General features: G+C 33.0%; 2 protein-coding genes and 1 long non-coding RNA gene across 3 annotated transcripts; 1 reads left to right on the top strand and 2 right to left on the bottom strand.

Annotated features, from left to right (window-relative positions):
* Nucleotides 1-18,241: 18,241 nt before the first annotated feature.
* Nucleotides 18,242-69,750, bottom strand: LOC143228355 (uncharacterized). Its single transcript, XM_076459624.1, has 4 exons — nt 69,616-69,750; nt 69,174-69,317; nt 67,805-67,876; nt 18,242-18,682 (listed from the first exon to the last, which is right to left on the bottom strand). The coding sequence occupies exons 1-4, from the start codon at nt 69,748-69,750 to the stop codon at nt 18,644-18,646; spliced, it is 390 nt and encodes a 129-aa protein (XP_076315739.1). The 3' UTR covers nt 18,242-18,643.
* An 11,382-nt stretch (nt 69,751-81,132) lies between these two features.
* Nucleotides 81,133-127,736, top strand: LOC143229374 (uncharacterized). The gene is made up of 3 exons (XR_013015836.1): nt 81,133-81,195; nt 109,870-109,967; nt 127,557-127,736. It is a non-coding gene; the product is annotated as an uncharacterized LOC143229374 (long non-coding RNA).
* A 997-nt stretch (nt 127,737-128,733) lies between these two features.
* On the bottom strand, nt 128,734-133,704 carry LOC143229372 (zinc finger protein Noc-like). The gene is made up of 2 exons (XM_076461610.1): nt 133,382-133,704; nt 128,734-130,821 (listed from the first exon to the last, which is right to left on the bottom strand). The coding sequence occupies exons 1-2, from the start codon at nt 133,442-133,444 to the stop codon at nt 129,424-129,426; spliced, it is 1,461 nt and encodes a 486-aa protein (XP_076317725.1). The 5' UTR covers nt 133,445-133,704; the 3' UTR covers nt 128,734-129,423.
* Nucleotides 133,705-144,179: the final 10,475 nt, after the last annotated feature.

Raw genomic sequence — 144,179 nt, 5'->3', positions numbered from 1 at the left:
TGTTACAACATATCTGCTTGTATACCTAAAGAACTGTTTAAAATATTTCCTATCTGTGTTTACCGGCATATGGTATGTTCAACAATTTATAAAAACTTACTGAGTATTTCACTAATTTAACGCCTATTGTAGAATGTTCTTTTAACACGTGCTTATCACTGTTCACTTGCCATTAGTAATCATAAATCACGTCTTCCGCATGTAATTGGTACTTAAATCTGACAAGGAGATCAATCAGTGAGATTGGTTTTCAATTTGGTGCACAATTCTAAACAGCTCATTAAGTGTCGTGAGTAGTTAAGTCGACCCGGAAACATTGAAAGTGAGGCTTGACGGAAGCACGAACATTAACAAAACACAAAGCATCCGAGACATTGGCTTTCCGAGAAATAAAATTACGTATAACTTATATGATAATTCGTTATTATTACATTATTTAAGCCATCAGTCCTTAAAAGTAGTCATTTTTTATTTGTAATAAAAAACACTCGTGGAAATCTTAATAAGACCAATAAAGGTTCAATGAAAAGTCCAAAAGGAATACGTGGTGTATACATAAAAGATGAATATCATTGGCAGAGTTAATTTAGAAGTGAAATAAAACATTCTGTGTGTATTAGCTAATATAGTTGATTTGTATGTGAATTTCAAACCGATATTCACTTTAAACGTTTTAAACAAGAAAACAAAGAAAAAATGATTATTCACACGTCATAAATAGAACATACACTGTCTCACTCGTGGTCTGGTTCTTAAGAACCAGAACTCGCAATCTGCAAATGCATGTCCGAATCTCCATTACTAAACATGCTCACTTTTTCAGCCTTAAGAGCGTTATTATGTTACGATTAATCCCTGATTCGTTGGTAAAAGAGTAGCCCAACAGCTGGTGCTGAGTTGTGTTGCCTAGACGTCTTCCCTCTAAATTAGAAATAACCAGCGCAGAAAATCCTCGTGTAAGTTTGCCCCAAAGTAAAAACACAAAAAACAATCAAACGCCGATAACCTGCTCTCCTAAGTTAACTGTCCCCCGCTAGTACAGCGGTAAGTCTACGGATTTACAACGCTAAAATTAGGGGTTCGATTCCCCTCGGTGGGCTCAGCAGATAGCCCGTTGTGGCTTTGCTAAAAGAAAAACACAAACACCTAAGTTAACTAGCAGTCAAACTTAACCAATTACAGTATCTTTACAGATTTCCAGTATTTCAACACCCACAGTATACAGTAATTTCATTTAAAACTTATCTATATCATTACAGAAGCAATGTAAAAAGTGAAAATTGACGGGATTTTAATGGTATAACATTATGAAGTCAATCACATGATCAGAAGATTTTGATATCTAAGTTGAAAATCGTAAAAACAAAAAATATTTTTTGGGATATTAGATGTTACACAAGTTATAATAAGTTATTCGTACTTTTAGTTTGTTTCCTCTATATTTATTTGTGTACCAGAAGTTTAAAGAAAATTAAGTGGTGAGGGGGAAGAATCATATTTAAAGAATGTAATTGAATAAATTGGAAACGTGTGAAACAAGGCATAAGTAAGATACCAGGGGAACATTCAAATTATTTGCCGTAAAAACAAAACTTACAATAGAATAATGTTTATATGGTGAAGGTTGAAACCTTCATGCGCATTTTTGTGGAATATTTAATCAAGTAACTAACAGCATTTCATAAAAGTTATACAATAATTTTATTTTTGAAAATTCAAAATATTTATATAACAAAGATGTTTTAACGTTTGCCGTTATCGATGCTAATAACGCCATTTTCATGTAAGAAATACAAGTTTATAGGTATTAGAGGTTTGCTAGAGACTATAGTGTTCTCAATTAATAATCTTTCAGAAGTAGTTACGTACCATGACGTCATCGTATTTCTCGTTTGTTTAGAATATTAGCCCAAAGATTTGCCGCATAAAGCTGTCCTTAATTTGAAACTGATAGACTAGGAGAAAGACGGTTAGTCATCAGTATCAATTTATGAATCTTTGAATTCACAACCTACGTGAGGCCATGCTCTGTTATCATCACGTAACAGCACCTTAATGGGAAAAATAATTATTTTAGTCTATCAGATGCTATATATCTCAATAGAAAGATAAAGTTATGTCAATAAACTAACTATAAAGTCTTGTCGCTCCGAATCGATATAATTTTTTAATTAATTTAAATTATTATGATTCATAGCGTAAAACTATTAAGGTACAGTTATTACACAATTATTAGTAATTTCGTCAACTCCAAAAGTAAGTATGAATAATTTTTAAAATAGCCTCCTATTTCATATGTTGAAGAAAGATTCCTCCAACAATTCATTCATTCCATCTCGTTTCTCTCACAATGCTCTTGTTTTGTATTCTAATTTCAACGCAACCTGTTGGCATATTTTAAATTCCTATATTTCCCATCGGGTTCAAGAAATACAAGTAACATAGCATAGCTTGGTGGCGAGGGCGCTCGACTCATAATATGAGGCTCGATGGTTCAAATCCCCCCTCACACCAAACAGGTATGGGAGTTTTATAATGCGACCCTTAATTCCACTAATCTTGGGTGGTGATAATTAGTTGTATTCCCTCTAATCTTACACGACTAGATTAGGGACTGATAGCCGTAGTACAATCTTGCCAGAAATTTAAATCAAACTTTTATTCACATTTGTCGATACTTGTTATCCAGCGGTATGTCTCATAACTTACATTGCTAGAAACTGAGTATCACTACCCGTGGTGGACACAACACATATAACCCTTTGTGTAGCTTTGTGAATAATGAGAAAATAAACACATAATTTCGGTTTATAACACTGATGAAAAATGTATTAATAGTAATTTTAAGAACTAATGAATTAAAACAGAGAAGAATAGGCTATATAACAATAAGTCATCCACATCACATCTGTCATTTATAGCACTAATGAAGCTTACCAGGTTGATTGAGATACGATATACATGGTAGTTATTTAGGTGTTGTGTATATATCATCAACTTTTATGAACAGTTAGAGTAGTTAGTTAAACAAATGAATTAAGATTTAGTAATTACTATAAAGAACTCGCCTTGTGTGGAGTTAAATATTGAGTTCTTTCAGCAAACAGAGCTGGACGTGACTTAATAATACTTAACTTGTTTACAAGAGTGATGACCAAATCACACTGTTTGGTCACACAAGACGATCCAAAGACTTGGCGATGTGTGATACTAACCAGTAGCCCTCTCTCTGGTTTCTCGGTTCAAAATTAGAAACCAACTGCACAGATACTTTTATAAGAAAATTGTAAATACAACCACTTGTTTAATCAAACCTCCTACTCGTCATTTTTTAAAAAAAAATTATTATAATTTTTCTCTTACCTAAAATTTACTCTTACAGCTTATTAATCGCTAATGTAACTTGTCAGAACAACTTTTCATGAGAAAACCGGAGAATAAATTATTGTAATTAATAAATAAAATATCATTTATATTTAAAACGCCAAAGAAGTTAAATTATGTGTTAGATTGATCTATATTGTATAATTAACTATTTTGGGATTCAATATTCTATGAAATGCTACAATATATTTAAAATTATGACCAGTACTATTTAATAAGAGAACTTTGGACAAACTTTAGAATAGGTTTTTATGGGTCATTGCCAACCAAAAAATATTTGCTCGTCATCTTAAATAAAAATTCGTGGTATTATGTGGTTGAAACAGTGCAGTATAATGAGATGAACTAAATTAATACTATGGCTTCATTGAATAAGTCCGCAAAACATGAGATTCAACAAGATAAATTATTGCTGAACAGTGCTAAATGTACACAAGCTGATCTTTAGAGCTCTAAGAAAACTGGACTTAACACAAAGTTTAGACATTAAGAACATACTCGTTGCTATTACAAAATCAAAATCCCTTACAATTGTCTTTTGTTTCACACAGAGCCAGGATTAATTACCAAATATATCTTCTGCTTATCTTTTTTTAAAATACATCTCTTCACTTTTAAAAACAAATAGAACTGACTGAAACAAAGTTTTAACTTGCAAGCAAACTCGATTTCTTTGTCTTGGATTGCATTACAACGTGCCTAGCTATTCTATCACAACATTTGTTAACAAGGGCTTACAGGCATTACTAAAACGACAAGTGGAAAGATGCTACTGTATTTAGGTAATCCAATCGGGTGTCATCTGGTAAGAAAGTAGAGAGATAAACAAAAAAATATAAGGTAATGCTAATTCTGAGAAGCCTTAACGGTTTTCTGGACTACACTTTTATGTCAAACTGGCAAATATTCAAAACTAATAATAAATTCTGGTATATTCGTATAGCATATTCCTCGCCTTTTTCACCTTAGGCTTGACTGAAAGTGATAGCTAATTCCAATTCAAAATGTAGTTTGCTTTAAGCCAATCAATCTGATCAACTGGGACATTAATTTTTCTTTGTTCCCAAGAATATACCAAATGGACGACATGATCTTTTAACAATACAATAATACAAAACTTAACCTTGTGTCTTAAATCTAATAAACATATAACAAAAATGAATCTTTTATCGTAGAAATAATTCAGTAATACAAAAATAAACTATTTAACTTAGCTGCGATACACAAGTATACACTTACAAGCATAGTAAATGGAACAAAACAAAACGAAGGAGAAAAAACAAAAAGAAGTACAAAGATACAAAGTTCACTTTAAAAACAAACAAAAAGTCAAAGGGTTAGGATGCTGGAATTGTAATCTGCGGATCACTGATTGGTGTTTCACCACTGAACATGTTGGCCTTTTCAGCCGTGGATACGTTATATGTGACAGTCAATTTCACTACTATGTTAGAGTAGCAGAAGAGCTGGGAATGTGTGATGTTGACTAAGTGCTTTCCCTAAAGTTTGTCACTTATAAATTAAAGGGTGCTTGTAGAGATGGCCCTTGAATATTTTTATGCAAATAAGAGCAAACAGAGTAACATCATTAAAAGTAAAAGGTTTGTGTTGGTTATAGGTAGTGCCAGCACGACCTCTGGTGTTGAAGTGCGAATGTTTTCCTTCCTTTCAAATAAAACCTTGGAGATGGTTGCGAGAATCGTTTCCTAATAAGACGGCCTTCGGGGCAGAAACATAGTTTCACAAAATTCTTGAGGGTGGTAAAAAATGCTAGCCTTGTGTGGGTCCCCATTTCAGCTGGGGGCCCTATCCTACGGGGTAATTTTCATATATGTGTTGATTTGTTATAAAAACAAATCTTTAACAGAGAAAATGATACACAATTTTTACTTCTTGTCCAGTAAAGTCTGAGAGGCGATTGCTGCAACCTCTTCCTCACGAGAGGAAACACGATACAGAAGCATCGTTTCACAAAAGAAAAACGAAAAACCTTGGGGGTGGCAAAGAATGCTGATCTTGTGTGATATCCCAGTTTAGCTAAGGGCCCTATTTCATAGCGTAATTTACGTACATGTTTTAGTTAAATCTCTCTAGAAACGTTGCACAAAATCTGCAATTTGAGGCCCTATTCTTGCTCAAAAAGCCGTCATCAAAAATTTAAATCACGTGCTAGAGCTCTTCAGCATACTTAAAGCAATAAAGAATGATAACGAATCATAGTTTAATAGCCAACATTTAAAAGATTTATAGATACCTAGGTTGTCTTCAGACAAATCACACCCCACTGGTGTTTATGATCAATATCAAAGTAGAGAAATAAATAGGAAACAGCAGAGCCATAACAGGTTATTTGCTACAAAACTGTCAGACTACTCCACACTCAACTAAGGGAAATCCTGGTCTGAAATTTTATTTCAAGGGGATATGACAGAAAGCCAAGGGAAAACAAAATTATATCAAAAGGGTCTGGTGGCCAAAGCCCGCAGACAAACATTCCCATACATGTCTTTTTAATCTGAGACCCTGTTTATGAAAGTAAAGAATCACTTATCCACAGCTATAAAAGGTAGTCACACATTATGAAAAACTCCTCCCGTTTCAGACTTCTTCCAAAACTTACAAGATATAGTAGTAAGACGACTAAGAACAAAAATAAGATTATGATCTCTCTTCAAGCACGTCTGATCAAGGATCAGTGTAACATCAGGAGACAGCATGTAGAAATACCACTACTTTTACAACACGGTACTATCTATAGTAGATTCGTAAAGAGCTTTATTACTTTTGCTAGAACTTTTAAGCATCTGAAGAACACACACACACATACAAAACAACCTTTGTTTCACCACAGTCTAGGTGTTTGTGTTCTGTTTTCATTCTTCAAATGATGGTATATAAAATAACTGATCTGTCTTCCCTTTAATTAGATCTTAAAGCTTCTTTAACTTCTAACTGCGCATCCTCAACGTAAAAACTGTGCGATGTCAGACTGTGCAAAAAGTGAGGTGAGCGTCAAATATAGTTTAAATAAACATACAGAAAAGCCCTCCGTGTCAGGTAGAGTTTGCTACAATGAGAAAAAAAGTAGAACATTATAACAAAGTATACAGATCTCAAACTATCGACATTCTAGCAATAGTAATATGCCATGCCTCGCATGGTCAGGTGGTTAAGATACTCGATTCGTAATCTGAAGGTCGCGGGTCCGAATCCCTGTTACACCAAACATGCTCGCCCTTTCAGCCGGGGTGGTGTTATAATGTGACGGTCAATCCCACTATTCGTTTGTAAAAGAGTAGCACAAGAGTTGGCGGTGGGTAGTGATAACTAGCTACTTTCCCTCTAGTCTTACACTTTTAAATTAGGGACGGCTAGCGCAGATAGCCCTCGAATAGGTTTGCGCGAAATTCAAACCAAATCATTTGGATATTATTTGGATTTTTTCTTCTCAGTGTTTCGACCACAAGTCTTTTTCATAGTCCCTTTGTTACCTCGATATATACTGTCAACCGGAAATGAAAGTAACTTAATTTTTCAGAGACGATTTTACTTTATAAGTTTTTATCCTTTGATCTAGATGGACCATACATGCAGTTACAACTCTGCCCCGTGTAAGGCATCTTATGACTGGAAGTGTGTTTGTTTCTGTGTTTTTATGAATTTTGCGCAAAGCTGCACGAGGGCTATCTGCGCTAGCCGTCCCTAATTTACCAGTGAAAACTAAATGGAAGGCAGCTAGTCATCACCACCCACAGCCAACTCTTGATCTATTTTTTATCAACGAATAGTGGATTGACCATGAAATAATATCGTCCCCACGGCTGAAAGGGGTGAGCATATTTGGTGTGACAGGGATTCGAAACAGAGACCATCAGATTACGAGTTGAGCGCCCTAACCACCTTGACATGTTGTATCTAAGACTGTGAGAATAAGGCTGAAAAGTGTAAGTAAGTGTTTCACTCTACCCTTATATACACAAGTGCGAGGAGTAAGTACAACATTTCACCCTTCTATACGTTCGTGATGGTTTAAATGCTACACTACACCCTTAAATAAGCTAGTGTGGAAGACAGTTCACTATCTCACCTCTGGTTTTTCGATGAGATAAATGTTGAATTACCTTTAACGACTTGGATAAATATGTCACGATTAGCCTCAGGCCGACGGAAAGGTTATTTTTAATTACACACCAGAGAGGTCTAGTGGTTTTCTATAAATCATTTCACGAAAGATGATAATTAATGGTGAATGTTAACCTCTCTCAGTGGTAGCGACGGCCTTTTTCTCGATAATGAAGTGAGGCAACGAGAGAAGTTAGCCTTTTGTGCTGCATCGCTACATTTATCACCATCCCGCCAGTGGCCACACTCAAGTAGCTATTCGTCTTCTGTCTGACGCCCTAATTAAAGGACTTTTGATGTAAGAAAATGGAAAGGTTTAGTGCTGTAAAACTAAAGTAGATCAGTTGTTTGTTCGTTTCACGAGGGTTATATGCGCTAGCCGTCCCTAATTTAGCTGTGTAAAACTAGAGGAAAGGCAGCTAGTCATCACTACCCACCGCTAGCTCTTTTGCCAGCGAATAGTGGGATTGACCGTTACATTATAACGCTCCATTAAAAACAGATCGTAAAACACATTATTTTTATAGCATTCGCTAATTCCACGTAAGGAATTTAATACTGTTTTAAAGGAATTAAAATGTATATAGAACTATAGAAAATTTTGTCATAACCTCATATTGTGATACATTCTACTACGTTTCCTTCAGAACAGAGCACACATATTCTTGAACAATGATAGATCTAACATTGTTTAGTATGTTTTGGTAGATTTGTTGTTGTTTCAGAACCAAAATTCCTTTTGCATTGAGACAAAATCCACTTTACAACTGATTATGAGTAACTTCTAGTTATTATTGATTGGTTTGTTTGTATATAGTTAAGACCAAAGCTACATAATGGGTTATCGACGTGGCGTTCATCATAACTGTTATGAATCTGTATACGTACCTATGTACCACTGCAAACAGCAATAATCGAAATAGAAAAGCTTATAACTTGTTCGTTTGTTATGAAGCATACATTGGGCTAACCGTGCTGTGCCAACCACGAAGGTCTAAAGAAGGTTTTTAATGTTCTAAACCTTCAAGTTTGCCACTCAATCATATAAGAGAATGTCAAAGCTGTTTGTAACCACCTGAAATTTCACCATATATAACAGAAACAATAACGCGTTTCCAAGTAAGAACAATACACACACATCATCTTGCTAGTAACATATTGCTTTCGTCGTTCATTTTTCACGTCTTTTACTGAAATCATGCTTTAATATTCCAAACCATCCTATGCAATATTATGGCCATCAAACAGTATGTCATCAAAATATCATTAAAAAATCAAACAGTTAAAAACAATAACAGCATGTTCCAATGTTCTCTTTTAAAATAATATTTGTATAAATAATTTGTGTACATTTTCAATCACATTACCTTATTATGCTTTATATTTATAACATATCATATGCATCTATTAAAAAGTAAACATCCTTTGTAAAAAGTTATATTAATCGACTCTTCCGTTTATTGATTTACACTTTGAGGTAGTAATCTAATTAATTGAAAACAAAATATATGTGAATAGTAAATTCTATGGATTTGTGGAAAATGTTTTAACCTAAGTGATTCTAGACATTTCATAAGTAGACGAGTGTAATACAATGTTTAAGTGTTAGCCCATCGTTTTCACATTTAAAAATACTTTTGTGGTGCCACTACAATAACTACAGTTTTGGCCAAAATATTTGCATACTGTTCTGTGTTGATATTTATTGACTACATGCATGAAGTGATTATTGAGTAAATCCTCGAAGAGTAACAGAGAAGTTAGCGTATGATCGGACAAACATGTACGAGTCCTTATTCTGGTTTGTATAAATTGTTTTGAACATTTGTGCATCTAAACGCGCGCACACATACACACGCCTGTTTTATATTAAAGGTTGTGCTTTTGATATGATTTTTCTCGAAACAGATCAATGTTTTATTCAGACACGTTCTCTGTAATTGGTGTACAGCCATACCTCTTCACGAACCAAAAGTTATAGGACTCAAATGTTTCGGTTGTCCAGAAATAGTATGAATCAAAAGGATATCGTCAGAATAGAGAACAGTAGGATACCGTCAGTGTACTATATTCAGATATTTAACACGTCATCAGACTACAGAAAACTCTGCTCCAGGAAGGTATTCTTGTAAACGCTAAAAATATACTGCCTGAGATTACCTAGTTCTTTTAGGTTAACACGTCGAAGTTGAAAGAAGTTGTGCAACGCCTTACAACAGGAATGACTAAACACATTCATTCTAGTATATCCAAGAAAAAAACAACAGTGAATAGAAGACTGACCAAATGCGTTTGAGTAATGGTAATCTGTAAGCCGATATTAACCAGAATTCACCGTCATCGCCGCGTTACTTGGGAAAACAGCATGCCAACTTACATTTAGGACACTGGCGATATATTCTCTTTTCAAATGAATCCTGTTTTCCGCATGTTAACGCTAATGGTAGGATTGATGTTCGTCGCTCACCTGGAAAACAGATGAGGGAAAAATATTTTCCCCATATAAAATACACAGGTGGTGCAGTATATGTTTGTAATAGCTATTCATCATAATGGAAAAACTGCTCTTCATATTTTCCAGAGAATCATCAACGGCACCTCCTACAGATATCACATGGAAACAGTATTTTGCCATATGCAAAGTCCAACTTTGACAATAGATTTGTGTTCTAGGATGATAGTCCCACTGCACACAGTTTACATTTTGTGCCAAATTATCTTAACAAGGAGAAAGTTACAAGATTTCCACGGCTAATAGAATCTCCAAAAATTGTAATCACACTGAGAACTGTTGGGCAGAACTGGGAGAGAAACTTTTAACCATGACCGTAAACAAACTACTAACAGAGTTATACTGTCTTTTAATAACAAGCTGGGATGAAATTACCATGGATTACATCAATAACCTCATCGATAGCATGCCATATTGCCTGGCAGAAGTTATAAGAATACGGGGAGGACCAACCAAGTGCTGAATATTTAATATGAACTAATATAAGGTTACAGGCGTCATTTATAATACTTTAATATTATAATTTTATTATTTTCTTTTTTCACGTCTTGTTGCGATAAGTAAAACATTTAATTATACATATTTCTACAGGTTTCTGATAAAATTGTTGGCTGTTCTAAAACACTGTTCATAATGTCTATAAAATCTGTCTTATTCAACAAATTACACATTTAGATATTCTACATAATATGCGTTTCTGAGTTAGCTATGTTAAGTATATTTGTATTCCATCTTAATAATAATTATATTATTTGTTACAAAATATGCAAATCTTTGTCCAAAATTCTACTTACCATGATTCAGAAGTTTAAAATTTAATAAGTTTTATACAGACCAATTTTAACTTAAGAAAGGCATATCTTAATTTTTCAGCTTTTCCCCTCTATTTCAAACCTTGTAATAAAAGTTATATATCTTAAAACTAAAGTAAGTACAATTATACATTTTCTAGTTATGAAAATTAAGCTCTATAAATATTTTCAGTGTGTGTGTTGTTGTACTCACTACCGCAATGTTTTTATTGTCGTTAGTTTTACATGGAACAAACACTATTTTTGCTCACTCTCATGAGGCGTTCTACACTTCCCGCCTCTGAGGCTAGCACCTCTCTCTCCGATTCCTGTAAAAATACATAAATGAGAAGAAGCAACCGATGAGATACATATGTTTTGTGTATGACTTGTGCATTAAGTTTTAAGCATGATGAAAATTACAATCCTGTCCTTTCCTTTTTCCTAATGTTTGTTTGTTGTTTAGTGTTAAGCTACACAAAGAGTTATTTGCCTTTTACCTACGCTGGATATCGATCCCAATGTTTAGCTTTTTAAGCCCGCAAGATCACTGTTGAATCATCATGTTCACCATTTTTTGCAGAAAAATAAGTAGGAGTTTTTGGTTAATGATCTCAAATTTGCATATAACAAGGAAAACACCCATTGCAAATCGACTGCCAAACATTTAAACGGTACATTTTTGCCATTTAATACTGAATACTAAGTCTACAAAAATAAAGAAACATAAGATCATTTATTGGTTCCTCTATTTATCTAATCCCATAAAAGTTTCTCAGAGTAAATGTAACGTTATAAAACGGGATTTCCTTTAACTTCATTGTCACCATAGGTCACTTTTCTCAAACAGAAACGACATCTAAGTCACAGCTTCTGTATTTTGACACATCTTTTCACCGTACTGTATCAGGAGTTTGAATTCTGGTACATTTCTAGCAATCTTTTGTTCTGTCTGTTCTACAGTTATCATTGTTTCTCTTATCTTTGTGCCTGTGAATACTTTTGGGTCAAATTTGAAGGTTTCTTGATTGTTATGATTTTTAAATGCACGAGGACAAGGTCGCCAGTTATTATGTTTAATTTTCCAGAATGGTTATGGGCGCCAACATTACACTTCATATTTTCTTTAGTATTCTTCTAAGCATATGAGATCACTGCCATTTGGTTGCTGCTCACATAGAGGAAGCTTGCAACAGAGAGAACGACATAATTTTGATTCTGCTAGAGGTTTTCTTGTCCTTCACGTGCTGTCCAGGCCTAAAGTGTATGGCTATTTCTTGAATAATCCTTTAATATGACCTGTTTTTACAACTTTCTTTGATATTTTTCTAAAATGTATGACTATATTGCTCACCTTTAGCTGTTAAAATGGTGATTCAAAAGTCTCGAAAATTCTTATCTTAAAATTGTAACTAACTATTCAGATTTACAACTTTGGGCTCAATAAACATTGGAAACATTTTGCTCAACAATGGTATTATGGTTGATAAACACAAAGACAATATATGAACTCGCAGCCTGACATGACATGACACTTGCTTTGATGAGTTTATCTGATACACGGAGTCACTTAGATTTTAGAGGAAAATTATATATATATATCTACAGATTTCATGACGTTCTTCAAGAGTCCTAATGATGATTCTGAAATGAGACAGTTAAAAGATCTTACACCATACCAATTATTGATAAATTATTAGCAAAAAGTAATGGCAAGTAGTTTTTTTTTAATAACTGGTTCTTCAAAAACTGATAAGCTTTCATTCACGATACAATTAATGTTACACGTAGGGAAAGTATTTATTAAATCGTCATCATAATTCTGTAGCGTCATCTGGGATGATGACAGCATGAATCTTCGAAAACGTATCACGAGTTATCAGACTATGAATTAGTGTTTCAAAAGTACATATCGTCATTTTACAAAAATTATAACGGTAGAAAACTGAAAACAAAAATGTTCATTTAAGACTTACAATTATAAACACTTATGTCTCCAAACCTTTACGCCTAGGTTGCATTAAATTGCACTGAACGTATTATAGAACTCTTCCTGAAGTTTCAGAGTGTACTTAACGTAAATTTAATGTTTTCAATGTTGTATCATTACATTGTGTTTCTCTGAAAATCACCAGTAAGGAATTCAAGTTTTCTGGAATTGTTAAGATAGACAATAAAACGAATCTGATTTCTATAATGAAGTGGTGCTGAGAGAGAATTATAAAAATTGATACCTTACTAAAAATCTTATCTATCCTGTACAGTTATATATGTACATCAACATCACACCACATAACATTATTCTATACAACCTTCTGTAGCTTGCATATAACTGAAAACATATATATATATATCTTAACTAAAAATCATTTGAGTCAAGAATGTTGTTGATTACAATTCTTCACTAAAGTTTACAGAATATTAACAAGAAATAATTAGAACATTATCCGAATATTCACCATTACAAGATATCAAGAACGTTTGATAAATAAAAGATAAAACATTACCTACAAGCACTTTTTGTTAGAACATCGAAACTAAGTGTCACATTTTACTTTTATAGGAAACGATAAACGGTCACACATACAATATTTTTTTTCTACCTTCTAGATGAAAAAGTGCAAAATATAAAATAAAAACGTGATGAAATGGGAATAAAATGATACGAGAAACGTTTAGAAATGAGATACAGTTAAAGTGCACATGGCACAAGCACTAACAAGCCATTAGTTGGGCGTGTTGTTGAGCGTGTGAAACGGGAATTTTGCACTAGTCTCTAATCATATCCTAGGTGATAGATGTCTGTTGTATGTGTTTTGTCGAAGTGAACCGGTTGTTTCGGTGTTTGCTTTATATCTATGTTTGAAGTGCTAAATAATGGGGAGTGGCACTAGAATATCGGCTTGAGTCACATGTTGCTGTGTTTTTCTTACTTTCATTAGTTAATTACATTGTTGCGTGTGTAACTGTGTACAGCTCTACACTTCCTACTAAAGTCGTTCCAGAGAAAATAAAGTCCCATTTTCTGGCTGTGTTTGACTATTACATTCATATAGGAAACGTAAAATAAAACAACCAAATACCCATACCATAGCACTAATATATTACTTCTGTGTCAAACATATCATAGTGGTCAAGAACAATTTATATTTAACGATACTAAACATTTTGCACCTAAAGTGCTTGTATTATAACTTAATAGTTGATTTCTATCTGCTTATTTTCGCATGAAGTTTTCTTGAATGAAAAGTAAATTAATAAATCAGGCATATGTATAGAAAAGCAATAAATATTTAGTTTCCGTTCACTTGTGTCGTAAATACTGATAAGCGTTATGCCATTAGTGACAATAATCTGGCATGAAAGCAACTGATTCATGTTTTATCTTTCCAAACAATATATATATATATATAACACTATGCAATGCATTAATTTTTACAGCGATTAAAATAAGATTAGTGATATTAAACAATAATGAACTTAATATAAATCAGAAATAACATAATAACATTGAAACGCAAAACGACGCCTAGACTAACATTCCTTGTTGTCGTCATTAACGATTGCCTTTAACGATTTAAGAACGACAGGAAGGAATAGTAGGAGTGGTTTTAAGCTTCAATTCTATTATGTTGTTTCTGGTTTATATACGCATATAATTTCTTCTTTTCTCTATAACTGAGAACTGTTATACTTAGAGACTGCAAAATACAGGCCAAAATTTTGTAAATAATATATAAAACTTAAACAACAAATCTGCTTCTACGTATGACTAACAAAAATTAAAAGGAGAACTATCATTTTATACAACGTAATGAATCCAAAACAATGTAAAATTTACGCTTAAGGTCGACGAAAAACTAAGTAAGTATGCATGTATTATCGATGCATATGTGCGATTTGCGAAAATGTTTTGTGGAAACATTTAGTTGATGGAGCCTTGAACTGAAGGTTGATGCACATTTAGAAAGAAGCACTATAATTCTGATGTAGCAAGGTTAGGCTCTTTCTTTAGTTTACTTGAAAATCTATTATGTCATTTACCCATCATTTGTACTGTTTTACATGTTGAGTTAAGTTACAAATGAGAAAAGATAAAGGTTTGTAAAACTATTAGGACGGTCATAATGGAATATGATTATTCAGTGAGAACCTACGTTTATATTAAATGAGAATGTGGTCGAAATATTAACATTTGATAATTTTTCATCTGTGTTTATAAACAATATTGAAACTCGCCATTTTATGTGAGAATACGAGTTAATAAAATCATTCACGAAAATAGAATAATATTTTAGGCTTTCTGAAGGTTGAAAAGGTCAGGTTTTGAAGAAACGTACTTAACAATTACCTTATTTTTCAGTTTAATAGCTGAATCGTTTATTAAGTATCAAAGAATAAGCAAAAAAACACGTTTCCTGCACATGAATACCTTTAATCAATAGTCATCTTCGAGTAGGAGGTTTTATTTGCGGTTAGTGGAAGGTCATCACATACACAAAACAAACCAAGCGCTTTGATATAGTGTTTCGATAAGCTGTTTCCATAAATCAGTGTTGTTCTGAGTATTGATCGTAGACGTAAGACTACTTTCATCAGCTAAACCTGAATATTTGAAGAGACAATTACCTATATATGTATCTTTTATATTACTAAATAACTAAACATTATTATACTGTATAAATCATTAAGATACCTAAAACAACACAAAATAGCTTTCAATAATGCACTTGAATTCAACAATAAACAGTGTATTGAAATACAGCTGTATGTATAGTGTCACTGGATGCGTTTTATATAACTGTATCCTTGACGTGTAACATCTCCTAATAGCAAACACTGTAATACTTAACAAAATATCTGAATACAAAATTACAAAAGTTTAAAGTTTGTGCAATATTTCGTTCCATTCCCATTTTACAAGAAACGTAACTAAACCTATATTTATTATACAGAAAAGCAATCCGAGCTGCTTCTAGTTTTATAACCACTAGTTTTAAACGAGTTGATGTCACAACAACGTTTCACAGACAAGTTTAACTTTCGTTTTTTTTTAACTGTGCCATTTGAATAGAGTACTTTAAAGAATAGCAGTGACAAATAGTTACCTATTGTTTACTTTCGATGAAATAGCGTTTACCTCCTATCGAAAACAACGACAAGGTTTTACTACTCACCAGGTGTCCTCCCAGTCTTTAATCTCCAGCTGAGCACAGCAACGATTACAAACGATGCACTCTTGATTTATCTACTACTATAAACATAGACTAACAATGGGTTAGTTTAGTAGGTACCTATTAGAATATTCAAAAACTATAATAGACACTCCAAAAAGAGGGCTTAGTTAGGAGGTTACAAATCACTTGTACAGCTCAATAGCTTATTATTTTCATTTTGTATTCTCTGTTCGTGAGCAGCTGTCTGTGACGGGAATAATAGTCGTTAGTGTGTTTCCATTTTATTTATAGGCACAGTTCATACAATGCTGTGTGATTTATGTAAATTCACGTTTGGAACGGAAAAGTGAAAGTGTAATAATTTCATATTATCTTATAGATAAAGGTTTCTTTTCAGTGTTATTTCATGTTGTCTTTTGTTTCTTATTGCATCTGATTATTCAAGAGCAATAACCAATATATCGATGGCAAAGTTTTTAACTCGCTTAACTGATTGTCTATGTATACACTGTATAAGCGCAGTAAACAGTGAAACTAAACTATATGTTAAAACTTAATTGCTATATTTGTTTTTATTTTCTACAAAATACTATTGTTTCAGTCGATTAAAAGTAGTTATCTGAAAATGTATTGAAAATGGAAAACTTTGTTCTTGTGTCTTTCTATTATATATTATTTTAGCTGATGAAACTTTCTATTGTGAAACTGTATTCAATACTCTGGTGCAAATTATTTATACTTTACCATGCTTTATTGTATCATGTTCAAAATACAAATATACATATACATAAAGAAAAACGAAAACAATAGCACACAAATACTCCTTGTTTTATTTCATTCTTTCAACTATAAAATAACACAATTAAAAAAAATTTAACTAGTTCATTTATATTACACTTTTAAATGTCTTCCTTCACATAACTCTTCAGTAAAAATAAGCTAATGGTAAAATGTTATCAAACGAACCACAGAGGGATTTGTTTCGTTCAATTTTGTTACTTGACAAGTTCTAACAACACTGACCCGGCACGGCAAGGTGGGTTAAGGCGTTCGACTCATAATCCAAGAGTCGCGGGTTCGAATCCCCGTCACACAAAACATGCTTGCCATTTCAGCTGTGGGAGCGTTATAATGTGACGCTCAGTCCCACTATTCGTTGGTAAAATGGTAGCCCAAGAGTTGGAGGGGAGTGATGAGAACTAGCTGCCTTCCATCTAGTCTTACACTGCAAAATTAGGGACGGCAAGCGCAAATAGTCCCGGAGTAGCTTTGCGCAAAATTCAAACAATTAATGACACTAAACTTTTCTATATCTTGTGCTTTTTACTGTTTTATTCTACAATAACTAACCTACACAGGTGTTCAACTTTATCTTCTTATTTTTTGCAAACATATAAATAATTCAGTCAAAAAACGTCGAAATCAGTGACAAATAACATAACTTATAGTTTTTTGCCAGAGGTTGCTGATACTTTTAAATCTAATATATATTATTTAACTATTACTTGTTAAGCACAAAGTCACGCAGTTTCTAGCGTTGAAAGCTTCCATTTATCACTCAGTCACAACTAATTTATTTAAGTTACTGTTTTTGAGCCCTGATGGCTGGAAATGCATCAAGCCTAATAATCTACAGTTCATCACGATGTTAATTATGCTTAACAGTGGTATTTTCTTACTCAACTGAATTATGATGTAATTTACTTAGCACTAAGGTCAGCATACTTGAATGTCAAAGGCACATTTTTACGTGTTAAAAAAGCTGGAAAAGTCGGTTATGACATTTTGCAAAACGACCAATCAGCCAATAAGATCACTGTCAGTACAGTTCAGCACGTCGCTATGTATTCAACTGAAAACACCGAATTTAAGAAATTCCTGAAAGAGGATTTCGTCGTCAAAAATCCTCATCAATATCACATGTTCTATAGCGCACTTCTTTTTGGGGAGTATGTGTACTCCTTCTTACATTGACAAAGATTAATCCATTTCAATGAAAGAAGTAAATTCACTTCCTGTTACCTGTTACAGGGAATAGAAATTTTCTTCTCACTTTTATAAAGAGTTATTTCACTTATTCTTCTGGAAATAATTTCATTACACTAGAAGGAGCTCTTGCTCATGTTGCAGTTTTTTCTTCTTTCCACAAAATTATTTGATAACGTACACATTGCACGAAATATATTTGTACAATGCTAATTTTAAAGCGAGTTAATTATCTCTTTATATTAAACACATTAAGTCACAAGCTTTTATAATACGGTTTATATTTAATATAAAAAAATAATGAGGCAGAGGTGCTAAAGTGACACATAATATATGAACCATCAAATAAGCTGAAATAAACTGCACATTTATTAAACAAATTTTTAATGTACATGCAGAATAAATTACTTAAGCTAAAGTATTCGTACATTAATACTCAAGTATTAATTTTTCGTAACCGTTGACTTGCTTAAGACACGAATATGACTTTAGGTGTGGAATAATTTATAATAAAAACAAAATTCCAAAAGTGTCAAAAAGTTAAATATTTTCTTTGATATAAGATACCGCATATCCAACAAGCAGAAGATAAACATGATATTCGTTATAAAACATTTTGTTATTTTGTTGATATACAGTATGACGTTCTCTGGGTCATGTGATCTGAGACCTTACAGATGAAGTAGAGGAGTCTTTGGTAATTTCATGTCCTGCAAGAAATAAAATACTTTTAAATAACATAGGGCATAAAAAACAAAAGCCAATAAACTAATCAACATCTAACTTGATTAAAAATAAAATGTTACAGTATATTATAGTTGTTGAAGTTTACAAATTATAACAAAATACCACTTTCACAAAACAGATATGTTTATTTTGATCAGAAATAAAATCGCATATCAGTTTGATACTGACAAGGGATGTTATTTAAAAACAAAATTTTTGTAAGTAATTTCATGTTTTACAGTGGAAAATAAAATCAGCAACAAAACTTCACTCACGTAAAACTTACATTTTTTATGAATGAATAGAGAAGTTTCCTGAAGAAATAGTGAAAAGTAATGTTTTTCATAGTGATGATGATGATAACATATAGATTAACGAAAATTCATATTACAAAATAAAAAATAATACAATTTAAATATCAATATAAAAGCTATATACTAATACACCAAGTTACTGTTGAAATATTACTTTGTACAATACTAATTACTGATCTCTCCTATTGGTGCTTCTTACTATATCAATGTGCTTACCTATGTTAGCAACACCTATACACATTATTCAAAACTATGAGTTTCACTAGTATATGTGAATAAGAAATCGAAAATAAGTATGCAAATCATTTTACAATAGAAAAAAGTATTCTGGGATTTTTCATAATAAGGTAAAATAAACCAAAGTAACTTAAAATTTCAAAAACAATTGAATGACGTTTACTTTTTGTAAAATAATTATATTTATTCTCCAAAATATTAACTTTTTACACTTTGGGAATATTTTTAATTATGTCATCTTACTATACGGTTTTTCTTTATTACTACATTCCTACCTAATTTCAATCGAGACTTACAATTGTTATTTCCTTTCGTATTGAGGAATTAAAAGAATAGACCAAGTTTGTCTATAATTTTTCAGACTTTCCAAAACTGACTTCTTAGCATTTGCTCTGATCAAAACATGAAAATCATGAATAAACTGTAAAAAATACAATCTTAATCAAATTTTTAATAAACTAAATGTATTTTGCAATTTAAGTGGACAACATTAAATCAAACTGTATGTTAAAGTTCAATGACAAATATCCAATACTTGTAAACGATTTAAATGTGTGCTAAATTACTCTTACAATTGACAAAAACTGCTTAATACAGACATAGTTGGTACATTTCTTTGTAGTGGGAAAAAGTGTTATAATTATCTTAAGTCTAGAGAAGAAACAACCAATATATTTTTTGTGTGAATGTTCCAGAAGGTTTACCACATTTACATATACAAATATGATCAGAGATGCTACCTGCAGAAATGGATATTCTAACAAAACATCCAAAGTAATGTAGTCCAGAATAAACTCCTTTCTATGAATGGAAGTAATTTTATATTTTCAAAGCCAATTTCATTATTTTTTGTTTTTTAATTATTTATAAAAAGGACAGATTCAGTCCTAAGCTAGCTTTATTGTTCACAATGCTGATAGCAAAAGGGATGATAAATATCAAAATAACATTATTAATAGGCAAGGTAAAACTTATTTTAACAGATCTAAGAAACTGCCTTCACTCTTAACATTATTATTATTTCTGTAAAAACTCTGATGCTATGTTCATGCAGATTTTGTTGTAACATAAGACTGATAAAAGTTTCTCACATGATTTGCACTGAAGTATTAAAAAGGATGTTCCGAAAAACCCTATTTTATTTTGTATTGTATTGTGGAGAAGATAGTTCTTTAAGAACGAAATGGTCAAGGCTTTCTAGATCAAAAGTATTTAGAGAGAGATGGTATAATACGAATTATCTCATTTATACTGAACTATGTAAGAGTATAAATTTCAAAGGCAATATTATATTTTAATGAAATATTATATGTAGAAGCAAATTGTTTAGAATACTGTGTAAAGTTACAGTTTAATGGCCGCTCGATGGCATAATTAGTAACCTATATACTGTATATGATGGCGTTAGTCTAATTATTAATCAGTAACTTATTTCATTTATTTATTCTGTTACAGAAGTAGATATTAACAACTAAGCAGTTCTGTCATATGTTTCTGCTGCCTAAGAAAAACTACTCCTAGTTTGAGTAGTGGCAGAAATTCGATCCCGGTTTTTATTTACGAATTCTCTGAAAACGGCAGCGTATTAACAACCGAAAAGTAGGATAAAATTATTTAGTAATTATTGCCTAGTGCATAAAAATAAATAAATAAACAAAATTAATAATTAGACCTAAGTGCACCTATATGCTACTGACCACGACAACTATTACGACTAATCGTGCGTTACAATGTGACGAGCAATCCTATAATTCGTTGGTAAAAAGAGTATCCCAAGAGTTGGCGGGGGGGGGGGAGGTGATGACTAGCTGCACTAGCCGTCCTTAATTTAGCAGTTTAAGACTAGAGGGGGGCAGCCCTCGTGTAGCTTTGCACGAAATTCAAAAACAAACAAACGACTGATCACCACAACCTTAATGTAAGTAATTTATGATTAGACTTCTATATTGCTGCTGTTGTTTAAATTCACAAAATAGTGATGTAAATATTTTTAGTGCATGACTTTCAGGTTGTCTTTTTAGGCCAAATCTGTTTTTATTTTGTTTTGAAAAATACGTTTGAAAAGTTCAGACACTATGAGCTCTACGGATCATGTGTTAGATTTCTGGGAAAGAACATGAGAGCAGAACGTGGCGCATTGGTCAGTATGTCTGGTTTGAAGTGGGAGTGTCCAAACTTGACGCCAGTGAGCATGCTACACATTATCAACTGACGGTACTTCATAAAAGCGATAGTTAATCTTATTATTCGGTACAGAGCTTTACAACGTTCTTATGGTGGTAGGTACTGCTGGCTGGCTAGATTATGCTTGGTCATTAGTTTAAAATTATCGACGACTAAACCAAAATTTTATTAGTGTCTAAGACATCACGTGTGCATAAAAACCCTTTCAAGTTGAAAATTATAGTACCTCGAAAATAGGAAAAAAGAATAATGATTTCCTTTCACGTGAATTAACAGCTAAATTACAAATTATAATGAATCTCCTATACTCTAGTATTGTATCTATTTATAAGCCTCTTTATTATGCCGAAAAAATATCGATATTGTTAAAAGAGTGGAAGAGAAAACAAACACGACAAAGTTTGGTCATTTTCTGAAAAATATGATAACAGATATACAGAACCTTTTATCTAAATTGTGATGCCGGTTTTCCAGAGTCTTGCTAAGCGTTTTTTATTTATTTTTCTAAAGATCTAGTAACATATTCAGGAAGATCTAAATATCATATTTCATTCATATCACAAGATATTTGAGACTACTTGGATTACATGGGTAATTTATACAAGACATTATCATAATCGTCGTAATGACATAGAAGAGATAATAAAGTCACAACGAGTTCTTGTACATTATTTCTGTAGGTGTGAAAGAAACAATATTTATTTATTATATTGCTGTTATTGTTTCGTGAATATAGCTGCAGTTTGAGGGAGTGTGTAAAAAATATCCAATGAGTGAAGAAGTTGTATCGTAATGTTAAAGAAATCGAAGTTTAAATATGTGGAAATGTAAATAGTGGTTTGGTTTTTGGTTTTTTTCAAGGGCTATCTGCGCTAGCTGTCCCTAATTTATCAGTTTAAGACTAAAGGGAAAGCAGCTAGTGATCACCACCCACCGCCAACTCTTGGGCTACTCTTTTATCAATGAATAGTGAGATTGACTGTAACTTTATAACGCCCCCACGGCTGAAAGAGCAAGTATGTAAGTAGTGCAGAATAAAATGTTGAAAGGCAACATTACAGCTGTTTTAAACTTTATTGCCTAGAACCGCCTTATATAGTATCGCAATACAATCATTTAAGGCCAGATCCTGATAGTTAAGAACAGATTTACGATTTCATAGAGTAGTTTTAAAACACATGCGGGCAGACTTGTTTTCAGCTCTCTGTGGATCTGTACTGATAACACATATCACAAAGTAATTTGATACGTTAAATATAGCAAGAATGTGACTACACCTTTAGTGCAACCCATGTAACAGATGGCAGCGCTTCTGAGATGTCCTAACCCAACTGGCCCATGACATCATGATGCTTATATTATTATCCGTTTGAGATGTGTTCTTTACCTTCTAAGTTTCGAGAACCTTAGTAGACTGTTTGCTATTCGCAGATCCATAACTAATTTCTCTACTGACTCTTTCTGCTTTTTACTTCTTATTCAAAGTCACCATTTCTAAATTTAATGGTACACATATTCTATGGATTAGACTGAGAATATCTATCGCTTTCAAGTGATTATACAGAAATACACGTAACAGAAATCTGATTAACATAACAACAAGATTTTTCTTCCAATCTGTTACAAACATGACTGATCAATATATGTTGTTGAACGGCATAGATGATATTTTTAGCTGGTTAAACTCTCAGTGGGCTCACATTTTCAGGATTTAAATTTATTCCGGTTTAAAACTCAAGTATCTACTATGTATAATTTGTGGTGAGACTCTTTGAGAACGCACTTCAACTTTAACGTAGTCTTTATTAAGTACTATAAAGTATTTAAAACTGCACCAGTCAGAGTACATAAGAAATGTTTTGTTTGACCTAGCTACCAAGCAGTCTGTGCAGACATCTACTGAAACTCCTGAATGTATAAGCCTGAAATATTCTTTATATGCGCCTTTAAAATGCAATGGACGGATGTGTTTTTGCTCATACAATTTGGCTGAGGGAAGCACATTTCAGAAACTTCTACCAGATCACGAACCAACGTTGTATGAAGAAACTAGGAAATATATTGGCGCAACACCAAGACTTTTTTTAATATAACTGTGTCTTAGAGAATGTAAGATCTATAGTATCCAACATGCTGTGCATTGCTAAAGTATATGTACAATCACCTATGTTCTTTCTTCTCTGAATATCTCGAGACTATGCTTAGAGATGAGTGCTTGATTCACTAAATGTAATAATCTATATGTGAAAGCAATGAGAAATGTGTGATAATATGTTATACATATTACATTTGCCTTATCTAATATATAAAAGTAAGATAAAGAAAGCATTCCGTGTCCACTCGTTTGGTATTTTGCTCTTTACTTTTTATCTTACCTGTTAACAAAGAAAATATAGTCAGTTGATTTTATCCACTGATCAGATATTTTAAGTCACAGTTTAGGCCTAGAAATGAAAAAAATCTATGACAGTGTTGATACTCGAGACTCCCCCTACGTAGTTTCAGAATGCAATAATTTTCTTTCGTTGATGAATTCAGATTCTCTTAAATCAAGGGAGTCAACACTCCTAGTATAGCATATGCCAGATATCCTAGTACTTACCTCATTATGTAGGTTACACAATTCATATTACATGAAGAAACACTTTCGAGAGAGGTGCACACATACGGTGGAGTAGCTAACACACAAGACGAAAAGGATTTGATTATCCTCAAGATTCAACCCTGAACAAATGTTGAATGATAGACCAAAATTCCCACCCTGTACAGGGATTGAGTCAATTACGAATCCTGTTTACAGCTAAACTACCTGTACACTCGGTTATAAATAAGAAGGTTCATAATGAAAGGTATTGCAAGAGGACAATATAATGGTTGTTTGACGGCCTTACCAGCAGTCCCTTGAGAGTTAACTTTAGCTTAGGCATGCAATAGGTTCTAAGAGTGGCAGAGAATTGGTTGGTTTATCACAAAAGAAAATGTAACTCAGGAAGTGGTCTTTCCAAAATCCTGAAATTTGGATGGAGGGTTGGTTTTATTTGGGAGAGGATGAAGACAGTTTCAGCCCGATACTTTAAACAGTTAAAAAAGGTCTTGCCAATTACGAATTTTCTTTTCACTTAACACCCATTGGTTAATATTACTAGCAGTAGTTATGGGGTAAATTATTTAAATCAGGCGGTACAAATCTCGCTTTATGCGCAAAAAACACTAGTTTCAATCCTGATACATCTAGAAACTAGATTATTACAATTTTTAACATTCAGTTTATCTGTCATTTGATAACCAGACATAAAAGTTCGTGCATCTAAGTGTGACAGAGAATTTCGCACACTTAGCTTCTAATTACACTCACTTTAGTTTCAAACATTCCTTTAATTACTATGGTTATTTAGCTTCCTGGGCCCGGCATGGCCAAGCGTGTTAAGGCGTGCGACTCGTAATATGAGAGTCGCGGATTCGAATCTCTGTCGCGCCAAACATGCTCGCCCTCCCAGCCGTGAGAGCGTTATAATGTGACGGTCAATCCCACTATTCGTTGGTAAAAGAGTAGCCCAAGAGTTGGCAGTGGGTGGTGATGACTCTAGTCTTACACTGCTAAACAAACAAACAATTTAGCTTCCTTCACATACATAAATCTTGATTTACATTTGTCAGTAATAGTGGTTTTGTAATTTGAACATACTTGTTTGTCCTAAATATCCATCGTCTACTATACTTTATAAGCTACCACAAAAAGATTATCTATTAATAACTTTATCTTTATTGAACTGAGCATAAATACATGCGTTATTGAGTTTGGTGAGTAACGTAAACTAGCTGTTACGTATCATTTGTCAACAGTTAAACCTAAAGCAACAACATCTAATGAAGATAAAGATAAGGCTTACTTTATAATTCCATTTATTGACAGAAGTGCAGAGTTAACGATAATCTACAGTGAGAGACACTTACATACAACAATTATTATTTAATGCAAAACTAAGTACTTAGCTAGAGGCTATTCTTGTAAAAGGTCCATTGGCAACAGAATCATTAATGACTATATTGAATTAGATAACATAACAACTAACTATTTACATGACACTATCCTCTTCTTACATTTATTCTTCTATTGATCATGTACTTACATTGTGACTAATGAAGACTTGCAACTATTAATAAGCAAATGTCCCAAAATGAATCTGAAACTTACTGAACAAGTAATTAGTAAATAACGCAATAAAGTTTATTTAAATAAAATAAAAAGCTTAAGATAAAAATATTTATAAAAGGGATAACACGTGAAACATTTAAAGAAATTTACTGTTAACAAAAATGAATAATTGTAAAATGAATATTGTAAGAAAGAAGTCACTGAGTATTTAGGTTATTTATATAGTAGACACGTCACCACTCCCGCTGATAAAGCAGATAACAACTATATGTTCGTCTTCAAACTTCTTTAGTGACAACTTTACATAAATATCGAACGAAGTGTATAAACAAGCTAAAACTACTGTAGAAAGTTTCGTATAGAAATACATTAAACGTTTATCAGACTTTGGTCTACATTCTCGTAAAGTTCATAATGTATTTGCATTTCAAAGCAACACAGAAACACTATAAAAATAGAAGTTTATTGCTCGGTAACAAAGATACGACTGAAGGATTTGTCAATTGTAATTGGTAGTGGTCTGTAATACATTAAGTAACATTCAAACAAACTGTAAGTTTTCAAAGAAAGAAATGGGGTAAACACATTTATTATCTTTGGTGGTAATTCCATTGAATGTGAAGATAAAAGTAAAGTTTTTGAGGCCAAAACAACAGAAACGTTTGATTTGTATAATTTCTATATTATTTTTCCTATTAATAAAGTCAAAAATAGTTTGCCCCCAAATGCTTCAATATATTTGAATGTTACTGGTAAATTAATGTTTTACGTTAGGAAACACGTGTTTCTATAATAATGTTGGGGAGACCAAGGACAAATGGAACAGCTGTAACACAATCTCTCATATTAGAAACAAGCTAGAGTAATAATCTCTCACTTAGCACATGTTCAATGCATTGCTCTATCTACCTGTAAAAAAGAAGCTTTCTGTGCCGAAACTTAGATATTTTATTTGTAGAAATTGGTTTTCTCACCTAGATATTTTTTTATCCAATATTCTTTTTTGTGATATGTATATACGTGTATATATATATTTATATGCACACATACACACATCTGTTATTACTGTTGTGGATCCAAGTTATTTCATTATTTTCATCCTGATATATGTACTGATAAGTGACACAGATGGATGATCTTAGTTTCTGTTTCTTGCTGGAACATGATGTTTAGTAATGGCTTTCCAAGTTAAGACCAAATATAACACATGTCACAATTGACTCCATAGTACAATAACTCAGTTGTACTCATTCCAACTTTGTTTTCAGTGGGATATGAGTTAGATATAAGAAAACAAATAGGTATATCCTCAAATAAGAATCAAACCAAGTGCAGAATGAAAGAAAGTCAATGCGATATGTGGCAAAACATTTAGTAGTTGCAATGCTACATTAGCCACTTTCTGTAAGGCAAGGAACAGGTTAACTTCCAAATGTTAATTACCATAGTGCAACAGGAGTTTTAAATGATGACCAGGAAAAACATAATATAAAGCTTTTGAAAATTGCTGTTTGTATTATAGACTGACTGCAGTGAGACAAGTAAACTAAATTGCACAATATAATAAAAAAAATGTTAGATCTAGATTAGTCAATGTAAGGCTAAAACAGATATTAGGTACAAATGATAGAAAAATATGAGGGATCCTACAGTTTTTATAACAATTTTTATTTACTCAGTTATCAAAAAGTAAGAAGTTGGTTAGAAAAATGTTAGAGGTGTCATAAAAGCACTTTGAATTTTAAGCATGATCATATATTGTTTCATTTTCTTATTATATGCAGAAATTTATATATTATTTAACACAAACAAATAATTATAAGAGTACTATATCATGGAGTGACAAGGAAATATCTGCTAGAAACTGGTATGATACGTATTTGAATAGGCACCAGTAACTTATCATCATAAGTTCTGAAGCAACCATTTGTCCCAAGCAACTAGTTTAAACCACACAAATGTGTCTATGTTCTTCAACAACTTACAGGAAGTTTTAATTAGATACAGATTTGATGCCAAAGGTTTTGGAATGTAGATGAAACAAGAATAGCCTTTGTACAGATATCAGGTATAATTGTTGTCAAACGTGATATGAAACAAGTTATTGTGATGACGTGATCAGAAAACAGTGATCTTGTCTCTATTCACTAAAGAATAGAGACTTCATGATGTTTATCTACCGCATTGGCAAGTACATGCCCCAAGTGGAACAGCGGTATGTCTGCAGACTTACAGTGCAGGAAACCGGGTTTCAATACCCGTGGTGGGCAGAGCACAGATAGCACATTGTTTAGCTTCGTGCTTAATTTCAAACAAACAAACAAACAAGCCAAGCACAAAAGGGTTCTTCGTGAAGCAAAAGCTTTGCTTTTACTGGTCACATGTTTTAATCCAAGATAGTAATTTCTGCAAACCTAATGGAATATTCTCCTATCTCCTAACCTAAATTGCTCGCACAAATTTCAGTTTTTTGGTAGAAGAGTTTATGGGTTACTGAAGAACATTGTGGGCTCATGGACTAATAACTGGGTGAAGATAGGGAAGAGTATGTTAATCTATAACATTACTGTAATTGTAATACTTAGGCGTGCAAAGCAATGACCTTTCAATAGAGAAGTTTTAAGGAATGATGATTTACACTTTTTTGTCACTGACAATTCACTTCCGCCCCTCTCCTGTTAAAGCTGTTTCACTTTCATCAGGCAATTTAATACTTCAGAAAGTAATCAGGAGTCCACTCCAACAACACAACAGTGTCCTTCTTCTGAGAAAAGTACACCAGACCTCAGTCAACCTTCCAACAAGAATTCACAGAAGCTTCATCAGTCTCCTCTCCAGAGATTATTTGTCTATATCCTCAAGCTGATTCGAGAAAAGTAACAAGGAAAAAAGGAGCCACATCTATTCTGTTAAATTAGCTGTAGAAACCAAAAAAGGAAAACTATACCTCAAAAGTTCTTTGGCAGATGCCAGAAAGAATATTGAAAAGGAAAAAGCACGATACTAGAACAAAAAGCAGTTCAGATCCTAAAGCGAGAGTTGTGGCCACAAGCATGTGATGAGAGAAAAAGGAAAAAGAAGGTTAGATAGACTCTTAAAGTCCAATTAACATCAAATAACCTGTACTGAATGCAGGGCAATCTACGCCCACATCCAGTCATACCTTGCAAAAACTAGATTATGACAGCAGAGCATCATTACAAGAACCAGGATATTCAGTTATTAACAAAAAGAAACGCCTTGAGTGACGTAAGGAGCATAATCATTGGAAGAATAAAATACGGTGAAAGGTGATGTTGTTCAATGAATCTTGTTAATCTTCTTTTCTACATAGGTGGAGGAAGACAGATTAGGAAAAAGTCCTAACTGTCCAAGCCTCTAACCCATTTGGTCTATTTAAAGGCACAATTAACGCCACATGGTTTATGATCAATTACATTCAGTGATGTTCCATATGTACCTTGATAAGGACAGCTACATTCACCTACCCTACCAAAATGTGCATTGTTTGAAAGACTTCGAGTATCCATCTTCGTCACAACAATATCCAGATCTCGATCCATTTGGGCAGCTTGCTCCATGAATGAGGTATAATATTAACGACTGAATGAGGAAAAATATTAGTACGCCTTCCAACACCTTCTATGGTCTGTACTATTTCATATCATTAGTGTTATTTGTGCAAAATATGGCCTACCTCATAATCAAACTTAGTTCCTGGTCAAGTGGCTACGACATGTATCTTTTCTGCAACTTCTCTGCTTTCTCTTATTTTATTCCATCCCATGTATCTAACCTTTACACTACTATACTGCTCAAAATAACGTATATATAGAAGCTAAACTGTTTACTTAATATCATTCATTCCACTTCTCTTTGTTTCATTTCACGCTATATTTAAAGCTCTCTACGAATATGCACATTACTGTCTTACTGTTCTTTTTGCGTGGTAGTTACATGTTTAAACTAGTACTCCAGATACTTATATTTGTCTATTTTTTTCTTGATTATTTCTCTAGGAGTAGTAATAAATACATAGGTTAATTATACACAATGAAAAATTATAAGCGTTCCTTGAATGATCTTTAATTCATATAAGAGATGTGACAAATTATTCACTTATTCAGACGTTCAGCTATCAGTGTGAGTTTTACATACACATTAAATTACTGTGGAAATTTTAAACATGTGAAAAACAGTGGATATAGGATAGCAGGTGTTTGGATCTAGGACGGTTTGGTTAATCTAAGACATCTTTCCCTCACCCAATGCTTCTGTTGTAGCATTGCATCCACAGCATTTTATTTTACTACTAAATGTCAAATATAACATATAAGGGTTATGTATTAATTAACAGACATATTAAATACAGTAACCCATGTCAAGGCCATGCCCAGTTATGTATTACCTTTATTATTTTGTATTGGTATATATTTTTCTTAGATTGTTGTGTATAGCCCTACACATTGCCAACAGTTCCATAATCGCAAGACATTCACTTGATTGTGTGTCACAATAGTATTGTACATATAATACCCTTTTGATACTCTTTTTATGCACTATTCAAATGATATAGGACTTAATCTACTAGTAGGTAGCGTGTTGCTATATCTATAATATCTCTTAACTGGAAAGAGGAAATTAAGTACAGTTTCATCATGTATGATAAAACCATCTAGAGGAAAATTCGTACCTGATGAAACTTTGTAAAATGGACGGCAACGAAGACGAAATGTGGAAGGCTTTCAAAACGTCTTTCTCTACATTTGTGTCTCCCCAACAGGCAGTTGCCGTCCATTCTACAAAGTTTCATCGTGAATACTCAGCCTAAACAATCTATCAAAAAAATTAGTTCTTGTTTAAATTTTGTCTAAAATTAGTTGATCTAATTAGTTAGGAGTTTCTCATGTCGTGTACTTATGAAGAAAAACTGAGCTTGGTGTTTTATATGTTAATGTAGCCTGTAAGGACTGAATTTTTTTATGTATAGTTTGTAGATCTTGTTTGCAATGTATAGATGAGATGTTGAACAGGCATATTCATCTACTCGTCATACCTATTGTTTGTAGATGTTTATGATGTTCACTGGTGGTGTTACTGAGTTACTTCGCAGAAGACCCCTAATCTAGTTCTTTTTTTTTTTTTTGTTTATAATATGCTTAATTTGAGGTTGCTAGGCCAATTTAAAATCATAGGTGATGCCTATAGGTAGCACTCTGAAAGACGGTCCCATGTAAATATGTCTCTAATGGGTGTCTTTGTGCTTTAATCGATTTTTAGAATTGGACTACATGTGTTTTTGGAATATATATTTTGATTCTATGCTATTGACAATATTTGATATTTCATGTAGCACTTATATATACGATGAATAATATGTAGCTAACTAACCTACCATGAGGGACATCTACTTCTGGACGAAAGGAGGTGTCCTCTACCTGAAGATGATCTAGGAAGGTCGAAACTTTATTCTCTGCTTTATTAATAAAAGTGTTAATACCCAGTCACGCCGTTCTGAAATACGCTAAATTAGAAAAGTTGTTGCAACTTTGAGAAAAATAGAGGACATTGAAGAATCATAGTCTTCGACCCTAAATCTCACAAAATGATAAATTTATTTCAATATTGTATTATATGAAACAATTAGAGATCAACAGCTACATCTTGAACACTTTATTTTTTAAATTTATTTCAAAAGGGGGAAAATGATTCAGTGTGGATAACTTCTTTAATGTTAGTACATTTTATCAAGTGATAAAATTAATACCAATAATTTAACTTTGAGCAATACTTCATCGTAGTATATTCTAGGTGAGGTCGAAAATATGGAAATAAAAAATAAAGATTATCTTTTTGTCAATTAAATTTAGTGCAAACTGAAATATTAAACAATTACAACAGATATTTGTTGTTTTTACCAACAAACAACTATTTGGAATTTGTTTGTTCCTAATAGAGAAGTACAAATAAATAAGTGAAACATTCAAATCAGTCAAACATGATTGGTAATTACAGATAATTTTATTAAAATAAGCTGGGGGATTATAACAATGACAAATAAAAATGAACATTTTACTGTAATTTTACGACAGTCAAAATTAACGGATTTAAGACTTGATAGAGCATTATAAGGGAGTTTCAACACTAAAGAAAACAGTACGCAAGGTATATTGCTAACAGTACATTTTGAAAAAAGCCTTTGATTCGTTGCTCGCGTGTTCGAATTCCCTAGTTTTTCGCTCATAAACAAACCAACTCTCTAAGTCGAAAACATTTTACCATAGGAATATTCTAGAAATACTCTTTCTTATGTTAAGGGAGAGATTTGTACATAAACAGCTGCAGTATAGCGCTAAGTAAGCAGCGTGTTGTGCAGTGGTTAACGTGACCGAATTGCGAATAAGAGGGATTTTGATTTGCCGTCTGTTATCTAAAAGAACGTTTTCCGCACTATGAGGCCGTGGATGCTGTACAAGAATAAATGACAAAGTCTACTATTCGTTTGAAAAAAAAGAAAGAAAAAGTATTTCAAGATTTGGCGGTGAGCATTGTTGATTATCTGTCTAGCAGTTTCAAATTAGGGAAGGCTATACACAGATAGTCCTTTGTGTAACTTTTGTGTGAAATTTTTGAAACAAACGTAGCTAGAAATATAAATTCAGTATTTACTTCAGCGAAATGAGGGATATGAATATTTTTCGCCAACATGAATATTTCAAACTCAAATCTTTAAGAGTGTTTATTTGTTTTTGAGTTTTAAACAAAGCTATACGAGTGTTATCTGCGCTAGCCGTCCCTAATTTAGAGGCTCGGCATGGCCAGGTAGTTAAGGCCCTCGACTCGTAATTTGACGGTCGCGGGCTCAAATCCCCGTCACACCAAACATGCTCGCCCTTTCAGCCGTGGGGGCGTTATAATATAACGGTCAATCCCACTATTCGTTGGTAAAAGAGTAGCCCAAGAGTTGGCGGTGGGTGGTGATGACTAGCTGCCTTCCCTCTAGTCTTACACTGCTAAATTAGGGACGGCTAACACAGATAGCCCTCAAGTAGCTTTGTGCGAAATTCAAAAAAACAAACCCTAATTTAGAAAAGTAAGAATACAGGTAAGGCAGCTAGTCACCACCTCCCACCGCCATCTCTTGGGCTACTATTTTACCAACGAATAGTGGGATTGACTGTCACATCATAATGCCTTCACGGCTGAAAGGGCGAGCATGTTTGGTTGACGGAGATTCGAACCCACAGCCCTCAAATTAAGAATCGAGCTCCCTAACCACTTGGCCATGCTGGGCCTTCTTTTAGAGTGAGTTATATCAATAAACAGATTGAGGAAATGAAAGGCTCGAATATTCTGTAAAAATGTTCAAAACAAGAGCTTAGCAACTGTATTTATTCGTTGTTTATACTGTATTTTAAAGTGGTGCATATGAAATGTATACAGTATGAACGTTTATATAAAAGGATAATTTTATAGTAGCATTACTTAATAAAAGAAGTATATCTGGAAATAAGAGAAAATATATAAGATAACAATGGGAAGTGAATATTTCTACCAATAAAAAACTGTATAGTAGTAGTAAAAAATAAGAGAATTAACTGCTTCTTAAAACTAAACTTAAAACACTTATAACAAAACAAGACGTTGAAAGCTTACGTCTGATTGATTTTGCGCTGTAATTACGAAAAGCAGTTTAATGATTTTTTTCTATGCCAAATTTGATTTTTTGGATGTGCACAGAAAGTAAAGAAAACAAACTATTCAACTTTTTTGTTTTGTTGCGTCAGTCGACAGGACATGGAATTTAGAAGTCGTGTTTGATTTTATCGTGTTTCGTTGTTACAGCTGACTGAAAACTGTAGAACGTGTTTGTAATCTTTCGACTTTTTTATATCATAGGTTAGCGTCTCAGTCGTCGTAACACAGTAGTGATACCGAATTATTTTTATTATTATCAGTTGTTTGTCTTCTTTTTAATGTTTTAATTTCACGCACACAATATTGATCGCGTATTCAACACCTATAATTTTCTTTTTAAGTACTGATTGCTTCATGTTTTACTTCTTAAGAAATGCCCCCCATAGCACAGAGGTATGTTTGCGGCGTTACAACGCTAGAAACCGGGTTTCGATACCAGTGGTAGGCATAGCACATATAGCCCATTCTGTAGCTTTGTGTTTAGCTACATACAGACAAAACAATCTTAAGAACGATTGAATACAAAGAAACAAGCACTGCAACAAAAAAAGTTTTGACTCTTGACGTTTATTCTGGGTCTATTGATATATTTGTTTGTTTTTCCATCTCGCGCGAAGATACACAAGGGTTTATCTGTACTAGCCGTCCCTAATTTAGTAGTGTAAGACAAGAGGGAAGGCAGCTAGCTAATCATCACTACTAACCGCCAAGTCTCAGGATACTCTTTTACCAACGAATATTGGGATTGACCATCATATTATAACGTTTCTACAGCTGAAGGGGTGAGCATGTTTGGTGTGATATGGAATACAATCCACGACTTTTAGATTAGTAATCAAGCGCATTAACCAACTTGTCATGCTGGGATCCTATTTATTTGTTATTGATTTTTTAAGCCAACAAAACAGTAATAAGTATTTGACGCTGAAATATTGGTTCATGGTTAAGAATTTATCTTACCTCGTTAAATGGCGCAAAGTTTAAGAATTTACAACGCTAAAATTAGGGGTTCGATTCCCCTCGTTGGATTCAGCAGATAGCCCGATATGGCTTTGCTGTAAAAAACAACAACATACACACACAAATAGCGTAAAGAAATAAATGGTTGCATACATTTTACAGTTCTTGTTTGAGGTCTCATTAAACTGTTTTATCAAAGGAAATAATTTAATGAAAAAATATTTACTTCTTTGTCTACTGAGTAGAACGTTTTCCAGTATGAGACATTAATAAAAACGTTTAATAGTTCACTCAAGAACTATTTAACGTTTCGTCAACGAAACCTAAAAGTCCCTTTTTTATTTTGTTTTTATGCTCTTTGTCAGTGTCTGTTCAAAATATTCGTCCCCGTTGGGTCAGCGGCAACTTGGATGACTAATAACACTGAAGTTCGGGTGTGGGATGAGGATTATATGCGTTGTATAAGTTCTAGTAATTCATTGAGTAGTTTTGCACTCAGAAAACAAATATAACTTTCTAAACAGAAAATATTTTTAGAAGATGATCAAAAATTACTTTTTGTGTTAATATTTTGCATGGTTTGTGACCCGTTGTTATAAAAATGCGCTCCGCCTCATACAGCTCGTAGGTTTGCTCTAAGAGCAACACTCAAATTCAAAGATTTGGTCACAAAAGCAGTTCAAGTGTTGACGTTCTGTACACTTTCATTTGTTACTTGTATTAGCTAGTATTATCTTACAATTCATTTTATCTTTATAGATTACTATCTTGGCTCCATAAACTGATTGTCACAAATATGGGTTCAATAATAAGACATTGATATATGTTCATACGTTTAAAAGACACAACACAACCTTAAATAAAAACTTTCCGGTAACGTACATTGCTATACACTTGAACACAACCATCTCTTTACACCCTTTCATGAAGCTTTTTTATATATATATCCTTTAGGTTTGTTTTATAGAGTAAAAATAAGTAAACAACATCAAGAATATACGGAAACATTCAAAACGTATTAATATTCATTATATTCTAACAATATATGATATGTTCCTAATTGAATTAAAATTCCAGAAAATGTACATTACAGAACAACCATAATCAACTATACTTCAAATAACAAGGTAGATTGCATAATAGAACAACCCCACAAACGTATCACACTTCTGTGGATGCAATGCAATATTTGTAAAACTTGTAGAGCAATACGGAATTTGTGATACTAGTATAACAAACGTATGCAAATAATATTGTAGTCGCATAGAGTTGCAATTAGTAGTAATTATAAATAGATGATGCAAAACATTATGTAATATTACATATCAATTAAAGGGATATTTTATTTGGCAAATATTTGATGTTGCCATAAAGACAGCACGTCAATAAGAAACGTTTAGTGTTTCAGTTGCTTATTATGAAAAACTATAGATTATAGCCAGTTTTTAGTACAGTGACTGTTTTAGCTTATTTTCAGAAAAGCGACTAGTTACTGTTGCACAATGAACTATGATTTGTGACACAAGCATAGAACCCTGATATCTAATGTGTACAAACATTTTTTTCAAATTCTAGATATTAACCAAAATATTCCCCCCACCTCTTCTTAAAGTTTGCTTATCCCTAGATATTTTCATTTAATTTACTGGTACGTCTTTTAATAGTCTGAAGATAATGTCTTTTTCCAATGAAAATATTTTCTGTGCAAAACACTAAACTGTCGTGGATGGGTTTTTGGCATTTTATAACTTCCGGGAAGAGTGTTATTAGTAATTCCAGTGAGTTATTTCTCTATGTGTCGTGAAAAACTGTTTACCATCCACCATTGCCTCTAGGCTTACGGTTTGAAGAGTAGGAAATGCATTACTTGGTCAAGCTACAAAAAATGAAGCTACAACCTGTTCATACGTTACTTGAAGCAACCGATTATAAATGCTATATACAAAAGTTCTCTGAACAAAGACAACTTTTCAAAAAATATTACTGCTACTATATGCAAGGTTATGGGCCACATTAGTGGTAATATTACGCAATAATATAGCTTATCGTGTTACTCTAGCCACGGATTACACCATATGTAAGTACCAGAGAACCTTAATGATAGCCTCGGTGGTTGCAGCGTCGATTCTAACTGTCGCTAAAAAATTGTTTGTTTTTCAATTTTGTGCAAAGCTATATGAGGGCTATCTGCGTTAGCCGTTCCTAATTTAGCAGTGTAAGACTATAGAGAAGGGAGCTAGTCATCACCACCCACCACCAACTCTTGGGCTACACTTTACAAATGAATAGTGGGATTAGCATTTACGTTATAACGTCCTTACGGCTGAAAGAGCGAACATGTTTGTTTGGTAAGAAATAAAAGTATTGTTGACATTTCAGGTTTCTCTACCATGTGATTGGACACTTAACTTTGACGTCTTTGTATTCGAGCTACAGGTTTTTAATATTTTGAATCTTTGTTGATGCATTTAAGTTGCTTCGATTTTACCTGTCATCCAAAAGCCTATTTTGTTGTTCAACAAGGTCATTTAACACATTGCTTCTACACATAATAAATAGTGTTTTGATCCTCTTCTAGATCCTTTGGTAGTTCAGCAGTAAACTTGGACTTATAAAACTAAAATCAGTCGGTTGATTCCTCAAGATAGATATTAGTCCCTTCTTTTTAATTGATATAGATAATGCACGAAATAATTCTAGTATATTCAGCGTCACACAAACCATGCTCGCCCTTTCAGCCGTGGGGGAGTTATAATGTGACGCTCAGTCCCATCATTCGTTGGTAAAAGAGTAGCTTAAAGGTTGGCGGTGGGTGTGATGACAGCTCCCTTCTGTCTAGTGTTACGCTGCTAAATTAGGGATAGCTAGCGCAGATAGCCCTCGTGTATCTTTGCGCGAAATTAAAAACAAACCAAAATTCAGCATTACATAATTGACTTAAATATCTTGACGCACACATAAATGTTTATTCCGGGAACATATATTACATTACACATATGTTAACATAAGAAACATTAGATAAATTAAGAAAACAAATATGAAATGGAGTTGTAAACAAAAAAATAACTAATTTTAATACTACAAATAAACTGAAATGCGTGATGAATTTGAAGGACTAAATAAGTGGAATATTCACAAATTCTTGTTTTTTAAAAAAATAGAAAGCTTAGGCCTTAAAGGTATGGTAGAAATCGATTTACATGATTTTTATAATACAATTAAAGACTATTAAATTCTAATGTTCAGCCAAATTTCGTCGTATAAATCGTAACATATAAAATAAGGAAATTACTTCGCAACATCGCCAAAATTAAATGTTGACTTACCTCTAAATGTTTACAAATATCTCTTATCTTTGTCATTAAATTCGTTGAAAATAAATACATACGAAGTTTAAATACAAAGTTAATGCCTAAATATTTACATTTACGAAGACAATCAAAGCATTTTGTATCGTAGTAAACGTAACAAAAAAAATTGTTTACAAAAACACAAATTTCTATACCTAGAAAAAATATTTTATTCTAGCTATCTTTTTGTTACTTATATGTACACCATTTATGTTAAGTGGTGGGACAACAAAAGCACGTGCTTTCTCGCTTTAGTTTTAATCTAATGGAAGGGAGACACTGAAAAACAATAAGGTGCATGCACGTTCGGCCTATCATTATAATACTTCGTAAAATGACTATTAAATATGGAAGATAAAAATCAATTGTTAATTTTTAATATATTTCAGGTTATACTTCATTCACAAAAAATACGGTATCTGGAAAAATCATGAAGACGCACTTGTTATAGTAAGTGCTAACTGGTTGTTAGACACAAGTTTCAAACCTGAATATGCTTTTTTTTCAGTTTGTTTAAACAATTAGAATTGATTACGATTTATTTATAACGTCTTATGTCCTGTTGCATTCTCATCAAAGTCCATACTTCTCTCATTAGCAGTACTGTTAATATAAACATCATATGGACTCCAATGATTATGCAAGTATTTACAATAATATGACATATGAGTTTTAGATATAGAACAGTTGAAGAAAAGAACACAAATAACGAAAGAAAATTTTAAGAATGGCACTGCATAACAAAAATGTTTGAAGGATGTGAGAACTTGATAACCATATTTAATTACCAGGTGTATAATCTCACACAACATGAGTCGAATGTACCTATTTAACCTTAAAAAATATTAAACTTTTATAAATCAATGGTTTTGGCTCACTTTTGCAATGCCTTTCATTTTCAAATTTCTTGAATAATTTTCTATATGTACCTTTTTAGTATATGAAATTGGGATAGGTTTAATATGATGTTGCTTGGACCAATAAATCTACAACAAGCTGTTTAATGTGTTTATATTTTTGAATGACAAGCACAAAGTGACTATAGTTTAGTGAGAATTAGCATTAAAATCTCATACAGAACATTAACCCAAGAAGAACTCTGAGACGTAACATATTCCTCCCAGTTGGTTGTTAGCCACCTGGGGGCACAATAATGTAGCTCTCACAAGTGCACGGAAAAGCTATAGGCGGTACCGTGTAAAAATCTGTATTTGAAAACAACTAACTAGGGTACCAGCATTTCTGACATGAACTCGTCAAAACGACACTGTCGGCTTTGTTTTCCTCTGAGAGCCTGATTACACGTTATTATCCGCAGTTTTAGTTCTGTCATAATCTTCTGCCTGTTATTACATCATTTCTGGAAGAGAGTATTAGAGCTTTGACTCAAGTACCGTCAGAGCGCTTCACTCTGATACCTCAGGCACTCCCACAAGCTTCAGATATTTTATTTTCGCACTTCAAGTGCGGCAGCAATTGGAAGAGGATTACTCGGTTTCTTTGAAGTTTGTAGGCAATTTTACCAAAGCCGCCTGACCAAGAGGGGGAGTATTCACACATCCAAAAGAAAAACCAAAACTCGATTGTGTACGAGCTCTTGTTAGGTACTTCAATAATGAGAACCAGGAAACGATATATCACACAAAGTACTACAGACAAACTCACGTCATAAGCACCGTTGACTTTATTTATGTACTGTACTATTTTGACGCTTGTCAACACAGATTTATGATCGACAAGACACACATAGCTTCAAGTTATATAATATTTCCAAAATATTCTTTTTATTGTTATTTAAATGACTTATGGCTAGTGTCACTGCAAATAGTTTAGTATTTGTAACTGTGGAATAACACGAGAGGCTGGCCCGAACCCAAGTCATAATACTAAATATGTTATAAATGTTTGCTATTTTAAGATGGCTATAAAGAATTGGGACTCTGATTATTTTTGTCATCAAATTTTACCTTCAGCTCTTCTATGTCGATTGATGCCCTAATGTATGTGTGGAACGAATGGAAACTTCATCCAATCAGATAATACACAGCTTACTAACTAGTTATTAAATCCGGTATGGCAAGGTAGCTAAGGCTCTTGACTCATAATCCGAGGGTCGCGGGTTCGAATCCCCGTCGCACCCAACATGCTCGCCCTTTCAGTCGTGGGAGGCGTTATAATGTGACAGTCGTTGGTAAAAGAGTAGCCCAAGAGTTGGCGGTGGATGGTGGTGACTAGCTGCCTTCCCTCTAGTGTTACTCTTCTAAATTAGGGACGGTTAGCACAAATAGCCCAAGTGTAGCTTTGCGCGAAACTCAAACCAAAACTATTTACTAGAGTTTTTCCCCATAAAATCTAGAAATTATGGAAGATTCGGTCTGGGAAATGTGTGTTGCTGAAACAAAAATATTTATTACCATTAAAAGAATCGTAAAAAGTATTATTTTAGATGTGAAATCCTTTAGCACTTCTTTGTATAGCATTATTTTTAAAACGTTATTTTTGGATGTGCATTTGTACTCTTGTTAATGCTACCGAAATTTTTATTTAACAATGCGCTAATTTTTATGCTCTATTAAATTTCTCACACAGTACATATCAATTAAGAATCAGTTTAATTAATTCATAGAAACGACGTACCTAGGACCCTCTGAAGACAATTTATTTCGTACACGCCATATTACGTATAAAAAGTAAAATACTCGTAAGCGTTAAAATACGTAACTTGTAATTCAGATTTTATCCTAGTAAAATATCATTGAAAACCAAGTTTGCATTAATTTAAAGTTATGTTTCTAATCCATATGGAATAATAAGACGTGGAAGATACTGCTACAATACATATGTAGCTATAGATATATAGTAGATGACATACCCGTTCAACGCCTGTACGAAACTTTTCTTCACTGAAGTTTTGTAAATAAAAATATTTTACCAACCAAGAAAATAAAATAAACAGCCCGCTGTATAATATTGGATAATTAATTGTAACATCCATTCCAAGCACTTAAAGAGTATTTTAGGTAATTAATAGTGATTAAAGGAAACCCCAAACAACATAGTCAAAATTATAAGATTATTTCATGCTGTGAGGGAATGTTTGTAAAGAACGACTGAAATTGAACTTTTGAAAGTAACAGCTTGATTAACCAAATATTTACGGTATTTAACCGTATAGAAACGTTAAACAATTATTGCCCTTTGAAATAAATATTCCATCCATATTCAAAACGCTCCAGATGCTAGATAAACGATAATCTAAGTAAAAATGAATTATAGATGTTTTACTTGATATAAAAAAGTATTACTATAACAACGTTGAAGAAGAGCTAGCTATACCATAATGTTCTCAATGCCTGATTATCGTTTAACATAATTAATAAAAAAGTATTCGTTGCTTTTTTCTTTCCTATAATACCGGGTTTAAGTTAGGAATACCCGCGATCGTTACCATGCATAATAATCCATTAGGGAGATTTTGTAGGTCTGGTAAAAATCAGCCTCAGAAAATAAGCGATTATTAGATAGCTGGTCTCTAATAAAATGGTCTAGTTGCAACAAATTCTTCGCTAATGAGTGAGAGTTTCCCACATTCAATTTAGAAGAAACCCTTTGAGAATATCCAGAAGCAGTAGATTAAATAATTCGTATTCATAGCCCAAGCGTGAAACAATTTCTTTCTTTAAACTGAGCAATTCCTATGGACTAAAGCGATGCCCACCTAATTGCTCTGCTGTCCTTTTTGCGCATTTATTATTATTGATGCATCATATCTTCTGTTCCTCTTCAAGATTTGGCAAACTGCCAAATTGTGATAATACCCTTTGGTATACTTTTAGTTTTTACATGAAAAAAGCAATTTCTGTATACGTTTCTGGAAGAAAAAAACTGAACCCACGGGCTCATACGAAAGTTTTTGTCATAAATTTATTGCGCAACTACCATGGTTTAATGAAACCTAGTCTCGTGGTCATAATACAAACGCAACTTTTACATTCTCACTGTCACATCGCTTTTATTGTATAAAGGTAAAAGCATGGATTAGTTAAATTTATTATGGCTTTAATTTCTATTTATAAACCAGTATATTTCTTTAAACGCATGGTTGAAGACACAGTAGAATAGATGAGCAAAAGAAAAAAAAAAGCACGAATTTATGGACTAAAAATGTGTGCAATAAAATGAAAACCGTATAGAGTTGCTATAACAAATAGGTACCTTTTCCAAGTTAAATCCAAAGAGTTGCAAAATGGAGATAAAACTTTAAAAAACTAGTGGTATGTCAACTGAAGAACCTGAAGATACCACAGAAAGTTTTATAGATCATTAGGATATCCATCATCTTCCTTTTCAGAGCCATTCTTACTTAATGAGACTTACTAGACTGCTGAGACATGAAATGGTAACATCTGCAGGTCCACTAGCAATACAACATATCGAGAATCTATATCTCCAGAATATAAAAAAAGGTCTTACACAGTAAATCTACATGCGCCACACGGTGCTTTTGGGACAGAAAGAGTAAAGAAATCTCAAGAGTAAAGTTACTTTTATTGTTTTTTGCAACTGATGAACCAAGGATGTAAGACAGCTATGACTCCAACGAATGTTTAGTTTCTTCAAAATATATATATTAGTGCACAGGAAGACCATACTACTCACAAAATTAGAATGGCAGCAACTTTAATACACCCACGTATCTAGTAATAGCAGTATAGTGAGTGATGAAAGTTGCTACATCTGTTATGACTGCAATCCTGGGTAAAAAAGAAAGAAAAAGAAGCAGACATATAAGGTTAAAAAACATGTCCTTGTAATTATACAAATAAAGTACCGTATAAATTATAATCGATATAGAAACAATGAATGTGCAAGTTCATTCAGTGTATCAGATATTCCATTCAAACCACCATCCAAATCATTTATACCTATCTCTTTATTTCTGGTGATTGAAGACTTGTTTAAATAAATGGGACAATTTCACGTCAACTCACTTCATATGTCTCAGAACAGCTAGTTGAACTTAAAATGAGCATGAATATTTTAAATACGGAATTATCATCATTAGTATGATCTTGAACTAGGGGGAAGTGGTAAATCTGCAAACAATTAATCAAATACTAACTGAATACAAATTGCAATTAGAGAAAGAAATTAATATCTCAACTACTGCAGAAACAGTATTTTATGATAATAAATACTTCCTATTTTTATTCCAATAAAATATATAATAATAATAATAATTAATATTATTATGTGTGAATTGGATTTCTCTGACAATTTTTCTTTTCAGTCACATGTATTTGCGCTGTAGAAAAGTGCGCATGATATTATGCTTACTCAATGAAATCAGTTTCATTAAATAAAATGATTTTGAGTAACTAGAGCCACAAGTAAGAGGAGTATGTGTTCAGTTAGGAGTAAATGTCACTGATATTTTCTTTTACCCAGAGGATCAGGCACAGATGAGAACCGTAGATTCACAATCTTAAAGGACCAACTGGAATTTAATTGAATGTAAGTTAACTCCAATAGAAGTCGACAAAAAATGGGAGTTGTGATAATATATCTTCATTAGCCCGCTTCTTTGTACTTTGGAATATGTACCTTCTGAAACATAAATTGTAATTCTACATGAGATACACAACAGTTGAAAAAAAAAAAGAGTTGAAAGGTGATAGCCAGACATACAACACTTGATACGTTGACTTTCCTTCTAGTTAAATGACAGGTAATCACTTTTTTTTAGAACTTTCTCCTTGTGTTGCAGCATTTTATTTCATGCTGTTTTCATGTTTTTGCTGTAGTTGAAAGAATTTCTTTGCTTTCTATCATTAGACTAAACAATTGTGTTTGAAAACCTTTAAGCCAGCCAGTGAGTGTCTTAGTTCTTATGGTGTTTTGCCTTTATTTTAACAACAAGCCAATCAGGTTCAATGATATCGCCTATCTTTGATTTATGATTTTTGCAATATATTCGATAGTTGATAGCCAGAATTTACCATTTTCTGTATTGGCTGTCCAGTTAGTTGAATAAGTAAATACTCTTTTTTAGAAGATTTTTCCCTGTTCAGTTTGGAACTGCTGAATATCATTTTCAGATTTTCTTTCATTATTTTTTATTATATTTACTTTAACACTAAGTTAACCGATTTCAATTATATAATACTCAGTTACACACTATCATTTTGGACTTATGGTTTCTGTTATAAATTGCTCTTAATATCATTATGTATTTCCTTTTTTGATCTGAAATTTCCAAAGACACTCCAATAAGCTATTTCCACAAACTAATTCATTTAAACGTATACTTGTGTTTCTTACAATTAGCATTTTTAAAGCTTTTGTTACATCTTTAAAAGGAATTGCTGGATACATGTAAGAAGTGGAAAATGTGCATCTTTAGACATATAATTAGATTTTAACAGAGATTCTGATGGACCAACTCGAAGGAAAAATGCTTAGATGCAGGCATAAGCTTAGTTGGTTTGTTGATATTAAAAAAAATGAATTAAGAGATGAGAAGCTTGAATAATGAAAGATGGTACAAGCAGCAAGGAATGGGGAACACGGAAACCTGTATTTGTCGATCCTTAGAGTTACGGATAATATGAATGATTTCATTCTACTAATAGAATATAATTATGAGATTAATTTAATTGAATGTTGTTTATTACAATATATAAAATGTTTTTACGAATTATGGTAACACTCATAAAGATAATTTTGTATTATTGGCACTCCTTGTGGATGTATAGCTGAGCAAAATGAACCTTATGAAATAACACGGAAATTACATCTGAAGATATAACTAACAGTTAATAAATTCAACTGCCTTTTCAGTGTCTTTTAATCATGATTTGTTTCTTTTTGTGTGTATTAATCTATAACATTAATTATTTCCATCGAGTTAGTCTTCATCAATTCGTGTTTTATTTGTTTACCTTTAATCATTACTCAATAATGCTTGAAACATTTAAACAAGTTGTAAGATCTAGAAAATCGTGTTACATACATTACATTTACCTTCTTATAAGTTTACTGCTTTTTAAGAAAATCAAAACGTACATCTCCAGATATCGTTTGTTAAGTTTTATTAATATGCTAGTAATTTTAATACATTTATCCACAATGCACTAAGAAATCTTTCCTTCTGATTTGTTTGTTTGTTTTGAATTTCGCGCAAAGCTACTCGAGGGCTATCTGCGCTAGCCGTCCCTAATTTAGCAGTTTAAGACTAGAAAGAAGGCAGCTAGTCATCACCACCCACCGCCAACTCTTGGGCTACACTTTTACTAACAAATAGTGGGATTGACCTTTACATTATAACGCCCCCACGGCTAAAATGGCGATCATGTTTGGTATAACGGGGATTCGAACCCGCGACCCTCGGATTACCAGTCCAACGCCTTAACCCACCTGGCCATGCCGACCTTTCTGGCATTCAATGGACAGTATTGTCTAACAGTGTTTGTCCTGATAGCTTTGATGGATACTAATATCTGCTGTACTATTCTAGTTACGTAGGAGAAATGACAGAGAGACAAATAAAAGCTACAGAGTTAACTATATTTTGAAAATATACAATAAAAAAGACTATAATATATACAAAATCAATTCGTAGCTGTGAGGAACTGTTTTTATTTCTTCATACACACCACTCAAAGTAATTAAAGCCACCTGACATCTCGTTTAATAAAATATGAACTCAGGCGTAGAAAACTAACATTGTTAATAACAGTAGTTGTACTTTGTCATTGTTAGAATATAGTAAACTCTGATTGTTTTGAGCGGTGTGTGCATATTCATTGTTTGGGGAAGACACACAGAACAAAGTAATAAAAGAAACTATTCACTGATAAAGATCTGTAGAACATGCACCTTTTAATCATGATGAGACTGGTGTACTATGACCTTCCATTCTCCTAAGAAGCTCATGAGTTCCTTCACTTATTGAAAAACTGCAAAGGCCAAACAAAATAAACAACAATTATCTATATTTTTGTCCTTCAGTTTTCAATAGACTAAGCTCACTGATAAATTTGCATAAAAATAATAAGTCTATAATATTGCTTTTTTTAGGTTGCAAAAAGTAATGCACTTGCTTTTTTAAAATTTTTTAATCTGTGGCATTGAACACCAATATGCATCTTATGTCATACTTTCTTTGAAGCCACCTCTAAGAGCAGTACACTATATTACCCACCTTTAACTTAGTACAATTATTTAACTGCAAAAACTTAGATGGTTGTTAAAATTTGTAGAAGTTGAGTACGTTATATTACAATGATTGTGGAGCCCTATAATGCTCTGTCTGATGAACATACCTTTTTGAAAATAGCTCTGTATTATAGTTGCTATTAGAACTCCCCTAATAAGTTTGTCGTGTCCAGAACACACATCTTCTTTCTACTTTCTTTCATATTCTAACTAGAGTACGAGGGCGACAATTTCTCAACACCTTTTTTCAGTCATACAGAAATGCATAGATACTTTGCCCGACGACTTGACTCAACGTTTAAGTATGGAATATCATGAATACCATCTTCGTTTTCCAGCGGTTTCAGGTAAGCGACGATTGAGCTTAAATGTCGTGAAAGCAGTTTGTATACATGCGACTTGTTTCCTTCTTCATCACGTTTCACACTGTTGTCTGGGGCATGTAAACAACTTTTGTCAGCAACCTTTATGTTTTGGTTGATTCTAATCCATTCGAAACGCCACAGTTTCCGACTGATGAGATACAACTTGTTGCAGGCTCTTAATCTCAGAGTATACATATCTTATGTTGGAAATAGCTGTTACATATCCTTCCCAAAATCAATCCATTTTCAACAGAAACATACTACCAACAATGTATAACGTAGTTCTGGTGCAATCCGTTACGCCGAGATTGTATATAAGCTGTGGTTATCACCTAACTTACTAATTTGCACATTTAAAATTATTTTAATATAGCGTAGTCAACAGTTCGTAAATAATTTGGCTTATCTTTCTTAGGTAATAAAATCTAAGCGGTGTAAAATAAAACTAAGTATTTTCTAATACTTTCTGACTTTCCCACGTTACTGTGGTTGACCTTCCCTGTATCACAATGATTACTAACAGCTATATCACAATCAATCCTGCCTGTGTATTTTACAATATTATTGGGATCTGACTTATCCAACGAACTAATTTCACGGTTAGGATTTACAACTAAAACCAGTTAAAACTGTGTCCGAAAAACAAGAAAAATGAAACATACAATAAAAAATAATAATAAAAAAGATAAAATTTGATTCATGTATAAGTTGACTGTCCAATTCATCTAAATGACAGTTTATTCTTTATTATCATTTATACAGTTTTCCCCCCTCACTTCTTAGTCCAATGAACTTCAAATACATATACTTTAAGAAGGTGTTTTTCTTATAACAAAGTCACATCGGGTTATCTGCTATGCCCACCCAGGGGAATCGAACCTCTGACTTTTGCGTTGTAAATCTGTAGACTTACCGCTATGGACTATATAGTGTATTATATTAATGCGTATTGCGTCTCACATACAAGTCCGTGTTAAAAACAATCTTTTTATTGTATATATATATATCTTTATTCAATTACAGAACTGCGGGGGCAGGTTCTCTCGTTCCTCTAATAATATTCTGTTATCACAACGTAAACAGTGTTCCTCCCTGCAGTAGTATTCGAGTAAAGACATTCGCCTTGTAAAAACTGCAATTTTATTGGACAGGTTCAATACTTTCGTTTGTACAAACACTTATACACAAGCATCGAAAAAGTCATGAAACATGCACTTTTATGAAGTGACTACATCAAAACCTAAAAGAAACATTCATAAGCCGTGTAAAGTGCTTCAGGGTGTAATTCAGGAAACCAAATAATTTCAAAAATGAAGAATACTTTGAACCGTTGATAACAACGTATATTTAAATATTGTACATATATTATTATAGTTATGTTTAATAGGTATTTAGATTACGTTAACGCTACAAAATTTCCTTACGAATGCATTTGGTAGAGAAAAAGGCATAATGTTTGTTGTTTGGTGTGTTTTGGCTATTATTATATACTAAACACACTCCATTAGATACACACATACACAACACTTTATCAAAGAATGTATGTATTTATAAATTCAGTGATATGTTTTACAACTCTTATTTAGTAAAATGTTTTCAACATGGTCAAATGTCAAGTGACGTTCTATAGGATCTAACATAAAAACCAAGTTAATCAAGCTTAACATATTTAGTCACACAATAGACCAAAATAGTGTTTTATCAACTGGTTTAAGCTTTTAAAAACATGATTGCAGTTGTTTTGATAAACAAGAGAGTAATATCATTCGCTCACTTACAAAATAACATTGGAACTGTTCTGTTTTGGTAAAAAGGAAAAAAAAATTACTAAAGCACTTGAGCCCAGCTTGGTCGGAGAGTTAGTGTGCTCGACTGGCTCGTAATGTGAGGGTTCGAATCCTCATCATCTCAAAATATGCTCGACCCTTCAGCAGTGGGGGTACTATAATGTTACCATCAATCCCATTATTCGTTGGTAAAAGAGTAGCCCAAACGTTGGTGGTGGGTGGTGATGACTAGCTACCTTCCCTTTAGTCTTGCACTATTAAATTAGGGAAGGCTAGCACAAATAGTCCTCGTATAGCTACGCGCGAAAGTAAAAAAACAAACGCCTCTCTCGCTACAACAATAAGCATTTGGCAATTGCACTTAAATTTATTGTAACAGACTAAAATTGGCATACTCACCCATAACTTTTGTGCACCATAGTGTTTCATATGCTGTTTCTAAAATACCGTCTATTTGGATACAAAATATATCATTTCTGGCTGGAAATATTTATTTTCTAGTTAGGAAACTGTGTTCTGTTCTGCTCTCTATATAGTTTTTATTGGTTACAGAAACATGAATTATATTTGGCTATTCTTTAATTGATGCCTGTTTTTTGTGATATTCGTGTTATAATTTGTATCTTACTGTTCTCGAGATAACATTCACACTTGTACTTACAACAAAATAATCAGCATCATCTGTACTCTGTCACCATTTATCTTGGATAAAAGAAAACATATTCTAAGGCACTTAACATCACTTTTGGAGAGATTTGATTTTCTATTTTTATTACTTCTATAATTAACAGTTTTCAGTTTGACATAATCTTTACAGTTTCTCGCTACGATATTTCACATGAAGTGTCCTTAATCAGTTAAATCTTTGGTTTGTAAATGGATATCACGACTGGAATTACACTATTACTATTGTATTTTTGTAAGCTGTTATTGGTGTGTCCTTTTTAATTAGTTGTATGGCAATCATTCGTAACCTGTATTAACAACAGACATTAAAATCCAACTATATATGAAACCTTAAGTGGAAAGTTATTTCAAGAATGTACAATGCTGGTTTACCCTTACTGAAACTCATAGTAGGAGGTTCAACCTTCACAAAATAACGAACTAAATACACTAAAAGTATCTTGGAAAAAATAAAGTAAATGCTATTAACTCCAGATATAAGGACATCTGTTTTAAGAACATTTATGAATATAAAAAAACATTCGATCCATTAGTAAGTATAACCAAGACGGAAACCTCTATAGCTGTAGCACTTGAAATTCTTTTAGGCAGATTATAGTAAATTAAACTGAGACCATTTTTCCTTTTTATTGGCTACTATTTTGTGCCCCAGCAACACCAAGCGTCGGGCATGCATATAACCGATTCAGTTTTACTACTTATCAGAATCTCTACCAGCTAACCTTTAAATTCAAAATTCTTTTAAGTAAGATTAGATTAAATTCATCTATCAGACCTTGGGCGTAGTCAAACACCTCAGTCAAAAGTTGTTGCTTGAGAAAAAAAAAAAAAAAAATTCAGTGCCTTTCTATAAGCCGTGGTTGAAAGTTCTAATCTGGTAAACATTTAGACAAATATTCAACTAAACATACGTAGATCCTTAACAATTTAAATGTTAGGACACCAATTAATCAGGAATGCTTTTCTAACTGTCAAATATTTAGTCTTGAATACTCTCTTTTGATGCAATGTATTTTTAAGTGTACTTTTACAGTAAAACATAACTTAAAATACTCAAATAAACCAGATAAATACAGATAATTGTTTTAATAAAAATAAACAAGCTTATTTTTTACTTTTTGTAACTTATTGCGGTATGTTTGTCGTTTGAGTAGTAAATAAAACAGTACGTTCGTAAAAAAATAACTTTTTGTTGCGATGTTTATATGTTACGTTTGTTCAAGCATTTGTAAGCAATTGTATATTGACGTATGACAGTGGTAGCTATCGTATTTTGATCGACGTAGAAATTTAATACCATATATATTTTAATGACTGTTTGTGTACACTATGCTCTGTGAATGAAACAAACAGCGAAAAGTGGTATGATATACGAGTGCCGGCTTGTCGACATCAGGTAACTTCTTGAAGTTTCAACTTCATATATTATGAAACATTCAATTGAGAAGGGTCGATATTTGATTAAAAATGCATCACAATATTTCACGTTGCCAACGTCGTCGCTGTTGGTTCTCTGGGCAACGAGTATTGCCGCTCACCTTGTCGCCGAGATGAAATATTTACTAACCGTTGACGTGGCAAGAAGCAATCGCTGTAGATTGTGAATTATTTGTAGTTCTACAAACGGTATCTGTTTCTACAAGCATAATTCATCTTGATAAAGTAGCATATAAAGTTCCAATCATTTTCTCTATGTAATCATAAAATAAGAAGTAAATTATTTTGTCGTGCATGGTATGCACATACTCTACATCTCTGTACAAACAAACTTCCATGTAAAACTCTCATCCATAATTTACTTGAAACTTTCTACAGGTATTTATGCATTGTCACAAAGTGAAATTCCTACCTATCTATATCCGGTGCTACAAATACAATAACTTATAAATTTATATAGTTGTAAGATCATGTTATGTGCTGGCAAGATTTGAGAGAAAGTAATCAATACAGTAAATTTACTATAATTATCAAAAACTGTATAAAGTGATTTGAGATACTTAATTTTAATAAAGTTAACCAAAATCAAAGTTGAATTCGTTAAATAAGTATACACCAAGACTACTTTAACTTCAGAACTGTATCACTGCCTTTCATAAAAATATGTCATTTCTGTACGTTTAATTGTTAATTACTTCTTCAGTGTTGTTTATTTCAACTTCAGATTTATTCGTGAAAACGAATGTTGATTTTATATGTATTTCTGTATAAACCAGATACAAATAATTATTTGAATCGAAAAAATGTTTTCAGTTTTTTCCAACTTCTTATCTATCGAAATTATATTTGATAGAAACCTGAATTTATCTAAACTCCTCTCTTTTGTAATTTTCAATCAGAAAAATCTCATCTAAAGTTTGGAAGAATTGTCTATGCAAGCGTACCTTCATGTATAAACGCTTACTTTGCATGCTAATAACCTATGCTGAAGAAAACAAACAAGCCAAGTGAACTTTATAAACAAATTTTTATGACCTAGAAAAATATCTTGATCAATAATTTTTTACTTGTATGGTATTTTTAATGTCTATGAAGATTTGGACGACGTTACGAGCTATTAAAGTTGTCTAAAACTTTCTAGACATATGCAAATCCATTAAATATTTCTTTCACAAATATTCTTCTCTGTCTACACCTACTCATGTAAGATGTTTTCTTATTTTGAATGACTTGCTCCCTTAAAATCTTCTAGTAATTCACCACTGTTATTCAAATTCATAATGGTATCTGTTCATCATATTAAAGAGTATTACTTCCTCTTTTTGTACAATTTTGCCTTGTATACAAATTCTGTGCTTCTTCATGACTACTCTAGTAGTATGTTGGATCAATTGTTCTGCTATATTGCCATCGAAATTTCAAAAACATTTATTGCAAAATAGTTATGAGATCGTAAAATAAGTCAATCATCAGAAAGAATTAATTTTCTTTTCGTGCAAGAAAAACTCTATTGTTTTTTTTTTCAGAAATCGTAACGTAAAGACGTATAAGGTAAGAAAAGTGAGAGCTGTCTCCTTGGAAAAAATAATTACCATTGTACATCATCAGTTATGATGTGCTGCTATTTAGACTGAATTATATAACCTCTTGCATAAACACATTATAAACGGATGCGAGTACGAATAATCAAAACGTGGCTTTAGTTTTGTTTTTATTCCTAGCATTGCTATTGCCTAGTGGTTATGGTATTCGACTCGAAATCTACGAGTAGTGGATTCCAGTTGTGTCATTGAACATGTTTACTGTTTAAGCCTTGGGGTCATTATAAGGTTATGGTCGATCTTGCTATTTGTTTGTAAAGAGTAGCTCAAGAGTTGAGAGTGTATAGTATTGACTAGCTGCTTTCCCTCTTGTTCATAATTTCAAAATCGAGAATGTCTAGTACAGATAGGCTTCGAGTAGCTTAGAGCGAAATTTAAAAAAAAAAACAAAACATTTGTGTTTTGAAGAATCTCGATCTTAGGTAAGTACTTTGAAAGTTTTGTGATTATTAAATAAATTATTCAGAGAATTTCGCTTTGTTCAATTCAAAAATAAAGGGTTATATAAAGCCTAATATGAAGTTGTTACGAATTGGATGGCGTCATTTCATTTCACTTCAGCGGACCGTTTTATCCAATTTTATTCGTAAAACAACTTTAGCCACAAGAAGTGCATTTCATTAATAACTCTGACTGCTTGTTTTGGTGCAAAGCCACAGTATAGACTAACTGAGCTCTTTATAATGTAGGAAATCGAACCGTGGATTTAGTGGTGTAAGATCGTAAACATACCCAATCCACTGCAGATTTTGAATATTTCATAAAAAAGATATTTCGTAAATCTTTATTTTAACTAGAAATAATATTCATAATAAACATTTCAAAACATTTGCGCTTTTGTAACATTTATCTTTAATGGTGTAAACCATATTCAAAGTTAAGGTGATCAGCTTAGTCCCCGATAAAATTGTCATTGTGTAAAATGGAGTTTATTTACCTTCTTGAAAGCATTTCCGTTTTTTTTCACGAAACTAATGTTTTTGCTTTATTTTGAAAGAACATTTGGAAGATTGCTTTTTTAAACTACTTTTGAGAAGTGTTTAATCCATAATTGTATAATTTTTATCTCCAAATAGTACTTTAAAATAATTTCAGTTTTGAAACAATAATTGCGTTTTTTTTCTCCGTGGCAATGTAGAGCTGGTGGTGGCAAAAACCAAATAGTTTCTTAAAATTAGTGTAAAATCAAATTTTATGGACCATTCTGTTAAAGACTGGCATAGATTTTTTCACAAACACGTTGAAAAAATTATACTTTAATTACTATTTTTGATAATTTCATATAATAAAAGTATAGGGGTTGTAATAAGTTGCAATTCAATTCTATTCCCGTCCCATTAAGTTCGTTGACTTTCAATAATATTTTCCGCGGGCCTTGAGTAGTTTGGTCTGCTAAAGTTTGATAGTAACTGACTTTTTGAAATGGCAAGGTGTAGGAGTTTCTCCTCCTCTGTTTCTCTCCCTACGGATAAGAGTACATGTATGAAAAACCATTTTCAGTTATGATACGCTACACATATCCATCATATGACTTATGTAGTTCTTGGAAATTATGCGTTTTTAGATATTTTGGGTAACATTTATTTTGTTTTCTACAGTAATGTTCTTGAACTGTGTATTTTGGGTATTAAGTTATCTGCATAAGTCGGAACTACAAAGCTGAAGGCATACACTTAAGTTCAATTCGCATGCCTCACTTGTGGCAACAACATCAACAAAATAATCATGTGTCTATTCCCATAGCGTCTGACAAATACGCAATAAAAGCTTTTTATTTGTGTGAACTTAAGCACAAAGCTACACAATGGACTATCTGTGATCTGCCCACCATAGGTATCGAAACCAAATTTCTAGCATTGTAAGTCCGCAGAAATACCACTTTCCACTGGAAGGGGGCAGTAAAAGCTCCTTTTTCTTTGTTATTTATTTTTCAATACTTTTTAATTGGCTAATAGTTTGATCATTTTTGTTGGTTTTCTTTCCATTTTTCCTTTCATTAATTACTTGAACTTTTTGTTGGTAGTGTTATACCAAAATACTACAAGTTTGGAATAGTTATTGAATACATTTTCTTTCTTATAGACCATGTTGCTTTGTTCCCCTAAATGGTGTTGGTTCTTTATTATATTATATATGCATACATAAATGTGTTTTCAAATTTGAAAAATCGTCTTTTAACAATTAACGAAAGTGTCCTGTGTGCAGTGAATCTAATTTTGTGTCACAAAGTAAATCATCAGTTAATAAACAATTCTGTAACTGCTATAGTCTACCATCTGATGAAATGTTCTGGGCATTACATCGAAGTTATGCGTTAAATAAAATGTTACTTGAATCTGAAGCTTTCTATTCCAGGTGTACTATATCAAGTGTCAAGATATTAATGGAAATAACAAGTTAATGTTTTTCTTTTTTAGATTACTAAAACATGTTTGGCCAACCATATCAGAACACAATGACAAGATATGACACTGACGTTGAAGATGTAGGCAACGGATATCACTTAGTTCCCGTTAAGTGTGACGTATTACATTGTATGTATATGGATATTTATGTACTGTTATGTAAGCATATCTATTAAAACAAAGTAGTCGCAACTTTAAATATCTAATTCACAAAAGCAATAACTTTTTAAAGCACATTTGAATTAAAAAAGATACCAGAAACAATCAAAATTGGTGTACTGGTTTAAATATGTTCAACAATAACAGTAAAAATATTCAGCTAGAAAACAACATTTTAGGAAAAAGTTGGGGAAAAATTTTTGAAATAAGGGGAAACAGAGTTAATGTAATGTGATAAAGCAGGAAATAAAGTATATGTGTATCTGTATCCATATCAGAACAAGACAGGAGGTCATTTTGAAAATATGTCTTTTAAAAAAGCCACATGCATGGTTCAGATTTATACATAGGAGAATGTTAATGAAGGTTGACAGTCAGATGGCAGATGATACTACACATGCGTATTCGAATATATTTCTCTTTCTAGGAGAGTTAATGGTATCAAAGTATGATGAGAGTCACGACATACTAATGTCAAACCCTCATCACACTCCAAGTACACCATTCATTAAGGTGGGCAGTCATTAACAATACTAGTCTTTGTGTAGGTAGTTTGGAAGTGTTTCCACCCTCACGAGTGAAACATGCAATAGAAGAGAATTACATATATGCCTATAGGCTTATGTCGCCGGAGGCCTCTTTGTTCTGTTGCCCCTGTCTGCATGGGTTACCTCCATACATGCCGACACTTATCAGTTATGACTCGCTATCCGCCAACATCAAAGCTATAAAGTCTCTCATGGCAACATTTCTAATTTTGATACGTCAGTATCTACGAGGTTTAATCTCCGCAAAAATTCCCAAGTAAACAGGCGAAACAGAAGGAAACGCGAGATCAGTGTTGGCGGCAACTTTGTAGATCCAAAATATGTTCCAAAAGTAAATTTCTCATAAAGTCGAATGATATAGAAGTAGATTAGTTGATTACGTTTTCTAGAATTAAAGTTCATGGACCTCTTGAAAGATATTTGAAGGACGTTAATATTAAAGAAAACTTTCTCTGAAGAACGCCAATCATCTCTCCTCAAATACAGGGGAATTCTTTCAAAACAAAAACTGCAAAGGATTGAACAAAACAAACATTTGAGATGTATTTAGAGTATACCATGTTACTTTAACTGGCAATGAACTCTTAAGATTAATTGTATTAATTGCATTAGAGTTTATTCTGATTTTTGTAAATAGACATTATAAAATGTGGTCTATACTGATGTCACTTCTTTAACTAAATACTTCTCTTTTTCACTGTAAAGCTAATGAAGTTACGAAAATTTTGAATATGGTACAATGGACTTTGTAAATCAACTTATTTAAAGATGTGTTGAATTTTGAAATAATCTCCTCTTGGTTTCATTAAATAGCTATGTAATAAACAGAAAAATCTTGCATCATGGTATCTGTTTAGTCTGAATAATGCAAGATATTACACATATACAACTTGAACTTTAATACGAATTTTGATTCGGTACTCAAACAAAAAAATATTACCGAATAATTTATTTATGAATTCAGTAAGCTTTAAAATCAATATTTAAAGGAGAGGATAATTTGCTTTGGGGAGATTTAAAATACTAATGAGAGATTTATTAGTTTTGAATTTCGCGCAAAGCTATGTCAGGGCTATCTACGCTAGCTGTTCCTAATTTAACAATGTAAGGCTAGAGGGTAAGCAGCTTGTCATTACCACCCACCGCCAACGTTTGGGCTACTCTTTTACCAACGAATAGTGGGATTGACCGTCACTTATAACGCCCCTACAGCTGAAAGGGTAGGCATGTTTGGTGTGACCCGGATTTAAACCCGCGACCTTCAGATTACGAATCGAGAGCCTTAACCACTTGGCCATGCCAGGTCAAATAAGAGAAGAATAAATACTGTTGCTATAATACCTCCTCACTAGCGAATAATTATTTATCCTCTTTTTCATCAAATACTAGCCATATTAGATAGTGCTCATAGTAATACTTAATTAAACTTTTGACTAAAAAATAGATTAACTGTATAAAATTTATCAAATAAAAATAATTATTGCACAAATATATATGATTCACTTTCCTTTCTATAAGTTTGTTTGTTTTTGATTTTCGTGCAAAGCTACAGAAGGGCTATCTGCGCTAGCTGTCCCTAATTTTCAGTGTAAGACTAGAGAGAAGGTAGCCAGTCATCATCATCCACTGCCAACTCTTGGGCTACTCTTTTACCTACAAATAGGGAGATTGATCGTATCATTATAACGCCTCCACGGCTGAAAAGGCGAGCATGCTTGGTGCGACCGGGATACGAACCCGCGACCCTCAGATTAGGAGTCGAACGCCTTAACCCACCTGGCTATGCCGGGCCCTTTCTATAAGAAAACTGTTTTCGGTTTCAAGTAATTTGTATTGGAAAAATATGATAAAACATACGGAGTTATTTTTGTATAATTTCTTGCCCTTTTAAAATTACTTTTTAAGGCTAAACTCAAAATATTGGAACCCGGTTTATTATTTCTAAACAAGTAACTTAGAAATATGCATATAATATTTTCGAAAATTACTGCGTTAAATACAGCTAACGAGTGAGACTTCCATTATTAACTCCTTTGTGACATTCACATAATGTAAAACAAAAACACTGACTAATCTAAGCTAAGACTTAAACTGCAAATAGAATAAAAATCTGCAATTTCATATAGTTTTTCTATTTCATATTTGTTTTCGAATGTAACTAAACTGTATTGCTTCTATCTGCTCACTGAGGGGAAACACTGTGACAAATATAGAAACCTACGTGCTGACTTTGTAAAGAATACTGTCATTTGATTGGACAGAGATTAATGATATTGTCTACACCAGAGGGAAAAAGAGCAAAAAACTGATGTTCTAGCTGCTTGTGGAAGTCCATGATCCAAATCGTTACTCGTCACAGTCGCGATAGCTGAAACATTCTATACGCCATCTTTTGATTGTCCTGTCTCGAAAAAAAAGAAAAAAAGCCGTCATTCCCTATTCTTCTATTGTTGTGAATTCGCTTCTCTCTTCTATAATTATGATTTATGTAGCAGGAGAATTGACAACGTAATTAAGCGTGCCATGCAATAATGACGTATATACGTACAGCGTCCAGTAGCAAACTTGTGTTTGCATCACCTAGATAGCTTTCAGAAAAAAAATATACTTTATACATATATAGTGGATATCTGAAAGTGCTTGAAAAATGTACATATACGTTGAAACAATCTATTTAGTTTAACAAACATCAATCAAACAACATACTTTAAAGCAATATAATACGAATCATTATTAAATGGTATATCTGCAGAAACCTAATAAGAAAACAGCGAACAATCCGAAAGTATGTTTTATCTTGTTTAGTTCGCTTCTTCTTTACAGGTGAGTAGTAACAATACAATGAGAAGATGCTTGTTTTGTTTTAAATTTTCGCGCAAAGCTACTCGAGAACTACTTGAGCTAGCCGTTCCTAATTTAACAATGTCAGACTAGAGGGAAGGCAGGTAGTCATCACCACCCACCGCCAACTCTTGGGCTACTCTTTTGCCAACGAATAGTGGGGTGGACCGAACATTATAACGCCCCCACGGCTTAAAGGGCAGGTATGTTTGGTGCGACCGGGATTTGAACCCGCGACCCTCGGCTTATCAGTCGACGCCTTAACACGCTTGGCCATGCCGGGTCCATAAGAAGATGCATATAATATGATATAATATCTGCTTTCTTAGGATAATTAAATTCCTATCACGGTTACTTAAGTACAGCTTTTCTGAGAAACATCAGCTTACTTCATCCAAGCTAAGTCGATAATGAACATTGTCACTGTGTTGGGAAAATATAATTGATATACTTTTATTAGTAGTAGTACAAAACTATCGTAAACCTCTTTCACTGCGAATAATAGTTTGTGACAGTTCACGTTTCTAACTTTCTATCCATTTTTGGTATTTTAAGTTGAAGCATGATTAATCTAGTTGAAACATATAAAATACGAGTAACTGATTACTGTTCATGAGACTAATGAACCGTATTGCACGAAAATGTAACACAACTGTTCGTGAAGAGTGGGTTGTTGTCGAAAGTAAGAAACATGCGAATCTCATCTGCTCAGAAAATTCTGTTTTTCGATCCAGTATAAAAATCATGACACTCAAAGGTATTCATAAAATTTGGTTTACTATGGAATGTGTAAAACATGCAATGAAAACTGAAGTAATAGGTCTGCTGAACCTAAACCTCTCTCTCTCTCTCCATGTGAAGAAACATAAAATAAGATTTATTCACAAAAAATATACGAGGCATTTTTTATTATTTATGTTGTTTAGTGTCTTCTATTTCTCGTGCCATTTTTAAGAGAACTTTATACCGCAGAACAGTAAATATAAAAATTACTATGTTACACAAATATTGTTCCTGGATAGTATGTTTTATTTCTAAATTGATTATGTTGTAAAAGTACAGAAAATGGCTATTATTCCCTTCACGCTTTGCTTTTGTGACCTGGACAATGAAATTTAGAAATTAACCTATTTTCCATGTAAAGACGGGCAAATTTGCACATTTGCATTTACGTAAGGTCTGAATAAAACAACATATGAATCAAGATTTACATGTATTTATACTAAAGTTATACAGAAATGAAAAAAATGTTTAGAAGTGAGTAGTTTTTCGAGATTTACGACTGTAATGTAAATTACTTTCACGTATCAGCTCCCAAATATAGTCTCCCACCATGTTTTCGTTATGAGCTCTTTGGTAGCGGCGTTCAAAGTCCAGTATATCTTGGCGGAAGCGCTCGCCTTGCTCCCATGTTCTTTTTTATTTATCAAGATGAGTGTCAGTGATATGGACTTTCAGGGGCATCCTGCAGCCCATTTTGCCGTAGTTCTTCACCAGAGCCTCAACCAGTTCTACATAATTTTCGACTTTGTGATTACCTATAAAGCCCCGAACCACTGCAACAAAGCTCTCCGAAGCTTTTTTTCTCTTCCTACTGAGCTTCTGGGGAATTCTGTGCACTTCAGGATCTTAATTTGTAGTCCAACGAAGACGCCAGCTTTGACTTTTGCCTCAGACACCTTAGGAAAGAAGTCTCGAAGGTGCTTGAAGGCTGCAAATTCCTTATCAAGAGCTGTGACAAATTGTATCATAAGACGAAATTTCATGTGCAGTGGTGGGAACAACACCTTCTGGAGGTCTACTAGTGGCTCACACTTGACATTGTGCTTCCCCACAGATAATTCGGTCCGTTGTGGCCAATGCTTCCTGTCGTAGTGCCCTGTTGTCCCAAAGGCAAAGATAACAGGGACACTTGGTAAAGCCTCCGATAACCTCCCAGCCATACCCATCATACTTCATGGCTTCTAGCAAGGTCTTGACGCTGTTATATTACTCTTTGAGGTGCACCGAATGAGCCAAGGGAAGAGACGGATACTTATTCCTGTTATGGAGCAGCACAGCTTTGAGGCTTCTGGATGAGCTATCAATGAAGAGGCGCCACTCATTCGGGTTACAGGCAATTCCAAATGCCTCGCACATACTGGATACATTGTGGCAGAAACAGAGCCCATCTTGACGAGTAAAGAAACTTGAAAAATGTCGGTGACGCTTCCTCTGACTTGCGACTTGCACACTTTCATCTAACAAATCCCACTCCTTGAGCCTAGATGTCAAAAGCTCAGCATTCGACTTTGTTAGACCAAGATCTCTGACCAAGTCATTGAGGTCACTTGGTTGGGGTAGTATGGGCAAATTTGAAAATTTCATTACCCAGGTCACAAAAGCAAAGTTTGAAGAGAAAAATAGATCTTTTCCATTTAATTTAGGCATAAGCAATTGGGAAATAATACTTTCTGCCCAAGAACAAAAAAAAAAAAAAAAAGTAAAAATTTTGTTACATAGTGTTATTAGCTCAAACAACTTCGCCCATATTGGTTACCGAATATAATTAATAGATGAATCTCTCTCTCTCTCTCTCTCACACACACACATATATATATATATACAGTTATCAGGTGATAATTTACCTGTAAAGGTAATAGTTTACATTTCTTATAAATATTTCAATTATCTATATATCGTATCTGTTACGAAATTTGTTCGTTTCACTTGAATGACATCTCAGTCATATTTTGGGCTAAACAGCCAGGTAAGAAGACATGTCACACTCATATCCGTCTCTGCTTTTAAGGGAAAGCATCACTAGACAGCAAGCAACTATTCTTAAACAGGCTCTTCTCGAGCTTTTTCGTGGGTAACATATCGGTTTACTCAGAATACATTCAATACATGTATGGCAGTTTGAACATGACTACTTATGCCATTAAAAATAAATACATAGGAGATAATTAGAATGTTAAAATATTACTTTCATTTTATAAAATGAAAACTATCCTAACATTTTGCACATGAAATGAATAAAGGGCGGGGACAACTAGGCCATGGCCCTAAACTCTGGAAAATATTTTTTTTTATGATAAAATGTTATTTATTTGTAATTAAGCAGAGCAGTTTAACATCAACCACCATTCGCACTGAAGCTAATAAAACAATAACATATGGACGCGAAAACTTTGCAAACGCCTATTTTGAAATCTAACACCAAATGTTTATGTGTCATTAGCATGATATAATATTTTTTTAATAACTATGTGATTTTTATGTAATAAATGAATAAATTTACATTTTGTTTTGAAATAAAAAATTACACATTTTAGAATCATTTTTATTTTTTTACTGCTGTATGTAGTTGAAAGATGGAACACCAAAAATCACACAACACAATACGTTGTACAGGGCCCGGGGTCCCAGCTACTCCACATGTTTTAAATGAGCCCTTTCTTATACCTTAACAATTTTTAAATGTTCATTGAGGTGTGTTTTAGTCAATATTAACATCATAATGCAGGAACTATGATGAGAAATGCCGATTTGACAAGTACTGAAAAGTTCATACATCCCTACTGGTAAAAGTTATCCTCGCAGTATGTGTAAACAACTGGTAACAAGGATTCGTGTTTCCAGACTAGTCGTTTCACAGCTTATTTTGTGTAAGATAACACACAGAAGCATGCTGCTGTACGTTCCTTTAGATAAATCTCAGAAGACATCAGTAAAGAAACAATTCTGAATGTATTTAAATCTTTTACTAGAAAATTTGTTCGTTTGTTTAGAAATTAACACAAAGCTACACATGGGCTATCTGTGGTCTACCCACCTTGGATATCGAAACTCGGTTTTTAGCGGTGTAAGTCGGCAGACATACCGCTGTGGCACTTACGGACTGCTGGAAAATGTATTCATGATGTGGTAAAAGTATAAAAACTTTTAAAGAGAAGCATTATTTACATGAAAACGAAATACAAAGACGTATCATAAAACATCATCGGAAAATCTGCACTATTTCTGTAAAACGTTACAATGAAAGAAGTATTACGTACAGCATAAAAACAGTATACGAAAATACCTATTTTCTCAGCAACAATAATTACTTAACAACATAATTTTATAAAATTAAAACCTATTGAAATATTTCAATGCGCCAATCAAATTTCTCAAGGTGACGTTTTGCTAGAAATATCATCACAATTTTGTACATTAATAAACTTTAAACGTTAAGACTCACATACCTCCTAAATAATACAAGTATCTGTATTTAAAACAGAAAAGTTAATAATAATGCTCTCCATAAGGCCTTGATAGAAAGCATTTATTCTAATAACTTGTACGTAAATATAATTATAATTTATTGCATATTTTCTTAATTTTCAGTTTATAAACTAGACAGAACTAATTGAGGTATGTAATGGATAAACGAGTTTGTCATGGAAGCAATCTGTGTACGCGTGCTTGTGTCAGCTTCCAAAAAAGCTGCTTTGTGCCATAAAACACCAAATCAACCAACCAACCAAATGAAGATATTTATTTCTCCATTGTGTTGCGTACTATTTGTCTGGAGCACGTGGAAGGCTTTTGCATTCGTGGATTTCGTAGTTGTTATAAGACGACGAAATTTCCTTGCGATTGCTGGGAATGACATCTCAGTCATATTTTGGGCTAAACAGCCAGGTAAGAAGACATGTCACACTCATATCCGTCTCTGCTTTTAAGGGAAAGCATCACTGTGTGCACGTGGAAGGCTTTTGCATTCGTGGATTTCGTAGTTGTTATAAGACGACGAAATTTCCTTGCGATTGCTGGATTATAATTTGTTGCTCTTTTTTTTTTCTACGTATTTTATTTCCAATGACATTAAGTAAAATGGATGCCTCCATCTTGGAAACTCTTAAATCTAAAATCCAAATATATTTTAATTATCTAAGTGTACGGGTATACCGCATAGGAAAAGGCTGTTACCCTTTAAAAACATGTGAATAATTATTAATTAAATAGCATTATGCTACTCATACGATAAATCCAAACAATGTCAAAAATGTATGCGATTCTGGTTGATACAGTTCCATTGAAACTTTATATCAGCTACGATTCGCTCAGTAAATTACCGATTGCATGTTTTAAAATCATTTTAATATAACATATTCAATCCTCTCGAAGTGTTTACACTTTAGTTGATAATTAAGATATAAAGTTGTTCAAAACAAGGGAATTCCACAGTATTTCCTCGTGACAGTTTTTTTTTTCATTTTAAGAAATATTCTTATAATTTTTATTTATTTCTGATGTCAGCCTATAAATATGTTATTCATTCATGCACAATTATGATATAACAACGTTCATGTAACAAAAATATTCGTAAACCTGTAAACACACGAAAACTATGTCTTTGGAATGAGGATTGTACCAAATGTATATGGGAAAGAAGGGAAAATATTTCCTTCTTCCATATTGTTTAAATGTGCTTTGTATACTTGCAAATAGGCTTGTTTCATTAAAACAACAAATTAGCACAGAAGATAAAGATCAAAGAAAGCGTTTTTTTTTTTTGTAATGAAAGATAAAAATATCTATATTTCGTTAATACGGTTGCAATCATCATCACAATGTGCCTGAAAATAAATTATAAAAAATATTAGCGCTGAACATTATGCGATAGTATTTTCTAAATATTAGTAATATCTAATTTTGCTATCAAAGAAGCACATTATGTGTGTGTGTGTGTGGGCTATCTGCTGTGTCCACCGAGGAGAATCGAACTTCTGATTTTAGCGTTGTAGATCCTAAGACTTACCGCTGTCTCAGGAGGGGACAGAAGCACATTAGCCTAGCAGTAAACTTTATGTATGATGTAACGTAATGTGTGTGTGTGTGTGTTTTCTCATAGTAAAGCCGGGCTATCTGCTGAGCTTACGAAGGGGAATCGAATCTCTTATTTTAGCGTTGAAATCCATAAACATACCAATGTACTAGCTGGGGGCCGTAACGTAACGAACAGAATATATTGTTAAATTACACTTGTTTTAATCAAATTTTGTTAAAATTGCATAATTATACAATGTTCTAGGCTTAACATATCCATAAAATATAATTATATGAGTATGTACTTTAGTATACATGTACACTACTTATTTATGTTCCGAAGACATTAATTAACAAATACATTATGTTCTCATTACACACGGTAAACCACACCTAAAATGTCGATTTACTCTTATTAATACAGCAGAATGTCACCGCAAATGCGAGAAGTGGCGGCCAAGCAATATGTTGATCTTGTATATATTTGATTCAAAGCGAGTTCCAACCGTTAACAACGGATATATTCTCGGACAGACTTCATGGCGTTTTTCCAAGAAAGATGTTCATACAGCGAGATTGTTAAAGAACACATTTTAAAGAACGATGGTGTTCCACATGAAAACAAATAACGTGGAAAGCTTAGCGCTAAAGACACTGTTAAAATTGACCGTTTAATTACGAGGAAAAACGTACAGCTGGATTTATCACCATGATCTTAACGATTTAACAGTCAGTTCCATAAAATCATATTACAACGATTGACAACTTACTACTGTAAAGTGCACCGTAATTCAAGAACATAACCGTAAAAAGTGCCACAAAGTTGTCATTTGGAAAACCAGCTGTCAGTTTATATTGTTTTGAGTTATTTGGATTCACACAATTATTTCTTCTCTTGGAAAAAATAACACGTTACTACGAAAACAAGTCAGATCTATTAACTCCATAAAACTTTACGTGTTTAGCGACTGATATGTTTTTATTGTTGGTTTCAATTTTTGTTTTATCATTGTTAATATGCACGACTATGAATAACATCAGGTATTAAATTAAAGTCCAATTACTTTCAAAATATATTAAATTTTAGATTAAGTTAATAATTTGTGAATTTATTGTTTTTCCTTTGTGCTTTATTCATGATACTTATCTGTAATTAAAAGAAAATCAATTATTACTTTCCATATTTATATATTAGATAAAAAGTTATCAAAACACTCATGGCAGAAACATATGTAGTCATTCTATGTAAGAGCATGTGCATTATTACAGTTAACACAGTACTATAATGTTTTCAAAATGTTAAATTTTATGTGAGAGTTAGCTAAACATTATTAATAAATTTCTTTTATCACACTATAACAATATCACGCAAGTTTTTCAATTTTATTAGATATGTAACTTTTCACTACTGATTTTCTTAAGGAGAGAAAAGAAACAGGCAATAATAATAAGTTTGCAACTGTTTAGAATATGGAAAGTTTATGTTATCTTCTATTATGATTGTGTTCAAGGCATGATCCAACAATATAGTAACCCAATAATGTGAAATAGCCCCATCCCCTAGTGTCTCAGTAGTAAGTCTCTGGGCTTTTTATGCTAAAATTTAGGTTTCAATATCCACAATGGGCTTAACAACAGACAGACAATCAAACATAGCTAAAGACATATCCACACATATTATAAGCTTATCTCAGAATATTTCCCAAAAAGTTTGCTGCATCTTGAAGATAATAAAGGTTTCTAATATGCAAACCATAGAGCACCAGAAAAACAAAGGCCTAGATACCATTAGTAAACACAGTATTTTCAATTAACAAGATAACTTGGCTGTATTTAAACATAGAATTCCTTTAAAAAAATTGTACAATAAATTTAATAATTTCCAACAAAACATTATTAAATGCCCTGGTTAACATTATGCCAAAACATATTTAATATTCTTTGCTACCAACTTCATTACTAAAACTGAAGTAAATTATATGAACACAATAGCAGGTAGTTAACATTTATCATATTACTATTTGCAGATGAAACTTTCTTGCCAAAGAATTATGTTATATATATATATATATATATATATATATATAAAAAAAACTCAAAAGTCTATAAGGCTTGGTGAAAATTGAACAGTGATGATGGTAATGTCAGATATGAATACCTAAATCATAATGGAACTAAATCCTATAAACAAATGGCTATATTTGGAGTATTAGGTAGTTCTCTTCTGAGTTAGTTTACAAAAGAAAGGCTATTCCCCTTTAAAAAGGAGCAAAATAAACATTCGTGTAGAAAAAGGTTATTAGTATTTAAAGTGCATTTATGAGTATTAACATTAACCAAATTCCCAGAATTTGTTCAGGCCACATGATTTCTTCATGACTATTTAGAACTAATAACCTTTGCCAAAACTCCTAAACAGACAAAACATCATTTGTTTCTGTAATTTTGTAAAAGAATCTGCTTATAACTAGTTGTCAATGAAACTAATTTACTAAACTGGAGAAACCTAATTATAAATTATTGACATATATTCAATTATGGATAACAGTAATAATACTGTTGGTGTGAAATATATATTTTTCAAAGGTAAAAACAGCTTTCAAGTTGTCAGTTTCTTTTGGTTAAGAACTGCTTATTTTTTCCACAAATTCCCTTCTAAGCAACTACTAAAAGACTACTTCTATTTATTTTTTTTAAATTTAAAAACTACATGTCTTTTCAAATGTTCACATATCTTCTTTTTCTCTATCAATAAAATGAATAATTTAACCACTAAAAACCAATGAACCAGGGATCACATTTTTCTACTTATTAATTACGTAGGCAGATTTACACTGTTTTTTTAAAACCATGCACAAAGAAGTTAAATAATCCAATTTCTTCTAGAGAACTGGTCAAAAAACCTCTTTTTTTGATTTATCAAATTTTAGTTGCTCCAAAACATTTGTTTAATTATTTTCATTCTGAAACATATATGATAATTTTTTTTAGTTTTTGGCATGAAATGTATGAATTAAAGTGTATTTCACTGATATGCTGGTCAAATGTTTAAAATGATCCAGAAATCTTGGCTCTTGATATAAAAGTGATCTGTTTTTAGTGTTACTAAATGAATATTTTAAATTATGACAAGTTCCTTAATATTGGGCTAGGCAATGACCAGATGGTTAGGGTGCTCAACTATTAATCTGAAGCGCATGGGTTCAAATCCCTGTCACACCAAATATACTTTCTCTTTCAGCCATAGGTGCATTACAATGTGATGGTCAATTGCACTATTCATTGGTAAAAGAGTAGTCTGAGAGGTTGTGGTGGGTGGTGGTGATGACTAACTGCCTTCTCTCTAGGCTTGCACTACTAAATTATGGATGGCTAGCACAAATAACCATCATGTAGTTTTGCAAGAAATTCCAAAACAAAACCCTTAATTCTATGTGTGCATTTTGTTTTTTCATCTACTTCCATTTCATTCCAAGAATTTGTTTGATATTCAGCATGTAACCATTCTTTCATTCTCAGTTAACTCTTTTCTACACTTTATGGATATCCAGAAGGTTGCCAATCAATGCATCCATACAAACCTTGTGTTTCAAGGGTGCAGACTTGACATTTGTAAAAAGTATTTCTGGTTATTACAGTATGGGTAAAAAGTCACTTTTAATATTTTTAACCCTGGTTTTTAGCTTGTTCATGAATGACTTATATCAACCACCATAAAGTACTCCATAAGTTTAATTTTATAATGAATATGAATACATCAGCACGATCTTATTTGTTACTTCTAAATGATGTGTTGTTTTGTTTTACCGATAATAACTCTCATTACAACATTAAAATATTGTGTGATGGTCTAATAACTTTTTTAAGAGTGAGAGCATTATTGGGAAACAAAATCTAAACTAAAAGAAATTATAGCCCATAACTTAGATAAAACATCTTTTATGATAAGGTTTTAACTTAATGACATTTGTGCAAGTTAAGAAAACAATGAATAACATTTTATACACAATACATGAATAACTTTTTTTTTGTTTTTACTAAAATTAACCAGTATTAAAAGATTAATAAAGGATACTTGAAGTGACACAAATCTTATCACCATGTAATGTTAAAGGATAACAAAAAACAGCAAGTATAAATATTACACCACAGTCTCACAACAAGTTTATCATCTAAAACATACTTAAATACTCATATATTACACTGAAAATTGTGACTTAGTCATGTGTAACATTATATAGATGCGAGATATTGTTACCTACTAATATAACTACCTAGTTTCACAAAGATGTAAAAAGAGTTAATTTTTAGTATGTAATCACATCAAAGTTTTAGAATTTTAAAGGAACATAACAGTTACTTACCAACATTCTTAAACCAAGACTTTTGACATTCTTCAAGTCCACAACTTCAACAAACACATTTTCTTTTGGAACCTAATTAACTAAAATGTTCTATTAACTTCCCTTAGATTTTCCTCACTAAGTTGTGGTAAAGCACTAGATATGTATTTTTGAAAGCATTCTTCGCAGATTATAACAGTAAATTATTAACCAGGTAATCTGAATATTGAAGTTATAATAGATAATTTTTCAATGGAAACACATATGTTTGCATACTATATGAAAAAAAAAAGAGTAGTAATTTGTAAGGAATTGTACATTTACACATTATATAAAATTGGCATTTTCTAGGAAGTAAAACTTCCAGTAATCAATGATATTTGGTAAAAAGATCTAACAATAAAGTCCAGGATCTGAAGTATATCACAAACATAATTTTTCCAAATTTGAGATTATTATTTTGACCTAAAGCTACAGATGTATTGTTTTTATTAGAAGTTCCTTTATATTTTGCCTGGTCACTTGCCATTATACAGAAGCTACAATTGAAATTAGGAATAGCTTTTACAGCATTCATTGCATTTTTACCACATATTGACAAATGAAAATTCAAGCTATTTATAGGCACAGTTTCATTTCAAAAGCCCATCCCTGCACCAACAAATGCTTGTAAAAGTTAATGGTTTTGTGACTTAGTATATGTGACATCAATAATGTTCTGTAAATAATGTGTGTACAACTTTTAATATAAATAATTTTGTTGAAATAAAGAAAATCTACAATCTAATTAATGGGCCATAACTGAAGGTTGACAATGGATAACAGATTGGACTTAATGTAACACAATCAAAAAATTCTATTATGGGTTTTCACGTATTTTTACTTCATACTAGTACAAACGATAATCAGTTTCACTCAACTTTAGTGAACAAACAATCTCAGTGACATTTTTAATCAGAAACCATATTGGATCAGAGTAATCTACAATCGTACCATAAAACATAATTTGAAGAGCCTTTAACAAATATATTTGAGCAGCTGTTCAACCAGTTTATGTTAGCTTTTTTATTAATTTCACTTAGTTTGTCATTGAAATCATTATAAGTAAACTGTCTTATCTTGCTGTTCAACTGTTCAGCTTTTTTTGTTTAACATATCGTAATATTTTAAGCATAAATCCAGCTCAAACTCTACCATTTCTTTGAACAAACTATGCCTTAGATAAGGTGGAAGCCATTGAACCTTATGAAAGTACCTAAGCCTTTTGAACACTAACTGAAATTTCAGTCCTTAATATCTTGCTGTTATTCTAAATGCTGTATAATTGCTTCATAAGATTCTTTAGAAATTCTCCAAGATAATTTGTTAGTCAAAGATTTCTAAAGCGTACCTGCAAACGTACAAGGTCCACAATTTTCAGTGAAACCTGAGATAAATGGCTGACTAATTTATATCCATCAAAAGCTGCTACACTACCTATAAAAATAATATTTCCACCCACTTTAACACCAGTGTTTTCAATATTTTTGCAAGTCTTTTAATAATGATGCAAACACCTATCCTTGACCAAACTTATAAAGGTACCTTTATACAGACAACAACACTTACTAGATATGATCAATTTGTAATTTACTAAATAAATAAATAAAAAACGTTTTCAAAGGCCATATACATAGCTAAAATTTTTATGCTTTATATCTGATGCTTCACGTACTATATTTAAAATATACATCCAGTTCGCTTAGTTCAGAATGTATATAATGAAGCCCGCGGATCCGTCCATAAAAAATAGTTTCCATAGTTTGTCCAATAGTTGAAATATTTTGAGTAACCTGTAGGATAAAATTGAATTCTGTTTTACAGAATGCTTTTCTTTCGTAAATGGTGACTAGACAGTCAGCTCTTAAGGGGGAAATTGGATTTGAAACATTCACATAAGTTATATCACTGATATCATCAGTACTCATACTTATTATTTAAATTTTCTTTTTGTTACGTCATTTCTATGCTGGTCATGCAGTTGATGGTAGTTTCAGGTAGAATATCGCAATATTTTCCATAAACCAATCATTACTGGACATGTGATAATATTACTCGTCACTATCACTGAGTTAACCTAATTTTGCATTTTATAGATCTTGAGAGACTTGGTTTAATGATATATTATACACATTTTCACCAGCGTTGACACAAACATTATTCGAAAAAATAAAATCACTTTTGACGTCAGATGACGAATAAATATAAAATATGAACAGTTAATGATGATTTAACCAAATATATTTCACACAGTTATAAAATTCTCAGGAAATTTTACGCCTATATAAATGAGGTATTTTAGATGAGTAGGTAATTCTACAACAGAATCAGTCTGACTACAGGATTGAAATCCATATTTTAGAAGTTTCACTTGCTCTATATATTCTCCACTGATTAAAATTGCATTTTCTCAGTTTATCATGACACTATATTGCAAGAATACAAACTTCATTTTAATTTCTAAACGCTTATTCACAGATATAGTACCGTTGAGATCCTTTCCTTAACAAGGGCCCTTCACTGCTCATGAAAAAATAATATGTTCTTATCTTGGAACTTCCCAAACTTCTGATCTCGTTTTATCCTTGTAGTTAAACTTCACCAGGCAGGGCCCGGCATGGCCAGATGGTTAAGGCACTCGACTCGTAAATCGAGGGTTGCGGGTTCGAATCCCTATCACACCAAATATGCTCGCTCTTTCAGCCGTTGGGGCGTTATATTGTGACGGTCAACCCCACTAAGAGTTGGCGGTGGGTGGTAATGACTAGCTGCCTTCCCTCTAGTCTTACACTGCAAAACTGGGGACGGCTATCGCAGATAGCCCTCGTGTAGCTTTGTGCAAAATTAAAAAAACAAACAAACAAATCAATAAGCAGACGGACGATCATTATTTTTTCTTATAGTCTGAAGTTTTCCAGACCAAGTTGTAATGTTTCTATGTGGCGCCAAGAATGAACCCATATGCTGATTGTTTTTTTTAATATGAAAGAGATTGGAAGTTTCAATGGAAGATGAATTCCATAAGTCACAAAAAATACTAGATGAAGAAAATGACGGCCTATGGAACAGAGAGAGGTGTGTTGCCAGCAATAACAGAGAAAAACTAAATACCGTCAGATTCACAGTCCAGGATACAAACTAATGGGTCACACCCGGTCCTTCTAAACAAGGTAGATTGACGCAGAGAAAGTATTAAGTTCAAGTTATCCCTTCTACACAAGTCACTGTTAGCTGATATTATTCTTCATAAACTACCCAAAGAAAAAGAGAATTAAAATGATACCAGATCAGCGTGTTGCACAATGAGTGTTTCGAGAAAGAATGAAATTTGTTAATTGGAAGATTTTGATTGTGAAAGAAAAAAACACAACACAATCATGCTTTCAATATGATGTAGAAGCGAATGAACTAAATCTCAATTAACAAGTTACTTATTGACTAAGTTTTCCACAACAATATATTTTCTGGATAACCTGAAATTTTCACTATTATCTTAACTTTCTTCACTAGTGTCATTCTTAAGCGTCTAGTTCTATATTATTGGAAATAATTATGGACATACAGAAATGATACAGATAGTTTGAATTTGTCATTGGTACAGGACACTGTCACCAACAAGTATAAAAGAAAAAGCAAATATATTGTACAGTTTACTAGTATTTTGTATTTTTTTTTACACATAGCATGACATCTTGTTTAATGGTGCCATGTAGATTTTTATTGCACTGTTATGAAATATTGTTCCAAATTTCTTGTCTTAATCCTTACATTCAGGTAAGTTATCTGATCTCCTTTTGAGCTTATTAGTTTTTCCATAAGCACATAAACCCCTACGAATGCTTATATTGGGAAGTTGTGTGGACCAGGCCATGGTTGTGAGCGTTCGTTCTATCAACCACTTGAACATTAATATATCATTTCACCACTTTGGGGTATACGTACAGTGTTGTCTTGCTGAAAGATGAATCCCTAATCGTTACTAAGGAAATGGCATGAAGACTCTAAATCTGCCTACACTTGTAAGCTGTCAGAATGCTGTCGTCAGATCACCAATGTTACTGACTGAGATGTAACCCCCAAGCTTGTACAGATAACCCTCCGCCATTCTTCACTATGTATATTAATTGACTATAATAACATTATATTCTTTACTTTCTAATAAAATGTTGCTAATTGTTTTTGAACAATTTGAACTTGAATTAAACTGTTAAGAGCATAGGTCTCGAACTTTCCTGATTCCACTGTTAGTGGTTTGGTACATATTACAACTTTTTGATTTGGTAACTTCTATTCAGCAGCAGTTTTTCGAAACCACCTTGTATTAAAACGTATCTTACTATTCTTGAGGTATTGTACAAAAAGACCTAGATTTGACTGTCTTATATTTTATTGAGGAAACATTATGAGATATTCAACATTTTTTCATTTTTTGAAGAGTCTGAGAATTCTATTTCAACACTTGTGGTGCTAACAGTATACAGCTGCTATTAAAATTTGGGGATTATCAATCGTTCATCATTTTTACATTCTTGTCAAGAACTGCAATGAAGATAACTTTTCCAGAAGTTTTATTGAAAACCAAGTATCTTCAAAATAGAGTTAAGAGTATAGCTAAAAATTTTGACTTGTAGAAAGTTTATAACAGTTTTGTGATAATTATTTGCAAATATTTACTGACGGTCCATCCCTTCTAAAAATCTATTTTTGGATTTCTGAGCTTCCAGTTTTGGAACGTCTTGAAAACAACTTTTATCATTCTGCAGTAAAAGTTTGTAAACAGAGAAAACACACTCAGTTTAATTGACTAAAAGCTTCTTGTAATGAGACTCTTACAAATTTTCCTTTGTCGAGGTTACTAGTTTATATAAGATATGTCTATATTAATATACTTACAGTTGACTGCATAGAACCGAAAGAGTTTAATCTTTTCCCTTAAAACATCCGTTGTTATTTATTACAACTGAATGCTGTACTACAGATTTAACTGGATCTACCTATACTATTAGTACAACTCTTCAAAAGCTATATGAATATAATAAGAATTTTAGATAAGGAGAACAGTCAAAATAGGTATTGAATGCTTGTTTATTTTAATACACCCGGCTAAAGAAAGAAGAACAAAAACAACAGCTAAAAATAAGGTAATCCACATAATCTTGAGCTAATCATGTCTGATCGCATAGTGAAATATGATAGTCACTCTTATAGCCCATTAAAGTGCGGAGCGCGTTTTTCGTCGACGGATCGCGAAATATGAGTCCTTAAATCCATAGATTGGGCACGCTAATCACTATCACCCCCGGCCCAATACCAGTTTCTTCAACTACTTATCTGCAGTGACATGATGATACACGTTCCCTTCTAAGAATCACGATTATAAAAAAAAGCCTAATATTCCTAGCTGTGCTGTCAGGATCCATGGCGCCGTTAAGAGAAACAAATACTCCACAATGTAACTATCACGGTACTTATATCTGTCCTTAAGCTTATCAACTAGTGCCTTGTGACCTACACTTTCAACTCATCAGTCATGTTTGGACAGCCGTGTTTGTATGTTTTCTGACAAACTGAGGCCTATGATAATTAAAAAGACCTTTGAAGACTCCGCTATATAAATGGCTTATTCCATGTATGATGGTTTACACTTTTAACTAAAATATTTTTTCTTCATGTTCTTGTACTGAGGACACAAGAAGGCTAACATGTTCTGTTATCTTTACTTCTTATCGTATTTTTCAAACAAACATTGCTTTAGATAGGTACATCCTTTGATACAATGGTTGATATGGTCTCGGAAGTCTTTAAGCTCAAGAAATATTTCAAACGTTTTTGTTTTTTTTTTTTTTTTTTATTTGACGTTGCTCACCTAGGATCAGTTTTTCAGAGTGAAAATAGAAAAAACAAGTTTAACTTCTTTTATGAAGTTATCTATTAATAACGGCTTTGACTTATACAGTAATTATTTAAGAATAAGTTGTTTTCCTTAACGTAATTGTGAGTCGAACAGATCGATAAGTGAGTGCGGGATTAAAAGTATTTAGAAATAAAAATATTAGCGAAAATCCTGTTTGGCATTTGCAACGGTTTATCGTTAACTGGAGAATACGTATATTGTTCGTTCTTTCTCAGTTGGCCTGGCATGGCCAAGCGCGTTAAGGCTTAACCCTCGTAATCTGAGGGTCGCGGGCTCGCATCCCCATCGCGCCAAACATGCTCGCCCTTTCAGTCGTGGGGGCGTTATAATGTTACAGTCAATCCCACTATTCGTTGGTAAAAGAGTAGTCCAAGAGTTGTCGGTGGGTGGTGATGACTATCTGCCTTCCCTCTAGTCTAACACTGCTAAATTAGGGACGGCTAGCACAGATAACCCTCGAGAAGCTTTGTGCGAAATTCAAAAACAAACAAAAAACAAACTTTCTCAGTTCTCAAGTAAAGAATTAACAGTTAATGATCAAAATGTTTTCATAGCCAGAGAACAATAAGAATATTAATGTGATACATTGTATAATATTGCAAATATTATGTAATAAATATAAATACAATTATGAACATTACCTTAAAATTTGAAGGTAAAAATATCTATCTCCCTGCAATTGATTAACGAAGAGTGTAATCTTATCAACTTTCCATTATTTTCCAATTGTGATACGTTATATGATTCACACATAGTTGATTTCAGTATTTTCATTCAAAGTAATCAACGTTTTTGTTTGATGAGTTATCCCAAGATGTAAAGGACCTTCACTTCATACTTGCATATATATATATACACACTTATTTAGGTTAACATTTACATATAAAATGTACACGAGTGAAAATGTGTAATTAACTTTATTTCTTTTTCTACACTGAAGCACATATATGTTTTTCTTACTCGTCTTCTGAGATTTTTGAATACACGTCAGTTTAGAGTGGATCTGGTTGCTAAGATCAAAGATTATCCAATTTTTCGTTTTTTATGTACTGTTTAAGCCCACAAAGCTAGGAGATGCGGGTGGGATAGTCTACTAATGTCCATGTCAAGAAAGACCAGGCAACCGATTTGTCAAGACGAGTGGCAGACGGAAACCCTTGATTGAAGCGGCGCCTTTGAAGGCTTTCTCCAGGTTACAAGTGGTTCGGGTTTCGGGAAAGGCAAACTCAATAAGATATAACTTCTCTACCTTCTGTGGACCATTGAGGTATATGACGGTTATTTATTAGTAGATGTCTTTACTCTTGCCCCAGAGGATGGCGAGTTTTGATTAACTGAAGTGTAACTGTGTCAGCAAACAGACAGTTGAAACATTAGTTTCTCAAGTAGACATTTACCAGGCACCATAGACGACGCAAACAAGTTTATAAAATAGTGTGCCAGCCTATTCAAACAATGTATTAAAATTTTAGCCTTAAGGCCATGAAAACCAAAAAATATGATTTGCTTAATATACATATGAAAAGTTATTTTCACTCTGTTTCTGTATATAATAGCAAATATTGCACGTAGAATAACCGAATGAAGTAAGAAACTTATTTTTTTGAATGAGTTTGTTTTAGGATTAAAGACTTTAAAAATTATTTTATATCATAATTTTCTTATAAAACTTCCAATAATTTCATTCTAAACTAGTTTATTATTGCTTACACTATACTATTTTAATTTTACTCTGATATGAGTTGATGTTTTCGTTAGATTATTTTTACATTTGTATGCTTTATGCCTCGTTCTGTAAAACAGATTGAATAAAACATTATAAGCCATCTCTGTAGTAAGGCTAAAGCTATGAACTACACTCACTAATTATATAACTGTACTAATTCGTTGTGTCAATGCTAAATCGATATATTAACAACGCAAATATGGGGGTTGATTCCCCACAGTGAATAACTTTCAGATAGACACTGACAACAAGTAATGTGTTAAAGCTATGATAAATTAATTCTATTAAACTATTTTTATAACTATGTGTTGAACTATAACTGTATTGAAATTCCATGTATTAAATTATCTCTATAAAAAATCCAGATGAGCTATGCATTAGACTATTCCTATGACTGTAATAAATACGCTGAGTAAATCTTTCTATAACTATGATAGGTTGTATTATATCCAGATTAAATGAAGTATGCTATACACAGGTTTAATAATCATAATAAATATGATATGTAGTAATATGTTTTATTACAAAAGTTTTTAATGATGACAATTAATCATTTCGCTGATAACTTTAGGAGAGAGATGAAAACTGACTTGTTCTTCTATCACAACCTGTAGCTGCTCTGTTTATATTTATTACCATACGCGGAAAATACTTTACCTGACTTTTCATTGTTATATTTTTGTATTCCAATATTTGTTGAATTTCACTCAAAGTTATTTGAGGGCTAACTGCACCAACCTTCTCACATTTTGAAGTGATAGACTAAAACTAATCAATACAAACCACCGTAACCTTTTGACTTAGTCTTTACCAACGCATAGTGGGATTTACCATTCCATTATAACGCTCCAACGGCTGATATAGCACGGATTTTGAATTAAACATCTAAACCACCAGGTTGTATTAGGCTCTGGAAATGACCAAGAACTCTGTCATTTTATTGTCTTGTCCTTCAACATACATTCAATGTAAGAGCAAGAAATAGCTATAGTGCTCCAAAGATGCCTGTTTTTTTTTATGCATATCACCTGTAAATGTTTTCATACCAGTCCTTACAGTCTGGATTAACAAACCAGGCAGACGTGTGGTTGACAATTTGCATCAAAATTTCCACTCATCCGTCAGACTGGGGTTGATAAAGTGATTTCATGTCCTCACCACACCTAATACTACACAACTCTTTTCATGTTTACTTTCTGATCCTTCAGGTGCCCCAAACCGAACGCTCCAGCCATAGAATAGGTGCACGTAAGGCACCTACACAATGTTCATACTACACATTTTCATATATCACGTATTAAAACAAAAATACAAAGCAGAATGAAATGCATATGCAGTTTAAGAACTTCTTCATTAGGTTACGCATCATCAATGATGATACAAACATTGGAAATATTTGTTTGTACAAAATTATTCCTGTGCTACCCTTGGATTACGTGCTTCACTGTCGATCACGTGCAAGCTGATGTCAGTGATTATGTACTAACGCCCGACACTATATGTTTTATTGTAACAAGCTTCTGTGAAGAACGGTAAAATTAATCTTAGACAAACTTTATACGGACCTTTCATGTTTGATTTCTTAAAGTTGGTAGAAGACAAGAAATATTATATATATATTTAAAAACGGTTGGTATGGGTAGAGAAAGCACTAACAGAGGAGAAAACAACGTTTCGACCTTCTTTGCTCATTGTCAGGTTCATAAAGAAAGAAAAGGTTACTGACCGGTAGCTGTCCACACGTTTGAAGGTGGTTGTGTAATTAAGTGTAAAAATGTAGAGGGCGTGCTTCGATATTGGATATATTTATTAATATAGGTATAAAGGTCTTCCTTTGTATTGGTTTATTTTGGGCTTGAGTTGTTATATAAGTAAGGCTTCTTTAATTTTGTGTTTGTTTATGTTTGTTTCTTTATTTAGTATTTGGGTGTTTTCTATAGTTATTTTGCAGTGTTCGAAAACGTGTGAAGGTGGCTTTTTGTGTTCTTTGAATCTGGTTTCCATTTTTCTACTTGTTTCTTCAATATAGAAGTCGTGGCAGTAATCACATTGTATTTTATAAATAATGTTGGTGTTATGTTTGTCATTATAGTTTTGTGCCTGATTTTGAATAAATCTGGTATTGACTGGGACGTCATATTTTCTTGCTAGTTTTTGTCATATGTTAGTTATTTTTCTGCTGATGTTGGGAATATATGGTTTGCAGTCGTATATGGTTTCGTGATTTTTTAAATCGTGGGGAATATTTACTTTTGTTAATTTATTTTGCCTTTTGTCTAGGTGTGTGTGTATAATGTTCTCTACGATTTGTGGAGGAAACTTGTTGATGTTGATGAAGTATTGTTTTTTTTTTTTCTAATTTGTCGTTAATTTTATCTGATGAGCATAGTTTTATGGCTGTGTTTATTTGGTTTCTTAGTATGTTGAGTTTTTGTTTTGTTTCATGTGCTGAGTCCCAAGGAATGTATAGTCTAGTATGGGTGATTTTTCGGTGGATTTCTGTTTTAAATTGTGTATCGGTTCTTGTAATTTTGAGATTAAGAAAGGATATTTGATTGCTTTCTTCTTGTTCACATGTGAAGTTGATGTTGGGATATATAGAGTTAATGTGATTAAAAAAATTAAGTGTATGTTCTGTAGATGTGAGTCCCGCAATCGTGTCGTCTACATATCTGTACCAATATAGTGGTGAATGTAATGCTGTGTCAATTTCTTACGTTTCAACATGCGTCATAAAATATTGTGTCAAGAAATATTATTTAAAATAACACGATTCTCATAAAAATAATTATTGATTTCGAGGTGCAACTTATTTATTATTTTGCTAACTACAATGGGAGAAATGGTCGGCTAGTTTTCATAAAAGCTTTGCTGCTGATTAACTTCGGTTATTATATTAAAGTTGTTGCTGTGCTGTCCACGTTTCCCTCCTTCACATGGAAAGACTGAAATATTGCTTCTTCAGTGTGTTGTGTCCTTTTGTTTAACAACATCGCTATACCAGTATCCCCATTCAGAAAGCAGCGTTGCACACTCCTTAACACTTTGAACGCTGTATAGGTCCATATGACCAACGTCGTAACCATTTGTACTCGTTGCGGTTTATATACTACTAATTTCTAATATATCAAGTGAAAATCACAAAATTTAGTAAACTTTAGTAAACATTACAAGGCTTTTGCACACGAAAAGCATATTTTGTGATGAAGGATAATACTTTAATGGGCAGTTCTGAAATGGTTAATCCATAAGATAACAGTGGTAACATTGCACTTTCGAATAGTATAGAAGTTTTGTGTGAACTAATCATTTGGATCACAAACCTTTTACCATGAAGCCACAGCTCTTATATGCGAAGACCTGGTAATGTATTAGACGTATAAAATATTTTTATAAAGAAGATTTGTCAGTAATTTGAATCAGTGTAGCAAATATAATGCAATAACTAAATAAATAAAACCATAAGAAAAATAGGCAACTCGCTCTTTGGGACAAAAAGAAAATTTGTTTCTGTACTCACTCCTGTGTTTGTTGGAAAGAAAGCATTTAGCACCAGAATTCAGATAAATTTAAAATTGGTACATACACACAAATAACCAATAGTTAGAACACATTTTAAATTCGTAAAACCAAGTATAATCTTCCCATATAATAAAGTGATGATGCTCAGAACTCAAATTTTGGGTTTAAATTTGGATGCTATCCGCCCACACCTATTCTCCTTGGCTCTTGTCAATACTGTCACAATAATATACTTCATTCTCCAAGTACTATATTAAAATTGTATAGCTAAAGGTACAAAGAGAACTAATTTTAATCACGACAACTTACACGCCTGATTGAAGACAGATTAACAAGATAAAGCTGAACTTGTACTATATTGATTGCATCCACTTTTGCTTATGTTTATAGGATTTACTATACAATATAAAATAAAAAAATATTTGTTTCTAGTGTTCTTACAAAGCTACACAACGGCTGGCTACACTAAAGACCCCTCATTTGGACGTATTAGACTAAAGTACTAGTAATCAAAGCACCAATCACTGACTGACTGTTGGTCGACTTTAATCCAATACCTGGATTTAATTGCTAGTCTTATAATTCATGTGTATCTTCAAAGTGCTAAATGCTATTTTGCAACAACGTATGCGAGCTTCGAATTAAAAAATCCGATACAGCACTGACCATAAATAAAATATGTGGGTGGTAGTACAATGAAGTACATTAAATAAATATACAAATATATACCTTAATCTCTCGTAACAATCAATACAAAGTAATAGATTTTTGTGCTAGATTTATCGGATAAAAATCTATGAATGATTTATTTTTGGGTAGACATGACCTAACAACTAATTTGCTCAAACTATGAATTTGAAGATTCTCTGTATTATAAGACTGGTTATTATATCCCATTATTTGGTCAATTAACAATAATGTATCCATTAACATTCACAGTATGAGTGTGTTTTCTTATAGCATAGCCACATCGGACTATCTTCTGTACTCACCAGGGGGAATCGAACCTCTGATTTTAGCATTATAAATCCTAAGACTTACTGCTGTCTCATCGGGGGATTCATTGACAGTAATGTACCCAACTAAGTCGGAAGAGCGAAGAAAGGAAATATTTCAGCAACAGAAAAATCTAAGAGCTAAAGTATGGATTCATTCAGTTTTATATCATTGATTCATCCACATCGTGGGTTTGTAAGTGACGTTTAAAAGTGTTAGCACAAATGTTCCTCGAGTTCGTTTGAAAATATGCACAGAAAATTCGAAATACCTTTCAAATATTGCCACAAATGTTTGAAGGTTTGTGAATACTCTAAAACTGGTTGTTCAATATACGGTGTTCTTATTTCTCTATATAGGTTACGGAAAAAAACGAAAAGTCTCTAACTGAAACTTATCTCTTCGGATACATCTGATGAGGATGACTTCATGACGTAATGTTAGTGTTTGCACTGCATCTTTGTAATTCTATACTTTATGTATTAAATAAGCTACTTTATGTATCAAGCGGTTGCTTTGACATTCGTAAATTGCCTGGAACTGTATAAACAAATCTGAAGAAAAAAACAATATATATTTTTTTTGTGATGATATCAGTGTTATGAGAATCGCTACTCTTGTATTTGTTTAAGTTTGAGCTTAAGCATGTGGAAAAGGCTGAATGTGGTCGCTATGCTTGAAAGGTAAAACCTGAAGAACGTGACAAACGAGATCCTTCCTTTCGTCGGGAAGAGGTTTGTAGCTCCCTCCCCTGTCATCTCACAATTACTTTTTTTTAGCAGGGGTACATCGTTAGATGGCGATGATATACAGATGTCTTTTAGAGCTACACTGTAAGTCAACATTCTGATGTATCTGCCGAAGGGAATATCAAAATAGCTTTGAAATGGAAGCGGCTTTCGCTGTCTTTTAGCATGCCCTGAGAGAACGTTTACATTAAGGAAAATTAAGTCTTTCTCCTCTTGACTAGTTGACTTGCTTGTAATTTTCTAAGGAAGAAAACAATCTCGATACCTTAAAGAAAATAACTACATGTACCATGTCAGTTTGGTTTTTACTACACGTGTAAACAAAAACAACAACTCCAAGGCAGTTAATATATACTGAAAATATTAACGACGACTTGAGTAACTGGTCCTTTTATAAGTGTAGTGTATGTAATTCACAAACATGCTGAAGCCTGAGCTATATACCAGCAGCATCTTGAACTTAACAGTATGTTACATTTCCTTTATTTGCTGGGGTTTTTTGTGCTTTCAGTTGTTAAGATGTTTTATGTTTAGGACATAGAATGAACAAGTTTTTTTTTAAGCCTTACCATAAGTGTTTTATGTACATAATTCAAACTTGATAACGCAATAATACACAATTAGCTTTTGACATTTAGAGAAAAAACGTTCATAAAGCCTTATTATGGGTATTGTTAATGTAAAGTGCATGTTAGTCTCTTCAGTTAGGCTCTGCATGGCAAGAAGGTAAGGCGCTCGCCTCGTAATTTGAAGGGCGCGGATTTGAATCCCCGTCACACCACCAAACATGCCGTGGGGGCATTATAATGTTACAATCAATCACACTATTCGCTGGAACAAGGTAGCCCAAGAATTAGTGATGGGTGGTGATAACTAGCTGCCTTCACTCTAGTCTTTCAAAAAAACATTTTTGAGTTCTAAAGAGTTATAAAGAAATATGCTGTTTCCAAAAGTCAGAGACTAAACAGTATACATTTCAAAAATTTCAAGTTGTTATGTTTATTTATACTGCTGCATTTATTTATTCCGTAGTTTATTTACAAAATTTACTAGTTAGTTACCAGTGGTTTTCATTAATTTGTTTAAGTCTGTTTATCAGGGTGTACAGAGTGGTGATAAGCTAAACTTGAAACTACTAGGGGTCTTTCTAGACAGCTCATTCGTACACATTAGTCAACATTATAAATAAGTATTTTCTAGCTCTTTTGCTGTACACGGGTAAATTATAGTAAGTTTGGATACATAAATAAATAATTTGAAAGTATTTTTTCAACGTTTCCTGAATATTGATGATTAATAAAGTTCCCTCTATGAAGCCTAATGTCATCTCTATTAACCTATCGGTTATTATAGTGTTTCTTTTGTACTATATTGGGCATAACTTCCTTCTTGTATCGTAGTAAGTTAATACAGACTGCTTATCTCATTACAAATACAAAAGTTGTAAAATATTATTAGAACTCGGCACAAACGGCATTGTTGTTTAAGATAATTTTTAAGAGTTGTGTTACATGATAGGTCACCTGTTGTAAAAGGAACTAACAATTTAGAATGTAAATCAAACTCTACTCTGATGAAGAAGACTATCGAATGATTTGATGGCTAGGATTGTACGTGTCACAATGAAGACAAGTAATTTAATTAGCTGAGACGACACAGGGGAAAGTGCTCAAGTTAGCTACACATTTAATGCTCATTACTGGTGTATATACAGAATGCGCATTAGTGGGATACAAATGCTGGATTAAAGATAGATTTTGTATGTCATATTCAGCGATCTCAACACAATATTTTTTTTATTATAGATCACGGATGTATAAAGGTTTATTCGTGTTTAGAATTTTTTGAAACCTACACATGGTCGTCTTTAATTTTCAACTACAAGATAGTAGTACTGATTGGATAGTAGGATTTGACCATCGCTCTTATAACGCACCCACGGCTCCAAAGTGCAGAGAGCATTTCTACAGCAACTGAACAGGAAATATAAGCGTTTGATTTCAGAGCCTGGTCATGTTTGCTACTGAAAACGAGTGAAAAGAGGGTATTAGAGTTAAGTAGAAACGCCATTTACGTACTATTTTAAGTATTGTTATAACAGTGTCTTTTGTTGAGCGAGATTTCACAGGTTACCACCCAGTTTACCACTCCAGTGTCGTAGTCGTAAGTCTCCAAGCTAAAAACGCTGAAAACCAGATTCTGAAATGGTGGAAACAGACAGCTCATTGCACAGCTTCGTGCTTACATACAAACAAACTTTTAGGGGCAAAGCCGAGTTCGTCTAATAATAAGGAAATCATTTTATTTGTTCTACTCCAGGTTCTACGAATAAGTCAATTATTATTAACAACTCAAACTATCGAAACTTCAATTATTTTGTGTAGTATGTAGGTTTACTAAGAAACTAAGGGAAAAAAGACTTGAACCAAAATTTTCCTACAAAGCTTCGTTTATTCTTTCTTTTTCTGAAATTCTTTTACTTTATATTTCACACACGTTTCTTTGGAAAACTTCTCAGTTTACTTTTAAGCTCATAATGTGTCCTATTTTCAAATCAATTCAAACTGTAAGTTTGATAACGTTACAACTTTATTATTTTGGCAATATTTGCCAACAAAAATAAAGGTTCTGACCAACAAATGACAGATTATTTATTCTGTATGTTTTATGTTCTGTTCCATTTGCACTCAAATGGACTCAAATATCTGTTACATCGATGTTTAAGTTGGTTTTGTTGTCCGAGAATTAAAATTGCATATTACAAATATATACTCAAAAACCAAAAACAAATTAACAGAACGAATTATGAGTACCAGAAACAACTATTTTCAAATAACGTGAGTTTTTCACAACTGTCAAAAAATAATAAAACATAAATTACAAATGCCCCAAATGTATTTTTACTATTAAGTGAAAACTCAAATGTTCATTACAAAAAAGTACAATATTGAATTTAATATTTTTTCGATCCTATAATTAAGATACCAGTAAGAATTTTGCTTTTCTTCAGTAATGCTTTTGGAATAATTAATCTTGTTATCTAATGAAAATAAAATATATTTTGCAAAGTTTATATCTTACTTTAGTGTACAAATTTAAAAACAAACAATAAGGATATTTGTAATTTATGTTCTGTTATTATATTTTTGACAGTTGTAAAAAAACTGGCATAAAATTAGCCAAGAAATTTTTCTATTGACCCTAATTTTACAATCACTTATATATGTTATTTTCAGTTATAACATGTGCTCTATAATAACCTCAAACTTTACCAAGTTTACATACTTCTAATAATTGCTTCTTTAATTTGTAGCCTCAGTAAAACATTTACTTCATACAAAGATTTTAGGAAATTATTGTCTTTGAAAACACTTTAAAGTACACACATAGATATATACTTATATAAATAAATGTATATACTATTTATATTTTTGCTGCCCCCTGTAGTTCAGCAGTTAGCTTAAGATTTTATAATACAAAAAATTAATCTTTAATCCTTTTGGTGAGCACAGCCCATTCAGCTTATTCAGCCTATTATGCAGCTTAAGCAAAACAAATAAGCAAAGATTATTTGGAAGTATACGGTACTTATACCTATTAAGTAAGACTCAATCGTTCCATATCAGTATATTTATTATTAAAGTGAAAGGCAGCTTATGGTTATGAATAATACCTTATAAATGGTCGGAGTAAATAACTCCAGGAAACTCAATAATCAAACAACAACAACAAACAAACAAAAAAAACATAAATGATAACACTATCAATTCATTTTGTCATTATAGACAAATAATACGTGAAAACACAGCATTGTTAAATATAATGTTTTTGTAATAGTTTTTGCTTTTATATGTCATATAAAAAGCAGATCGTGTGTTTTAACAAGTTTATGAATATAACACTGTCTTTAATCACGAATAATATGTTTTACTTCAGTAATCGAATAGACTTATATAATATGGGAGTATCGATCATAAATTTCCAATAACTTACATATTATGTCAAATCAATGTAACGTTTCGTGTGTATGACTAGTAACTCGTGACGAAAATATTTTTACATAATACTGTCATATGTGTGTACGCACTTTGTGACAATTACTGCTTTACCTTGCTTCATCTAGTACACATGAATGAGAATGGAAAGCATAGAATTCGTATCTTATTTCCAGCCTAATAACAAAAACTCTCCAGAAATAAGGCAGCAATGAAAATTACTTTTGTTATTAGTTGAACAAAATCCACAAAGTTTTCTTAATAACTAATCTGCAACAGCTGTTTGTAAAATACCTCAACACAATCAAAACATCTTTTTGATGATTCTGAAACGAATCGTATCTCTTCTTGCTCAAGAAAAACGATCCCCGTTGATTTACGATTGAAACACAATGCCAAGGATGTGTCACTACACTACATAAGCCAGTGTCTGTTCCACCATATGGAAACCACTACTGTTCCACCATATGGAAACCACCTTTTTGTCGTTTCTTATAGAAGGCTTAATCGTACAGGATCTTGTGTAGTATAAAATTGCCGTTTTCTTTCTACGGTCAAACGTTCTACTATTGTCCTCTTTTTGCGACAGAACATTCATTGATGTTACAGCCTGAAACGTGCGAGACAGAAGCCAGAACTTAGGATAAAAGACTTTCCTGGTTTTCCGTAAACGGAACCTTTCATTCTCGATGCCTCATCGAGTCATAAATTGTTACCAAGCATTATGTTACGACTAGTTGCCCCTGTCATCCCCCAGTAGCTCAGCGGGAACCCGGACCTACTCGGGCGTACTTACACTGTCCTAATCTCACGCAACACGCCGAAAACCTCGCCCGAAGCACTGCAGGAGTCGGCGTCGTTACAGCGACAGTTGTTGAATAGGCTTCTGTTATAGAAGACTGTTCGTCCATGTACTGTTGACCCCCTCTCAGCGGGTTCACTGCTAGACATCAATTTTTCACAGGCGCTTTTCTTTTAGCTCTTGTAGAGTTTGCCGCCTTGTCAGTCTGGTATTGACCACATGTCAAGCAGAACGTCATTTGCCCTGATAGCTTGTCACTCGCAGAACTTCGCCAAGCTACTCCGTAAAACCAGCTTTTGTTCGACTTTCTGTGGGTGGCTACCCGCAATCACAAACTACAGTCATACAGTGAAATTGGTGAACACGTGGTAGTGTTTGACTGGTATTGTTTAGATGACGTTTACAAGGTTCGTGTGTTCTATAAAAGCCAGACTGTGTTGTCATACTTATAGACTGCGCATTTTCAAATGGAAGTCGAACTTGTAAAAATAGAAAAAAACAACAACTCATATTTATGGCGTAAAAATATGCGTGTCTTTTAAGTTTTTACGTTATTTACATCCTCTGAATTACTTCTGAGTAATTCATTTTTTATTGTATGTGATAAACTTTCGGTCTACTTGAGTAATTCACCAGGTTTCAGTAGTTGTAGTAACAAATTAACTAATTTGTAGCACACATACTAGTTAATACAATAGTTTAACTAACTAATACTTACAGATAAACTCCACATAGGATTAGAATCATCTACTTTGTAAATAACTTATAAAACTTAGCACACAAATGTTTTTGATCTTGTACAATAAAATGAGACTAAAATCTATATTGAGTGGTTTTCCTGAATAGTTTTTAAGAAGGGAATCATCTCTTAATTTTTAATTTTTTTTCGTGATTTGAAGATTAACTTCATTCAACTTGATCCACAAATAGTTTCTGCTTCGTTAACTAAAACACGGTTGAGACACACGAGAAGGTTTAAACTGAATATCCTTTCTGGGATATAACTTTTGTTGTCTAAAAGTAGTATTATTAAAAAGTATTTGTAGAAATATTAAATGGATCAATTTGTCACGTGCTACTGTTATCGTATATCTTCCATACTTTTTCTTTGCTTCATTTCTGATTAAGAGATAGATATATGTACAGCTGTCAGGAACAGGGTTTGAAATTTTCGCTAAGTAGTAGAAGGCTAACAGGTACAAACTATTAGATAGTTCCAAACCATTCACAGATGACCGTCTTAGAAACTGTTCTCTCTGTGTTTTATCTTGAGATGAGAACTCAAAATAAGTACTAACAATTTCAAAAAGTAGCTATTAGACAATAGCTGATATTCTATTAAAATTCAACGACCTTATCTGTGTAGCCATGAATATATGCCTTACGCAAAGTAATAGAAGTTTATTTTTTGTCATGCAAAGCAAAAAAAAGACATAAGATGTGCAAATAAATGTAATTAACTCAATTGAATACGCTCTATAGAGGAAGACTAGTTATAACAAAGAACAACATTTAAGTCTTCTGACGAGAAATACTGCTTTTTTTGTGAAAATGAGACAAGAACTTCTGGTATGTACAGGGCAGCACTGTTTTGGCTTGGAAAAAAACATCGATATTAACTGTCAATGTGCCATTAAACTTCAAGATTTAAAACTTCTGACAAAGCTGTCGACTGGCGATACCACTTAAACAGATGCAGAATACCTCCCACGAAACTATGTATCATCATTTTACAATCGTGGTTACTTCAAAAATGCCATAAAAGCAAATGAGGTGCATGCTAGAGCCATTCCGAAGTCCATTTTAATAGATAAGTTGGTACTGTAATGAATTTACTCTTATGTATCTATTTTACTATCTATATTTGTTTCAGTTTAATACATATTTAGAAATGCATGTCACTTATTTTGTTAAATGTGTATTGCGAAAGTCCCGCGTGTTTTCTAAATTCAGCTGGAAATAATACTGGCAATGACTAGTATTTTACCTACATACATCCTTACACTTGAGAATCTCTCCTAATGAGAAAGAAAGATAGTCATCGCAACGCTCGGGGAATCAGTGTAATATATTTTTGGGTCGCTACAGTCAGTATAGTATTGTTGGTCTGTTACAGTTAGTTTAATATATTGTTGGGTTGCTACAGTCAGTATACTATAAATCGCGGGGGCTATAATTGTTATAAACCCTTATTAATCGGAAAACTACAGATATTTGACTAGGAGCGTTTATAGTTTTTCAACATTAGGAATCGTTCAACTTCAGAGAATTAACTTCGGACGTTAGTATTTATTCTAGAATATTATATGTCTTCATCGGAGAAAAGTCAGCTTGTAAACGGCGTGAGGTTAGCCGTTAAGCGAAGTGTAAAGATATGAACATGGAATTATTCATTTGTCGTGAACCATCGATAAAATATTCAGTTTCAGAGCAAATAGAAGACTTAGCATTGTTTGTAAGTTTATGAAACCTTTGTATGTAAATCGTTATTTCTAATAACCGTTATTATAAATTGTATTGATGAAAACATACTTGTCTTAAGAGAGATAATTATTGTATCAATCTTGTTCGCAAATATAATAAGTTTGATACATATCGACATTCAATTAACTTCTAAATTAAAATTAAAATTTACAACTGTTGGAACTCGTAATAAGTTAAGACACGTAGCATAATAACTCGGAGACTCGTCCGAGATAAATTATAATACGTAACGATACTTATGTTGAAGAAGAGAAATTCGACAAGAAAATCACCCTAGTATTCATATTAACAGATCCGGGAAAACTTCATTCTGAAAGCTGAAGTGCATTTGGGGTTGGTTGAAGTACTGCATAAACTCCAAGAAAGACGTTTTGTTCAAGTCTCTTCAGACATACAACATATGCTGCTCATGTAAGATAAAGACACTGATGAAATTCGGATGAAGATTTGCCATATTGATGACGATTATGGTGCTATTCATTTGATATAAACAACTACAATGGCATGGAAAGAGATATTTGTATCTTCCATATTTGATGGTTCTTTCAAGTCTGATTGGCAGGATATAAGAAAACAACTACTGTATAAGTACTACTATTTATAAAGTTTCTGAAGAATCTATCATAAAGAAAACTTCAATAATTTTTTCTTCTTTGTCCTGTTACAACTAACTTAATTCAACTACGAAATGTACACAAGAAAGCAATGAATTATATCTACTACTCAACATTATGTTAGGAGAGAGACTCAAGTTTTACTCTGTGTAGATTTAGTTGTGCATGCAGAAACTCAAATTGACAGATGTTTCAGCTTTGAACTTTATTTTGGTCATGACATAGTATTCCAGTGATCAACTACTACAACACATGCTGTGTGTTATCAGTGTAAAACTGATAATGCTGTGTGCTTAATAAGTGATATTTTTATTACTGCTGTAATCCTTTCTTTAAGAGTGCACAAGATTCTTTCAATAGGACAGTAATACTCTTCAGATCCATTTATGAGTCTCAGGGGGCTAAATAAGATGTTCCTGTCTTAAAATTAATCGAAGAAAGCAGAAAACATTCCTTCCTATTCCATATACAAATGTTTTTTCAACTGCATTGTGAACAAAGGAATCCATTGCACCTATTTATTTACATTTTGTAAACAACTTCTTTATTCGTTCTTTAAATTACTGTAGTGAATTACTATTGATGGCTTGATCATGTACAACAAATGCTGAAAAATAATCATCTAAGAAAAGGAGACAACACACTATCAGCTGCAGAACATACTCAGATGCAGAGTTCTGTTCAACGGTCAACAATACCTTGCTTAATTGTCTCATTTTATGAACATCAAAATATTGTAGCAATGATTTGGCATGCTATTAATGGGGTCAAAGATGAGATAATTTATCTGCATTCAGAAAAGTTCCAGTTGTTACTACAGACCAATTGTGTTTTGCATCAGAGGAAGAGGGACAGTTAAATTGGCCAGCTAGATACTCATGAGGAAAAGAAAATTGTAGTTATGCTGAGAGAGCTGCACACGGAAATGGATGTATTTACGATGCTGTGAGACTGTCAAAAATAGCATAGTGCAATTAAAAGTTTTCTGAGGTCACCTCGTAGTACTTATTACTTAAACCAGATATGCTCATCACGTCAGTAAGCTAGTCAATAAGCGCTTCAAAGGCTGGAATACAATAAATTCTCAGACGAAATACCACGAGATCAACAGACATTTAATTTCAACGAATGATACATATGAAATGCTGTGCAAAGATGAATTATCTGTGGACCTGAAATTGTCAAATTTAAATGAGATTTTATCTGGAAACAATTCTTAAGTATAGTTACTATCAAAACGAAAAGTATAGGAACTTTTTGTAAATAATGACAACTTCCTAACATGGGTTACAACAGGAACAATCAGTTAATTCTAAGAAGACTGAAGAGACTTCTTGACACGTGTTTAAAGCATTTTTCAACAATCAGTAAATACAAGAACTTGAACAGAAGCAAAGCAGTGAGTTTCTAAATCAATAACAGGCATAGTGTACAATACATGTTACACATTCCATAAGTATCACTCTTCAGTAGGCCTATGTGTAAAAGCCCTTCCAAAACTAAGTCATTTTACTGAATTATGTATGTCATTTGCTAATTGTGAAATTGGGACTTGACTCAATTCTTCATTCAATGAAACAATACAATAGAAAACAGATGCGTAATCTCAGCTAAAGAGTGAAGTCAGATATACTTCCATGCTTAAAAGCAAAGCCCAGCCACTCACTAATACTCCTACTGTTGAAGTTATAGTCCTGTAACGATCTGCCATAATTAGTCAGTTTCTTCTATGTGTATTAGAAATACTTAAGTTTTTTTAAATAACTGCTCTTTCCTTCTATAGTATAACAGTTAAAAACTGTCAAACAAACTGATCTTATTTGGAATATATACCAGGCAGTTAGAAGCAAGCAGAAAGAGACAGGAGAAGGAAGTGTGTATAAAATAATATAGTGACCAGTGTTAATCCTTTCTTTTTATTGGTGAAAACATAAGTGAACTGTTTAACTTCTTATCACACCATGTGACTTCACTTGTACGTTTAAGTTGTATCGAGGGTTTTGAGTTCTCACTGGCATATGATACTATGGAATTAAAATAATGTACCTAAGAAAAATCACATTCTAGATTCCTGTTACATGTTACACCAAAAAAACATGATTTACATAGGAATTAAACGTTACAAAGCTCTTGATGGCTTTTAGTGTTGTTAAATCAAAAACTTTAACCCAATTACATGTATTAACAAGCTATGACAGGGCATCATTTTTTTCAGGGAGTGATAAAAAAGGCAGTCTAGCGTTCGTAGAATACATGTATCATTGTACGTTTCTTCTGTTCACTTAAAACAGTCCCTGATGAATGCCTGGTTGAAATTGAAATGATTGTTGATGTTCAAGAGAAGCCAATTCCCCAAGGATCAACTCAGCGACTCATGAAACAATTTCCTACAATACAGACAGGAGATATGCAACAATTAGTAGAGATACCTATCAATGTGTACCCAATGAAAGTCATTGTTTGAACTAAGTCCTGAAAATACCAAGCCTTGAAGAATGAGGTTGAGAACAGGATGGTCAAGGGACATAGAAACTATGCTGAATAACTTTTTCAGAATTCTTGAAGTCTTGCTATGAGCTCATTCTCTGTGAGTGTCATGAGAGTTGTAGTAGTATTTGTAAACGTAAGAGAACTGACTTAAAAGTACACTGTCCTCCACAGTTCTACAGAAACATGCCAAAAATATTAATTTGTATTTCATAAAATAAGAACTGTCATTTTGAAATGTCAAACTGCAAAACTTGTTTCTAGTGCATTTCATGAATTTTTAAATACAAAATAGCCTGTGTTGTATTCTACAATATAATGTACGCTTCCTTTAAGATCAGTTTAGTATTATACACTACATTGTATTCACCAATTTTATTGATTTCTTCGACAAAATTGTACTTCACAATGACAAAATTATTTTATCAATTGGTTAAGGTAACATGACGAAGTTTGGTTTTGGGCAAAAATCACATTAGCACTGGATTTAGCAGATATACAGTGATTAGAATAGTTTTATAGTTTGCTTTACTTTCACTCTTATGTTCTTTCAAACAATAAATGGTTGACCAACTCTGAGTACAATAAATGTAGCTTCTTGATTTACCAGTTCTTGTAAAGGCACTTTCCAATGGTTATAAAAAAAATATATTGTGCTATTACTCGTTACCTTGATTTTGCTTTCTAAATGACTCATAAAAATGAATAACAATAACACTTCACCAACCTATGGTAAATCTTATCATAGCAATTGTTGTTCATACATATAAATAGTGTTTTCGTATCCCAACCGACCTGGTAAGCCCTAATACTAAACGAAAGGTCTTGTTGGAATCGCATAAAGTAGATATAGTGTGTTTTTTACTTCTTCTTTTTCAGTTCTTAGAAATACTGAGGTCTACTCTTTGCAGTGGATGCTAAGCCCCTAAAAGCGTCCATTTCGAAACTGTTTTGGCGAAATACTTTTGAAATTGTAATCTAAGTATCAAAGAATGCAAAATAACGGTGTCCGCCTAAAAAAACCACACCATTTTTTCCAGTTTAATGGTAATTCAACAAGTAAATTTCCTGTTTACTCTTTACAGTATCACAAAAGAAAATTTACATCGTGACTAGATCTGGCATGGCCAGGACTCTGAGGTACTGGACTCGTAATACGAGGGTCGCGGGTTCGGATCCCCGTCACACTAAACATGCTCGCCCTTTCAGCGGTGGAGGGTGTTATAATGTGACGGTCAATCCCACTATTCGTTGGTAAAAGAGTGACCCAAAGGTTGGAGGTGTGTGGTGATGACTGCCTTCCCTCTAGTCTTACACTGCTAAATCAGGGATGGCTAGGGTAGATAGCCCTCGTATAGCTTTGCGCAAAATTCAAAATAAACCAAACCAAACAAAGCTCACGTCTAAGAGAAATAATTTAAGTGACATCAGTGTCCAAATGTATAATCAAAACCAAAAATTATTTAGGTTTATACATTTTGCTTCACTTAGCTGAATAGTACAGATTTTATTAATATTTTACAGACTGACTTCAACTATTGTAATATGTTGTTTTCTTAGAATATCATTGTAACAATAACCATACGACTAAATATTTAGTTTAAGCAAGCTTATATAATAACATAGTTCCTTTCAAAAGTAAAATTTCAGAATTCTCAAACACAAATCATTTTATTTCCTGTCATTTAGACGATATAGTTGTCAATATTATACATATCATCTCACGTATCTTATCGAATAAGAACACCTAATCCTGTCTAACAAATTAGTACAGTTGCTTATCTCTTTGTGTAACACATAGCGCCAAAAATCTAACGTTATTGTTATTTTGTAACAAGCTGAAACATCCGTCAACTAAGGCGTATTATTTAAATTTAATTTTAAAATTATAACAAAGCTTCTTCTAGTGTTTAACATGATTATATCTAGTCTTTCGTCTCGGAATAAAATAGAGCAGAGTTCTCAACAAGTTTTCTTCATGTGAATATCCTCTGTTATCTACTTCCGAAGTAAATCACAAACCTTCTGTATGATTTTTACCTGATTTACTAGTTGGAGCATTTCGTATTTTAAAATTATAACAAAGCTTCTTCAAAAACAAAATTGCTGTTTGCTTTTCATTTACGAACAAATAAAAATTTTGAGGTTATCCCACCTTTAAACACCATACATCTCATTGAACATGATAAAAGCATGACTGTTTGAGAAACAACCCGGCAACTTTCATATTTTGACCTTGAATCCCTTTAGAATATTCAACATTAACTGAAGCGTCAACCTGCCAAGGTTGTCTGATGTTGACTCAATGGGTTAGGAGTAATTAGCCAACAGGTTTTACATAATAGAAATAGGGTTAAGTTCAATTTAGACCCCGTAGGTCATTTTCCCATACTTAGTAGTGTTTACATATATATTTTGGTTAACATTGCCCCAATAGGCTCAAAGAAGTTAGGTTTCAAACAAACACACATTTCGTCTTCATACATATGTATATAGCTCGCTATGTTCCTTCTAGTTTGGCACAGGTAGCCTTGGGATTTTGTGCCGTAAAATCTTAATCAACTAATTAAATAACATCCCCTAGTCAGCACAATATATCATTTTAAAAGTTATGGACGGATCGCGCTGGCAGCCTTCGAGTATCTATGATTGAAATTAAAGAAAGAAAGAAACAAAATAATTTAGTTTAGTTTCAAGTCTGTAGTTCTAACCAGAAAACCTAAAATACAATTAATATGAAGAAAGCTTTTAGTTTCAGGAAATATTTAAAATATTATTTTTGTTCTCTCGACTTCACTGCTTCTTCCAGTTAATTTTCCTCTGTGGTTTGTTTTGATGTGGCTCGACCTCAATCTCTTCTTTCATTGCTAAAGAAGTGATGAATCATGTTGCATACTTGCTTCGTTTTTCTTTCGACTTACGTTCATTAGTTTTATTTAGGCTGTACATATTCTTATCAGGAATTGACTTAGACCAATTTAAACATAGTAGATTGCTGTTTAATACTGGTAATCAATAACACATAAGCTTAAAAATAGGTTTTTCGTTTGTGACTGGCACCATATAACTTTCGTCCTGTTTTTTGGACAGCAATCTCTCTTCCTACGCCTCTCTCAGTTTTTCGTTTGTCTCTCACATTTGACTTTGTTTTCCTTTCTACTTGTCTTCTCTTGTTCGTTAAATTTCTATCCTTTCTCAAATCGACGTCAAACAGGTCCCTTTGTTTCGTATGTTGAATCTTGTTTTTACATATATGATTATAACATTTCATAACCATAAAGGATTTTGTAGTCTCCATACCGACTTAACATAGGAATACGACCTATACAGCTGCTCAATTTTCTCATGACTTGGAGTATCATAATTCACCGGTTGCTTGTATACTTACCATGAGCCAGTTGTTTTCTTAAACTCACTTAACTTCAAACTATATTCCTTTACACCTTACTTTATAACAACCAGTATTATTGCTATTTATTGTATGATTCAAGAATTAATTTATTTATTTTGTATCTTCTTATATATTAGCATTTTTACTGTAGTATCGTACTGTCCTGCCAGTATATAGCTAAAGAGCGGAGTGTGTCATAATTAGTTAATTCAGATATCAGACTATTCTAAAGTTACACCATCTGACCATTCAATCACTTCATTGACCACATGACGTAGTTAGGAAGGGTTGTGTAAAGTTCAGCTTATACTCAGTTATATTAAGTTAACAAATGCAAAATGAAACGGATTGTTATTTACATTCCTTTGATTAAAAAAAAAAAAAAATATACTTGAGATGACGTTATATGCAGGGAACATTTCGAGAAAGGGTAAAATATGAATTGTCAAAAATATTCATATATATTCAGTAAGGGAATGAATGAGTTTTAAAAAGAAGATCTAGCTAATTCTTGAATAAAACAGAGTTAAGTAAATGCACAGATATATGGAATAAACAGCGAAATAGATTGTCTCTGAAACATATCCAGCTAATAGATAGTTAGTGTGTATACAGATATGCATATATACATAAACACTTATATATCTGTATAAGACTGTGAGTGAATTCATTGTTACTTTGGTTTCACAGCATTTCAATTAATTCATTTTTAGCATGATCATATCTAGTCTGTCGTCTCGGAATAAAATAGAGCAGAGTCCTCAACAAGTTTTCTTCATGCGAATATCCTCTGTTATCTACTTCCGAAGTAAATCACAAACCTTCTGTATGATTTTCACCTGATTTAATAGTTGGAGCATTTCGTATTCCAGACTATGTTCACAGATTCTAGTGAGTTTGTTTCGGATTGAACTTGTTAAAGATGTTATTTGTACTGTCTTATTCCACCAGTATGTACTGCAATTTCTGAAACACTACTTAACCCTTTCTTTAGATGGACTAATAAGTAAATATGTCTAAACATAAAAAACCCACTAAAAAGTACTGTGTTTCATTAGGTTTACCAGGTAGAAAATACTGAATAGAATCGTACAACAGTCCAAAATGTCGCGCGCTACAACATTAGAAATATTATATCATTAAACAATGACTAATTAAACTCTACATTCATTAAGTTCACTTTTTGTATTTTTTTGATAAAAACTTCTTTAATATTTTAAAGATTTAGGCCATTTCCTTTGTGTTTTTGTATTTAAGCGCAAACCATACACAATGGGGAGCCGGAGCTGTGCCCACCATGGGTATCCAAACCCGATTTTTAAGGTTATAATCTTTCAGACCTTCGAGGGCTTTCTATGTCAATGACCTCTAAAACTAATAAAACTTGATTTCCAATACTCAGACCTTCGATTTGTACATAAATAACATAATGTGATAGAAAATTTCTACGAATAGCTAAAAAAGTAATTGTTATTCCAATAATGTAATTTTTAAGCAAGTAACTTAATTTTTATATAGAACTTTTAATAAATGACGAAAAATTGCAGCTAGAACTTAATTCGGTCATGGTGATTAAGCTAAATGCCTAAAACATTTATTAAAAGGAAAACCGTTTTGTATTCAAAGATAATGAAACACGAAATATCTATTTTTTAAGAATCTTTTACTGACGGTAAAGATAATGCTGTAGATCGAATTCTTTTTAAAAGCATTAACGTTTGAGACACTTGAATAGAAAATATATATTTTGAATGATGTATTACCCATTATGAACCTTCGCAGAAAAACATTTAATACTGACTTAAAAATTGGAATTTTGCTTCAGAAATATCCCTATAATATATATATATATATATATTGAGGTGCTATAAACGTGTATTATTCTTATCTTTATGACGTGACTAAAACAGAAACATGTGTTTAATATAATGACGAAAAACACACTTTATAGAAAATAAAAGTTTAGATTGATTGGGTGGTGAAGAAAATTTCATCATAAACGTACGAGTTACGTCATCTACAAACTTTCAGAAGCTTGTGTTATTCCTTTCGTAGAGATGTTTGGATACATTTCTAGTTTTAAGATATCGTTTGATTGTAAATAAAGACGAAACTCGGTTTGTAGGAAGACGTAAACTTTAAAGACTCATGATTCATATTTACTTCTTTTTACTTCATTTTTAATTTTACTTAATTTTCATACCTGTTATTTTTTGTTGCTGACGGATGAAATACACGTGGAAAATGTTGTCAATCCTTTCTGTATAAATATTCCATCTGAAATAGTTAATTGTTTACCAGTTACAATGTAAAAGTCTCTTGTGGCTTAAGTGTAAGTGAAAAGAGTATACAAAGAATTTTATAAAGTGCTACTAATATTATATTTTTATACATGACAAGACTTTTCTGTTACATTACATTTTAGGTTAAGTAAAAATGTGTAATGTATCATAAAAACGTTTGCCATTGAAAAAGCACTTGTTAAAATAATATTTCGCCAGCGAGTGAATGCTGGGTTTGTTAAATATGACGGATATTAACCATATATATATTATTTACTGCACATTTTATACAAAAAATGGTTATCGAAATAAATGTATTATGTTTTTACATTACCATGGTAAGCAGCTACAGCTTTTGAGATTTTGAAAACATCAAGAAGTGTTATTAGTTATTAGAAGAACTGAATAAAAGTAACACACGTAAATCTAAGGCCTACTGTAATTATTAAATAAAATTTTGAAGGAGACGTCGTATATTGTATAATGTTAATTTATGAGAATGAGAAAGTGTATATTTTTAAAATAATCTACAGCTGTTGTATATACATATATATATAGTTGAAAAATAAGTAGCACTACATCGGGTATAAAAAAACTAATGAATATTTTTATGTGAATATGAGATATATGTAATAAACTCAAAGAAATTTGTTGAAACATGTTTAAGCAGAATTTTTAACAGTATGAGAGTCATAATATTAATGATGTATCGTAAAACAAGAGTTGGGTTACTCTGAAAAAAATGTAACCAGTGGCTCATATATTGCTGAAATTACAGTATTTGACTAAAAGACGTTGCTCAGTTCATCAAATGCATTTTACAAGAAATTTTTACTAGCCCATCTGCTAAAATTATTTATATCTTGATGTTAAATTTTGTAGCCTGTATAAGCAACGTTTAAGATTAAAGAAAATAATTTCCATTATCAGTTTAAGATTTTTCTTGTCCTTTCAGTAATTGTAATATAAAAGACTCATTTGAAGTAGCTGTTATGTCCTTATTAGCAGTCATTACACTATACATATATATTCTTTATTTTGTAAAGGAAAGCGACTTTCTTGACATAAATATCCGTGTTTAATGAGTCACATACTTTTAAGATTGAGAAATACTCTAAATTTTCTTTTGATCATTAGAACTTCGGTCTTAACAAGTGGACCTTGTGAATTTGTTTTATGCAATTTCGTCGTTTGAAAACAGTCTCTGAGATCTTTAATTGGCTGTTTTGGAGATTATATTTGTTGGAGTTATACAGCTGATAGCTTACCCCGCTGGTACAGCGGTACGTCTATGGATGTACAACGCTAAAATCAGGGGTTCGATTTCTCTCGGTTCTTTGTTTGGTTTGGTTTTTGAATTTCGCGCAAAGCTACTCAAGGGCTATCTGCGCTAGCCGTCCCTAATTTAGCAGTGTAAGACTAGAGGGAAGGCAGCTAGTTATCGCCACCCACCGCCAACTCTTGAGCTACTCTTTTACTAACGAATAGTGGGATTGACTGTCATATTATAACGTCCCCACGGCTGAAAGGGCTAGCATGTTTGGTGCGACCGGGATTCGAACCCACAACCCTCAGGTTACGAGTCGAACGCCTTAACCCACCTGGCCACGCCGGGCCTCCTCTCGGTGGACTCAGCTGATAACGTTGTTTTAATCAACAGTGTTTGTTGACGGTTGCCATGCCAACTTTTGATTAGTTATATTTAAATAGGTTTTGTATCTTTCGTTGGGAGAGACTCGATATAATTGAATTTTTTTTTGATCACTGTGTTACAAGTCTTCTTATGCCAAATATTTGGGCTGAACACTAGTTCTTGTTAATATGCTTAATCTAGTCTTATTTTACCTTTAACTTTGACCCGGCATAGCCAGCTGGTTAGGGCTCTCGACTCGTTATCTGACTCGTAAAGTTCCCGGGTTTGAATCCCCATGACACCAAAAATGTTCGCCCTTTCAGCCGTGGGGGCGTTATAATGTTTCGGTTAGTTCCACTGTTTGTGTAGCCTAAGAGTTGGCGGTGGGTGGTGATGACTAGCTTAGCTGCCTCCTCTGTGGTCTTACACTGCTAAATTAGGGAAAGCTAGTGCAGATAGCCCTCGTGTAGCTTTGCGCAAAATTAAAAAACAAACAAACCCCTAAGTTTGGTAATCTACAGGAAACTTACTATAATGGATCTAAAAAAAAGAAAGAAAACAGCTGTTGTTTATACACCATGAACTTTGAAAGATGTGTATGTAAAAGAAATAAAATAGATCCAGGTAGAGCAAAATACACAGTTAATATATTGTGACACAACAGATAGGCTCCAATAAGCGTAATTCTTACAACAGTTTCAGGCCTAAGGACACAATCTAGACTTCAGGTCCTCTCTTCATTCTAAAGATAAAGGTGTAGTTATATGTGTTTGTTGTTAAACACAAAGTGACACAGTGGGTTACCTATGCTCTGATCACCACGACAATCGAAGCACAATTTTTAGCTATATAAACCCTAAGACAAATGAGATAGATATGATTAAAGACGTTATTAGGTTGAGAAAGACCTTAGTGTTTGCAGAACTAAAAGTTTAAATTAATTTTAAAATAGAAGTCGCATATGTAAGGCTTTAAATTATATCAACATTTTTATTACTTAACAGTGAGAATTACAGAACTAGGAAACACAAATATAGATTTAGACAAGGTAGAAGCCGTCTTTAGCTAAGATAATTTTAATTTTCAAGTAAGGTGGTTGGCTTCTGGAATGAGTTGTCTTAGGATGCTGTGGAGGCAATGAATTTGAGTGAGTTTAAAAGAAAGCTTGATAAATATATGAATGAAAAGGGTTGGTTTTATATTTTTTTAGTTTTTGGTTTGGCCTAGAGGATAGGACAGCCGAGATAGACCAACAGATCACTTGTTGCCACTAAATATTATGTTAAAATCTATGTCATTACTGCTTTGTTGATGTAACGAGAAAACACTTTCCAAATATCCCAACTTTTTTCCTGATCATAGATTCTCTGTTTAGCGATTCCCTAAATTGACTAAATACTGTTTTAATTTACTGAACACGTCTTCTATCCAACTGTATTCACGTGCTCAAAGTAAATACTGATTGTAATCGTGAATAGCTAAGCCCTACACAAGATGAGAGTCAGTGTAGATATAAATATATTACTTATTTTCTTAAGCTTTCTGCTCTTCAATAATGTAATCACTGTAGCAAAGTATTCTCTTTTTCGTTCACAATTTACCAAAACAATATTCGTGCATTCAGCAATATTTATAATAAAAAGATGTAGAACCTTTCTTATCCAAAATATGAAATTAACACGCCACAAAAGGCACATATATAATCCGAGTATTCAACAGTGGTTTATTCACAATCCTAAAATAATTATTTCTGTATTACATTACGACAAAATATAATTATATATATATATATGAAAAGCTATTTGAGAGATAAGGTTGGTCAGAGAACATTATATGGAAGTTTTTAAACTATCAGACACCTTGCCTTGTTATTGTGTTATGAAGACCTTTCAGGACACTTGTTTTTCATTCTTCAAGTCATTTCTCAGTTGGTCATTCTTCTTGGAGTACAACGTGATTGCAGCTTGAAAGAGTTGCTGGGATGATCTTTTGAGAACTTTTGTGGGGTTTCTTAGATGGCATAGGAAAGTTTTTTTTAAATATATTTCGAGTCTTGTGCAAAGTTACACGAGAACAACCTGCGCCATCCAAACCTAATTAAGCAGTAGAAAACACGAGGGAAGGGGTCTAGTCATCATTCCCAAACACTTTACTCTTGGGCTACTTTTTTACTGACTAACTGTGGAATTGACCAACACATTATAATGCCTCTATGCTTGCAATGGTGACATTCTTATACATTCTAAACTACTTCAGTGTTTCTGTGGTGTGTTTACGTCATAACCCCGTCTTCTTATAATTATTAAAGTAGATTCTATTGTTGTTTTTTTCTGCTATTTTTCCTGTTCGTTTATGAAAAATTAGTCTTGTTTGTGAAAAGTCTATCCTAGGGCCGAAGCCCGAGCCTCACCCTGTATTTAGCATCTGCATCTGGAGATTAACAAGGACTACAATTTCCCAGTGTTCCTTACAACATTACGGTAGTACACAAATTTATAGACTCTTCTTCCAGCAACATGACTTGTATGTCTGGGTATCGAATAGCATGAATACCCGTTTCATTCTCCAGCTGCTTGAGGTATGCGACGGTTAAAAGTGTATGTTGTGGAAACGAAATAATAAAAAAGGATCTCCAACTAAAAAACAACACAAGTCACGTGTAAAAATTTTAGTTGTTTCTTATTCCTTCATTATCCAGTGTCACAAAGTGCAATCTAGTTCTGTTTGGGAAATTCTAAATCTCCGATCTAGACCAGTCTTTCCGATCTGAGTATATAAATAACCAATCTAGTTCTGTTTGGGAAATTCTAAATCTCCGATCTAGACCAGTCTTTCCGATTTGAGTATATAAATAACCACAACTAATCGAGAATTAAGTATTTAGCTGGAAATAATGAAGTAAAATGTTAAATAATAATGACTATGTCATAAATAGGAAATAACAGTTAAGAAGCAAGATTACAAATCAAGCACTATCTTAACTATCACCAGATGCACTAGTATGATACGGTATACAACTTAATGTTGCTGCTCTGAAAAATCATCACAAATGAGAGAGGAAAAGAAAATAATTATCTATTTTTGTTGGTCAAGCAATGAAGCTACAGTTCTATTGATTGATACTGTGTATATATTTCTCAGATTTGTTATGGAGCGGACATCACCCCCTCCCCAAGTTTTATCACTCATCTTACAGCTGGTCTAATTCTCTCATCATAGATACCTCAACTGAATATTAACCACTTCCCACAGACTAATGCAGTTGTACTCGGCTCTCTTTCTTCCAGCCCCCTCTCTATCAGTGACGAAGATGATTCATTTCATGATAGATAAGAAACAACCTGTCACTTTCAATCGCTCGCTTACAAAAACAAGGTTTCTCTCACGTGAGTTTCACATCATGCAGTCAGTCTCTTTCCTACTTCATCATTAGTTGACCAATACCAGTCAAGCCGAACCGGACATTGGTTGGCAATTACTTGCGCTATCCAGTGAGAGTTGGAAGAGGGTTTTATCAGGCTACTTCCATTTCCCCCAACATCTAACTCTTAGCATGATATCTGAAAAAGCACCCCTCGCCCTGGTGGACAATACGTCCTGCATAGGCCATTGGTTTTGTGCTGACCGCTCCTTGTCCTCTTTCTGCTTTTGGGCTGAGCAGATAACCTTTTGTGGCTTTGCTATAGGAAAAACACACACACTTTCTGCTTTCTGTTTGCTGCCGATTCGTCAACCATCGTGCGGTCCTCAAAACTATGTTTTTTTTTTCTCATGCTTTCATTCCAAAACATTATATCACGAGTAGGGGAGAAGAGAAATATTTTTTCTGAACACCTCCGATTGCATTTACCCCAAACTTTAGTTTTGGGTTAAACGTTACAAATCAAACTTATTCTTACGATTTCTTTCTTTCTTGATCTCCAGCTAGAGAAACTGCGAAGTTAGGCTTATAAAGCTTTCTCTTGTTTTTTCAGTTTAACTTTAAGTTGACTTTGATTTTTTTCATTTCAATCTTCAAATATTTGTATTGATGTTAACTGTGTTTTACTTGATTTATTTAGATATTGTTAATGATTCCATGTTTTTGTTATGCATTTGAATTGTGTCTTTTCATTTTACTCTTTGTTCTATCGTTTCATGAGTTTCAGGTAAATTGTACAAAACAAACATTGGTGATAAATGTGTATTTAATTATATGTCTTGTGTCTCCTTCTTCTTCATACTAGTTTTATCACACATCAAGCTTTTCGCTTTTTCTTATCAATTTTCTCTTATTTTCTGATTTCAAATTTTTTCCGTCTTATTTCTTATTTAATTTTCAAAAAAATTTCTTTCATTTTTTTAGCCATTAATCGCTTTATTGTATACTACGTTTTGTTTTCGCTATCAAATTTTATTTATTTGGCCTAAGAAATTTCAGCTGGTTTCATTTGACGAAAGCTGAGTTAATCTTAATCGTAAATAACGCAGTAAAGCTTTACTCTTATGCAGCTACACATTTTCAGTAACTTCGATTAAGATTAATCATCCAACAGATAACTAATTCAAACAACTGAAGAAGTAAATGTAGATACAGACAAGATGAAAAGACGTGGTTTAATTAAATGCACCTTTATGATCAGAGTATATTTTGTACAATTTGCCTAAACATCCTAAAGCTGAATTAGCAACTGTGCTTATAAATTCTAAAATAGGTGTTTATCTTCATAAGTTAACTGTTGCTATTCTACATTTTTCGAATATTTCGTTAAGAAGAAAAATCAGTCTTCCTAAAAAATGTATGTTCGAATTTTTCATTCACGTATTAGCTCGTCGTTATAACACTCGACGTGCAATCCGCGGGTCGGAAGACTGAAACACAATATCAAACATGCTTTGGAATACTATAATATAAAGTAAACCTCAATATTCGTCAGTAAAAAGCAGCGTAATGGTTGGCGGTGGGTTCTGCAGACCGGCTGCCTTTCTTGTGATTGGCACATCAAACTTATGGACAAACAAGTTTAAATGAGAGAAATCAAACATGTTTTGCATCATATATGACATTTAATCCTTATACATAAATAACCAGACATTATTAATTAGTGTACTGGAAACGAAGTAATTAGTGCTAAACTAAACATCTCCCTATTAATTAATGTCAAACAAAGGATGACAGGTTTATAATACCTTGTAAATTTTTGTTACGTATTCAACTTTTTTAACAGTGTTTGAGGTTCTCCTATTTCTAAATAGTTTAAAACGGCATTAAAGTTTTCTTAACCTTTGAGTTTAACAAAACATTTTCTTTATCGTTATTATTAACAAATGACAACAACTTGCTTTGTTGGTCGTATATTTGTTACTTTTAAAGAAAGTTGTAAAAACCCCTTTCAGTATTGGAATAATAAACATCGTTAGTTAGTTAGTCTTGCAGAAGCTCATTTGTCTTGCTTTCAATAGGTCTGCAACAAGTCATTAAATTGTTGTTTAGCCACATGTGCAAAATAGTATCTTAAGCTAAATACTTGAACCAGTTTTATGGCTGAAATCAATGGAGTAGAGCCATAACTATGAATCATTTTCAGATGGCTATAATTCTAATTGTGTAACCGTCTACACTTTCATGATTAGACAAAATGAGGACGAAAAAACAAACAAATAAGGAAGATATAAGAATAATAGTAAAATGTGGAGTATATCGAGTAGGAAAGAAAGTAAAAACATGAGAGGATGATAATAGAATCATGAGCATTAGTTGAAAGAGGAAGAAGTATAGAAGGTATAAAATGGACTGGAAAACTGACGACACTGAGGATTACGCATTATTTCAAACATTTATATTTTACGCTTCATATATTAGAAAAGAAAAATTAATACGATTGAGATTTGTTTGGTTTGTCTTGAATTTAGCCGTCCCAAATTTATCAGTGTAAAACTAGAGGGAAGGCAGCAAGTCATCACCACCCACCGCCAACTCTTGGGATAATCTTTTACCAACGAATAGTGGGATTGACCGTCACATTATAACGCCCCTACGGCTGAAAGGACTAGCATGTTTGGGGTGACGGTGATTTAAACCCACGGCCCTCATGAATGAGATGAGAAAGAAAAATAAGCTAGAATGATCGCTTGTTAAGTTGGAAGGAAAGTGAGGAATATTAAGAGTTGTGTTGGAACCATACTTTCTATTTAACCTGGTTAGTTTCCTAATCCCATCAAAAAATAAGAATTTATATTAGAAGGAGTCACAGTATATACTTTAGTTGTGTTATCCAAAATGTAATAATAATTTTTACACCTAAGGTTAATTATGTATTTATACTATTTTAGTTTAGAAAACTGATGTCTATTACGCTGCATGTTTTTTTATATGCATTGATTTTCAATATTTTATCGAGAAATCGAAAGATCAATGAGAAAATACGGTATAATTAATAATAAAATATGCCTTTTTTTCTTTGTTTCATAAGAGAATAAGGCTTTTTACTTTATCTCTCATAATTTTAATGTAAGTTATTTCACTAAGGCTTTTTACCTTGTCTGTCATGATTTCAATGCAAGTTATTTCACTAAATATAAATAAATTATTAGACAAAAAGGAATATAAAAACAGACCGTAACTAACAATAAGTTAATTATATAGCTTTTTTAACAGTTAATTCTAGCAGCTGGTAAGCATATTTTTTTAGAAAATGAAGTTATAGGCTGTCTGTGTATGATTCTCTTTTTATACAATAACTTAACAAGTACAGAAACTCGACAGGATATATATTTACATACGTGTGTATTTTGAAAAACAACATAACACTCTAATCGTTTTATTACGCTGTTTTGTGAATGAAGATAATTTTGCGTTCACTGGTCAGGTTTCTTCAGATTAGTTTCTCTGAAAATTATTTGTTAGTAGGCACAGATATGGCTTCCTGGATAGATTATTTTTTACGGCATTAGTAACTGTACACTAAGTACAACTATGCCACTAATTAAAAAACGATTTGTACTTTTAATTCTTTATTAAGACAACAATAAAAAGTAAACTTAATCAGGTAGGCTTATTTTTTATTTAAATTGCAATTAATTATATAACTTATTTTAATAGATGACATCAAATAAACCAATTCATGAAAGAGGCAGTAACTTCGTTCCATCACTAATATCAAATAACATTCTGGTTAGTTTCGAAATTTTGGGTTTAACTCTGTAGCATTTGATGAGATGTAAGGCACGAAAATGATCAGATATTTTTCTATAATATCATATGTTCTGTCTTTTTTCTAATTATCTATTTGTACGATTAAATGGAGTTTCTCAGTCTGTCTGTGAAGTGGACGTCTTTTGTCAACGTGCAGCAGCTGATCTTTGAATTTCTTGCAAGCTCGTTCAAACCGATCATCATAACCTAGTATAAAAATGTTAAAGCTTTTTTTAGGTATTATTTCGCATTCTTATGATGCTAGTAATTTCCTTTATTTCTCAGTGCAACCACATAATTTGTTAACGTAACAACAAAAGTGTTATAGATAATTTTATGCAGAGACTTGAATGTGACTTAACAATCGAAGACACTATAACTTTCATATCGTTAGCATTTCCCTTGAAATAAAGTTTTACTTCATGCTTAATTGCATCTGAGGCAATGAAAACATGCTCAGTAAATGAAATACCACATGTTCTGTGGAAATGAAAGATAACTCAAAAGCATATTAGAACCGCCAGACACGAACAAAGTGGTTATACAAAAGCTGAATAGAGTTGGAGAATTGATAGTGAGGAAGTGGAATATTCCTGGTACTTCTCTTTCTTATCAGTATCTCTACAGCTTTAGTTTTTTCTCCCGCTAGAAAACTTAGCGTCAAAGTCAGTATTTTCTGATATAATGTTTGAAGTGTATGAATCGATGTTTACCTTCAGAGACATCTACTTGATCTTTTAACATCCTTGGGACGTCAAGATACTGATAGGTATTATATGCTACGTTTTCTTCTCTCGTTTGTGTCCATTGCACAGCAATCACGTCAGATTTCTAAGTCGAGTAAACAGACCTTCACTTCTTGTTTTCTGTATCTAAAACGGTATCATTAAAACCTTACGTTCTTTTTCAGTGATATTCAGTTCATCATGAATTCAGTCGGTGTTTTTAAGCTTGAATTTAATCAATATTAGGGAAAAAAAACTCTCGTGCGAATATTGTAAATGATATAAAATTATAAGCTACTCGTCCCCCGGATTTACAACGCTAAAATCAGGGGATTCGATTCCCCTCGGCGGACCCAGCAGATAGCCCGATGTGACTTTGCTATAAGAAAAACACACACACATAAGCTATTCATTTAAAACTGTGTAGCTTTCTTCAATGTTAGAAATCATGATAACGATTTAAACCGTTGATAACATTTTTCTTTCATTATATTTCTAGAACATTAAAGTAGCCAGCAAACCTGAAAACTAACTTAAAACGAAATATGAATCCGCAACATTGATCTTTACCCTAAAAAACTTAAAAGTACTTTAATTTTTTATGTATGCTTAATACTAATTTTACATTTTTATTTACTTTTTCATTCGTTTTCATCAACTGATGTGCTGTCTGAACAAAATTTAAAAGGACTTTAAATTTTTTCGTTCATTCTTAATAGGCTCATGTTATTTTATTTTAATATTAATGTTACGTGTCTTTCGTTTTCTTCGTGTGTTTTCAACAATTCATTTTCATTAGACCAAGTAATTTCACGCCTTCCTATTATGAGTGTAAACAGTATATCATTGTGTTTAACTGTTCATGTTGACACATACTCTCTACTAACCTGCTATGAAGCTTTTTTACAGTGATGCATAGTCTGGTCTGTACATGCAGAAACAATGAGAATCATTTATTTCTGTATATCTTATAGGATTATTTCCTGCAAGGATGAGCTACACTTTTACTAAAACAATCTTAGTATCTTTATTTGCAACACGAATGATACTTTATTAACTCATTAACGTTGAAGCTTGGTTATCATCTCTCTTTTAGAACTGCTGACCATAAAAAAGAAATCAACAACTCTGATTTTTGATTTTTCGAATATTCTTAACTAAATATCGAGATTAACTGTCGCAGTCATAATGTCACACAGCTGGGACAACAGAGCGACGGCATGTGAGAACTCGAACCTTCCATTTTCTGGTTCGCATTCCGGTATCTAAACTACTCGATTACATGCAGCCTATAGAGTTTCCATGGATAAGTTGTTATGTTTTGTCTTACTTTGCAGTAATAACATTCAGAAATTATATTTCATTCTGTTTAATGCACATCATAAAATGCTGTCTATGTTTAACATCTGTCTCGACTGAATAATAATTATTTAACTATAAATTACGTCTTTATTTGATTGAGAATAATCAATAACGATGTTGTTGTTTTGAATTAAGCACAAAGCTAAACAATGGGCTATCTCTGTTCTGCCCATCATGGGTATCGAAACCCGGTTTTTAGCGTTGTAAGTCCACAGACATACCGCTGAATCACTCGGGGGCGATCAATAACGAGAAAAAAAATCTAAGAAATTTCAGACATCATTATAGCTTTAAGAATTTATCACTGGCCTTGATAAAAAAATAACTTTCATTTTCTAAAGAAAATTTAGACTGAAATTTGATTGCTTTTCTTGGTTTGTTTTTGATTTTCACGCGAAGCTACACGAGGGCTATCTGCGCTAGTCGTCCCTAATTTAGCAGTGTAAGACTAGAGGGAAAGCAGTTAGTCATCACCACCCACCGCCAACTTTTAGGCTACTCTTTTACCAACGAACAGTAAGATTGCCCGTGCTTTATAATGGTCCTACAGCTGAAAGGGCGAGCATGTTTGGTGCGACGGGGATTTTAACCCGCGACCCTCAGCTTACGAGCCGAGCGTTCTAACCACCGCCGGGCACCTATTTGATTGCTATGAATCAGCGTAAGCTTTATTCAATATATTATTGTTTAGTTATTATTACTTCTGTTAGTCTCATGAACAGTTTAATTAGCTAGTACGTGCATTACCCTAAATTTAAAAGTGAGAAGCATTAACTGAAATACTACAAAATATAGTCTAAAATTAACGTTAAAACTTGTAATTGAGCAGCTTTAAAGAATAAAGAACAATGCAAATATTTAATAAGGTTAACAAATTACAGATATTTTTTCAGTTTTGTAAATATTAATAAATAAACATTAATATTTAAGTCATTCAACTATTTTGAAGATTATAAATATTTTATTTAAGACTCCTGAAATGATGCAAATGACTCCCAAGTGGAGTGATGAATTCAACACTCATAATACGCAGTCTACAACGTATTTTTAGAATAGTATATGATACAAATTCTGCCAAAATATAGAGATATAATAGTGATAAACTTTCAGGCTGTTTAAAATATCAGCATACTAATTCCCTATCTCAGCTCCATAACGAAATTTCAGCAAAATTATTCAATGTTAGTTCTATTATATACAGCAATGAGCATGTTTACTTGCATTTACGCTGCTTCGTGGGTGGTACTTATAAACAAGGGTTAGGTTTCTCTGTTTATCCCAACGAAATATCTAAACAATGTTTGGCAGTGAGACAGCACTTGGTAGCCACCAATAGGTACTTAGCGCATAGCACCAGTTGAGGCAAAAATGATATATTGTCCTGCCAACTTCACCCTATAATTAGGGGCCGACTGATGAAAACTTAACAATCATTCCTAGACTCAAACACACCAGCTTTAAACGTTTTCATGCTGCCAGGACCCGACCACATTTGTCACACTTGCGAATGAGTGCGCACGATGCCAACTTCCTTTCATTATCGCTATAGAGTGAATCAAGATTCACTTAGCTTTTTCTAACTCTTACTTCCTCGACTCTTACGTAAACGTAGCTTATTTCCAGATTATACACCTTTTTTTTTAAATAACCCTTTTCAGTTTTTGAATACCAGTGGTTATAGAAATAATAAAAAAAAAATTGTTATTAGATCTCACTGAGAATAAAACTCTGATTAATGTAATTCTTCTTTTTTTTTTCTTCTGATTATTTTGAAAACCACAGAAAGCTTTAAGGGATATAACGTTAATAGTAGCTGAAATGCTATATATATATATAAAGCTTCGGTTGTGTGGTTTGAATTTCGAGCAAAGCTACTCGAGAGCTATTTACGCTTGCCGTCCCTTTTGAAGTATATGACTAGATGGAAGGCAGCTAGTCATCACCACCCACTGAAAACTATTAGGCTATTATTTTACTAACGTATAGTGAGATTGACTGTAATATTATAACGTCCTCACAGCTGAAAGGGCAATCATATTTGGTGTGACGGGGGTTTAAAGTAGGTATTTTATCTTTAAACATAAAAATTATGTACCAGTTTGTTCTGTTTGAAGATAACTCTGAAGTTGATTTGAGAATAAGTTGATTGAAGAATGTTCTTAATTTTACTTTTTGGTTTGATGGAAACCAGTGAAATGTAACCCCAAAGTCATCGGACATTTGGAAACGTTGAGGCCAGGAATTTTGGGAATGTAAACCTTATTGATATATTCAAAAATACTTTTGTTGGTAAGTGATAATGGTAAGGTATTTTTAATCAGATATTTTTTTAAATATTGATAAGTTCATCATGAAAATAATCAAAAAAGCTAGTAAATTAATATGATATAAAATACTTATTTATAAACATCACTGCATTTCAAATTATGATCAACTCATTGATGAGCAAAAAGTAGAACGTCATCCAAAAAACAAGTGCCAGGTTTTAATATTGGTTTGATAAGCTGTTTCTGCGGTTACTTAAACATGGAGTCTGGCATGACCAAGCCTGTTAAGGCGTTCGACTCGTTATCCGAGGGTCGCGGGTTCGAATCCCGGTCGCGCCAAACATGTTTGCCCTTTCAGCCGTGGGGGCGTTATAATGTTACGGTCAATCCCACTATTCATTGGTAAAAGAGTAGCCCAAGAGTTGGCGGTGGGTGGAGATATCAGACTAGCTGCCTTCCCTCTAGTCTTACACTGCTAATTTAGGGACGGCTAGCACAGATAGCCCTCGAGTAGCTTCGCGCAAAATTAAAAATAAACTAACAATACTTAAACATGTTTTTCAATTATGAAAACTTAAGGATTAGCAAGGGTACATTGTGTTACAACTTTAGAAGTGTTTCTACTAAGTGTCTATTTTATTTTTAGTATATAAATTTCTGAGTCTCAAAACAGATTCATGACAAACAATATAAATATAAAGTGTGATAAAACTATATAATCTACGCAGTAAAACAAAATAAAGATATACATTTCAATATGAACAACTATGTTTTGTTTAAATAGTAATAGTATTGCTAATTCATTCCTAGATTGCTTATGTATTGTAGAAATGAAATATATTGCACGCAAATTGTTATCATAAATTAAAATCGCTTTAATTTGAATGTTTGCTCAATAATGCAACTTTAGTTTGTTTAAAAATACCTTAAAAGTATTTTTCTAAAACACAAAGTTATTGATAAAGATTTTGTTCGTTGTTAAACACAAAACTTTACTTTACTATAAGCTATCGTGCAATGTGATATAAATGCTAAATCAAATTTATTCAAATGCATAAGTATGAATAATTTTATAACTCACTCTCTATTGAAATGAAATATTTAACACTTATGAATATTTTTTCGACATTTTTAGGGGTGTTTCTGGGAAAATATTATTGTGCATTACAACTTTTGTATTTATATGTTTGACTTAAGAATGGCAGATTGAGAAAAGTCAAATGATTGATCATAAGTTGATCTTTACATCATGACATGATGTCAGATAGCAAATGGACCTCAGTATGCTTAATCACTTAATCTACTATTGAACAGAAGGGTAAAGGATGACTTTTTATTTACACGAAATTTACGTTTAAGCAGTAAAGTTACCACAGTAATATCACACACACACACATATATACACGTTAAATGTAAATTCATGGAAAAAATAGCAGCCACAATACAAACATTCAATACTGGAGCACAAATCATAAAGTGAGCCATTATGTAATGTGCCCTGATATTTGTGGGTATCAGAGGAAAAAGACCCAAATTGTATTTGTGGTGCACTGTCTATCCTCAACTTCATTAGCCTCACTTTGACTAGACGTGGGTGCTCCAGACCTCAACGTCCCATATCTTTATCACCTTTCACTTCTGCATCCAGATGTAGGAAGGTGGTTACTCACAAGAAAAAAAAAAGGCACATTACTGTTTGAAGAGGGAAGTAAAAAAATGAACTGTAAAATCATTCGTCATAAATATTAATGTTACAATAATTGTTAATTATCTTAATGTTTAGATATAATGTACTTCAGTATTTGATATAGAAGTATTTTCTACATGTAGAACTGCAGGATAAATGCTACTTACGTAATTACCGGATTATTATTACTAGTCAGATCATCAATATATCAGTATATTAAGGAAAATACTTCCGGATTTAATAAGTTTCGTAATAATTAAGAAATAAATCGACAACAGAACTCGAATAATTAGCACACATCAGTATACGTATTATTTGTTTGTATATGTACTTATCGAAATAAATACAATGATTATATATGCAAAATCTGAATATACTTCTGATATTATCAGCAGTAAAAGTTTGTTTTTATGGGGATTTTTTATGGATCTATAAATTTTTCATTTAACAAATTTATCACTATCACCAAATTATTAAGTGGTACAGATGTAAATGGCACAGTAAAATTATATGTTTAAGTTGTACCTGCTAATTATCTTGTATTTAAATTTTTTAGAGTTTTTAAGACAGCTTCATTATTTTCTATTATCCAGAACATGTTTATTATTCGCCTTTTGTTGTAAGTTAACAAATAATTGATTCAATAATTTACTTAGTAAAAACAGTATATTTTTACAGTATAGTACTTTACTGAACTAAAAATAAAACGAAATTTAGCTTTATGTATCTCATGTAATTATGGTAGTTCTGAATATTGATTTGTTTTAATATATAAAATATTTATTGATTTCAATAAGTTGTTAATATCTTCTTTAGGCTTATTTTGCAATTTAGAACTTTGTGATAGTATGTATTACATTAGTTATAATATGGGCATAAAAATGTTAACAGACAAAACATAAATTATAGTTGGCTTTATCGATAGCCACAATAATATATTTGTCTTGTATCTTGTGGAATTTATCTTCAAATCGATTGTTTTTTAAAAACTCTATTAGATACTTAGTTAAGTTAAATTAATTTAAATAAGCTAATTTTTCTTTGATTATAACGGTCCCCTGCTAGTACAGCGGTAAGTCTACGGATTTATAACGCTAAAATCAGGGATTTGATTCCCCTCAGTGGGCCCGGCAGGTAGCCAACTGTAGCTTTGCTATAAGGAAAACACACACTTTAATTATAATTAATAGCGTAACATCTCCATTCTAAAAACCAATTTAGAGAATTATATGTAGAATAACTAATTTTCGAAATATAATCAACTAACGTTTTTCTTTACAGAATTTCGACTTTCTTACATTTTGTAGCTATTCTGTATTTATCACCTTTTTCTATGATCTTCCTTAAGGATTTATTTTAATTATATACAAATTTCCAGTAATGATATTCTTACTTAAAGAATCTGCTAAAATCTTAAGTAGCATAAAAAAATTCCTCACTTTATCTATATCTAGAATTGATAATATGTTTTAAATATTTTAAAGATAATATGTTTTAAATATTTTTAAAAAAATATTTGTACATACATAATGATTTGGGCCTAGGTACTGGGTATTTATAATGTGCCTACAACATTTTTTTTTATCGTAAACGTCCATTTAATTAGATTTTTTCTATGGTGTGGATGTACTGTATAAGGTTCACGCTGTTTTTTCTTTTGATGCATTCCGTTTTTTAACATTTTAGTTTTCCTAAATTACATATATAGGTACGTATATATATGTCATAATAATGTGATATTTATGTAGTAATTTAACTGCGTGATAAGAAGGTCAAGTAGAAAGGTAAGAACACAGTGGAAACTGCAGTCAAAAGAACATAAATTATGTAGCAATGTAGCAACAACAATGTGGAGAAAGTAAATGTGTAGATTGTTTATGGATCTTGTCATTAGAAGAGTCGAGAATGTGTAATATACAGTATGAACTAGAAAATGATGACTGTATAGCGAGATTTACCACAAACCGTGAATGATAGACTGATGAAGAAAAGCAAGGGTATAGTAACATCTTATAACGAAAATATAACACTAAAGATACTAAACGTGGGTGGTCTATAACTTTACACAAGCTACAGAAACACACACTAAATGTGGGTGGTTTATAACTTTACACAAGCTACAGAAACACACAGCTTTCACTCACACAGCCTCATTACTCTTATACCAAGATCAAACCATCCGTAAAGAAAGAACTATAGTACAGTTGGCGCCAATAACACAACCAATCGTGCTCAGGACGTTCACTTTCTTATCAAGATATTCTAGTCACATAATAGTAGTTTCCACTCAAACAAAATTTCCTTGAACCGAAAAACTAGCAGTTCATTAACGATATCACTTTCTACGTGCGGAAAGGCAGATGTTGACATCACAGGGTTTAGTTGTAAGATCATGTACAGGAAACAGACTTATGAAGCGAAGAACATAACCTCACACAAATACTTCCCCACTACAATTTCAAAAATAATAATGTGTGTATATATATATCATATACTAAGTTAAAAGTAGTGGAACTCTGACATAACCTGTTACAACCCCTTTTCTTAGGTCCATTTTGAGACAGTGTTATTTATATTAAGTCGCAATTAACACTAACGTTCAAAGTCTGTGATTTATTTACTGCATTTCAAAGCTGAAATTTATGGCAGACATTAAACTTCATAGCAGATGACACGAGACATTACAGCAGCGTAAAAGTTAAAATTAATGGATTGCAACGCTCACCTGGATGACGTAGACTGCTTTTGGCACCGTTCTGTTGTAGATTGCTTTCAGACCACATTGTTATAATCACGCTATACTCACACTTCGTTTTCTCTTGAATTTCATTAAACTTAATCCTATCAGAATACCTATATACATAAAAAACGGCGTTATTTAGTATAACTAACAACACATAAATTTTGAACTAGGTTTTATTTCATACTGACATCATATTAATTTTTCCTTCATCTTTCTTTCACACTTCCACGTCTTCTTTCTTCTTTACAATTCTCGTCAGGTAAAACCATTTCTTAAAAACAAAACAAAAAAAAACATACTGAACAAGTGCCTTTATTTCTGGTCTTGTACACCTGTCATGGTTATAACTTTTCATAATCATACTGTGTCCTAATGGTTTCATACCACTGGAGAAGAAGAGTAGCCATTCCTTATAGCAAGTGCTTAAAGTGCTCTAATCCCTCAACCCAAATAACACAGATGGTCAAATAAGTACACACAGCATTCTTCCACCTCAGATGGATTAAAATTACCAACCTCTCCCTGCTTAGCACCATTTAATGCTTCCTCTTTAGCTCTTTAAATTTCTTTCTCTAACTAGTATATTCATAAAAGAAACTCTAGTCTATCGAAATGATTCCCACAAATTCTTGCATCAAATTACTTCTGAAGCTTTTAATAGATTAAGCTGTTGGAGAACAATATGTTTACCTAATGCTGATGCACACCACAACCAAATTCACTCTATGCATTATCAGTGTTTCATTTTAACAGTTTTGTGATAATATATTTTATATTATTTGATCATTTTCCATTTGTTTATCATGTTTCTCTTGCAAACAAAGATCTTTGGAAGTATATTTCTTGATCTATATTGATCTCTTTTGGAGATTTGAAATGTGTTATTCATTTCTCACTGAATTTATCAGCTACAGATGTATTACTTAATAAATACGTTTCAGACTATCGTCTGAAACAGTCAGTTATAACCAAAAACGTATTAGTTTTTCACTTTTGACTTTTGTAGATGTCTAGTTTTTTCTACAGCAATCCATTTCATTGCATAGTTGATGTTTTCCTCACACAACTTTCTGTCTTGGTCAGACTTTTCTTTAATTGGCACATGTAGTAGTAGATTCTGTACCATTTTTTGATGTAGTCAGATAAAATAATTTCATTAGTTTGCTATGGTGTGTCAAACTTCTTTGTACGTTTCACTTTATTATAGTCATTTATTGTATGGAGAACTTCTTGTTGATCCATTTACTCATAATGGGAGTGGAAACTGATTAAAATATTTAAAGAAAAACCAGAATTTATAATATCAAAACTATAGTAAGATGAAACTACTATAATAAAACAATTTTAATCAATTAAATTTTATGCAAAACAGAAACTAGAACATTCTGCAAACAGAAATACTCCACTTTCTTCCAAGAAAGTTTCTCTTATTTCCTTACTGCTTTTGTTTTCTATGTTCAAGAAAGTCTTTCTTATTTCCTTACTGCTTTTGTTGGCTATGTTTAAAAAAGTTTCTCTTGTTTGTTTACTGTTTTTGCTCGCTATGTTCAAGAAAGGTTTTCTTATTTCCTTACTGTTTTTGTTGGCTATGTTCAAGAAAGGTTTTCTTATTTCCTTACTGTTTTTGTTAGCTATGTTCAAGAAAGGTTTTCTTATTTCCTTACTGTTTTTGTTGGCTATGTTCAAGAAAGTTTCTATGTGTTTCTTTACTGCTTTTGTTGGCAATATTCCATAAAGAAATTTATCTTTTGCAGCATTTCCTGCATACTACTGAAAACAACCTAAAATATATCTTTATCAGGCTTAACTTTCCAGTAGTCAGACTCAAGATTTGGCATTTTGAATTAATTGATATCAATAAACTGAAATTATTATAAGACTCATCCAATTGAAATGCTCACAGAACAATAATGCTTGATCTTTCTACGTTACTTAATACTTTGTATTAAAGTTACTCACATTTTCATTAAAAAGGCTCTAGGGGAGCCTGGATGTTGGTTGTTTGACAAGTCTTGAATCTTCAGTACCTATACGAATATATGTTAAGTTTGTCAACAGTTTGTATAATGCTCGGCCAAAGACTTTCTAAAATTTTTCTGCTGTTATTCAACTAAATTGTCAACACAGTCATCTATCAGTGAGTTTAAGTATCTTGGAAATTGTTTTTTTCTTGGAATACAACATAATGCAAATAACACTAGCTATACTACTAATATCAGTCTCTTCGTATTGACACAACAGAGTTTACCGTTAACCCAGTTAACGATTTCATAGGCACCTTCTCGTAACTGTACATCACCGTATATTACTCTCTAGGAAATACTATTGCTCTAATGAGTGCATCTTGATTGCTGGACATCAAACTGTGTATCTCATGAACTTTATCAGTAGTGAGACGCAGATATACCACTCTTTTCATTTCCATCTTATTTCCATTTGTAATTACAAAGTTTATGGTCATGGTCTAAGTGGCGCTGCGTTTGTCAAATCTCTCCATTATTTGTGTGAATAAATATGGATACTTCCCATATTATGCTAGCAAATACATGGTAAATCCATATTCTACATAGAATCAGCTGATTTAAGTTATCTAATATGTCAACGTGTTTTTTATTCTCTGGCTATTGTCAGATGGCAGAAGAAAAACTTGCTATTATTTTCTTTATAAACAACATGAGCCAAATGCTGGTAATAAAGTTCCAAGTTTCTTTTCTTCACAGCTGTGACAGACAATTCAATGTGACTCAGCAAATAACGGACCCATCGATAGGTGGCCTGTTGCCTGAGGTACAGATGCTACCATAAGTGGCTTTTTCACTCTAATATTTCATTCAAAGTAACAGTTTTAACCATCATTACCTAGGACAGTATCTCTGTGACAGTAAGAACGTCCCTTTTTACCATGGATTTACTTAACAGACTTTCTCTGAACTTGGCCATCTGAATATATTCAAAACCTACTATTTCCTTCCTGGACTAAACCTTACCAGGTCAATGACGTTGTTCATCTGTATAAGGAGCTAAACTTTCTGTTGCTAGAAGAGTGGATGAGTGACAGCAGAGCAGAACAAAGTAAAAGTTAATGAAAATGTGAGTAACTTTAATACAATTCATGAATAATAAACTAAAGAAAATGTAGTAGTGTTCAATTAATTCTCATCATACAGAATGGACAAACAATCTTTCATTCATACGATCAAAATACTTTGTCAAAGAACACCACAAATTTGAACAGCAGAAACTGGAGCCAAGAGCACAATCAATCGTGTTCAAAACATCCTAGCACGTTCGCTATCTCATATATCAGAATATTCCAGTCACACGCGAGTCGATTCCATGACAATGGAGTTTCCATCCACCAAAACAACTAGTATCTTAGACAGCTAGTGATTCATTACGCTAATGGCACTTCTTTCTATGTGTAGAAAGCCAGATGTTGAGATCACAGACTCTAAATGTAACATTATAAGAGTATTACACAATACTGTATAACTAAAATTAAGAAAATAATAATACGTGTACTATGGATATCTATATATCTGTCATACAATAGCGTATCATATGACATTTTTATTGCTGTAACTCGTCCCTTCTCCGTTACTTCAGCTTGTCATATAACAGTGCATCACGTGACATTTCACAGGTCTTGGTATCGTTAGTTATTACACGTTATAAGTGATGTGATACCATTAAGCGTACGACTCGTGTTGATAAATATTTTTTTTACAGATTTCCATTTTTTTATTTAATATGTTTAGCACTTTCTTATAAAACTTCTTTTTATTGCTACTTTCCCCTATGCGAAGGACTTTATCAATATGCAACTCTTACTCACTAACGTTGTATTATATCATGTCTTGATAATCTTTTAGGTATGTAAGTAGATCTGGTGTGAGTTAATGGTTCACAGTTCGAACTCCGTTACCGCAAAATTGCTATTCACTCTTTGGAGCGCCAATCAAATCCAGTTCTTGGGTACTGTTGATCAACTGCTTTTACTCTAGTTTATCAGTTCAACATTAAGAACGACTAGGCACATATAGTTATTTTACAGACTATAATATGACTCGTAATCTGAGGGTCGAGGGTTCAAATTCCCGTCACACCAAACACGCTCGCCCTTTCATCTGTGGGAGCATTATAATGTTACGGTCAATCCTACTATTCGTTGGTAAAAGAGTAGCCTAAGAGTTGGCGATGAGTGGCGATGACTAGATGCCTTCCCTCTAGTCTTACACTGCTAAATTAGCGACGGCTAGCGCAGATAGCCCTGGTGTAGCTTTGCGCGAAATTCAAAACAAATTAAAGATTTATGTGAATATTCTAAATAACAATAGGTGAAATTTAAATTTTATCAACAAATTTTCAAGAAACGGATTGAATATATTTGGAATATTAGCCTTAGGAAGGTCAATAATTTGAAATTATTATTAGTCATTACATTTCATTTGAATTTCTAAGTCAAAGTTACTACCAACTCAACCATATTTCACTGTATTCAAAAGTTTCAGAAAAAACAGTTTTATTATTTGAATATGTACCATATTTATATACATAAATATACAAGGTTAAGAAAGAGAAGTGAATATTAGCCAAATCTACGAAACAGTTTTCTGTATACAGTCTGTAATTTTAAACAGTTTTACAATATGAAAATAAAAATAAAATGAATTGTTCCATGGAATATATGAAAGTTATTGTATGGAATATAATATCCCTATGAAGAACAGAATTTGATTTGCTAGACTGTTAATATTATTATATATGTGTTTGTTATATATAGTTTTAATTCACAACAGACTAAAAATGTTTATAAAATATTTATTGTTCGTTGTGACGAATTAGAAGGTAAAAATCTTCAGCGGATAAAACAATTAATACGTCAACTTAGAATTACCTATATTAGTACTGTAAAACCCTATTTATAGATTAAAGTAAAAATTACGTGGGTGCGACCCTCTACACACACACAAAAAACAGTTTGATCAAAACCACGCTCTGCGTAGTTCGGTTAGTCTTACATGCAACACGAGAACCATTATTACTGCGTTGTTATGGCAGAATATATGATTGTAGTGACTGTGTGTGTATCGTGAGCTTTGGTAATTTCAAACATCCGGAAAATTACTGCTTCGCTTCGCCAGAGACTGATGATGCCGCTGGGTCTTCAAGTCCAGATGTGTTCAACATCAAACAGTCTGCCGACCACGTAGGGGTTTCGTGAATAAAACCGGATAATGAACAAGTGAGTGAAAGTAATGTTATCTATCTTATGTTGGTCTAAAAACTTGAAGATAATACGTTTTCCAAGATGACATAATTATTTACGAGTTTCTACATTAGGTTTAGGTTCAATAAACTGCAAATAGCGTCTCACATTATTCCCCTCCCGATCTCCTGATGTTTATATATTAGGAGACGCAGTGTATGTTGGTAGTCACCATCTCTACGGAATCACGCAATCATTCGGACTTCATGTGTTAATATAATCAGACAACGTCTATTGCAAGCTTTGTAGCTTTCGTTTTTTTCGTCTAAACTGAAAGATACTTTAATAATTGTTTGTTTTGAAGTTCGCGCAAAGCTACTCGAGGGCTATCTGCGCTAGCCGTCCCTAATTTAGCAATTTAATACTAGAGGAAAGGCAGCAAATCATCACCACCTACCGCCAACTCTGTGGCTACTCTTTGACCAACGAATAGTGAGATTGACTGAAACATTATAACGCCCCCACGGCTGAAAAAGCGACCTATTAATACTAAATAATGCAATAAATAAGCAAAGCTACAAACCAAATTTAAATTTAATTTTTTTTATCAATGCAATTTGTGAGATTGATAACCTTGGTTAAATATCATATAAGAATTATCGTGGGTTCGAGTCCCTGTCACACCAAGCATGCTTGCCCTTTCAGCCGTGAGGGTGTTATAATGAGACTCTCAATCCCACTATTCACCAACCGCCAGCTCTTGGATGGTGATGACTAGCTGTCTTCCCTCTAGTCTTACACAGCAAAATTAGAGACGGCTAGCGCAGATAGCCCGCATGTAGCTTTGCGCGAAATTCAAAACAAACGAAACCAAGCTGCTTGAAAGTTGAAGATTTAAAACAAAATCTAAGTGCTTAAAAAGTTCTTGGTTTCCACTATCTCTATCTTTCACTGTATGCAGCGAATATTAGCATGTCAACACATGAACGTACAAAAACTTTCGTGCTTTTCACCACGTCTGCCTAATTATTGTTTGCAGCGAAAATTAACATGTTAACGCTTAAATATCCTACAATTCATGGTTTCCAATTGCTATTTCCAGTGAATATTAGTATGCTAATATTTAAACATGTTCTATTTCTTATATTAAGAAATGTTTAAAAATGTTTTTTATATTTCACACCAGGGTATGTTTTTGGAGGATTTTATTTTATGTATTGAGATTAGAAGTATTTTATTTGTCCAAGTGAAACTTACCGAATACTTTATAATTGATTCTAATATTTCAAACTTATTCACTTTAAGATGAGGCTTTGGTCATTATTCTTTGAAGAATTTCAGTCGTTCAAGTGAAATTCATCGGATATTTGAAAACATATTTACCTCAAGCTGTGTTTTAATGAATTTTTCCCAGTAAGTCTGAATATCTTATATGAACAACTGAGGTTCAGTACCTTAAAAACAACAAGAAATAGAATAATTATATTTAATTTACAAATAGCATTAGTTTGACATGTAATATTTAGTCAAATCGTTTATATGACATTTTATTTTTGCTTCGTTTATAGCTAATTATACATATGCACACTTAATAAATATATATCAAAGATTTAATTTTTTAAGCTAATTGAAAGTAAAAAACAAAATATTTGGCGTTCAAAGAAGCATACATAACCTTTCTTAATTTTTAATGCTTTAATATATTGTGCTTTTTCTTATAATAGAAAGCACAAGAGTGGAAGATGTAAGGTGTAAGAGTTTATAATGTCCAAATCATCTGTTACGAACAATGCAATATTGATATCAGATGTTGGATACACTAGCGAAGCGTTAGACGTGATGTTAATGACACAGAACGTCGAAAGCAAAATGTTTCAGCTAAAATAACGAAATAAATCACGTATTAAATATAATTATTATTTATTTGTTGTCACCAGATGGATGGCAAAAGAGCGTGTGTATGCATCATTTGCCATATATGTTTGGTGAAAATTTGCATAAATTTTCCAGAATTTCATTTCTACTGGGCAGATGATTGATATTAATGCAACTATTTCTCATTATCTTATCATCTACCATGGACTTATAGATTATTAAAAACCCCAGAATATTCTGTCGTGATCAGAGCTCTGTAAGTGGCACTAAGGCTTTCTTCTTTGTGGGTATTTGGGTATGTTGAATTTTAGATACCCAGGAGGGTCAGGTGCACAAGACCTCTTCCCCCATTCCTAATTTTCATGTTGGGTACTGCTATATTGTTGTTGTAGTGCTTTTGGTCCAGAGCAACCCTCAGTACTCCGGCCCTTTTCAGGGTAATGTCCATGTATTGTCTGAGTTACTCCTTTTTTATTTATTATTTTTATTTTCTTCTTTTATATATGTGTATATATTTCATTACTACTTTTATTTATTTGTTACTTTTAAATCTATTTATATATATATTTAACGGAAAAGAGAAAGAAAAATAATATCAAGTTTTAAGTGTCTAGTGCATGGTGGCCAGCTTGATTTATATTTCTTAAATATATATTCATAGGAGAGAGGTACTTAGTACTACATTCATCATGTATGTAGTATTTATCGAGATCGGTGCGGCATGGCCAAGTGGGTAAAGACGTTCGACTCGTAATCTGAGGGTCGCGGGATCGAATCCCCCTCGCACCAAACATGCTTGCCCTTTCAGCCGTAGGGGTGTTATAATGTGACGGGCAATCTACCTATTCGTTGGTAAAAGAGTAGCCCAAGAGTTGGCGATGGTTGGTGATGACTAGCTGCCTTCCCTCTAGTCTTACACTGCCAAATTAGGGACGGCTAGCGCAGGTAGCTTTGCGCGAAATTTTAAAACAAACTGTCGAGATCACACAATAAATCATTTTTATGCCAATTTTTATTACAATAATTTAGTGCATTATGCAAGAGTCTTTCAGATACTGTCTCTATGTTTGCATACTTGTCCAGAATGGACATGCGTATTCTCTTAAAGGTCTAATGTATGTTTTTATTATATTATCAAGTGATATGCCTTGATTTTTACCTAAAAGACTTCTTGCATAATTTGCTCTTTTCCATATTCTAGTCAGAATATTGTTAGTATGCTGTATCTACGTTGATTTGGTATGGTAAGTTAATCCTAAGAAATTAGCCCAAGTAGCTAGGTTTGGTTTGAATTTCGCGCAAAGCTACACGAGAGCATTCTGCGCTAGCCGTCTCTAATTTAACGGTGTAAGACTAGAGGGAAGACAGCTAGTCATCACCACCCACCGCCAACTCTTGGGCTACTCTTTTACCAACAAATAGTGGGATTGACCGTCACATTATATAACGCTCTCACGACTGAAGGGGCGACCCTGTTTGGTGCGATGGGGATTCGAACCCCCGACCCTCGGATTACGAGTCGAGTACCTTAACCACCTGACCATGCCGGGTTGTGAAAGCTGGGAGGAAAATGAACAAAGTATGGGGTTTTAGAAACCCCCTGGTATGCATTTCATGATGGTCAAAGGGTTAAGGTAGAAACTTTTCGTAACGGTTAATTACACAGACACAGACCACTTTATATTAGCAATGTTACAATTCTGAAATTAAAAGTACATACAGAAAGAAATATAATGCTGAATTACTTACTGTGTGCAGGAAATTCATTTCTAGTTCAGCACAAAACTACGCAAAAAGTTATTTGTTCCATACCTACCACGGGTATCGAAATCCCGTTTCTAGCGTTGTAAGTCCACATACTTACCGCTGTGTCAGTGAAGGAGAGAGAGGCAGGAACTGTGTGAATTTAATGTTTATGAGTATGAATATACACGCGTTTGTCATGTACACATATGGATATAACCATATGCATATATAAATCTGTCGAAGCATACCATGTAGAATTACATGTATATATGTGTGAATAAATTATAGCGAAAAAGCTCGCTTTGCACATGCATGTATCAACTTTATGTATGAACATTAATAACTGTTTTATAATACAACCAATAAAAATGTTGATCGTGACTGTATTTTCTACATATGTATTATTATACTCCTAGATTTACTTGTGAATGTACACTAAATTTATTATTATATTATTATATCTTCATTTTAAGGATACAACATGAGTAAGTATAGTGTAACTATATCTGTATTTTTATATGAGCTCTGCACTTACGTAAAATTACTTGTTTCTAAATATATGAAAACATTCACAAAAGTACGTGCATTATATATATATGTATATATTTGGTACTATTGTACACTATATATGTGAAAGAATAATCATACATATTTTTTCACAGGAAACAAATATATGTGTATGTAATTACGCTCCTTTGTATTTTTATGTACTTACCCATAACAAACAAATGCATTAAGTTTGGCGCTAGTGACAGTAAAAGTATCTAACAACGTTTCCGTATTTGTATAATTGTGTTTGCAAGCATTTTGAAACATGGTAATAGAGAGTGTTCACTATAGAAAATACACTGTAGTGTATTATATGCATTGTGTAGCACAGTATGTCTTCGTTAAAGTTTATAAACATGAATTGTTATGTATATATTTACAATGAACATGTTATTACTATGTATGTATATCACATCCATGTTTCTATATTATAAGAGTGAATAATACCAACTTATTTATCAATAATTCTGATTAAAGATAAGTTAACCTGATTTGTTCAGTCGAACGTTAGGTTTAAGTATTTATTTATTCATAAATAGTAGGGTTAGAAAGACACAATTTTGTTTTCTTTTATATTTATAAGTGGCCCGGCATGGCCAAGCGTGTTAAGGCGTGCGATTCGTAATCCGAGGGTCGCGGGTTCACATCCCCGTCGCGCCAAACATGCTCTCCCTTTCAGCCGTGGGGGCGTTATAATGTGGCGATCAATCCCACTATTCGTTGGTAAAAGAGTAGCCCAAGAGTTGGCGGTGGGTGGTGATGACTAGCTGCCTTCCCTCTAGTCTTACACTGCTAAGTTAGGGATGGCTAGCACAGATAGCCCTCGAGTAGCTTTGTGCGAAATTCAAAAAACAAACAATATATTTATAAGACAAAAACCAAAATCATAACTTAATTACAAAATTTAGCTATATAGATATACATACACCCATATAGTGTGCTATAACCTAAAACAAACCTAAACATAAAAACGCATGCTATATTCAACCTGGTATATATCCTGCAAGCCAGAGAGAGACAAGGCTATACGGAAAAGTTAAACCCTTAGTATTATCTAATTAGTTATAAATACCCGAAGTTTTACTGTGTGTCTGCACTTATAATTTTTGTTAATTACTATTTATGCTTCACCCATATGAACTGTCTTATAAATAATGTAACTGAAGAAATAATGACTATAATGTGAAAAGGATGACAATTCCAAAGTATTTTACCGAACGTTATAAAAGTGACAGTCAATGTCGTTATTCAGTTCTAAGAGCCGAAGATAGTCTTGTGGCGGTGGGTGTTACTGGTTAATAGTTGAAAATCAAGTTGTAAATTCCAGTTCCTTCATGCTGGCTGGTTTATAACCATATCGCTATTACATTTACATGAAGCGTCTTATCAAGTTTGATATTGAGTTGACATGACATTTTTTGATCACATAATTAGTAAAGATGTTCCGTCAAGTTGACAGTTAAGACAGTGTTGTATACCATATCATTGTTTGGAGTCAGTTTTTTTTGTTGTTTACAATCGACGTAGAAGATTCGGTTAATTGCATACAAGTCGTTGTCATGGTAGTTAATAGCCCATACGATTTATCTAACTCTAATGATTAATTAGTTATTACTATTTTTAAGTAGGTAAAAATTAGTCAGAACGAGTAGATAGCTTACCAGTCTAAGTATAATGAACCACGATCGAATCTCGTCCACTACTATCAGACACAGCCCTTCTTTTAGCTTCTCTGAACACATGGATCAGATTAACACCCGAAACATAGTATAAAAACAAAATAGTAAGAAAAAACAATATTAGCTAACTTGCAATCGGGCTTAAGTAATCGTTCATGCTGTTAAATATAATAAAAAAAATTCAAGTCATACAGTCAAAAGACACTAGACATGAACGATACAAATAAAATTCGCACGTGTATTATTTTACACAGGATGAATTGGAATTCGGTAAATTTCTTAATATAACTGTAAGCTAATATTTCAAGGTAAATTTCACATACGTCCTATTTGTTATCTACAGAATACCGACACTACCTTATCACTCTTTTTTTGTCATCAGTGCGAAATAATTTATTTGAAAATTAAATCATATGGAATTCAGTCTGGCCTTTTAACTTCTGAAAATGTTATTTTGAGAGGGATTAGGACTAACATAATGCTGGAAGTAACATAGCATACAAACCTTTTCGTTGGTGAAATAGCATAAAGTTGCAAAATAGCTCGCACCATGCTAGCTGTGACATGAGCTCTTTTAAAAAAAATAAATAAAACCTTACAGCTTATGAAAAGTGAAGCGTTGCTTTTCGGTTAATCCCGTTCATAATACAGCATGTTTCTTCCGGATGGACCAAGAAATGTTCCTAACTTTTATATCCTTCTTACGCCTGTTCTGATAACAAGTTTTAATGTTGATAATAAATAAATTGTTTGTTTGTTTTGTAAATTTCTCGCAAATCTACACAAAGGCTATCTGCGCTAGCTATTTCTAATTCAGCAGTGAAAGACTTGAGGGAAGACGACTAGTCATAACCGTCCATTGTCAACTCTTGGGCTATTCTTTTACCAACGAATCGTGGGATTGACGGTACACTATAACGCTCACACGGCTGAAAGGGTGAGCATACTTCATGCGACTAGGATCCTCAGATTACGAGTCAAGCACCTTAACCGCCTGGCCAGCAGATAACAGAAGAAACAAAGAGAATTCTTTCGAGGATTGTTTATTTAGTACACAATATTTTAAAAACTTGTTAATGTGTAACGTTAAATAGATTTTCGATACTTCCCAATTTTAGAGAGTTACTTTGCTTATTTAAGATTGTGGGATGTAAAGTAATATAAACTTTTGTAATTCAGTAGAAGAAATACAACCGCCTTGGTTTATTAAAATTAAACTGATACATAAATATATTTAATGTAGTTAGTGCTGTACATGAACAAGTTTCCTTATAAAAAACATTACTCAGTTACTAACCTACAGAGAAATCACGATTATAAGGAAATTGACGTAAGCCATTACAAGCATGAAACAGACTTACATCAGAAATTAGCCTAATTAAAGTATATAAACAGTTGTTACTTGAATAAATGAGAATTTCATATCTATATTTACTTATTCAGTTGAGAGTTAAGTTTTCTTCATGAAAAAGTGTCGAACAGAATAAAAGTATACAATCCATTTATTCAAGGAAACTTTGATCAACACCTGCTTTAGTTTTAATGTGTACACTAAACTATCTTTAAAATAACAGTAAAAAGTAAGGCAATATATAATATCTTTGTTCACATATATAGAGCTGATCGTTAGCCTCTTAATGTAATCACGTACTTAAACTTTATTTAAGAATCCTTTGAAAATGTGTTTCTGTTGTTATTATTAAATATCTTGGATATCTGTTTTCTGTTGTTATTATTAAATATCTCGGATATCTGTTTTCTTTCTAATCATCGCTCTTTTGTTTTGTAACAACAAATGATTATTAAAAAGTTAGAGTATGTTTAAAAAAGTTTCAGGTCTGGTGTTGCTCGTCTCATAATTCTAAACCTTCCCCAAATAATTTTGCAGCTTGTGGTAAAAACTGCAACTCTGATATAACACTTAAGTCACCGTACACATTTGTAAATAAAAAAAAACCCTATTTGGATCACTTCAAAGTGTTGGGAAAAAACATGTATAGCCCATACTTAACATTAATTTATACAAGTATATCTTACAAATTATATATTAATTATTTTAAACGTTTCAGGAAATTACATTTAAAAATGTTTGCGCTTTGATAAATTTTATTCATCTGTTCTAGAGCCAAGCCACATTGGGTTATCTGCTGTTTCCACCGAAGGGAATCGAACTCTGGATTTCAGGAAGTCCGTTGCCTTACCAAGGAAGAAGATGTTTAATGAACCTTTTTGTTAGGTTTCAAAATTTCAAAAATATCCTGTTCTGCTCAATGGAATAAAATAACATGTTTCAGTATACCAAACTCGTACATTAGAAGATGTAATATTTTGTATGCTAAAACAATATCCGGAGAATGTGAAACGAAAACCTAGAAACTAATTCGCACGCATTTTCTGTTCGGCAGTTTAACTTACTTCAGATAAATCAAAGTCAGCTAGATGAAAAATTAATATCTAAAATAGAATAAGCATTTCAATGACGTTGATTAAGGTATTACAGAAGTAGAAGCGGGCATATAATTTCAAATGGATCTTAATCAAACTACAGTTCTTCTGTATTCTAAACCACTCGTTTTTTCTACATTGCCTTAATATATTTATAATTGAAACATCAAATAATTTTTGTAGTCTTCTTAGACAAATAACATCCGTATAAAAACAAAACAAAATAAGATTCATCTCACTTATTGAACGTGCAAGGTTGAGTTATTTCTTTGATTCAACAGTCATTAACCTGAGTAAAGCTGGAAAGTACATAAAATACGAGATATGGGTTTCTAGACACGTTTCATATTACATTCTAATTTAGCATTAGCATAAAGAAAATGGTTTATAATTTCATGGAACTGCATTTGGTAGCTTTAATTGAATTAATACAAGTACTATATTTTATGGCTTTTAAGAATCAGTATAATGTCACTTAAATTTTTACCATTTTGTTGAAGAGATTATTTTTTTTTCAAGATAAGTGTGTTGAAATTTGACTGAGCACAATGATAAGCAGTTTCAGCTATAATCTAATTTTATAAGTAACGTATAAATTAAATGAATTAAGCTGACAAACTCTTAGTTTCGAATAAACTAATAAATAATGTATAATGTTAAACACATACAACTCGAAAATAGGTTTTCATAATGTGCGACTAACGCAGTCTGGTAGGCTTCTGCTGCTCTCTCTAGTGGTGACATTTTCAGATCACAAGGTAAGGAAAAGAAAAACAATGTTATTTATTGTCATTCTTTTAAGCCTGTTTATTGCTTTTTTAATGAGGTAATGTATATTAAAAAAAAGAACAAACGTTTATCTTTATAAGTTTACTTTAATAAAGCAAACAGAGGACTCACTATGAAGTCAACCATTTCGTATTCCACAGAGAAGTATTGCTTAATTTAATAGCCCAAGAAAGTAAGAAACTATTCAGGCACAAAATTATGCTAACAAAAATGCATTTTGAAGAATCTAGTTAATTTTAGAAAGTTGTCTACACCTAATTGTCCAGAAGCAAATGAAAGAGTATAATGTTATTATAGTGTGAAGATCTATTTGAAAGTTATGTTAAAATTTGAATTTTGAAATAGAATTATTATATAATCAAACACACATCTAAATCAGACTTTCAATAAAATCAACTTCAGATGTACAATTACATATAACATAGCTATATATTTACAAAACGAGAAGGGTAGGATTTTAGATTCTATATACACTCTCAAACCTTATTCTAATAACTCTGTACAAGAGGTAACTATACAATATAATATGACAATGTTTAAATTTTCTTTGCATACAGTGTAACAAACTGTTGTCAATTTCTATGCTAATGCTCATATTCTTTTTATACACTCATTTTTCACAGAATTCCGTTATCAACTGGGATGTACACCGGAAATATTCCGTTTAAAGGAACTGGTCTATAACAAAATTGTAGCTGACATGTTTACTAACAAGGCTTTGGCATTCAAGCTGTTTCTTTAGACAGGCGTTTATATTTAAGGGTGAACTGGAGGTCCTAGACGTTGTCCATATAAATTATAGGGGTAGTACATGCTTGGATGTGGTAGAGGTGGTATCGCAACTCCAGGCAAATTTGGAAAAGTTGTCTTGTATGGATGAAACCTGTTGACATTTAAGGAACTTACTGGGCTGAGACTGGTTGGATATGTACGTCGGAGTCCAGTAGAAGTGGTGAAGGGAGAAGGTGAGCTGTAATGAAGGTGGCAAGCTGCAGCACCGAGACCAGGTGCTGAGGGCACACTAAGGCTAGGCGATAGCATAGGTAGGTAAGAAGCGCTGTCCGCTGCAGATAGGTTAGTGTGAGTCCTGAGATGTTGCAGTAACTCCTCTGAAGAGGTAAATCTTTTACCACAGTAAGTATCTCCTACCATCCAGCTGCACACGTTAGGCCTGGGTAACACGGCGTGAGAGAAGAGTTGAGAGTTGAGGCCAGATAGAGCTGAAGTTCCACCCGCACCAGGCGAAGCCGATCCTGGCAGGCCAGGGACCAGACTAGCGAAACTGTTAACACCTCCTAGAGTTGCTATTCGCTCGTGTGTGCACTGGGTGCAACCATTAGGACACTGTCCAAACTGGGCGCTCTGCATGCTTAGCTGACAGTTCATACAAGAAGGGTCTCGACACACGGGTACAAAGGCTGTTCCACCACCAACTGTTTTTACACGAGCGTATCCGACATAAGGAGTGAGTCCACCCATAGTGTATCCCCCAGGTTTGAGACTGCTTGACCCACTTTGGGATGCGATAGTAGAAGGAAAGGTGTGTGTTGTGCTCACTGTATCTACCGGAATATGACCAAGCATTGGAGAACAACCAATGCAGTTGGCTAACGGATTTAAAGAAACGTTGAGTCCATGCTTGTAGGATCCTAAAGCTAGACCACTAAGTGTGTCTTTCGATGAGTCAGAACGGCCTAAGTCTAGACCGAGTGAGGACTCTGATCGATAGCCTAGTCCGCTAAGAGTGTTATGGTTTACTGATATAGAATTAGAATTTGAGTAATTACTAGATGCTGATGTTATTGATGAACAATTTTCACTGGTAGGTGTACTGTGACGTATCTTATCTGCGTTTCCAGATGGAGAGATTTTCCCGCAGGATTCAGCTGGAGAACTGCAAGGATTCACTGGGGATGTTGTCTTTGATGATGGCGTCTTCTTACCTGCTTCTCCATTAGATTCCAAGTCTTTTTTTGATGGTTCATATGACTTAAAAGCAGGCTTGTCTTCACTGTTACTACACTTGTTTTTGGTTTTCTCAGAGTCTCGAGACTTCTCCAAGGCCGGAATGATGGGTTTATGATTGGGATTGTCAGCACCAATGTTGTTGCAAGTCTGCGCCAGCAACGCCAACGGGCTCTTCTTTGCATCGAGCTACAGACAGAAACAAACAAAACATTAACACGCATGTACAATTTAAAAACGTAATATGTTGGAAGATTAAATTATTCTTTTTATGGAACAGCTCTAGCTGATTATCAATTCGTAAGCCTGAAACTTTATTTCTAACGAAACAAGATAAGAGTCCATGGCATTGCTGACCCAGCTCATACTGTGAAAAGTGTATATGTTAATAACAGGTAAGGCTACTTAAGTATGATAGATTGAAACAGTTGAGGTTTCCTAACTACATCTTGAGGATTAGAGCCTGTCATTCTAAACACTGTACTGTTTGCTAATATAGAATCCTATGTAGAATAGGTAAAGCTATGATAAAGTTCAACAATTGAAAACCTCTTGAAGAAAACCTACCTGAAAATAACCATTACATGCAGATACCAAGAAAGTTAGGTATATTAAAAATACCGCAGTTAACAAAATGTATCGTTTGTAATGAAAACCAACAGTACTAGAAATAGCTAAATTCGTGTTTTTAATATTATCTTAAACACATAGTCACGATAACACATACTAAAGATTATATAGATTGTTATTGAAGATAAGATGTTTTATCTTAAACTAACCGTTTACCAATCTTAACATACATTAAAAATATACATAACGAAATGGACGTAAAACAATACATTAAGTAGAGGATTAGAACAGGCTCATTTATATGGTTGCAAACTTATAGTATATTAGCAAAACTACTAGGCTCGAACCTAAATGGATAGGTATATGAAATTACCAACAGTAGCCTTTAAGTACCACGCTATGATACATAGTATCGTGTGACGTGAATGGTAAATATTCATATAAATTAAATCGTTTATAGCGCTTTCATCAACATCGCTGTATTTCACCTCTTATTTTACTGATAGGAACGCTTTCACACTGTTCCAGTTTGTAAAACATCAGTGAAAACAAAACTGTAAATCATGATAACTCACTTAATATCGCAAAACATTTTCATTGTACAATATTAGAATGGTGGTAGTACACTCAAAACGTCATAAAATGTACTATAACAGCTATTTTAAATGCCATTTGAGGGCGCCACAAACCAGGAATATGCTTTTGCTTGTGACATCACCAGGGGAAGTTTTGTTGGAATATATCTTGGCTGGCACTACTGTGTGTGAATGACTGGGATAACACATTTGATACGATATACACTAAAAACATTTCTCATGGTTTATAAATTTCTAAGAAAAATATAAGGCAAGTTTATATTTTTATTGGTATACATACTTTCAATACAAATAAAAATCCGGACATCAACATTTCACGTGAACAATAATTTTGATAATATATCTCTGAAGACTTTGGATAGTAAACAAATATATACTCGTATATTTTTTAATAACGCAAAAGAATATTATCTTCCGTTATTAAAAGAAAGTTTACGTATAAAGTGCACCAGATAAAAAGCTTCCAGTGCAAAACTAAACAGATACATCTAGATTTATTAATTCAAGACTTATTTCAACACGATTTTTATGACGTGTGCTCTGGAGTTTTAACATAATTTAATTCATTTGAAACGAAGGCTACCTAATCTTCCACAAAAATAAATCGTGATGTTTCTTTTCTTTTAATGTGGGGGTTCAGTTTTTGAAGCTTACTTTACACGGACATGATACGGCACTCGCAACCTACATTGTACAGTGTGTGTATATATAGGATGTAAAACACAATTCTAACAATAAATTAAGCAAAATAAAACAACACCAGCAGGACCCGGAGAACTGAGAAATAAGTCCTATAAATCATCATCCCAAACTGAAAGGTATGTACATGAATATTTTCTATACCAGAACAATTTCCCTACATAATGTTGCATAAGGCATTGGTGACTGATGTTCCGAACTGTAACGATAATTTAATCACCATTGAGTAATATAGTTGATTACGCAATATAAAATACTTGAAACTGTAATGGATTAGTTTGGTCGTGATGTAGAGTTTGAATCAGTAATGTGAACTAGCTAACACTGTCTAAAGTCCTTGAAATTGTAGCGATAAGTTTGATCACCGTGTAATTTTTCTGTATTGTGAACTAATATGGTAGACAACGTAATTTCAAGTACTTATGCGACAAATCCGAATGAAAGATTAATGAGAGTTTTAAAGACTCTATATTATTACTCTTATAAGAAAAGAGGCGACTCCAATGTACTGTAACTGTGATGTTCTGTATATTAGTCTTGTAGCAAAGTGGTGTCCTTTATACACAAGGGCCATCACTAGATATACAGAGTAATTTATTACTCTGTGTTTATAATGATGATCCCTAGATACAATAATAACGGTGGATCCATAAACTACAGTCCTGTACTTAGTGGTAAGTCCTCACGCAGCACATACGCTCTCAATCACTACGATAATATTTGGCCTGAATTACAAGACTTCAAGAGTTACTATGTAGGCATGCTAATAAATCTTTTATTATTTAGTAAAATTTACAAAATTGTGGTATAAATAGCTCGATGTTTAAATAGTTACATAATCATCATAGAAACTACTTAACTTAATATCAAATTGATATTCCTACCGTTGTTGGTAATGGTGACAGATACTCTGGTCTCAGATACTGATTGCCAGTTAGCAGGCTCATCTTGGCCGGGTTTGAAACACTAGTGTTCCCTCACCCTCGTATGCGGCTATGTGCCTTCAAGATGAAGTAATATCCAGTTTAACACAATTTTCTTATCACTATGTCTTTCATACGGCAAAACCTGTACTCCTGGCAAAAGCTACGCGAAGCGCGTTAAAAGAACGACGTTGGAAACCGTCTTACGGTATCACTTCTGAGTTCAAACTGCTTGGACGTTAAAACTGTTTTGCGAGTCAAGGCGCCCTCGTAATACTGAAGCGCCACCAGGAGGAGCCAATCGTGGATAACTGCTTTTGACAAAGTAGACAGCCATTGGTGAGAAAGCTTGCGATGACGTCAGATCATTAATCACTTCAACATGGTGTTTAGGAGGCAAGTCAGCACCAACCAATCGCATTGAGCAATGGCTAATGATTTGGCAAGCCGCCAGTTGTCAGTCTTTGCAACACCATCCATCAAGAATCTGTCAGAAGTGTCAATCACAGTTGATTTATGTCAGGTTGTGTTGTAGGGCCTAGGGTTTATGCAGGCTCCAGGAAGCCCTTGTTGGTGGTCACGCTAGAAACTCCTATAATCATGCTTCTCTCAATACCAGTTTCTTCAGAACTGACAGGTAGGGATCTCTCACTGCGACAACACAATATTTCAGTTTACACCACGTGCTTCTTTCTGGTCATGCGGCTGCTTTGTATGTGAATAGGTCAAGGGCCGAGTCTAATCTCAACATTACATTGTAGTAACATCACCGCATACTGGGTTATAATATATATATATATATATATATACAGAAAACTGAATAAATATACTTTAGGTTTTTAATATGGTTGGTATTCTACAAGTAAGGTAAATATAATTTTATATGAAAACAAATGCTACTTCTAGTTAATATTCAGCGATTTAGTGTTCACACTAAAGCTTTTATTTTTCCAGTTCTAGTTAACATTGAATCACCTTGTGTTTACATTAGAGCTTTTATTACTCCCTGACTTCAATAAATGTTCACCTGGTAGGCAATAATGAAATATTTGTATAATAGAAGTCTGGATAGTGAAATAACATGTGATGGATACTTGTGTATCAAACACTATAAGAAAAGAAAGATAACAATAATTGGTCATAGCCTAATACCAAAGTTGCTGAAAGGTAATTGATGTCAAAAAGTTTGTTTCTTTGTCATGTTCGTGCAAAGCGACATAAAGGACTATTTGTGAATAACTATCTCTAATATCAGGTAAGCCGTTATTCATCAGTATTCATCTTTATTTTTTAACTGACCGAATGAAGGGACTTGATTGTCACTTTCATAGCATGTTTTTTGCGACAAGAAAAACAAACAAACGAAAACGAATTCGCTCAAAATTGCACGCGTTTCAAAGGTGCATGGTGGCGTCCTCTCTTGAGACGTAATTATATCATTTTGTAGATTGAATGAGAAGTGCTGTGTCTGTAAATATGTCTAAAACAACTTAATTCAAAATTCTACTTTCCTATAATATGTTTGATAACTAGAAAAACCTCATGGCAAAAAGTGAAATTTTTGAACTACACATTGAAATTATATTTTCACTTTGAAGTCACGCAATCGTTGTAGCAGTAAGCAGAATAGTGGCATATTTACTTCCCGTATGCATTATGATACTATGTCTGGAAGTTACAGAACACGCACAATATTAATCAAATGTTTATTTGTTTTATATTTATCAAATACTAATAACTGTGTTTCATATAAGATGAAAAAGTTATCTTTTGACACAAAGCCGCACAACAGGCTGTCTTTGTTTCGTTCACTGACAAATTAAACTGAAGCATATGTTTCAGTTGTTTATTTTTATAGCAAGATCATCAGCAGTTATTCTTTGATAACCTGTGGTTACTATTCATTGTTTCTACAATCATCTTATCCTTTAACTTGGCCAACCATGGGCGGGAGGTTAGGGAGTTTGACTCTCAATTCCCGTCACACCGAACATCCTCACTCTTTCAGCCGTTGAGACGCTATACTGTTCGGTCAACCTCACTATTCGATGGTAAAAGAGTAGCCCAAGATTGGTGAGTGTTGATGACTAGCTGTCTTCCCTTTAGTCTTTCACAGTGAAATTTGAGACGGCTAGCGTAGACAGCTCTTGTGTAGCTTTGCGCAAAATTAAAAAAACAAACAAACAGATCTTCTCACCTTTTCTCTTTACACACACACATATCAAATAACCTTAATATCATATAAAGCTTTTATTAGGATATAATGAAATAGACAGATTTGCTTAGTATTTATTATTATTGACATTATTGTAAAAATTCTGCAGTGATTGTTTTAAAATAATCGTCGTTTAAAACACTTATTTCTACAATGTTTCTTTCTCAAACTTCGAAAGCAATTATGAAACAAATAAAATTAACGACGTTTAATTATAAGAGGAGTGCGGTATTGAAATAAAACTGATACTTAGTATGTGTTTTCCTTGGTTTTCCTGGAGTGTTGTTTGTTTGTTTTTGAATTTCTCGCAAAGCTACACGAGGACTATCTGCGCTAGCCGTTCCTAATTTAGCAGTGTTAGACTAGAGAGAAGGCAGTTAGTCATCACCATCCACTGCTAACTCTTGGGCTACTCTTTTACCAACGAATAGTGGGATTGACCATCACATTGTAACACACCCATGACTGAAATGGCGAGCATGTTTGGTGCGACTGGGACTCGAACCCGCGACTCTCAGATGACTAGTCGAACGTCTTATCCCACCTGGCCATGCCGGGCCCTCCTGGAGTGTAAGTAAAATCTTTAGCATGTGTTATATGATATCTACTTAATCTTGCTGAATGTATATTAACACAGCTTATTCCATCATGGTTTTGTTTGTTTGTTTCTCTGTTGAATATCACACAAAGCTATTCTATGGTTATTTGTGATAGCCGTCCTTAACTTTGAAGTGAAACACTAGAGGTATTGCACTTAGTCAATCAACATCACCTATCCTTATACATTTGTCTGTCCTTTTACCAACGAAAAGTGGTGTTGACCCTCACATTATAAAGCCCCCAGGGCTGAAAGGGCGGAGCATGTTTGGTGTGACTGGAATTTGAATCTGCGCCTCTCAGATTACTAGTCAAGGGTCTTAACCATCTGGATATGCTGGGCCTTATTTCTTCATAATAGGCACATATAATGTGAAATTTGTGACATTGGACAGCTAAGGTGATATTCTTAGTGATACGCCATTGTTCAATTGAATGTATTAAGTAATCCACTATTTCCTCAATCTTTTTTTTTTTCCTCTCCGTGCTCTATATATGTATCTTATACTTAAATTTCCTACATGTTTTTAATTTTAATCATCTTGACTAAGCCTATTTGATCCTATGACTGTCTTTCTTTCTTTTGAAAATATTTTATATACTTCTGAAGAATCGAGTTTGTCATGTAAGGTGATTTAAATTGAAGACGATACTGGCGCCACTGGGGTGCAGTGTGGTGCGCCTCCAGCCTAGATAAACTATTTATGTTTCACAAGGCGTTACTAATGACACAGGCTTGATAGTCACCATAACGACGACTACACTAATACCGACAGACTTTTAACTTTGATAGTAGCCGACAGCACTGATCTCAACTCACGTTTACCCGCCGGCCTTCTTCAGGCAACAGTACAATTATAGGGCTGACCGAAGAGACACATTCCTAATAAGTTTAAGTAAGGGGGGCTAGGGCTCACCTTGTCTACACTTAATAAGTATATTCAAAGAAAACCAGACCCGACGAGACCTGTAGTCACATTTAAAAAAATATCAACTGAAGGGTTGTGCCAGAAAATACAAATATACGTGGAATACTCCTATAACCATCTCACACGTGTAGTAATGGTCGTAAAAATGAGTGTGTATTTGAGCATGTAAAGTGTTATATTGTAAAGTAGCTTGAAATAAATTACTCGCAATACATAAAGCTAAAAACAACAACAAACAAGAAACATAGATAGTAAATTGTATATATTTAAATATATGTATTTGGTGATGTCGTGGGAACACAACTGTACAGAGTGTTATGATATTCTGAAAATCGAAACAAATACCGACAACAGCAACAAAGTTTAAGTATTATATTCGGTTTTATCCACCATTTAAAAATATGACTCAACCCTTGTCAAGAGAATGTTACTTGCACAATTTCATCACTTTTAGTGTTTTAAACTATAAAAACAACTCTTCACATATTTATATTCTACTTTCAAAACGGTAGAACGCGAAACACAAATAACCAGACCACATGCATCAGCAACTATTATCCACAGTCTCTACTCTAAGTATCGTTGAATGTGTGATTAAAACATTATCGACAGTGTGTATTCTAAGTACTATTGAGGCTGTGATTCAATAATTATCCAAATTTTGTGTTCTATTTTCCATTAGATATCTGCTTCTTTATTTCAATCTAAATAAAATGGTTTGAATTAGTTATCGGCTATCATATTCCAGTTTTTACTAATATCATCACCAAAATAATAAAAAGTTCACTTTGTAGGAGTTTATAAGCTTTCAAGTCAGTCTAATGTTGGAAATACTACAATATCTTTTGGTACTTTAACATTAATATTAACATTAACATTAACTTTAACGTTAACATTAACATTCGTTTGCAATGAGTTAAAAGTAGTTTTACAAAACACTTTTTTACTTCTTAATTTGTAGCCATAAAATACATGAATAAACCTGCAGGAACCTAAATGAATAAAGGTATAGGGTTCCAGTTTATTTTATAACCACTGTTTTGATGAAAGTTGCATGTAATGACAAGAGAAAACCCGAAACTTCCTTCAATAAAGACTGTCATATCTGAATAATACCATTTAGCTTTTGTTACGCACGAACCACTTTTGAGTAACTCTTGGAGCTCACATCATGTATCTTGCCTTAAAATGGTGTTTGGTACATCTGAAAAACTAGCCTATGAAAATCTAGGGCTCCTAACCTGATCTCAAAGGATGCTGCATGAAGGAAAGAGGATACTAAAGGATGGAATGAGTATCCCTTGAAGACGGGGAATGTTACGTGATGTTATAGTTCTATAATGTGGCGCTAGAGGAAAAATAGTTCCACAAAGTGCTAGCAGAACGGACAATTGAATAATTCCAAATTGTAAGAGGGCGACGAAATCAAACGATGAAACCAAATGTTTTGTTACTTGGTTTGCTCGTAAACTACCAGAAGATGGTACTGGTGATGAACGTTGTGTCATGTTAGACAAATATACTACTCTTGTATTCTGCATAGTTCTTACAACGATATCAAATTCTGCATTGTCATTATGGTCAACTTTATAGTTTCGCCCATTCCTGACAATAACAAATGCTTTATGTTTTATAACTTGAAAATTTGTATAGTGTAATTCATAAATATCCATATACTAGTTTAACTTATAATATTCACAGTGGCCTGTTTCCATATTAATGTAAAACATCCAGCCTCTAGACATTCATCTCATACATCATACATACTCATACACTGATTTAATTTACAATAAACGCAGTTCTAAAAAAGAACTGTTGCTTTATAAGTAAGGTGTTTAAAATCTAGATATTTTTATTCGAATCATATAAACTAAACTAAATACAATATGTTCAGATAGTAAAATAGGCAATTGAATTATATTTATGTCATATATAGTACTGTTTTTATTTCGAATGCGTAAAAATTAATATTTTCTTTGTTACAGTTTGATTATTTGTGTAGTATACTTCATGTTTACAGATATATAGTTTAGCTTATATTTCAGTTGTAGATACTGTCGCTTGAGTCACATGAGTTGAAAGTTGTCATTTATATCTAAAGGGAAAATAAGTACAATTACTGTTTTCAGATTGTCGTGGCCATTATATACCTGGTTTCATTCTTATGTGTGCTTTCACTCATAAATTATTAAACTGTATATGAATATTCGGCTTCACATAAATATAGTTATATTAATATTAGGCTTTCTAAAAATTTTTTTAGTACAATACTTACTGTAAGACAAATCCAATTACTTATATAAGCTTTGAAAAACCGGGTTTTCTGTGATATAAATTAGTGAAAATGATATAGTAACACTTAACTATTTTTATTTTCAGTCACTGGTGTGATCATTCTTAGGTGCATTAGTGTTAAAACTTTTGTTAAAACTTCTTATCGAAACGTGTACATGTGTTAACAACATTATTCCTTATTGTAAAAGCTGTAACTTGTAATAAAATAATACTCATAAACATTAAGTAAACTCAACATGAAACTTATCAATTTTCAATTCCATGTTTATTTTTCACAGCATCTAGATATATTTGCTATAGTGCCTGCATTCAATGTGATTAAAGTATTGTGAATGACAGATTATAACATACTTTACTTTTCTTTCATTCTTAAATTTCTAAAATTTACTTCAAATACCAAACACTATATCGTGAACATAACTGGTACATCTAACGTTTTGTGATAAGAAATAAAGAACTTATGGCACATACTTGAAATCTGTAAAAGCAATATTACAGTGGAACGTACATGATATCGGATAATCTAATTAAAAATAATATGCAACCAAGAGTATTGTAGATTCATTTCATACAAGTACTGATAGTGTAAAAGTTAGTCACGTCACAATGTCGGTCACCATTTCTGGACGTTTTGTTTCAAGTTAGTTATAATATTCGTAGAAGACATTTTATGCGAATACATATCTAATATTTGTTGTATGTATAATGCACATTTGATTATAGTTTACTTTAGAGATAAAAATCAAGGTTGCACTGTACTACGTACAAAATGATTGAATAACTCTTTCGTATAATCTAAATGAGATAATCTGTTATATATATATATATATATAATACAATTTGACTTTATAACTTAACAACTATAGTAGTGTCATCGTTCAAACCCATCACATAAATGCTGTTATTCGTATAAACTATTGGATGGTTTAGTTGAACAGTTGCTGTATTGTTCAGTTTGGTTTTATTATCCTTCATACAGTTTTTGTATATTTCTAAGATATATTCATATGGTATGTACTTATAGAGCTCTGCTGCATTTACAAATGTATATGACACAATATAAGTTTTAAGAACCAGATATATACTTTCAGGCTTGTGTATCATAGTAACACTGCACTTGTGACATGAAAAAGTTGTTTAGGTGAACAATATATTTATTTTCTAATCTGAACATTCACATTAAATTTATGTTTGTAGAATCATAACACTATGCAATACAATTTTTACATTTTCTTGTTCCTAGGCAGAAAATGTTATTACCCAATTGCTTAAGCCTAAAGTCAATAGAAAAGGCCTATTTTTCTCTTCAAACTTTGCTTTTGTGGCTTGAGTAATGAAATTTTAAAATTTACCCATTTTCCAGAACATTCCAGGTAGATTCAGTGCTGAGTAGCTGATAGAGAATTTTCAAGAGCTTTCTAAAATGTTGTAGAGCTTACGAGAATTTTCAAGAATCTTTCAGAATTTTCTAGAACTTTCCATAGTAATATATGTACAGAGGCTCACCACTCACCATTTAAGTTTAGTTTTAGCTACCTAAGTACACACATAAACCTATCTGATTTTATCAGAGATGGCATCAAAAAGCTGCAAGCATTCTGCTATGTATGTGGCGAAAAAGTACTCTGTGACAGCATGTGCTAAAATGTGTGAAGCCTAGAAGGCATATTTCGGCATACCTGTCGGGTATCAAAACAAACACTGGGCACCTCATTTTTACCTGCGAGCATAGCAAGAAAAGTCTAGAAGGTAAGACAAACAATTTTTGCTTACTTGAATAGTAATAGTTTATATTATACAAATTCTAGACCTTTTAAAATTTAAATATCTTTTAATTTACTTTTTTAATTTCCAATAGTATAGGAAAAATGTCACATATAAAATATTTTGCGTGAATCTCTCACACATTAGTTGTGGATGAAATAAATTTATTCTTCATAATAACAATTTTATTTTGCTCTTTTGCAGGATGGTACAGAAGGGAAAAGAGAGCCATGAAGTTCGCTATTCCAAAAAATTCGCGTGAACCCACTGACCACTCAAGCAATTGCTACTTCTGCATGGTGGACCCTTCCAAACGTCGGGCTGGCAAGAATGCATCCACTATCATGTATCCGGACCGTCCATCATCCATCGCCCCAGTGCCACATTGCCCTGAGCTCCCTGTACTCACTCCGCCAGAGAGGAAGCAGCCATCCTCAGAAGAGAGCAGCAAATCATAAGAGGAGATACACGTTGAAGATCCAGATTACAATATCAGAGGTGCAGCTAGTGAGAATAACCCATACTACCATAGAGACCTCAATGACTTGGTCAGAGATCTTGATCTAACAAAGTATAATGCCGAGCTTTTGACATCTAGGCTCAAGGAGTAGGATTTGTTAGATGAAAGTGTGCAAGTCGCAAGTCAGAGGAAGCGTCGCCGACATTTTTCAAGCTTCTTTATTCGTCAAGATGGGTTCTGCTTCTACCACAATGTATCCAGTATGTGCGAGGCAATTGGAACTGCCTGTAACCCGAATGAGTGGCGCCTCTTCATTGATAGCTCATCCAGAAGCCTTAAAGCTGTGCTGTACCATAACGGGAATAAGTAACCGTCTCTTCCCATGGCTCAATCAGTGCATTTCAAAGAACAAGTCGAGTGCTTCCGCCAAGATATAATGGACTTTGAACGCCGCTACAAAGGAGCGTATAACGAAAACATGATGAGAGACTATATTTGGGGGCTTATACGTGAAAGTGATTTACATTACAGTCGCAAATCTCGAAAAACTACTTACTTCTAAACATTTCTGCATAACTTTAGTATAAATACATGCAAATCTTGATTTATATGTTGTTTTATTCAGATCTTATGTAAATAAAAATGCGCAAATTTGCCCACCTTTATATATAAAATAGGTTAATTTCTAAATTTTATTATCCAGGTCACAAAAGCAAAGTTTGAAGGGAATAATAGCCATTTTTTTGTACTTTTACAACCTAAGCAATTAAGAAATAACACATACTATTCAGGAACAATATTTGTGTTACATAGTGTAATATACGACATGTTTACCTAATTATTTTTCTTACACTTTTTATTAATCTGGAATAAATACTGTAGCTCTTTTATGTAAGTATGTGTTTTCTTATAGCAAAGCGACCTCGGACTATTTGCTGACTCCACCGAGGAGAACCGAACCCCTAATTTTAGCGTAGTAAATCCGTAGATTTACTGCTGTACTGGCGGGGCACAACGTTATGTTAAAACAAATATTAACTCTTGAATTTATGACTGGTTAGTTACATTAAACACAATGTATATAACATACGTTGCTATACACTTTATCAGTCGTTTTAAAATCTAATTTCTCATGTGCCTGTTTTCAGTATGATTAAGTTTTTCCACATTATTCAACAACTGCTGACTTAGATAGTTACAAGAAACTCATGTATGTTTTGCAGCTTACTGTTAGTGTCCAGTATATAATTAATGATCAAAGGTCAGGCTTTAAATGTTTTAAAAGGTAGTATTCCCATGACGAACGTACGAAAAGAGAGACTTGGCCAACATAGGCCATTATTCAAAGTGCTGGCAGCCAGGAGCGCTTGTGTGAAGCAGAAGAACTTATTAATACAGACAGGATGGCTTCTACCATTAGTTGTAGCTCCCTCGTGGTTTGACAGAACATGCTACTGGAAAAGCTGCTGGAATACAAAAATATGGAACGCGCAAAATGGATAATTTTCTTTTTTTTTGAAGAACTGATGTATTCACTTGACTCAATATTTAGGAACGACACTGCACAAAATGTTAAATTCTATGTATCACGAAATACATTCTGTCGTACAGAATGACATGTCACCCATTTATGATAAAGCAAAGATTTTAAATCAGTTATAACAAAGTCATCAAACCTTTCACCCAGAAGCAAAGTAAACCATTAAAGTCCAGATGTATTCGTTGGTTTATGAGAAATTAAATATCGTCGAAAACGTTTCTCTGAAATATAAAAAAAAGCCGAAAAGCTAATAAATAAAACGAACTTTAATGCTGATCTATTTTGGAAAATTAATGATAAGTGGAAGATCCATCTCAAACTGTAATATAATGGATTTGATAAACGATGTATTATGTAAAACAAATTATTTTAACCCAACTGTGCATAAAGAATTTGAAGATCAATTATCAGATATGAATATTCCACAAGAGCCCGTGGGAAATTACGAAGGATGTTAGTATAAGGAACACGGATATAAAGCAACAAATAAAAATAGTCTGGCGGACATATCTTCAAATATCTTAAATTTTGAGTCAATTTGCTCCAAAAACAGGAAAATGTTTAAATGCCATGCATTTATATTACCCTTGTGGACGACCCCTAAGGTGGATGTGAACTTATGAATCGGTCCAGTTGTTTTCTACGGAAATTGAATGCAATTTATTGTACTACAGTATGAAAATAAATCAACTTACTTATAAAAACCATACTTCAAGATGTCTTAGTTAACTGAAAAATGATTCTTTTCAGTTATTAGCATCATAAACATGATAATTGGATGATATTAATAACTTCATGATGCATTGTTTTACATTGATATAATAAACGAAACTGCTATAATTCAAATTAAAAAGATTTTTGAAACCTGAGTTTATTTGTTTAGAGTGCCAAACATAATCACATTCTATATCATCTAACATATATTTATTCTGCTACAGAATCCATTTTAAATCGACTGA

This window comes from Tachypleus tridentatus, chromosome 10 (genome assembly GCF_004210375.1).
Source record: "Tachypleus tridentatus isolate NWPU-2018 chromosome 10, ASM421037v1, whole genome shotgun sequence".
NCBI classification, from domain to species: domain Eukaryota; kingdom Metazoa; phylum Arthropoda; class Merostomata; order Xiphosura; family Limulidae; genus Tachypleus; species Tachypleus tridentatus.
Note: the sequence above shows the minus strand (reverse complement) of the source record. Positions and strands in the feature narration are given on the sequence as shown.

What these genes read in the sequence shown, in the direction of transcription:
- LOC143228355 (XM_076459624.1), bottom strand. Translation starts at nt 69,750, where the DNA reads ATGAGTACTGATGATATCAGTGATATAACTTATGTGAATGTTTCAAAT. An exon ending in AATTCAATTTTATCCTACAG is followed by an intron (nt 69,318 to 69,615) that starts GTTACTCAAAAT and finishes CATTATTAAAAG; the next exon opens with ACTTGCAAAAATATTGAAAA. An exon ending in GTCTTGGTTTAAGAATGTTG is followed by an intron (nt 18,683 to 67,804) that starts GTAAGTAACTGT and finishes TATTTCTTGCAG; the next exon opens with GACATGAAATTACCAAAGAC.
- LOC143229372 (XM_076461610.1), bottom strand. Translation starts at nt 133,444, where the DNA reads ATGAGCCTGCTAACTGGCAATCAGTATCTGAGACCAGAGTATCTGTCA. An exon ending in TGTCACCATTACCAACAACG is followed by an intron (nt 130,822 to 133,381) that starts GTAGGAATATCA and finishes TTCTGTCTGTAG; the next exon opens with CTCGATGCAAAGAAGAGCCC.